This window comes from Carassius carassius, chromosome 31 (genome assembly GCF_963082965.1).
Source record: "Carassius carassius chromosome 31, fCarCar2.1, whole genome shotgun sequence".
Taxonomy (NCBI): Eukaryota; Metazoa; Chordata; class Actinopteri; order Cypriniformes; family Cyprinidae; genus Carassius; species Carassius carassius.
In genome coordinates, this window is record NC_081785.1 from 27,917,106 (window position 1) to 28,061,284 (window position 144,179).

Genomic DNA, 144,179 nt, shown 5'->3' on the forward strand with positions numbered 1-144,179 from the left:
AAAAACTAACCCAGCTTCTAAGTGGGGGGGTTAGTTTTGTGATCACGAGTGTCTGGAGTCAAGAGCTCAGAAAAAAATGAATTTATTCTTGTTTTAAAGCTTTTAAAAAATAAAATATTACAGCGATATCACACAATCCACCAATTAGAACACACCAAGAGCTAAATTCAGATGTTTTTAACTGTTTGGGTGAAAATGAAATATTTGCGGTTGCCTATCTGAAATCACCGCTCCGATCAGCGCGTACAGTGTCGACCTCAAAACTAACGAATTTATTCTTGTTTAAGAGCTTTTTAAAATAAAATATTACCACAAATGCACACAATACACCCATTATAACACAACAAGAGCTAAATGCAGGTGTTTGTGACCCGTTTAAGTGTGAAAGACTATTTGAAAGCGTGACTGGCAGAATAACATATATCTCTCGAGCTGCAGGATTCTGCCTTTCATCGTACGAACGAACACATCACGGACAAGATTATTTCAAAATACATAATAGCTTGGCGAATATAAACGAAAACAGCCACGTGAACATAAACTGTTGAGAAATAAATCTGAAGTGGATCTACTGGATTTGAATATTAAGTGACCGCATTTACCAGCTTGTGTCTTCAATTTCAATCTATAAAAAAAATACAGAAAATAATTCGTCTTGGCTGCTTTTTTATGTGTGTATGTATGTATGTATGTATGTATTTATTTATTTATTATTATTATTATTTTCCTCTAACAAGAATTTATCTATTTTTAATTAAATCGATGACATTTTATTTTACATTTGATTTGTCCATTGCTGCATCTAAACGCCTAAACACCTTAAACATGCTCTATTATACTATTGTTAACAAGTTCTTTATCGTCCAATTTATCTGGTGTACACACTTTTATTTTCATAATAAACTTGTTTGTTAGATTATAGACAGTTACAGTGGTCTATAATAAATATTAACAGGTTTTATTCAAGCTGTTTAGAATGATTGAAGTAGGCTAATCTTTTAAAATGTAAATCCAAAATAAATAAATAATAATAATAAATAAATAAATAAATAAAAAGTTCGCAAGGAGGATTTTAGTTGTATGCGGTCCATAAAGTATGGCTTTGTGTGACATGTGAACAAGGAGAGGCCAAAAGAAGTTTGAGATCATGTTTAATGGAGCTCAAGTAATAAAGAAAGACATTTGTTATGCATCTACATCCGTCTGCATGGACTCTGTTTGTATGTTTTTTAAACTTGTTCACTCCTATTATCAATGGCATTGGAAAGCCAGTACACACACATACATACATACATACATATATATATATATATATATATATATATACATATATATACATACATATATATATATATATATATACATATATATATATATATATATATATATATATATATATATATATATATATATATATTTATATATAATTTTTTTATCAAGTGTACAGCTGTACAGTTTCATTTTTTCCATCTTGAAAAAATATTTCTGTGTTCTGTATCCCTCTGTGTTGTTTAACTTTTTAGTTTGGTAGATGAATGATCCTTTAAATCTCCTTTGTGAATGCTTTAAATGTATAAATAGTCTTCACTTTAGATAGAGTGAAATAGAAAATAGATAGCTGGAAACTAATAAATGTTTTATAAAAACCTGACTTTATCATGAATTACAACAGGAATATATGTTAATAAAGCAGTTATTAACACACTGACCAACTATTATCATGTATCTAAGTAATACGAATTATATATTTACACTAAAATAGTTCACTTATCATTTAATTTCACTTTCTTAATGATCTCATAAACTACTGACAACTCCTAAATAACTGGTTTGAAAATACTGTAATTATACTTGTATGAAAATACAATGATTGAACTTTATAGCTCAAGAACAAAACATTTATAGCTGTATTTATGAACTGCTTAATAATGCCTATTAAAGCAGTGCTATTATTATTTTTCACTTTTTCAACTTTAGTTATGCTATAATGTTGCTGTTTCAGCATAAAAAAGTTCTGCAAAGTTACTAAGCTGAAAGTCCAATTCAAAAGGAGATATTTTATTTAACAAAAAACACTTTTTAAAAACTATAATGAACAAATTGTTTGGACTACAACAAATATTGTCCGGGATTTGTGATATACAAATATGGACGAATGGGATGAGAATTGGTTGAGCTGCACTAGAGAAGGCAACGATTGTGATATATATGTAGTTGACCATGAAGCCTGGAAGAGAAAAACAAAACTCCTTATATTCAGGTGTGCAGAATTATTAGGCATTTTTTCCTTCACTGATAAAATGAGCCAAAAAAAAAGAAATTAAACTCAGACTAAAAATTGTGTTACTAAAGTTAAGTATATTGTTCTGTGAATGTGATTTCAAAGTCTAGATGATTCAGATTAACCCTTTAACTGCCGTATCCCTTAAAACCTGACTGCCAGAGGGCTATTGTGAATACATGTGCCCGCTGGGCACAGTTTACCTGATGCCAGCGGGGTGGCGTTGCACTGATGGCTTGAGCCCGACATCGCTGCTTGCAGCTATATTTATTATTATTTTAACCTTCACTTATGTTCATTTGAAGTATTTTTCGATGGACTATCACTTAATGTCCTTTAAAAAATGAAATAAAAATAAACAGAACCATCAATTAACAGTTACTACTTAAATTTTTGGTGTTTTCAGAGAAAAAGAAACTGTTACAGTAAAAACATGTTAATTGGTTACCTTACTGTTTACTGTGGAAAAATCTTAAATGGTTTAATATCCCATTATATGTAATTTTACACATTGAATCCTGTCAGATTTATGGTTATTGCAGGTGAAAACTAAGAATTACTGTTTTATTTATGGTTTTGTTTCTTTTCATTTTCTTGGCTGTAATGTACATTAGGGTGTTTTGTTTTATATTTTCCATTATTCAGTTAATGGCCATTGCATTATTGTAGTGTTTTTTTTGACAGCTGCTTATGACGAACTGCACATTATGGTGGTAATCAAGTACTGTTTAATGTATACTGTATATATATGAAAAAGCATATTTTGGTACGGCAGAGAGAGAGTGACAAAGAAACTGGCCAAAACAGACCCAGTTCGACCAGGAACCAGGAATGACCAGGAAACTGGAGAGCAGTCTGATCAGTAAATGAATCGCAGGAAAGCCATAGCACGTAGTCTAAGATCAAATACCAGGCGAGTGGTTGCAAAACCAAGAAAAGCACATCATAGTCAGGGACAGGCGAGGATCAATACAAATAATCAGTCCAGGCAAGCAGGCAGAGCCAGAGAACAGAGACACAGTCCAAACAGTCTGGGCAGCAACGGAATAAACTGAATAAATAAAAAGAAACTTATAACTGAAAAATCTAAGCAAAAAGTGTGAGTGAAGCATAAGCAGCAAAACACACTGGCAAAGAAAAGAGTGAAAATAAGAGGCTTAAATAAGAGAACTGATAAAAAAATAACAAACAGCTGTGAGTGGGTGCATGACCATACTATCTGCAAAATGCAATCAGCTAAGTCCGGCCAGTAAACTTTAAACAGGACCATTCCATAAGTGAATATAACCTTTCATGGAGACCCAGTTGAATATCTCCATGCGCACTTCCATCCAGCGTGTCAACAGAACAGCAGGGGCAGCAGGGCTTGTGACAAACCATTTTACCTCCCCGCATCACTGACAACAGACCACGCTGAGATTATGTATTCAGAGACTCATTTCGCCAGCCCTGGTATTGACGGATCGGACCACGGCCGTCCCTTGGCAGCCAGAGATGTGGGGAGTCAAGCTGTAATTAAAACAGACTGTCACTGGAGGTTCTTTAACAAACACTCGTCTCACAATTACAAACGAAAAAGAGGAGACCGAGATAAGGAGAGAAGGACATCAAATCTTGCTCTTTAATTAAAGCTGTTTTTTGGGAAACATACAGGGGTAATTAGGCTTTTTCTGACAGCTCCACAGAGCATTGCTTTTGTTACAGCAGACATGATAAGACACATAATCATAATTAATCTTCAGGGTTCTGATTTTCCACAGCACCAAACAGAACAGACGAAAACACAAGAACACAGATATCTGCGTAATCCTGGTGTTTTTATGAATGCCAGACCAGCTCAATAAATCATCAGGTGTTGGGAAATAAGCACACAAATACAGCAAAAAGTAACAGCGCAGCTGCTGCAGACGTCTGACGCGATAGAGTTTACTTAAACAGTCCCGTCTGAAGTCAAAGCAGGATTTCACTTTTCCATGTCTGCAGAAGCTGGGAATGTGAGTTCATCCTGGAAAAAGAGAGAAACAAACACTTATTTCTTGCACATTACCCATTATTGAATAGTATCAATAATGTCCCCGTTTTCCACCATTCGTCTGCTCACCTGCTTTATAGTAGGATGCGGTATTTGAGGGCTCGAGGGACTCTGTTAATCACCAGCCGGCCGTCATAGCTGAGGGAGGCGAACAGCCAGGGGTCTGCAGCAGACCACTCCACAGCATAAACGCTGTCCTCATGCTCCTCATATGTGGCTATGATGCTGTCCTGCAGGGGCTCTTTCCCCCTTCACACAACATACATGAGCAGAGTAAGTGATGCTGTATATATAGATGTCTATATATATAGATGTATTCGCACTGTGACACACAAACTATATCAAACCAAGACTCAGCTGAATTAACGTACTGAATAGCATTAAATTCTATGAAATTGAATACATTTAAACATACTTTTAAGTTAAACTGCCATAGAATTGTACTGAGTGCATTTGAACAAAAAACATGTATTTTGTAGAATCAAACTAAATCAAACTCGACTGATAATTACTAGATTTAACTGAACGAAGCTAAACTAAACTGAACTGAAATGAATAGAAATGTACAGAACTAAACTAAAATACATAATCTCTATTTGTGGAATATTTGTGGAACTGAATGAAACTTGACTGAAAAATACTGATCTAGACTGAACTACATTGAATTTAATAGATGAAGAGTTTGGTTCCAAATTTTTTTTTTTTTTTTTTTTAAATTAAAAAAAAAAAAAAAAAAAAAAGTTTCAGACAAAATCAGTATTGCTCCTGGTCGGTACTGAAAAGTGAATTTTTACGCAAAATACGATATTCGCAGATTTATAAGGTCATGTTTCTCCCTTTTTTTCCAAACCGCGACAAACGTCAGTCTCCCTTTTAGCAGAATGCAATATATCTGCTAAACCAATCACAGCGCACCATTCCATGCACTGTAAACAGTATCAACCAATCAAAGCGCACCATTCTATGCAGTCTAGACAGTAAAGGCGGTGCTATGAATACACCCAGCAACCTAGTTTTCCTCTTCTACTTTGTACTTTGTGATCAACAAACAAGGGCTGCACGATAAATTGCATGTGATTGTCATGTGGATTTCGTTAGTAAAGCAGATTCTGTGATTAATTATACCAGTATATCTCCATCACGTGCTTTCAGATAGAAATTATTCAGATGTATTTAATACACAGAGCCATAGATCACTGACAAGCTACACTATATGGCGTTCATGAGATGAATAACATTCGATTATGAACGCGATACTGCGTAGCTTGTCAGTGTTAGCGTTTATTAATGCCATTTATGTTTTTGTCAATACAGTACATAGCACTAGTCAACTAAATGAATGTAACATGGCAAAGATGAATGCACTTTTGGAAGTTGAATGTAAGGGATATGTCATTTTGGAATTTCTGTGGCCTATGTGATATTGTTGTCCATGTTCTTGTTCATAATGAAATTTTCTTTTATTGTTGTAATTCATTTATAGCATTAACAAGATAACCTGTTGAATTCATTCAGAAGCGATGACTTATGAATGTATTTTTAGTCCATCGCCTGTATGTAAGATTAGTATTGACCAAATTAGAGGCTGTAATATATGGATTAACTTATTATGTTGTGTATTTTCATCAGTTTCAATATAATTCATATTGATTCAATGGATCCATTGCATTTTGAAAAAAAAAAAACTATCATGGATTTATTGAATTTTGGGGAAAATAATAATAATAATAATAATAAAAATGTATAAATCTTTGTAAATCAAAACCTGGATTAGAATTCTTAATGTTATCATGACCAAAAGATGCATTTTGAAAGGATTTATTGCGTTTTGGAATCAAACTCTTCATATAGCCTATATATATATATATGTATATATATATATATATATATATATATATATATATATATATATATATATATATATATATACAGTATATATATATGACCTGGCCTGGCCTAACTGACCTGGCCTAACTGTAGTTAAGTGGACTAAAATTAATAGATTTGTACTAAATAAAATTAAAAAGAACAACCATATTTCAAAGAATTTCACTGAATCACATTCAGTGAAAAAATAAATAAAATATATATATATATATATATATATATATTGATTGATAATAATGAAATAAAACATACATATCATTATAATATACAATATAACAACCTTAAAAATAATTAGAAAATTAATTTTAAATGTATTTTTAGAAAGTTAATTTCAAAACGTGAGATAGTCTAGTCGTATAGGCTGCAGCCTTATGCATAAAAAAAGTAATTTACACAAAGGCTCTTACTGCATGTTATGGTTATTAAACATTCATTATGAAACCATTAAAACCACACAATTTCCTTATGTTGTATTAAGAGGCTTTTCGATCTACAGGCTAATGAAAGTTTTTGAACGAAAAATCCTGACTTTGGCCGTTGGTCCACTGTACAAGCATACATATCGGTGTGTACTCACAATTTTCTCTGACCACATTTTCTCACACCATAAAAATAAATAAATAATAACAACAATAAAACCTTGAACAAAATAAGTTGTGAGAAATCAAAAATAATAGGATAAACCTGCGACATGAAACACTAGAAATCGTATAATAAATGGGATATTAACTCGGAATATATGTATTACATTTAAGGATGTGTGCATTATGCCATAAAAAATAAAACGATTGAGAAGCTTATTGTTGCGTGTTTTGGCTAGGCCTAGTTTTACCAAATTTTGGCACTAAAGTAACATTAATGTCACAAATTATGAAAGGCTTGAAACTTACATTTAATAATTTGCTTATTTATTTCAGGAGGTCACACATATTTATTTATTATATGGTCTTTTTAACACATTGGGCCCTATAATACACTCGGCGCAATGTCGTTTAATTAGCAAATGCATTTGCGTCATTTTTGCGCCCATGGGCGTGCTGGTCTAAAAAAGAGGTGTGTTCAGGTGCATTGCTGGAGCAATGCTATTTTAAGGAGCTGAAAATAGACTGCGCCATAGACCAACTCAAACCTGGTCTAAAGTCTGGCTCAATGTTTTTTCTTTGTTATTTAAAGAGCATACACGCTGCTTATTAAACATAGGGACACACAGCAGCACACAAACATGCCAAATATAAGATTTTAAGGATTGCAATGCATACAAATTTTATATATATATATATGCCTACATGTCATAATGGATAGTCATCGCATGTATCAGAATTAGGCTATCTATTTGCTCGCACACGAGCAGCTCTGTTTCATCTCGGAGACGCGTTCTGTCTTTGCGCTTTCAAAATTCCGCTGTTTAAATCCGTCATGGCATGAGCGCAACTGGCTCTTAAAAGGAATGGAAGATGAGACTCTGATTGGTTTATTGCACGTTACGCCCAAAAAACACCCATTACTCATTAAGAGAATAGGGACAACCCATTTAGACCATGCGCCCGGGCGCGCCAACCGTTTTTCCGTCGTTAAAATAGCAAAAGTGGATTTGGACACGCCCTGAGTGCACCTGCGCTGTGCGCTTTACACTGTGTTTAGATAGTTAAAATAGGGCCCATTTTATTCCCATATACAGAGTGTAATGGTGTACCCTTATTTTTCTGTAAACATGAATATTAACAAAACATTGTGCTTCTGTAAAATAGAGAAAACAAACCGGATGCGCTTTCTGCCATCTCTGTCTGCGTGAACATGTCGAGCTTGGGCTGAAATGCAAAGCTCTAAAAGCAGGTGCAGTTTTGCTTTCCCGTGTCAAAAACTGATGGTTTATATTTACAATAAGCTACATATAATAAATATAAGACTGAATCCATGAAGGGATAATAATGACAGTAAGATGTTTATATTATCGCGCTTTGGTTCATACTTAATTACTAATAATTAATTATTATTACAGCAAAAATGGGTTTTTGTTCCATTCCTAATTTTTTTTAATCTGAGGTTTAAAAATAAACAGTGCTATTACCATCGGTGCTATAAGTCTAAGTCTAAATATTCTTCAAAAGCAGCATCAAAAAACAACTTGCTCACTGGCAGTTCAGTTCCTGAACTTAATTGAAAAGAACAAATTTATTTCCCGGAATTTATGTGGAACAAACTAAACTGAAAAATACTGACGTAGATATAATTGACCTTATCTGATCTAAACTACACTGAACTGAACATAACTGAAAATAATTGAAAATGAACACAACCGAAAAGAACAAATATATTTTGTGGAATTTAACTTTATCAAGCTGGACTGAAAAATACTGCGCCAGATTGAACTGAACTGAACTAAATTCTTCAGAATTAGATTAAAAAAAATTTGAAAAGAACACATGCATTTCGTGGAACTTAAATGTATCAAACTTGACTTAAAAATACTGAGCTAGATTTAACAGAACTGACCTGAATGAAATTCTACTGAGCTAGAAATTAATAGAAAGGTACTGAACTCATTTGAAAAGAACAAATGTATTTTGTGGAATTTAACAGAATCAAACTGGACTAAAAAATACTGAGCTAAATTTAACTGAACTGGCCTGAACTAAATTATGTAAGTCGCTTTGGATAAAAGTGTCTGCTAAATGCATTAATGTAATTAAATTTGGGGAAGTCGTGGCCTGGTGGTTAGATAATTTTGACTCCTAACCCTAGGGTTGTGGGTTCGAGTCTCGGGCCGGCAATAACATGACTTGAGCAAGGCACTGAACCCCCAACTGCTCCCCGGGTGCCGCAGCATAAATGGCTGCCCACTGCTCTGGGTGTGTTCAAAGTGTGTGGGTGTTCACTGCTGTGAATTGTGCACTTTGGATGGGTTAAATGCAGAGCATGAATTCTGAGTATGGGTCACCATACTTGGCTGTATGTCACATCACTTTCACTTTTCACTTTTGAAATATCAAATACAAATGAACAGAATTGTACTGAACCCAACTGAAAAGAACAAAAGCATTTCATGGAATTTAACTAAATCAAACCAGACTAAAAAAAAAATAAATAAAAAGATCTAACTAGATTACACACTGACCTGGGCTGAACTAAAATATATTGAACTGGATTTAAATGAATAGAAATAAACTGAATTATTATTGAACTGAAATTAAGTGAACTGTACTGAACTCAAAGGAAAAGAACAAATGCATTTTGTTGCATTTACATAGAAAATCTGAGGACGCAATAAAGCTCAGGCAGAAGTAGGCATGTCCTGGTATTCGTAATGCAATATATCATGGTAATGAATTATTCAGAATTTGGAATGTATTTTAAGAATACTTTTCCCATCAACTGGTCAAAATGCACAACACCACTGTATGTTGCTTGACAGATGCATGTACTGCTCTGACATGAATAAGCACGCATGAGAAGCACATGGGGAACACGTGAGAGACGCGCTGAATGAAAGCACATTCACTCTCTGACAGCAGATGGCGCTAAATGCAGAAAATTCTGTCCTTACCCTGGAAACCCCGTAAATAAAGCAGCTGCACTACTTTCTAAAACATATTTAAATAATTTTAAATAGCCATTCAGATTTGTGTATTCGCTATGATGTTCATCACAGTGCGAAATACTTATATATTTAGACTTAATAGGCTATTTATTTTCAAAGTTTTTTTTCATTTTAATCTAGAATACAACATGCCGTATGAAAGTGTTTTGATTCTTTATTGTTCATTCACACTTTACATTAGGGCTTCATTAGTTAACATTAGTTAATTCATTAGTTAACAAACTGCCAATGAAAAATTCTTCTGAACATTCATTAATCGTAGGTATTCCAATATATAACACGTTGTTAAAATTAAAAATTGCAACTGTTATTTAATATTTTTTTTAACAAAGTTTAATAATTTCTCATTGCGAAATGTTAATGCATTACCTATGGTTAATAATGAGATCTTATTGTAAAGTGATAGCTAGTGGTCTTTATAGTTCTTTTGCACTTTAATCTGTGTAAAACGTTTAACTTTATATATTTTTCTGTATTGCTTTATTGTATAGTTATTTTTGTTTTAAGAAAAAAAGTTATTAAACCTGTTATACTGTATTATGACAACTTTTTTTCAATTTCGTGATAATACGTCTACCGTGATAAAAGCATTAGCAATTAATCACAACATGAGCATTTGACACCGACATATCCCTAAGCAGAAGGTAAGAGAAACAGAAAGAGATTTGTGTACTTGTCTTCCTGCTGGCTCTCCTCGTTGTCACTGAGGTCGTCGTCGTCCACCAGGTGTCCGAACGGCTCTGAGGAGATGGACACCATGTTGGACAGGATGACCCTGCTGTCGCTGCTGCCGGTGAGCAGCAGCTGGTCGTGAGAGTGATTGTACCTCACACTCCACACCCTGAAACACACAGCACAGTGTCACACACGCCTGTGTTCCTGTCCCCACTCATCCACCTCTTCCTCTGTCTATATAAGCCTCGGGCACAGCCCTCATAGCAAGGTATTGTGGGAGGATAACTCAGCAGTCAGCAGTAAAATCTGGCTCAGTCAAGACTTCTCCCTAACTAATCTCTCTCCTATCCCAAAATATTACCTAATGCCTCCCAGCCTGAGGCTCGGCCGAACCCCTGTCGCTGCAAACACAAGAAATGAGAAACATGTATTGGACATCGTTGTTGTGGCTTTTTCCAATCTAAATAGGATCAAAACGACTATGATTGATCCGGCGCCTCTATCTTTAAGAGATAGCATCCTGTGGCTGACAAGCTATCATGCCTTGATTGGTGCGTGCGGGAAGCGATATGCATGATTCTGAGGCAATTATATCCAGTGACTCACACCTACGAGCAGATACGCTCTCAAATCACACACACACACACATTTCTCTTTCTCCACTGAAAGATCTGCAGTGAGCTAAATCAAGCTACACTAACACACCCCAGAGCACTGTAACACAACTATAGCATCAGCAAGATGTAAGAGCACAGATATACACACACTAATTAAAATACTGTCTTCTACATTTAAGATAACCATGTTGAAACCTGACATGCATAGATAAAATTCTACGGGAAGGGTGGCTTTGACCGCCTGGTTTCAAGGAAGATGTGAAAGATCGCGCTAACACAAGCCTCAAATCTCATGAAAGACAATTATCTTTGATGTGAATGAAATACAAGTATAAATGTGTCTGCAAAGGTAAGTCACATTAGACAGATTAACGGCTAATTAACAGAGATTTCACACATGGGCATTTCAGCTAATAAAAAGCTATTGTTGTGTATCATTTACCACGGATATATAATGAACAGGACACAACATACAGGTAGTCTCATAATTTTAATGATTCGATTCTGTTTTGTGTGTAATACAAACAACTTTTAAATACACTATAGTTCAAAAATGTAAGATTGTTTCATGTTTTTTAATGAAGTCTCTTTTACTTTCCAAGGCTGCATTTATTTGATTAAAAACAGTAACACTGTGAAATATTATTACCATTTAAAATAACAGTTTTTTATGTGAATATATTGTAAAATGTAATTTATTGCAGCATCATTAATCCAGGCTTCAGTGTCACATGATCCTTCAGAAATCATTTTAATGTGCTGATTTGCTACTCAAGAAACATTTATTATTATTATTAATGTTGAAAACAGTTGTGCCACTTCATATTTTTGAGGAAATTGTGATAGCATTCAAATGTTTGGGGCAAGTAAGATTTGTTTTTTAAAAGATACACATATGGGCAGAAGATACATTTTTTTTAGAAAAAAAAAAATAAAAACATAATTATTCCAACTAAAAGTATTTGACCTGTAGTGTAAGTGCACATTTTCAGACTTATTGTGCAGTGATGGTGTGTGTGTTGGAGTGTCTAACCAGTGAGAGTGCTCCTCCAGACACTTGACGGGTTCGTTGATGTGACGCACGTCCCAGAACTTGACTTTACAGTCGTCTCCGCAGCTGGCCAAGTAATACTGCTTGTTGGGGTTGAAGTCCAAGTCTCGCACCAGCTGCCCATGAGCGTTTTCAATGCAGTAGATCTGACTGTGAACAACAAAAACATCACATCACACACTCAGACCTACACAAATGAGAACGCAAATGAACAACTGAGAGAGAGAGAGAGAGAGTGATGAAGAGAGAAGCAAAGAAGATAACTAGAAGAACAGACAGAGCAGGAAAGGGAGAAATAAGGATAGAGTGTTTCTCATGAATCAAAAGCAGCCTGAGCGTCTGGGTCTGAAGGTCAAACTTCCATCAAGCGTCATATAAAAGTGTGACAAGCCATAAAGCACAGGCTGCTGGCATCCTCTTGCAAGGTGATGACTTCCTAGGCTGCAGGCTGGATTTGCTTGTTGCTCTGTGTGTGTGTGTGTGTGTGTGTGTGTGTGTGTGTGTGTGTGTGTGTGTGTGTGTGCGTGTGTGTAAGAGAAAGAGAGTTTTATAGGACCTCAGGCTCATCTGTATGGACTAAACAAAATCCAGATGTATTACTACACCATAACGTCTGGATTTTTCTACTCCCATTAGCCGGCTATCTTGCCAAACACTCTGACAATTAACATGCTAATTAAAAATCTCATTAAAACAGGAAGTGAAATATTTGACATTTGAGAGTGTATGGAGCTTCAATTAAGTCTCTATTCAAGTCGAGTCTAAAGCAGCCACTGGAGAGCCATGTTAACAGTGAATGTCTCGTTTTATGTAGTGGGAACATTAAATCAATAGCAGAAGACATTAATGTTTTATCTAGAGCTGCAACTAACAAATATTTTGGCCATCGAATAATCAGACAATTATTTATTTAAATTGATTAAAAAAAAAAAAAAAGTTTTGTTCTGTTTTTTGTAACAGACATATGCTATTCAATATCTTTCTCAGTGTTCTCTAGGGCTGCAAATAACAGCTAGTTTGGCAATCGATCAATATGACAATTATTTATATTTTAATCTATTTAAAAAATGTAATTCCCTATTCCTTATTTTAAAATAATTTTATTATGTTGTTATTCTATATCTTGCTCAGTGTTTTTCTTCCGTTAATTGTAAAAAAAAAAAAAAAAAAAAAAAAAAAAAAAAAAATATATATATATATATATATATATATATATATATATATATATATATATATATATATATTATATTTTATCTTATTATTTAAGATTTCAATGAAACATGGTTCATTTATTGATCTACAACAATTTTTTTGTCAAATTGTTTTCTCATTTTTGGTCAATAGTGAAATGAGTGCTTAGTTCAAAATAGCATAATATACAACTTTTAATTTTCTATACAGGACAGAAATAGTAGAGTAATATGCTATAAGCTTTAAAGGGGTCATATGATGCGATTTAAATTTTTCCTTTCTCCTTGGAGTGTTACAAGCTCTTGTTGAATGAAGAAGATCTGTAAAGTTGCAAAGACTAAAGTCTCAAATCCAAAGAGATATTCTTTATAAAAGTTAAGACTCTGCCACGCCCCCTTAAACGCCTTGTTTAATTAAACACGCCCCACATGTCTATGTCACTATGTGGAAATATTTGCGTAATGTCACCCAAATGTTCACAAAAAGAAAGAAGGCCTGTTTTCAGTAACACAGTTAGTGTTGAAGCAGTCATGTCAGGGAGGTGCTGTGTGTATCTAGGAGAAAGCAAAAGCACTTTATTTGGCCTTCAGGAAGTAGACGCATTTAGGAATCTTTAAGATTACTTACAACAGAACAGCAATGCATTTTATGGACGACCGTTTCGTGAACCTATGGGAGGAGGTCATTCTGACTTTGCTAAGACAATCTGCCGCTTCTGAATCAGTTACTGTAAGTATGTTGTGTTATTAGTTTAAGTATTTGCTATTGAATGTTCAAATGCAGAGTTTTGCGCATCGCGTGTGTGAGCCTCAGTCTGCTCACTGACCTCATGCATTTTGCATGCCAGAAAATACAGACTGTTGAAGTTCCCAGAGTTGAGGTGCACAGTTTTATTTCAGAAACAAAAATCGTGTTCAAAACTAGAAATGTTTACTTGACGATTGACAATCAAACTGAACCGAGACTTAACTCAGACTCCAAGTTAGAGCCTCACAAACAACACAAGTCTTTAGCTCTACAAGGAGAAATCTTTCTCAGAATATTGTGACAGTATTTACATATAAGGGTATGTACTCAAATGTCCTATTGAGTGGCATTTACAGAAAGATTACAGAATCATTTTAAAAGTATGCCATAACAAATGTAATGATTATTTAATTCAAGTAAAAACAAAGTTATGGTCCCACTATATTAAATGACCCTATATACTATGTACTTAACCGTTTGACAACATATACTTATGTACATACTTGTAGGTTCATTGTAATTATTTTAACACTTTAGGGAACACATATACACTAGCTGATATTACTCGTTATTAATTACCATGCCTATTACTAGCATACTGGTGGTTTATTAGTACTTAACTAATAGTGAATTGTGTTCAGTAATCTGAAGTGTCAAGCGTCACCATAATTACATAACAACATGTAGTTGTGCGGTGAATCCATAGTCTTGTAGATATTTAATGTTAGTACATAATAGTTGTACTAACGCTGAATATAAAGAGTCACCCAACCCCCCCCCACCTCCCCCCGGACCCTTTTTTTTTAAACTACTGAGGTCAATGACCAGCTGATTGGTCACACAATCTTCAAAATGTCTCCTTTGTGTTCAGTAAATAATGACAGAATTTTAATTTTAGCCTGGACTATCCCTTTAACACTAAATGTCCTTTAAACATCAGGTAAACAAAAAAGAATCTGTGTGTTTTACAGGTTCTTTTTGACAAATGGACCAGACTCTATGCTGATATTGTTGTATGCCCTCTAGTTGGCCTTAACAGAGGAGACCTCTAGCAGACGGACGGGTTGTGAACTTTCTCCCTCTCCTGGTTAAGGAGCAGAGGACGCGTCCCGAGCCACAGCCAGGACCGACCCAGCAAAGGAAATGGAGCAAGAAATGAGGTTAGCGGCACTGCTCCTGAGTCCTTCATGCTTGTAAATGTGAAATTGGGACCCGATAAGGCAAAGCCTGGGTGAGCACATGCCACGCAGAATCGGACAGAGATTAGTTTGTGTTGGTCCTTAAGCCTGCGGACACGCGCGGGCCAATCTGAATCCCCTGCCCAATGTCCCTTTCCCTGGCCACAGAAGTCATTATGAGCCGCTGTTCCGCACTGCAGCGAGGCAAGGTTGGCTGATAAATGGACGTGGCTGAGCGGATCGGGCTGCGGTTCCCCAGCGCTCTCGGAGCCGGACCTTTGTTTCCATGGCAACAGCCAGGCACATGACAGTGAAGTGAGACAGGCTGAATGGAAGAGCTAGAGGCCTGATGTCTACAAGGAAGACAGTTTAAAAGCATGTGGATTTCAAACAGCTTTTGAACGCTCTGCAGGAAATGGCACTTTCTAAAGGCTACGGGTTATTAGACAGACAGCAGGAAAGTTAAAAGGTCAGGAGACAGTATGTGGATGTATGTAATTTGACACACTGAGAATACGTCCCGTGTAAAAACACTGATGTGTATGGCTCACATTGAAACAGGATATAGCTTTAGGTTAAATTATTGCCCTTTTTTGTTTTTGTAGTTTTTTTGTAAAAGACGTAATGATATAGGTTTTGCAGGATCTAGAGTAGGTTTGACATAAAAAAAATACAAATAAAAATTATAAAAAAAAATCCCGGCAGAAGAGAAATACAAAATAACAATTCAACTGATCATTCATTCATATAAATTAAATAAATTCATACAAATTAAATGATATACTATTTTTTACATGTAAATGTTAAACTTCTTAATTAGATTTTTTTTTTAATAATTAATCAATCATATTCATAACGTACACACACACACACACACACACACACACACACATATATGTGTGTGTGTGTGTGTGTGTGTGTGTGTGTGTGTTTTACAGAACCACAGATAAACAAATACCTTTAAATCCATTGTATTGGATGTTAAATCTTTTACCTGAATAAATTTATTTTAAAGATATAATTAATTATTGTAATTATTGCATGTTTATTCTTTATTGTGTTATATTCATTACATTATATTTTTTGTTACAGCAGCACAGTTATAGTCCATGTTATACCCTTTATTTTAACTTCAAATTTTTAAATAATTTGTATTGCATGTTTCATTCTATTTAAATTTTTGTACTTTAAACATTATTTTTACAATTATAAAATAATATTGTATAAAAAAAATTCTAAATGAACAGCTTTCAACCTAAAATGGAATAAAACCTTCATCTGGAATGGAAACAGATGAAAAAAAAAATTCATCACTGTCAAAGGGGAAGCAAATAAATGTACCATTGGGCATATTTGACATCATTCTAGAGAGAGAGAGAGAGAAAGAGAAGCTAAAACTTTTGATGAAGCCATTTAACACCTTCCTCTCTGAGCTGTAAATGATTGTGCTGACGTCTCCTGAAATCAGTGCAATCAAACTGCAGGGCATATTCTCACGCAACAGTTATCATTCGACCTCAATCTATCACAGACTGCTCTTTCTACCAGAGCATCCTCTGTCAGTGTTATATACAGGATCATATTAAAGTTATCTCACCTTTGTAGGTTTAATACATAGTTTGATATAAACTGCATTACAGATGGAAATATTACAGATTTATCTTGATATGACATTCATCATGTAATGCTAAAAATAAGTAACAGAAACAGTACTTTTTGGAGTAACTTTTTAGACTATACCAAGTGTACATGTTGTCAAATGTTTGTGGGAAAAGTTTCCTGTTTTAACATCATGCCATAATAATGCGATAATAGCTACAGTAAGAATTCACCTCCCAAGCGCTTTACTGTACTTTGATACAAACTCTGTCCTATGCATCTCAATCATCCTCATCTACTGGTCTTCATTTTTCTCTCTCATCTCATCTCATCAGTTCTGACTGTTTTCCAGGGATCAATAGCGCTGTGATTATTATTCCTCCAGCAGAGCTCAAGTGAACATTCATTTCTCTAGGCACATAGCTTTTCTAGAAGCTTCCCTGCTCTCACTAAAACACAAGCTGGATCACGAGAACGGCACAACCGGTGAGGAACAGATCACCGTATCAAACTAAGACTATTGTGATACATTTCTTTCAGGTGTGATGTTTGACACTGAAGAAACATCTTGAGTCTGAAGTTCAAAACATTTAGTAAACGGAGTACCAAAACGTTCCAAGGGAATACCATTATCATTATGCATTTTTGGACAAGTACCATGAGCATGACATGGATTTCTGATAACTTAGAGCACCAAACCTAATGAATTACCACAAATTACTACCTACACTACTGTTCAACAGTTTGGCAGACTTTAGGACTGTGCAAATAATCGGAAGCGATTTTCATGCACATCTTGTCATTAAAGCCGGTTCTGTGATTAGTATCACAGAATGGAGCGGCATTTACTACAAAGAGCTGTAGAGCACAGACAAGCTACACAACATCGCATTCATAATTGCAGGCAATTCATCTAACGCGATATTGTTTAGCTTGTCAGTGAACATCTACAATCTACACAGTATGTGTAAAAATGTTGTCTTGGGTTTGTGAACTCAAACTCAAGTTTGTAAAGTAAAAGTTTAAGATACTTACAAAACAGTAGCCATGCACACAGTACCCAAATGATGCTCCTCACGTCTTACCTCATGCTCCGCAGGTCCCAGCCTCGGATGGCCGTGTCATTGGCTGTGGCCAGCTGTGTGCTGTTGTGATGTGGGCTCCACTTGCCTGTTGTGAACTTCAGCTGCCCTTTGCCCTCCAGGGTGGCGCTGCTCGAGATCTGTGGGAGGAAAATCGATCCACATCTCCATCAATGGTTGCATATTCACCAGCAATTTCAGGCAAACCTACTCACAGTCTTTGACAGACACAGAATATATCAGCGCATATGTGCCAATAGGACTAAATGCTCTCATGACACAAGTCAACGTAGCTGAAGAGAAAAGCATTGTTTATACTGGGAGTTCAATGCAAAAGGTGCTCTCAGCCTGGGAAGACTTTGTTGGCTTTCTGCTCATGCAATTATACAGTGGCCTTGGTTCTGGAGGTATCATCCATTATTTCAATAGACAAGTCTCTGTTAAATCATTATAAGCCATGAACCAAACCAACCAGCTATGAGATGAATCACAACATTATAAACTTTGATTTGAAGCAAAAAAGGGGGGGGGGGGTGAACTTAACTTTAAAGGTGCTGTATGTAAGATTTTGACTCTACTAAAGCATAAAAATACCATAATATGTTTGCAGATATTTAAGAAACATGCTAAGTTAACATACTTGTTTATCTGAAAAACAATGCTACAGTCAGTTATTCTCCTTTGAAAATGTGTGTTCCGTGCCGGAATGTCAATCTTTGTTTTGGTTTGTGAAACCTGCCCACTGCCTGTTTACCCAATTGATTTCATTTCATTCATCGTCAAGTGCACTCGTTCTTGTTGGTGTTGTCAATCTGGCAACCTCCATGTGTTAAGTCTGGGTGAAAAAACCCTCTCCGATATTTTGAATTTGGACTGCAATACCTAGTATAACCACTGGGTGTGGATCCTACATACAGCACCTTTAATAAGGGTAATTAAAGCATTAAAAATAATGAATCATGATACAAAAAAAGAAATATAAAACAACATATTTCAAGTTTATTGCAAAAAAAAATGCATATAGATCTATATATTTGAAACTAAAAAAATAAAAATAATAATAATAATAATAATAATAATAATAATAATTGTGCCTGTGGTAACATCTCTGAAAAATGATATTTCATGCTTGTTACGTGACACTTTCAAAGTGAAATGTCCAGTGAGTGATGCTAAAAACTAGATGAATGTGAATCTGGCAATGTTTTATTATGTTGGCTGTTGTACTGCGGCACTTTGGAAAAATGAAGTGAGTGGAGCTACAGGTCAATACTCTATCGTAGCAAACTTGAGATTAAAAAAAAAAATAAACCTTTGCTGAAACAACTATGGTACTTTATCGTGCTTCTACAGGTACTCTTTTTCCATGACCCATGTTTCATGGGACTCATACCCGAGCGCTTCACAATGCAACTGCAATGCTGTACCAGGTGCGCTACCGAGCAAGTTCACTATCTTAAAAAAACATACAAATGGAGCTGTTTATGTGATGCATACATCAAAATGTATTAGTTTAAAAAATCCTGTAATATGATAAAAGGGTTTGTAGCTTTTAACAAAGTATTGTGTATGGAACTGCATTAAACTATGCCTTCATTAATTGATAATTTGCATCTGTAATTAATTTGTGTGAAAACGAATAAAAGTTATTTGTGTTTTACTTCCTCTAGTGTTCATTTCAACTGCAGTGAAGTGTACGTATAGTCAAGTTTTTGAAGATTTGCAATAATGAAGAACCATAACATCTGAAAAGTCACTAGAAAATAAAAAAAACAAAAATAAAAAAAAACACTGATGAATCAAAAACTGGTCCTTTATCTAATAAATAATCACAGAGCAATGAGTGATAGCTTTGTTATTTGTACTCAGTTGTGGTTGTGAAAGCCTTTTAGAAGCAGTTTTCACGTTCTCTGAACCTCTGCTGCAGATTTTTTTTTTCAGAGTTTGTTACTGTGCTGTAGCTCATCGACCACAGAGAAAACAGATTCAATATTCCAGCATAAGCACCAGCCTGAGCTACTGAACAATAACACATTGATCCACCTTTTGATCACCGGCCCATCTAGACAACATTTTAATACATGATAAAAGCACACTTAAAACAATAGGGATCATCAATTTTTGTATCATGCTACTTTTTAGAATAATCTATTTTGGTGAAATGTTAAGACAGCATCATGTGTCCTTTGCTGAGGAGAAGAAATGCAGAATGCATTCCAAAAAGCTCACTAGAAAGTTCAAAGAGATGATTTTTTTATTTAAATATATTTGTATTTTTTATATTTTGCCAAAGCATATATAACAACAACTCAATATCGAAACATTCATAAACCAAGATTCACTTGAGAAGCAAAATGACTTAAGAAACTGCATCAAAATTTAATTTATGCAAAAACAAGCAAATAAATCTACCAACAGTGCATGAAAAATAACATTGTTTACCCTTTGAATTGCGCTTACTTATTTATTTTGCAGTGATTAAACTCTAATAGAAGTATCACTGCTGCCTATGTAGAGTGTTCCAAATCAGTCACGTATCATGTTAGGATGCTAGATATGTTGACAGAAGACAGAAAGCTTTTGGAGCTTAAGTGTGCAAATGTTAAGTGAAGTAAAGAGTTAGCCAGGATAACAGCATCAGTGTGTTTGTTTGGGTTTAGCAGGTGAACGTGTGTCAGTGTGGGACTTCCGCAATGGAAGGCTTAATAAGAAAACACTGAATGCTTCCTCCCTTTGAACCTTATCCACCGCTGTCGCTCATTAGACAGTGTCTTTTTAGAAGTAGGGTGACCACCTATCCTGCATTTTGCGGGACATTCCTGAAATTGAGAGCTTTGTCCTGCGTCCTGCAAGACGTAAGCATTGTCCCGCCTTTCAATTTTCTCAAAATATGCATTTAATATCACATCAGTTTCCAACTATTCTCGAAACGATTTCTAAGATTCAGTCTCTCTAAACCCCTCCTATCTGTGAACCTACTCTGCTCTGATTGGTCAGATGGTCCAGTCTGTTGTGAATGGTTCTTTCTTTTTAAAAAACAATAACTTTATTTATCATGCACTTTCGGCTTTACAACTTCACATATCATTTACATTCACATACAGCTACATTACAGATGGCATGAAAGGCAGTATTCGAAATGGCATTACAGGGTCATTTTAAGAGTGTACTGTTGAATATTTTCTCAGCCAGTTTGTTTGAGAACACTTCTTCCTTTGGAGAAAACACCCTAGATACATGTAGAAGAGAGCTTGGTGGCTGCTTCTCGCCTCCTTTTCTGTTTGTGGGATTCAGCGATATCTGAATAGAAAGAACACTGCCAGACGCAGCGTGGTGATAAACACATCAACCTGAGCTGTTCTGAATAACAGAGGGATGAGCGGATGAGGGAGGCTGATGAGTGTGTGTGTGTGTGTGTTTTGTGAGGATGGGGGCGGCATGAGGGAAGATTTGCATGAGGCAGATTAGCATTCTTCACGACACCGCTGGAAACGGAGCGCTTTCCGAACATCCTTTCTGTCTCTCTTTCTGCCTCCCCCTCGTTTCCCTCTCTCTGGTGTTTTTGATGGGTGCTGCACTTAGCAGGCCTTGCCACTGCATAAACTTCTCTCACTTTGCATGCAAAGCTGACAATAGCAGGACCTCATGGAGTGGCTCAGTGTGATGTCAACCATGTGCCTTTTCTCCAGCCACCATTGAGAGCAAGAGTGTTTTGGCATGCGATGATTCGTCAAATGTTGAGTCAAGGTTATGTTCGTAAAGGCTTGTGACCCCGTGGTCTGTGAGCACAGGTCCAGCAGGCATTAATTACTAACGACTTCAGCTGATTATTAATGAACATTATGTGCAAAGCTGTTTCTTACTAATAGCACTGTCAGTGAACCAGAGAGGTTTCTCCTCATTATGAATATCAGAAATTTAGAACCCTATGATTTCTGCAATGTGGAAAAAAAAATCAGAAAAATGGAATTGAAAGTGTAACGTGGAATGTCACAGAATTTGTCATATTTTGGATGAATACATGCACTTTACCTGGATTTCATTTGAGAAAACTATCATCAGATAGTTATCTACATTTGTAAACAACTCATCAAAACTTTCATCTGTAAATAGCACATATGAATATTCACATTTCTGTCTACTGACATTTTAATTTTCTATTTATTTTATTACTATATTGTTTTTTTTTCATCACTTATCGTCTATTCTCTTAATTTTTAGTGATTTTATTACCTTAAACTACATGTATGTCCGCTCTATGTTTGTACTTTCTGTACTGGAAGCTCCTGACACCAGTATTAATTCCTTGTGTGTGCAAACACAATTGGCAATAAAGCTCTTTCTGATTCTGAGATACACACATAAAGTCAAACGTCTTTACTACAACCCACCAAATTACTGCACATTCTTTGCTTTGCAATTCAAGTTTGAGTGCATGAAGACATGTCACACCAAAGTTTACATCAACAACACCAAATGAAATTGCTTCTCATGTTTCATCCTCATTTGTGAAGTGCCAAATTGGTGGAAGTGTGAATGAGATTTAGAGAGCTATGGCACATGGGAAGGTTTTCGGTAAGTTAATACATGAAACTGTGAAAATCACATTCACGTTTTACATTTAAGCATCTAGCAAGATCTTTTATCCAAAGCTACTTACAATAGAGGAACAAACAAAGCTACAGCATGACTGCACAAACATACACAAAGTGCATAAGCATGGCCGTACCCATGGACCTCAGTATTTTGTCTTAGATGTTTAAAAAACGTTGTGAAATAACCAAGATAACTGTTCTTTGGTGAGTCCAAGATATTGTACAATGTCAGGTTAACTGACTTTTTTCATATGTCAAAATGATGGCAAATCAAATCAAAGATGACGGGCATTACCATTATTTTTACCAAATGTGGAAGCCTAATGTCCAGCACAAAGCTTCAGTTTTAATAGTCAAAAAGTGAGACGTAACTAAACATTTAATTTCTGACGACTGTGTTATGACCATAGACTGTAAAAAAATATGGACAAAGCGTCTGTGACGTCACCCATAGACTTTCTGAAGAACGGGTTTGAAGCATAGACTGTATAAAAACAGGTTTGAAGCCGTTTATGGGGGGTATGGGCTGCGCCATCTTGGAAAATCTTGGGAAATCCTAACTCCGCCCACCTTCTGACGCAGCGCGCTTCACTCAGCTCGCTCTGCAAATTCGGTCATCTCTGTGTATATTTTAGGCAACGAAATATGTTATAAAACACCATACTAACTATTTTCGTTTTCATTAAAAGAAATCTTAAACATTATAGCCACACAAATGTGGTTCAGGCAATGCATATTGATTATATTCAACTAGACATAACGTTTGCCTATTTATGAAAAAACTAAATATAAAACACAAACCTGCCTCTTTTCATTTTAAATATAATATAAAAATATTAAACATTTTATGGTCCAGGAAATATGTGCATTTGTACTAAACAACAGATTTTGCAGTAAACAACATTACAGATCATCTTTGTTGTATTAAAATTTTAAATGACAAAACTCAACCCAGTCTCTTTTTGTTAAATTTCAGTTTTATCAATATTAGCCATTATAAAAGTATAAGTAAAAGGTATAAGAAGCTATACAAATAAAGCAAACAATTCAGTTAAACATACAAAATCAGCGCTCTAGTCTAACCATACATTGGTAAAGTTAAATAGCTTATAAAGTTATGAAACTTCCCCTCAGCCAAAACGATTGACCAGGGAAAAAATTATAGATTTACGAGACCAAAAATCGCCCATTAGATATACACAAGATGAATTATATCTCATGTTTAACCACTACAGAGACGCCAGAGTCCGCGGCATTGGCGGCAAACTTTAGAAGGTCTAGCCGAGGAAAGACTGCTTCAGGCGGGGTACATGAACGCCGAGCGCCCGGTCGTGGCTGGATCAACTGGATCAAATTTTCATAAATCTTTAAATAAACCACAGATTTGAGCTTTAAACAACTCCATTCTCGCCTGAAAACCTCTTAAAACTACATTTCATGATACAGAAACAGTAGTATTATATGTCAACTGTATTAAAAAATGGCGCTTCTTGTTGTCATTCTCGGTGGCGCTGCCTTGTCAGCTGTCAATCAAGCTGTCACTCAAAGTTAACCACACCCTTATTGTCATATATTTTATATCTAAATACAATATAAACTAACAAGTTAGAAAAAAAATCACCCCCCTCAAAGTTGTCAGGCACTCGGAAGCTATCGAAAAATACAATAAAAGTCCATGGGACCAACCTGTAAAAGCATGAATTTATGCTGTGAAAACGGACATTTTAACATGGGGGCTATGGACATTTGCTCCCTTTTGGGACCTTCCCCTGGCGGATTTTCGATGTATTGCAGTTTTTCGCACTTCCGGGTAGGCTTCATTTTTAAGATCAGAATGTTGCCGCTTGGTTATGACAGAAATGTTAAATGAACAACAGTGATATCCAGGGATGCAACTAACTCAACTGGAGCCATTTTCAACACATTTTCCGCATAGGTTATAGATAAGTTCACTTGCTTTGGTCCGGACCAAATACAATGTTGATTTTTTTGGTTTGGTGTAGTTCGCTTTCACACTGCCCTTTTTGCAAATGAACCAGAAATTGTAAACAAAACCGCACGCGGGCTAAGGCAATCAATTAATTGGACAGAAATTTTCAAGCGTACAAGAGTTGGTTTGGAACCAGACCGAGACCACCTCTTCAGCTAGGTCTTGGTATGGTTGTTTGGTCCACACCTGTGTGCGATTGCTGTATTCACACCTGCCCAAAAGATCTGCACCAAGGGGGGAAACGAACTTGATTTCGATTCAATTGAACCAAACAAGACAGGTGTGAATACACCCTAAGACTGAATGTTTGCATATTGCATTTAATTAACCTTTTCCTCATAGCAATTCATGAAATTAATTTATCATCCTCAGACCTACACTAGAACATAATAAAACTTTTTGACTTCGATAAGTGTGTATAGGTTGTGGTTCGGACAGTCATTTACCCCATCAAAACAAAACGTTTATTTGCAAGTGGAACAAATTAATTACCTTTTTTCATTATTCATATTTATTCCTTTAATTTTCTCTTTTTGACAAGAGATCACCACCTACCCAACAGGCATCTTAAAATACAAAAAATGTATTAGGGGAATCAGAAATTTTTCCTCATGAGTCATTTAGATTTTTGCTTTTTGAGTAATTTTTCATGTAAAGAAAAGCATAAACATTCTTCAAAATACCTTTTTTGTGCTCCTATAAAAAAATAAGTTCAGAGAGGTTTGAACGTATATATGGTAACTCTTTCTTTTTTCCTTAACACCAATTCTATCTACATTCACTGGCAAGTCTAACAGCTATAGACATTGTATTGTCTCAGTGAGAACTAATGGGAACTGTAAATGAAAATGTTAGGAAACTAAACGTGGTGCCTCATATAGTTGATATGGTGTGCCAGTATAATGGCTTCAGCACCGAGAGAAGAGCGGAGAAACACAGCAATTATGAAAATAATGAACCTCACCGTGGCCTTGGTGGAGCTCTCCTGAAGGTCCCAGAGCAGCACGTGGTTTTCAGCCAGAGATATCAAACGCTTCCCATCACCCATGGGCTCCCATAATACACTGCAGGAGACATGAGAGAGGACATTAACAATAGATGACCAGAAATGCAGTCATGTGCATTTACACTATCCTGTGGGATTTATTATTTATATAATAGAATGTTTGAATGGTACTCTTTGTATATGTACTGTACGCAGAATGCAGAAAAGGCTATGAGGTGTACAACAATTAACCAAAATACAGTCTACACATCTATTATCATTTGCTATCCAGACATCAGAGGCAACAACAGAAAACATCTGTGTGAGAGAAAACGTATCTTTTCTATACGAGAGGTCAACTGCAACATCCAAACACAGTGGAATAATCCTACAACCTTAACCCAATCAGGTAAATCTATCATAATATCATAAAAACAACTAAAGACATATATTTTAGTGAACAATTTAGATGAACAATTTATGGTGAATAATGAAAATATTTTAAATGAATCTAATTCTAATCCATTATTAAACAATACCTCCAACAGACCTTTTTTTAACTTTAAAATTAAAACAATTTATTTTCAATCTTTACAAATAAAACATACATATACTTAAATTCCAAAATAAAATAAATTCAGTGATCATTACCCAGTATATGATTGAATGCATAAAAGAATGAATGAAGGAACTGGCCATAAACTGGCACACACACACCTCTTAATTTAACATCATTTTACCTATTGAGTAGTTGTCATTACATTTCTTTTGCATCTATATTTTGGAAAAACTTCTGTGGAACAATGTTTCATTTCAAAGATTTTTTCACCCCATTTTGCTCTTATATCTGTACTGTAAAAAAATGCTGGGACAAATTCCTAAAAGTATTAATTAATAAAAAAAAAAAAAATCAAATCAAATAAAAACATAAAAATAAAGTCTATGGACACTTTTTTTGCAGGTTGTACCAGTGGGCCCTGTCTGAAATTGTTTAATTTGTATGTTAGTTCTGTTTATTTACTTGTGCTATTTACACAATGTTTAAGCTTTTTCAAGTTTGTAGGTGTCCAAGTACACAAACTAAATAATTAAAAGTAAAATAGCACCGCATTGTCTTCAATGTAAAATGTACCTTCAACATTTCTCATATTATCACAGTTTATTTGCTATAGTTTAGAAAATGGTAATAAAATATGACAAGAACTCAGAGTTACACTGTGTCAGAACAAATTTATCTTGATAATATCAGATAACTTTGATAGAAAATGTAATGAATTACAATCAACCAAAAATTCAGACAACTGTTGACAATATTTACACAACTATTAATACTTTGTTGACCAATTACCAAGCAATGCTTAATTTTGTTCAGTCTGTGGTGTAAAAAGGTCACCTTAGCAATTAAAGAAAAAACACTTAAGCAAAACATGGTGAGGTCAAAGTGTCTTGAGTTATTTTTGGTCCCAAATTGTTTTTATCAATTTCACTGGTAGTCCACAGTATAAAGAATATTTGGGTATAATATGTCACAATTCGATGTACTTTGCTATGCTGAACTATTGTGTCCTGCACCCACTAATAAAAAAAATGTCAAAAATATATCTGGTGTCTGAATAATTTTTGGTTTGACTGTGGATTAATTCTTGTTAAAATTACAGGTAATTCTGTCAAGAACAGTAAGTGATTTTCTTTCTTTCATTTTCTTGGATTAACATTAAGGACACCAACGGCAGCTAGTAAATACGCACGGCCACTTTAAGAGACAATGCATCCATTATAATGATACACATTCGATTTCTTTTTCTGCTGTTTACTTACACTTAAGACGTAACCAAGATTTTTCTCGAACATACTTTCCAAGACGGGTATTTATTATTTGTCAGTACAAGAGCAAAGGCAAATTCAGTGCCTCTCTGAGTGCAAGCACTTTGAGATGCGTGTTTGTTTCTTGTGTTTGAATGCTTTAAACTCTTCTGAATGTTTAAATTGGCAAGGCTTAAAACATGTGAAAGTGATAAGCTTTTGTGACGACGCGCAACAGTGTCCCATCAACTGTCTTGAGCGTATTTTTAGGCTGGCCTCAGCCAGATGGTTGAGATCGCTGGGGGCCCCCCCTCAGCCATGGACCCCTATAATCGTCACCACCTTTCACCCCACTAGCGACGGCCCTGGTCACGCAATAACACACATAAAATAAAAGACGATCAAACAACAATTTGGTATATAACTTATACAAATTACAAATAACTTGCTTCTTGCATCAGATCAAGGCTGCATCTCATTGCTTGTTTTACTTGATCTTAGTGCTGCGTTCGACACCATAGATCATGACATACTCATAGATCGATTACAAAACTATACAGGTATTCAAGGGCAGGCTCTAAGATGGTTTAGATCCTACCTGTCCGATCGCTACCATTTTGTTTATTTAAGTGGGGAGTCATCTCATTTACCTTCTATTTTCAATATACATGTTGCCCCTTATATTATTAGAAAATACGGGATTAGTTTCCACTGTTATGCTGATGATACTCAACTATATATCTCAACAAGACCAGATGAAACTTCTAAATTATCTAAGCTAACAGAGTGTGTTAAAAATATAAAATATTGGATGACCAATAATTTTCTCCTATTAAATTCAGATAAGACAGAGATATTACTTATTGGACCAACAGTACACAGAATCTAGTAGACTACAGTTTGCAACTAGATGGATGTACTGTTACTTCCTCTACAGTCAAAAATCTGGGTTTTATATTAGACAGCAACTTGTCTATTGAAAACCATATTTCCCATGCTAAAATATGATCATATTACCCCAATTTTACAGTCTCTGCACTGGCTACCTATTAAGTTCCGTATCAGTTACACATTATTATTACTTACCTATAAGGCCCTAAATGGTTTAGCTCCTTCGTACCTAACTAGCCTTCTACCACGCTACAATCCATCACTCTCCCTAAGGTCACAAAACGCTGGACTTTTGGTAGTTCCTAGGATAACAAAGTCCACTAAAGGAGGTAGAGCTTTTTCACATTTGGCTCCCAAACTCTGGAATAGCCTTCCTGATAATGTTCGGGGTTCAGACACACTTTCTCTGTTTAAATCTAGATTAAAAACGCATTTCTTTCACCAAGCATTCAAGTAATGCATCTCATAATTTGTAACTGCAGTTGTATCTGATCAAATGTGCATTCTTATTCTTTAGCTTGGGTTAAATTAATTTTACTTTTTTGGAACAGCAGTTACGGTAATGATGTCTCTATTTGTTTCTGTTTTGCCACGGGATGTAACTAGGATTTACACAAGCTCCAGTCTGGATCCAGAACACCTGAGAAGAGATGATGCTGACCCTCAGAGGACCTCAGATGATGCTAACCCTGAAATAACATACAGAACTAACAGATATTGCTACTTACTATGAAATCGGGAGGCACACTCATCCAACTGTATTTATTACCACTGTTCTCACGTTGCTGCTGTTCATAGTGTGTATATAATCCTACATTGCTCTGTTCATAATGTACATACAATCCCTACATTGCATTCCTATTTATATTCTGTATATACTCTGCTCAATACTGTATATAGCAACTCCACTGTACATTCTGTATATCATAGCTTCACTTATTCTGCACTTTTATGTATATAAAACACTATATTCTTGCACTTCTGGTTGAATCTAATCTAATCACATTACAATCACTGTTAATAGTGTTCATTGTCTGGTTGACTATGACTTGTATTAATTTTTTAAAGAAATTCCTTTCACATGCACATAAACCGACAGTCACCACTTATAAGCTACTACTAAATATTGTAAAAACTCTAATTATAATTATTATTAATATAATCTAATTATATTAAAATCTGTTTAATTGCAATTAAGAGTGACTGCATCTAACTTTAAGACATAAATTTAGTCTAAATAGAACAATAAAAAATAAAACTGAATTAAAAAAACAAAAACACAAACAAACATGTTTTATCTAAATATTTAGTTACTGGAAAAATAATTGCTAGTAATGCCACTATTTTTATTGCCACTATTTATTTTTCTGCATTACACTGAATACACACACACACACACACACACATATAGATATATCCAGGAAGAAGTGTATATTTGATGCTCAGGTAAATGGTAAATGGCTCAAGTTTGATCTGAGGGAAGAAGGCAAGGTAGGAGGAGAAATGTCAGGAGGGAACCCATGTGTAGCAAATGTCCACAATATAAAGGTGTGTGAGCATTAACTGGCCCCCAGACATCACAGAGATTACGCCATCATTACGGAAAGTATTGACTGACCTATATAACACAGTTTGCTTTCGTTTCTTCTCAGGCTTCAATTGATCTAGCAGCGGTGGCTCTGATAAGCCATCACACAGCCATTAGCCTGTCACATGCTGCCATCGCTACACGCTCAGCACGCCCCATGCACTAATTCTCACAAATGCTCCACTGGCCACAAAAAAAATAACAAAACACAAGTCTTGTTGGGAAATTTTGCATTGATATTTCCTCTATTCTCTTCAGGGAAGCATAAACTGGAATGCTTTCAAAACAGACAAATATGCACTTTTTAACTAAGAACAGAAAAAGCTTCTGAAAGATGTGGTAATTCCCTATGATCTCACATGGTCAGAATTTTGTTTATTTGAACAACATGTACAGTAACTTATAATATTATAATAAACTTATAATATTTAGAGGTAGGTTATGTGTGAATTCCATCTGTGGCTGACTAACCAAACTCCATGGATACTGTGCTGTTGTGTTCAGCAAGAGCTACCTGTGAGGAAACATGAAGCCTCATTCATCTTAAAACAGACTGTATTAGAAGACCAAACACATTATTGAGACCCCATCACATACAACAAAACAAGCAGACCCCTGAATCCATACAGACCATATAAATGCATTATGCTTGATTGTACATAACATAAACCTAAATATGATCAACAATGCAGCAACTGCAAAGTTTTGCGCTTTTCAGTGCAAGGAAAATCAAGTCCTTACACAACCAATACTTTGTTTTGCTCCTTGTCCAGTGTCTTCTTTTTCATGACTAGATCACTGCAACTCACTCTTTGTCAATTTACCAACACCTGCCTCGAGCACATGTAAAATGCTACTAGTTGACTTATACCCAATCTTTGGATCAAAACTTACATTTAGCGCTATACTCTGGCTTCCAAGTAAGTGTTGGAACTACATTCATGGCCTTCTCTGGCAATGCTGACAAAAGCCTGCAGAACCATTTCACTCAGTCATCACACTACAAAAACCTAACCACACCACTCTGATCAACTGTACCTTACCACGATGAGGGTGTATGGTGTTGACCAGAGTGGTGTGGTTAGGTTAGGTTATGTAATGTGATGACTGAGTGAAATGGTTGAGTGGAATAGCTTGTGCAATAGCCCCATTCAACAAGCTTTCCTGTCTTTCTCCAAAGCCATTTTGTTTTAGTTTTTTTAGTTTTTTTGTATTGATATTTTCTTTATTTCTCATGGCTCCTGTCATGGCCTTGAAGAAGTCATTGGCCAAATTTTCCTACTAGACCATTTTTCTTTCACTGGCTTCTTCTAAATGCTCCCTCCAGAGCCAAGACATCTCTAAAAGGAGGAAGCTTTTGGTTGCCTCAAAGACCAGAACGATGTCTGATATCAAAGTAGTCTGTATCAACTTAAAAGAGTAATATGTGTGAATGATCAAAGCATACTCTTTCTCTGGATTACCAGTACCGATATATCCCAATTTATTTGTCAGAAAAAAGTACAATGTGTCATCCAGTGGATTTTCAACAGCTCCATGGCTCCAGTGCACTTTTCTGTTTTCTCTAGTCATCCAACATTTTAAAAACACCCTTTTAATGTATAGACAGCCAACTTTTAGACACCTTATCTTGCCAACGGTGAATTATCCATTTAAGTCCCTTTCCAAGGCTACTGAGACCTGCCAGTCTAATGCAGATGCAAGGACCCATACCTTGAGCACAAGGCAAGTTGCTTTGGATAAAAGCATCTGTGGTGGTTCCTGGCACTGGCTGCTCAGGAGCTCATTCAAAAGTAATCATCTCAGAGGAAGCACACTACAGCCTCACCCTCCCCATCCTAGGCTACCTTTGAGTATCTGGGTTCCTTGTACATCATCACCTTTCTTGCCAGAGACTTCAAGTAAGTCATAGTTTCATAGTTAACTCTGGTGAAAGCTGCTTACTTGCGTGCCTACCCACCTACACCAACAAAGGCTAAAATACCCGGATGCCATGCAGGCCTCTGGTGAAAGCTGCTTACTTGCGTGCCTCACCACATACACCAACAAAAGCTAAAATACCCGGATGCCATGCAGGCCTTGTAATTTCTAGGCAGCTGTGACTAGTCGACTGCTCTCAACCAACATTTCAGCATGTGGCAGGTGGTCTTAACTGCTGTTGTGGCCTTAAGGCTGCTGTTGAAACATTAAGACCAGTGACATGTACTTTGTTGGTTCACATCCTTGCCCATCCAATCGGCTTCAGTAGGATTCACCAGATTTCTAGTACTGATTTTTCAATGACTGTCAGGTAAGTCGTGGAGGCCTAGAATGTTGGTTGCTGCACCCCTATTTTATTTTGGAGGGAACAGACTTGACAGTATAAATGTATTGCCAAGGCAAAGGGAATCATTGAGATGGTGTAGCTTGACATAATTCTGTGCCACTCAGAAGTCAAACCCAGCCAACATTCAACTAAATCTGAGACAATGTCTAGTTTAAAACTCATACTCACCAAATTAAAAGTTTAGTGTGAAGAAGCATACGTAAAGGGATTTGCTTCCTTGTGCTTGAGCACTAAACAGAAGGACAGTGAGCTGTCTTTATCTGGTTTGCAACTTAAGACTTTGTAGGCTGATTTACTGAAGAACGTATACACTGAAAATGTGAACTGAGAACTGAGCTGATTTCATCCCTTTCCAAGTCAGTAAAAACCCAGTGTTATGGCTTGCATATAGGGGTGAATCTGCAATTCCCTCAGTTCTCCCAATCCCATCTGACTTTGTCTAGTCTCACACCTTGTTTGACATCTAGTTTCTCATGTTTCTTTTGCTGTAAACCTTTGCGCTTTCACCTTCACAGGCTTCTTCTTGGTCGTGTCTGCATCTCTTCCCTCATTTAACCACTTTTACTTACTTTAACGATTCCTTCCTGCATCTCACTGATACTTTTGTGACCAATGGACCAATTTCAATGCTCCAAGAGAGGTAACAGCACAAGTCAAATGACCCAGCCAATGTGACCCAATATCTCCTAATGTCGCTTTCTTCTGCATTGCTCTTGTTGTCAAAAACAATATCAAAAAGATCAGCAACACTTCAGACACCCGCAAATTGTTCACAATATTCTTCTCTTTTCTTCTTCTTGCCACTATCCGTTCTGACTGGTGATGACTTGGTCAGATTTTACCAAGGTGGTGACCATCAGCAACCACCTTAGTTCAAATTCACAACCAACCACTACCCACGCTGTTCTCCTCCTTCTGTCCTCTCACATAAGTCTCTGAATTTCTTCATTTTCAATGTCCTATAACTTACAGCATTTCCCTTAACATCTACAAAGTTGTTTGCCACTTTCACTTCAGTCCAACCTCAAAGACATATAGTGCTGGGCGGTTTGACCAAAAATTTATATCACAGTTTTTTTCAAAATTATGCTGGTTTGTGCAGTTTTTTTCCAAGACGTGCTTGCGGCTAAGGTGCTGGAGCAAATTGCTCGTGTTGCCACAATTTTAGCCCGACAGCACTTGCATAAAATGGTTGCTTAGTCTACGTCAGATTTTTGGAAACCAAAAAACCTCCAAACAACAGACCCGGCTCTTCTTTTTGGCACAAGTTCTTCTGTATCATGTTTTACTAGTTCTGCAGCATCCATCTTCCCTGTAACGCCTGTTTCACACATACTCCGTCTGCAGTGCATATGCAATCCGCAGCATGGCTCATTGTGCTTTCACACAGGACGCGTTTGCAGTCCGCTACTGATCCGCGTCTGTTTAGTCCACAAACACAACATTTGTTCATTGATTTGATTTCATATCATGTAAAAAAAATATATATACATATATTTTTTTTTCAGCATTGTGAGTCTTTTATCACAGAACAGTAACAATCTTTCATAGTTATAGACATTAAACTCAATAAATATAAACAACACATTATTCACGCATTTTTCTTCTAGGTTTGTATAAGCTGCTCAAGCAAGCGGCAAAACATTTAAAAACAATAATAAGCCTACTTTTCTTGTTAAAATATTTAAAAATTAAAACACCACAGACAGAAACAGTCTCGTGCCTTTTGAATTTAAATCTTTATCACAAGCAATCCCACTGGTCTTAACCCCTTTGCTTGCAAGCATTGCCGATGGCCCCAGTTTATTATTGTTTCACTTTCACAGCACGTTAAACATCACTCTCTTACTTGATCTGGACAAACTGTTCATCAATTGAAAGTTTAAAGACTCAAGCTTCGATATTTGACCAATGTTTTGATAAAACATTGTTGCAGTGACAGTTATTTAGTAATTTATGTCAGGAGTGCAAAATAATAAATCCGTATTATGCCAAATTTTGAATAGAAATTCACCACTCATTCATATTCAGTCACGTCAGCAGCGGTTTATTTGTGTTCACATAGACTCACTGAACAGCGTCAATAATGATTTATAGACCAAAGATGCATATCCGCGGAGATATATGGATATATTTACTGATGTTTACTTCATATTTCTTCAGACAGAATCGTCATTTTCCACTGATTTACGCGATCTAATGATAAACAGCCTCTCCCAGCGCTGTCTCTGTGTGTTTGCTGAACTTTGTTTTTCTGCCTCCAAAAAAGTGAATATATATATATATATACAGTACAGACCAAAAGTTTGGACATACCTTCCCTTCCAAGAGTTTTCTTTATTTTCATGACTATGAAAATTGTAGAGTCACACTGAAGGCATCAAGGGCTATTTGACCAAGAAGGAGAGTGATGGGGTGCTGCGCCAGATGACCTGGCCTCCACAGTCACCGGACCTGAACCTAATCCAGATGGTTTAGGGGTGAGCTGGACCACAGACAGAAGGCAAAAGGGCCAACAAGTGCTAAGCATCTCTCGGGGAACTCCTTCAAGACTGTTGGAAGACCATTTCAGGTGACTACCTCTTGAAGCTCATCAAGAGAATGCCAAGAGTGTGCAAAGCAGTAATCAAAGCAAAAGGTGGCTACTTTGAACAACCTAGAATATGACATATTTTCAGTTTTTTCACACTTTTTTGTTATGTATATAATTCCATATATAATTCCACATGTGTTAATTCATAGTTTTGATGCCTTCAGTGTGAATCTACAATTTTCATAGTCATGAAAATAAAGAAAACTCTTTGAATGAGAAGGTGTGTCCAAACTTTTGGTCTGTACTATATATATTTTCCTTTTTTATCTAAAAGTGCTCTTTTTCTTGTTTTAAGCCTAGCCAAAAACCCATGTGTGGCATGTGAAACACAGTAGGCTTTAATTAGTATACATTTATTGTGAAATCATTGCATTTCCGTGTCAATCCATGTTCATTTTACCCGCAAACAATGCGCTGTAACTTTAATGCAGGGCGTGCAGCACAGCAAAAATAGACTCCGTACGTTTACAATCGCTGCACTGCTGCAGATGCACCGCTCCTGGAACGCACTGACGGACAGCAGCCGCATGCAGTATGAACGCTGGAAACCGTTAACATGGGTGCGTAAAAAAATACCCAACACATACGCACCGCAGACGAGTATGTGTGAAACAGGCGTTATAATGTAACACCAGAGCACTGCTGTGTTTACCCTCAGCACGCCTTGCAGTCGCTACTTAGAAGTGCAACATTGTAAAGGGTCCGTCGGTCCCACTTTATATTAGGTGGCCTTAACTACTATGTACTTACATAAAAAAATAAGTACAATTTACTTATTGTGTTCATATTCTATTGTAAATCACTTTTGCTGCTATTGAGGTGGGATAGGGGTAAGGTTAGGGAGAGGGTTGGAGGTATGGGTAAGTTTAAGGGTGGGTTAAGGGGTAAAGTATGGGTCAACAGTGTAATTATAAATGTAAATACAGAAATTAAATACAGATGTAGTTACAAGTAGTTTTTTTTTTTTTTTAATAATTACAATGTAAAAACATGTATGTACACAATTAGTACATTTTACTAAATTATTAATTAAAATGTAAGTACATAGTAGTTAAGTCCACTTAATATAAAGTGGGTCCGGTCCATCTGAAACAGTGCCTCGCGGCCGCGCCGCAACATAACGTTCCTTTCGAACGTTGAGTAATTAAATACATCGGTATGGCGGTATATTAAAAATGTATATAGTAAAACGAAAATATACACAGGTTTTCGGTATAAACTGGTATACCGCCCAGCACTAATATCCTACAAGGTCTCCTGGAGAGGAGGGATGTCTGAGTTACATCAGCTAACCAGTAATCCTCTTCAATTTGCACAGCCTAGCTGGACAAAAATCATAAAGGCACATGGCTTCTCCTGTCACTGATACACAGCTCTATCTGTTGTTCCAACCTTTTGATCCTACTGTCTTAGCTCACATCTCTGCTTCCCTTTCAGACCTCACAGCCTGCATGAAGAAGTGTCAGTTTTTTGTTTAAGCTCAAAAAAGACAGAGCTCCTTCTAATTCCAGCAAACCTGTTAGTCAATCACAACAGCACTATACAACTGTGTTCCACAACTCTGAAGGCAATTAGGACAGTAAGAAGAATTGACTACTGGATAAGGCTGTTGGCCAACATGACTAAATCTCTCCAGATGGTTCTGAATGGGGCAGTGCTTATATCCTTTAATCAGCCAACAAGGACCCACACACAGCCCTCTTGGTCTAATTTGTTACCTAAAGGACAGCTGTACCAATGCTGACCTTCAGGACTGACACTGGAAATACACTGCCTTATTTCACTTCCTGTTTGTTGTTGGCGGCTGTACTGCGTTTGAGCTCCGTCACTATATTCTTTTCATTGACTATTTTTAACTCAAAAATCAATTTTATACATCATCGTCTCCGTTTATATAACGTGTGAATATATCCTCTATTGTATTAGACTGGACTATTGTAATGCACTTCTAGGTGGTTGTCCTGCTTCGTCAATAAACAAGCTACAGGTAGTCCAAAATGCAGCAGCTAGAGTCCTTACCAGGTCAAGAAAATATGATCATATTACCCCAATTTTACAGTCTCTGCACTGGCTACCTATTAAGTTCCGTATCAGTTACAAATTATCATTACTTACCTATAAGGCCCTAAATGGTTTAGCTCCTGCGTACCTAACTAGCCTTCTACCACGCTACAATCCATCACGCACCCTAAGGTCACAAAACGCTGGACTTTTGGTAGTTCCTAGGATAGCAAAGTCCACTAAAGGAGGTAGAGCTTTTTCACATTTGGCTCCCAAACTCTGGAATAGCCTTCCTGATAATGTTCGGGGTTCAGACACACTCTCTCTGTTTAAATCTAGATTAAAAACGCATCTCTTTCGCCAAGCATTCGAATAATGTATCTCTTAAATTGTGAGTGTAGTTGCATCTGCATTTTTATTCTTTAGCTTGGGTTAAACTAATTTTACTTTGTTGGATCAGCAGCTATGCTAATGATGTCTCTATTTTGTTTCTATGTTTTGCCACGGGATTTACATCCCGTGGTAACTAGGATTTACACAAGCTCCAGTCTGGATCCAAAACACCTAAGAAGAGATGATGCTGACCCTCAGAGGACCCCAGATGATCCTAACCTTGAATCAACAAACAGAACTAACAATTATTGCTACATGTGTGACTGCATCATATAATTACTATTAATTAATAATATTGATAGTTCATCATCTAGCTGACTACGTCTTGTATTATTATTATTTTTTTTATTTTTCTAAAATCCTGTCAAACGTGCACAAACTACTAGCTACTACTAAATATTGTAGAAACATAATTTTCTGTAAAGTTGCTTTGTAACGATTTGTATTGTAAAAAGCGCTATACAAATAAACTTGAATTGAATTGAATTGAATTATTCAATTACACTCTTACAGGTGCATGTTCCTTCACACTATTTATGGTCAGTGAACATTTTGTGCCTGGTGGTTCCTTCACAATGGGGTACAAAGTCATTTTCAAGAACCTTCACCCTCTCTGTTCCACTGTGGTTGAATGGGCTGCCAACCTCCACCCAAACTGCAGAAACCAAACACTATTCTCTGTTTATCTATTTGTGTATGTTTCATTTCTGCTTTAGCTAGTGTGCAAATAAAATGTACACTTGAAACTCTGAATACTACAACGCAATCTCTACCCTAGGACTCAAACACACTGTACTATGACAAGACAAGATACATGCACACCGTGTCACGGCCGGGATACAGGAAAACACGTGAGAGATCCAAATGCGAGTACGTCTTTTATTAGGGGTAATCCAATCATAAACAGTCCATGCAGGGGTCAAAACCAAAAAGCAATCCAATATAAACAGACATGAACACAAGAGCAAGAACACAACTAGACTTTGACGGGAACTTCAACAAGGACTCTGTGACACCTACTAAGACAGACAGGGTATAAATACACAGGGAGAGACAAACGCTAATGGGGAATTGACTGAGTGCAATGATTAATGACCAGTGACAGCTGAGTGCAATGATTAGACAGAGAACGTGGGGAATGTGGTTCATGAAGTGACAGACACCGTGGGGAAGGAGGACATCTAGTGGATACCCAGGGAACACAAACCAGACACTGTGACAATACCCCCTCACTACGGAGCGGCTACCAGACGCTCCAAGACATGACTAACAAAACAAGACCAGGAGGGAGGTGGACAGGTGGAGGTTTAGGGGGAGGGATGGAGGGCCAGGTAAAAAAAAGGGGGAAACCAGAGACAAGAGGAACATGTAAAGCGGCAAAACAGAGAACAGAAGTGTAACACAAAACAGGGAGACCAGGAGGGAGGTGGATCAGTGGAGGATCAGGGGGAGGGACGGAGGGCCAGGCTCACAGAGGGGAACAGGGACAGGAAGTGCACACAAAAAAAAACAACCACAACAACACAGGAGATCAGGATGGATCAGGGCGTTCCGGAACCCAGGATGACGCCGACCAGGCAAGACCCCAAGGCGGAGCAGAAGACCTCCACAACCGTGGGGTCAGGACGGAAACCCCCAGGGCGGAGCAGAAGACCACCACAACCGTGTGGTCGGGACGGAAGCCCCCCAGGGCAGAGCAGAAGACCACCACGTCCGTGTGGTCGAAACCGAAGCCCACCAGGGCGGCGCCGAAGACCACCACAGTGGGATCGGACTGGCAGAAGAGCAAGTCGGGTAGAACAAGTCTGAAACAAAGAACATGAACATGTTAAGGGTAGCCTCCGTGGCCACAACAGAAACAGTCGGGTGCTCAGAGAGTTTGACTGAGACGTGACGAGCCTCTGGAGGTTCCGCAGAGGCGAGGAGAGACTCTGGTAGTTCAGCAGAGACGTGGAACGGTTCTGGTAGTTCATCAGAGACGTGGAACGGTTCTGGTAGTTCATCAGAGACGTGGAGAGGCTCTGGTAGTTCATCAGAGACGTGGAGAGGTTCTGGTAGTTCCACAGAGAAGTGACGAGACTCTGGTAATCCCATGGTGTTTATACTGGATTCCAGAAGATCAGTGCTGACTTGACTCTGCTCATGAAGATTATTGGTGACTTGCATTTGTTCATGAAGATCATTGGTGACTTTTATTCGTTCATGAAGATCAATGGTGACTTGCCTTTGTTCATGAAGATCAATGGTGACTTGCCTTTGTTCATGAAGATCATTGGTGACTTGTATTTGTTCATTAAGATTAATGGTGACTTGCCTTTGTTCATGAAGATCAATGGTGATTTGCCTTTGTTCATGAGGAATACTGGTGACTTGAATTCTCCCATGAAGAACGCCGGTGACTTGACTCTGTCCTTGAAGATCACCAGTGACTTAACTCTGTCCTTGAAAATCACCAGTGACTTGACTCTGTCCTTGAAGATCACCAGTGACTTGACTCTGTCCTTGAAGATCACCAGTGTCCTGACTTGACTCTGGAAGGTCAACGGTGACTAGTCCAGACTCTGGAGGGTCAACGGTGACTAGCCCTGACTCTGGAAGGTCAATGGTGACTAATTCTGACTCTGGAAGGTCAACGGGGACTAACCCTGACTCTGGAGGGTCAATGGTAACTAGTCCTGACTCTAGAGGGTCCACGAGCACCTGACTCGACTCTGGAGGGTCCACGAGCACCTGACTCGACTCTGGAGGGTCCACGAGCACCTGACTCGACTCTGGAGGGTCCACGAGCACCTGACTCGACTCTGGAAGGTCAACAGGAACTAGCCCTGACTCTGGAAGGTCAACGATGACTGACCCCGACTCTGGAGGGTCCATGAGCACCTGACTCGACTCTGGAGGGTCCACGAGCACCTGACTCGACTCTGGAGGGTCAGCTGGAACCTGACTCGACTCTGGAGGGTCAACTGGAACCTGACTCGACTCTGGAGGGTCAACTGGAACCTGACTCGACTCTGGAGGGTCAACTGGAACCTGACTCGACTCTGGAGGGTCAACTGGAACCTGACTCGACTCTGGAGGGTCAACTGGAACCTGACTCATCTCAGGAAGGTCAACTGGGACCTGACTCGACTCTGGAGGATCAACGAGAATATGACTCGAATCTGGAGGGTCAACCGGAATCTGACTTAACTCTGGAGGGTCAACGGAAACCTGACTCAACTCTGGAGGGTCAACGGAAACCTGCCTCAACTCTGGAGGGTCAACGGGAACATGACTCGACTCTGGAGGGTCAACAGGAACCTGACTCAAGTCAGGAAAGCCTACTGTAGCTGCCATCCTCTGCAGTGGCTCCGGGCTGGCGGCCACCTTGTGCAGTGGCACTGGGTTGGTGGCCATCTTGTACTGTGGCACTGGCTCAGCAGACGTGATGTGAACAGTATCTGGATCGGCACTGAACACTCCTGGGAATCTCTAGGATTTTGGACAGCATGGAGAAATAATCCAAAAATGTCTCAGTGGCCATTCTGGGCGTTGGCGCTGGACTGGTGGCCATCTTGCATCGTGGCACGGGGCTGGCGGCCACCTTGTGCTGTGGCGCTGGGCTGGCGTCCATCTTGCCTCGTGGCGCTGGGCTTGTGGCCATCATGGGCAGTGGCGCTGGCTCGGCGGACGTGCGCTTCTTCTCCCTTCTGCATCCGCCATGGTGAGACGATGGCTCTGATCTGTCCCACATGAGCCCCGGGTCGAAGGGGGGCCATGGTGGAGAGCGATGCTGAGCCTCCTCTCGACCACTCCCCTCCTCGGCGACCTCCCCTGGTCCCGCGAAACACGACCAGGTGGGTTCCCTCAAAATGATCGCTTCTCACCCGCTCGGTGGCTGGGGAAGAAGAATCAAACGACATACCGCTGGATCTCGCTGTGAAGGAGTCCTTCTGTCACGACCGGGATACAGGAAAACACGGTGAGAGATCCAAATGCGAGTACGTCTTTTATTAGGGGTAATCCAATCATAAACAGTCCATGCAGGGGTCAAAACCAAAAAGCAATCCAACATAAACAGACACGAACACAAGAGCAAGTTCTTCAACAAGGACTCCGTGACACCTACTAAGACAGACAGGGTATAAATACACAGGGAGAGACAAACGCTAATGGGGAATTGACTGAGTGCAATGATTAATGACCAGTGACAGCTGAGTGCAATGATTAGACAGAGAACGTGGGGAATGTGGTTCATGAAGTGACAGACAAAGTGGGGAAGGAGGACATCTAGTGGATACCCAGGGAACACAAACCAGACACTGTGACACACCATATTCACAAATAGAGGAAAACAAGTGGTAGAAACCACTAATAACTTGAATTTGAAAAAGACTGTCATTGAGTGAACATCTATTTCTTAGAACTGCTTTTTTTCTCAACAAAAAAAGCAATTACATTCTTACATCTTTTAATCCTCTTCAGGAGAAGACACACACGCTCCAAGCTGCCATGATGTTCATGGTCATGATGCCTTGGCTAAGAAATGTCCCATTATTCATCAGTCTCACTTTAGAACAGCTGCATGTGGGTTATTCAGGGTTTATTGAAATTCATGTATGCTGTTCCATCATCAGGCTATTGTTGATCAAACACTGCATTTTTATAAGTTGTCTATGTTATAGTACAAACATTGCAGTTTAATCAATCTGGCATCTGTTGTTGATGGTCCCAGTGCTGTATCCACTGTCCCCTTGCAGATGGATGAATGATGGAGGAAACGAGGGGTTACCAGGAACATCTTCAATCAACCTATTTCTGATGACAGAGTCAAAACTCATTTGTGTTTGTACATATTCAAATATGCAACACATTGCACCAAGTTTGACGCCAGTGACCCCAAATGTGACTAACTGAGACATGCAATGTTTGAATTTTGCACAAATTGCCCGTTTTAAATAAAAGGCAGTTTTGGTGATATAGAATCTAACATAACATCTCATAACAGCTCTATCTCCAAAGTAGAAAGGGTTTGGAACAACATCACAAAGACAAAATAATTTTTTTGCATGAACTATTCTTTTAATCTTTAATTTGGCCATTTATCTTTCGGTACAGTGAGAAGGAGATCTGAATTTATTAAAGGTGCCATCTGTCATATCTGGCAAAAAAATCAAGTCATACTCCACATTCCATACCAGATGGGGGCAGTATGCCTCAATAAAGTGAATTGGTCTACTCCAGAGTAACAAACGAGAAACGGCAGTCTCTATGCTCCGCCCTACCTTCACAACAACCCTAGAGCATAGCTGAAGCCTATAAGACAGCGGTTCTCAATTGCAGTCCTCGCGCCCCACTGCTCTGCACATTTTGAACGTTTCTCTTAGCGCTTCAGACATTTGTTCTATTCGAACATAAGTGCCCTGCGAAGTGGACATCACAGGATATTCAGCCTTGATTCCAGTTCGAAGCGAACGTAGCTATATGTTCCAATCAAAGTGCATTGAAGTGCGCAAGACGTGAATTTAAATTGTATTGATTTACAGAGGTATATTATGTCACAGTTGTCCATGTTTAAAGACGCTGCACAGCACAAATCAGTGAATGAATTTTTCAATGTGAGGTAAACTTCAACAGATTTCCCCTGCTCAGAGAGTAGGGAGCAATGAACAATTGGAACACAGTTCATGCACGGAGTTCATTTCTAACGAGCTGATTATCTGAACCAGGTGTGTTAACAAAGAGAAACGTGCAAAATATGCAGAGCAGTGGGGCGCGAGGACTGGAATTGAGAACCGCTGCTATAAGAGGACGTTTTGCCTCCAGAGGAACGTTGGGTGATGTCAAGTGATTTTGAAACATGACATCTTCAAGCTATTCCCGTTACCTTTACCAGTGAATATGTTCATATTCGTTTTGTTCATATTACATTGAGTTGTATATACACATTATTTGAATTAAATTAATTTGACAGACAGCATTCTGTCAACATCATTGGTCAACATCAGACAGCTGATGTTGATCAAGCTAGCGCCAACCAACGTAACCAGAGCTGCCAACTCTCAAGCATTCACCGTGAGACACACGCAATTGACTCTTTTCACACGCTTTCATGCAACACATCAATTTTCTCACGTACAGAAAAACCACGAAGCAAAGAGGACACGGAGACCAACAGACTAGACAGAGCAGGTTACTTATGATATAAAAAAATGGGTAAGTTATAGATAGCTAATTATCAAACGCAGCTATGGTTAGCCATAGCTAACATTAGCACGCTTATAGAACAGCCTTCGATACATTTCTTCGATACATTTCTTCGATACAATATGTTATAACTTCCCGAAAAAAAATACACAAACATATAAAACAAACTTCTAGCGAAATACTAACAGCATCTAACTTACCAATCCAAAAGAAATGTTGCAAGTTCGGTGTCGAACCTCATTTCTTTCAGGTCCATCAGTTGTCTCCAGCGATTGAAAGCAGTGCCGATGTTTACTCTGGTTCGGCTCCTTTTCTTATCGGATTTGATTTGTGATTCCGAGCGCGGTTGTTTCCCTGTAGCGGGTGGTGGTCTCTTGCCAAGGGCTTAAGTCATCCTTCCGCTCTCTTCCCTGAACTGAAATGTAGTGGGCTGTACTTTCCACACGATTGACATCAGGTTCAAGTACGCCCACAAGCCGTGCGTGTAATTCGTGTATTGCAGGTTGGCTGGTGGTTATGTTGCCCGCATACCGCCTCCCATGGCCGAAACTGGTATTACGACACCTGTCGGGCCGGGGCTAGTAATGCTACTGCTAATTAAGGTTGATATCTCTGCAGCACTATAACTTGACATTTTTTTAATGACATCATAGCCTTATTTCTTCTCATACTTTTGATGCGTGTAGGTCATTTTTTTTATATTTTTACCTCAATTTTTGCACATGGCACCTTTAAATTTTTTAGTTTAACTGAAGCAAAATTCCATTAGATTGAGCAACTCCCTCGTCTGATGGATGTGAGTATGATGGCTTGCCACTTGGCAAAAGCTTCAAAACACAACCAGGATTTTCTATTCTGCATTGTGAATTATGGTGCATGAAATAAAGCATGTGAATGACACAAAAGATATGTGCAGAGGTTGAAAATAAAACCAAAACAGATGGATGCATGAAATACTGAGCAAATAGTTATCTGTAACATCTAGAAAAAAAACAGAACAATAGATTGAAGGGAGGCAGAGCCAAAATGCTGCAAGAGACGGAGACAAAGCGAGACAGAGAGAGAGCAATGGAAATAAAAGCCATGACAAGAAGGATAGGAAGCTAGGAGCTAGGAAAGAGAGAGAGAGAACGGGGAAGCTGCAGGGTTAAATCGATAGTGTGTGGCGTACCAGGCCACGCTGCCATGGGCCGTGTTGTCAAGGTGACAGAGGAGCTCCAAGGTCTGCGGGTTGTTTGATGAATCATCGGGGGACTCGTGGCTGCCTGATTCCCATTCCGGGGGCATCCTCCACACCGCAGCACATGTGAGCACTCGACTCTCAGACGCTGGCCGATAGGAAACACACACACAGAATCTCACATAAGCATGCATGCACACAAAACAGACACAGCCACTTAGGCTCATTTGAAATCTGAAGCACAAAAACCAAATAGAACAAAGATGCTGAGTCTTCAGATATGCAGATATTATTTGAAGGTTAATTTACATGATGCTATATATTCACGGGAATGTTTAGGGTTCGTTTCTAATGTATCCGTGGACTGTCTTCCAGCAGCACATGCCATATGAGCAGTACAGGGGTGTGCAGCTCTGTTCTCTCAGTAGTGAATACTGCCTCTAGGGGCCAGATCACTCATGATGCTTTTATTATTTCACAGACTCATATTTGCAACTGAAAATAAATAAATGAATAAAAGAATAAATAAATAAATAAATGACTAACAAATAACATAAACTAACAATGAAAAATCCTTCTAAAGTATTTGTTAATTTATTCACTTGTGAAGACTTTCATTTAACACACTAATGTTTAAGACAAATAAAGAATTAAATAAATAAATACACACATAAATAAACAAAAATCACTACTGTTTTGGAAATGCTGAAATCTGTATCACTTTGAATTTGTTAACATTCGTTAATTACATTAGTTAACATGAACTAACAATGACAATTATTTCAAAACCATTTATTAATTTGAATTCATGGTAACACTTTAGAATAGGTAACACTTGTTAACTATTAACTACGACTTTTCTCTCAATAAATTCTTAATTTGCTTCTTATTAATAGTTAGTAACGTAGTTGTTAGGTTTAGGTATTGGGTTAGATTAGGGATGTAGAATAAATTCAAGTAGAATAAGGCATTAATATGTGCTTAATTAGCACTAATACATGGCTAATATTCTAGTAATATGTATGCTAATAAGCAACTAATAGGTGTAACCGTAAAATAAAGTGTTACTGAATTCATATAATTTCAACATAAGTATATATTTTTAAAATCAAAAGTTTTATCTTTTCATGTTGTTCATGGTCCTGAGCTGACCCAAACTAACACTGAACAATATTTTTATTAGCTTACATTAACAAAGACAGACAAAGATTTAACAAATGTATTGCTCATTCTTAGTTAACAGCAGTTAATGCATTAACTAATATTAACTATTGGGACCTTCTTGTACAGTGTTACCTGGAAACCTTAATGCAAATATGAATGCAAAAAAACAACAACAACAAAACAAAACAATTAAATCCACAAGACACAGTGTTAGTATTTTTACTTCTTTACCGGTTTTATGCACAATCTTTACATTTCTGTACTTTATCAGGTTATTATTATTATTATCATAATGAGAACCTTTAAGCCACAACATTGTCTTAGTTTAGTAGAAAACACACACACATATTGTTATTTAAAAAATGAAGACAGAAATAGGCAGCAGGTTCTCTTCTGATGTGTGGGGAGGTGAGAATAAGTGTTCGCTTCGGAGTAACAGCCACTTTGGGAGACACTCAGAAATGCACATCAGCACTTTCTGCTAGTTATAAGTTACTAGATAAAAACCTGTAGCCAATAATTACACATTTAAAAAAATATATGGCTTGTGCATTATCTCAAGTATTAAGCTTATAACTTGCACTGTAAAAAAATAAAAAATAAAACAGAGATTCTGTAAATTTACTGTAAAAAAAAAAAAAAAAAAGGTCAGTCATGGTTGCCAGAAATTCACTGTAAAGAATAATTGTGTTTCTGATATTATGGGATGCCTGTATATTTTACACCTTTCATTAAGTGATATACGTATATACCTTACTTCAACTACCAAAATCTGCTTTTTACTTTTAAGTGTCCAGATAACCAGCATAATACAAAACAGAAAGCCACATGGTGAAGTTCATGGTAAGTAGTCTATCCATAAAACAATGTCAATATAGACAGTGCATTTTAATGTTTAAAAATGTGTGTATCTTCTCAAATCTGCTGATGATTGCATTACTGCTACAACATAACACGTCCAGTTTCAACTAACTGGAAACGTCTCTTTCACATCCACTTGATTTGTGTATATGTGCATATTTAAGATGGCAATGCAATACATAATATAATATTTCTTAATATTAATGATATGACAACATCTGTAGTCAATATTAGGGGTGCACAATAAATATAACCGATCGTTTTGTGCCTTTATATATCAATGTATCATCATGAGCCGCAGGGTTTAACTTGGTTTTGCTTGTGTATGTTTTTTTTGTATGTTTTAGCCATGATTCCCATCTACTTACATTATAAGACTGACAGACTGCAACAGTTTGAGCTAAAAAATTCAGTTTGTGTTCTACTGAAGAAACAAAGTCACATACATCTCGGATGCCCTGGGGGTAAGCAGATAAACATAACATTTACATTTTTGAGTCAACTATCCCTTTAAAAGAAGTCTCGTATGCTCACCTAACCTGCATTTATTTGATTATTAAAAAAACACATTGATATTGTGAAATATAAAAGTAAAAAAAAAGAACAGCATTTATTTATTTTGTAACAATACAATTTAAAAGTTTGTAATTCAAAAGGTCGGTAATAATAATAATAATAATAATAATAATAATAATTATTATTATTATTATTATTTTATTTAAATAAAATAATAATTGTATTCATAAGCATGTGTTATATTGATAAAAAAGGTATATTAAAGACTAATATTGTTATTAAAGGTTTCTATTGAATAAATGCTGTTCTTCAAAATTCCTGTATCACAGGTTACAAAAATAAATATTAATCAGCACGACTGTCTCTAACTCAAGGATCATTTGACACGGAGTTATTTTAAATTCCATTCTTTTGAATTGTAATGATATTTCACAATATTATAGTTCTTTCTGTATTTCTGATCTGATGAATGCAGACTTCATGATCATGAAGAGACTTCTTTCCAAAAAAAATATGAAAACTAGTAATGTGTCCAAACTTTTGACCAGTACTGTATACAGTAAGTAAAAATAAAACAGGTTTAACATGTAACGATGTATTAATAAAAAGGTTAGGAATCGTATTTGTTTCAAGTGCTTTTTATTGGTGTGGGGGGGCCTGAATTTTACTTAAGGCCTTCAAATATCTAGAACCGGCCCCGTATAACCGTACTATTGTAGTATCGCGATACTAAAGCTTCAAAATTCTGGTGAAGCCACTGTATTTTTCAAATGGTAGTTTTGTCAATAGTGTGCTATCATAAGTAATGTTGTATGAGTGGCAGTACACAATTTAAATCATTCATTTGAACAGGTATTGTCTTCAAAAACATTACTTGAGAGTCTTTTTGAATGCAGCAGCCTTTCTTGCTGTGCCATGTACAATGCTGTGTAGAATTCATTCTTTAAATGCTACTAAGTGTTTCATTTGTCAATCTGACATTTCACGCCTTTTTCTGAGTTGCAGTTTATCAGGAGAAAGGGATTGAAAAGATTTAGAATTTGTTTTTCAACGTCATAATATCTTACATAAAAATAATATGAGTCAGTTTATCCTCATTTCTGGAAACAGGTGTAATAGTTAGTTTATAGAACCAATATGCGATGACGAATGCAATGCATTCGCATCAACGTAACGGCATTCGCAATTGGTTCTCATCAATCCTTATAATGTGATTTTAACATTATGAATCAATTATGCATTTTAATATACCGTCCTCCAGTCAGATTTTGAAATTTTCAAGACATGGGAACAAAAATGCTCCTGTATGAGTGTTTATTTTTATTTATTTTTTTATAACATGATATTTCAGCAATATGACATGAGAAAATAGTACGAAAATAAGTTCAATTGCAAATGTGATTGATTTTATATAGCAAGTTAACATTAAATGACATTTTAGACAAACATTGTCAATAATGATGACTTCATTCTATTTTATAATTAAAATTGTTCTAAACAAAGCAGAACTGTTGCGCTTCTCAGAGCAACACACATCTGTGTTTTGCTTCGTTTCTGAATTTTCTCTTTGTTTTTGAACAAATCAGGCAAATCAATGATTCACTGAGCCATTCATCAAAACAGTCACTTGCTTTATTCCTGAATGAATCCTCTGTGTAAACATATCAGTCTAGTGACTAAATCTTTTACACATACTGCTACGAGCGGTTATAAGCAATCTGGTCTGTATTTCGGTCAGAAGTGTTCGGTGAAGAGCGTGAAGCGATGATCATTGTAGCCAATCACAGACTTACAGTACAGACCAAAAGTTTGGACACACCTTCTCATTTGTTATGTATAGAATTCCATATATAATTCCACATGTGTTAATTCATAGTTTTTGATGCCTTCTACAATTGTGAATCTACAATTTTCATAGTCATGAAAATAAAGAAAACTCTTTGAATGAGAAGGTGTGTCCAAACTTTTGGTCTGTACTGTATCTGTTGAGCACGTGAATACAATGGCCAATCAGAGCTGTTTAAGAAGCCACTCAACAGTGCTCAAAATGTTAGAAGGAAATGCTGGCATCGCCCCATTTAAATAATTTCAGTTGCTTTTCCTTTTGAAAACACTAGTCATGACAGATCTCTAGTGCCTAAGTTCAAGTGGAACAGGAACTGATCATCTCTTCCTCTTTACTAGTTATAGCACGAAATAAACATGAATGAACATCAGAAGGTATCTTGTTTCACCCACGGAAAAAACATCAATACACGCCATTTTTCAAGTTAAAGGGCCATATTTTAATGATCTAAGCGCATTGTCTAATGCTCACAGTGCAATTGTGCTTAGGGGTTGTTCGAATCCACTTTAGCTAGTTTAAGAATGGGAAAAATGGTTGGTGTGTCCAGTGCATGGTCTAAAAGGGTAGTCCCTATTCTATAGTGTTTTGGTGTCGGAGTCTCATATCCCATTCCCTTTAAAAGCCAGTTGTGCATGCACCATTTACATTTTTAAAAATGTTTGTGTGCTGCTGCACATCCCTGTATGTGTAATAAGCAAAGTGTATGCATGTTGTACACCCGCCTATAGGTGCATATTACTAACACACTCTTTAAATAAACTTTAGACAAGGTTACAGTTGGTCAAAGGCGCAGTCTATTTTAGTTGCCTCAAAATAGCAACGTGCCTGAAATGCACCAGAACACAACTTGTTTTCAGACCTGCAAGGCCATGGGCGCACAAATGGGCTTTGCTATTTAAACAATTTGGCACAGGACGTGAAAATGACAACTGCGTCAGGCTGAAACCAGCAGAAAACACTTGTGTCGCGCCTGGCGCAGCATTGCACCGGGTGTTTGATAGGGCCCCAAGTCTACCAAAGTAAATCTACTCTCCTGTTTGGTTTGTTTGTTGGACAAAATGGCTGATTCAACGTCATGATTGGTCAGATCGCCTGTCAATTATGAGTCTGATACTGAATTTAAACAAAAGCTTAATAAGTGTCTGTTTTAGACAAAAATCAGTTCAACTGTAAATCTGTTCACACATCACAGTTTGTTAATGTACTGCATAACATTGACTAATCCACTAATTCAGCTATGAATTGGTAGATTTCATACTGTGGTTCTTTTCTGCTGCTAAAGCTGTTGAAATGGCTGTTTCCATGTAGCGGAGCACAAGTGTACGTCAGAGTCAGAATAAAGCTGTTCTCAGATCAGATCGTTGAGTGTGGGTGATGACGGAGGCAGACTCAGTGCCGCCCGGCTACTCCATTAGCTTTAATGTCACGGTAATTACATTCCTCTTTTGAACTCCACTATGACATATTGCACATTGGCCTCATCACAATGAAGATGGAAGGAGAAATGAAAAAAAGGGAAAAAAAGCCATATCTTGAGTTTTCACTCAGAAAAGGAATGTTCCCCACTATGCAAACTGTCAGTAACAAGCCACAGGCGTTAGTCTTATAAACACAGGATTTAATTACAATGTTCACTTTCAATTGTTTCTTTGTGTTTTTGTATGTTTTTAATTGCCTCGAGGCGAGTGTAAGAATGTGTCATATATTGCTTTAATGTGACATGACGGTGCCAGTGAACTCACAGCACATAGAACCACACATAAAGTAGACAGTCTTTTGTGAAGTTTTACTCATGAGGTTAGAAGTACACTGAATGCAAGTACAAGAACTTGTACAATTGGAAGACAGCAGTGGAATCATTAGATTACAACCCGAATTCCGGAAAAGTTGGGACGTTTTTTAAATTTTAATAAAATGAAAACTAAAGGAATTTCAAATCACATGAGCCAATATTTTATTCACAATAGAACATAGATAACGTAGCAAATGTTTAAACTGAGAAATTTTACACTTTTATCCACTTAATTAGCTCATTTAAAATTGAATGCCTGCTACAGGTCTCAAAAAAGTTGGCACGGGGGCAACAAATGGCTAAAAAAGCAAGCAGTTTTGAAAAGATTCAGCTGGGAGAACATCTAGTGATTAATTAAGTTGATTTTGAAATTGATATCAGGTCTGTAACATGATTAGCTATAAAAGCTTTGTCTTAGAGAAGCAGAGTCTCTCAGAAGTAAAGATGGGCAGAGGCTCTCCAATCTGTGAAAGACTGCGTAAAAAAATTGTGGAAAACTTTAAAAACAATGTTCCTCAACGTCAAATTGCAAAGGCTTTGCAAATCTCATCATCTACAGTGCATAACATCATCAAAAGATTCAGAGAAACTGGACAAATCTCTGTGCGTAAGGGACAAGGCCGGAGACCTTTATTGGATGCCCGTGGTCTTCGGGCTCTCAGACGACACTGCATCACTCATCGGCATGATTGTGTCAATGACATTACTAAATGGGCCCAGGAATACTTTCAGAAACCACTGTCGGTAAACACAATCCACCGTGCCATCAGCAGATGCCAACTAAAGCTCTATCATGCAAAAAGGAAGCCATATGTGAACATGGTCCAGAAGCGCCGTCGTGTCCTGTGGGCCAAGGCTCATTTAAAATGGACTATTTCAAAGTGGAATAGTGTTTTATGGTCAGACGAGTCCAAATTTGACATTCTTGTTGGAAATCACGGACGCCGTGTCCTCCGGGCTAAAGAGGAGGGAGACCTTCCAGCATGTTATCAGCGTTCAGTTCAAAAGCCAGCATCTCTGATGGTATGGGGGTGCATAAGTGCATACGGTATGGGCAGCTTGCATGTTTTGGAAGGCTCTGTGAATGCTGAAAGGTATATAAAGGTTTTAGAGCAACATATGCTTCCCTCCAAACAACGTCTATTTCAGGGAAGGCCTTGTTTATTTCAGCAGGACAATGCAAAACCACATACTGCAGCTATAACAACAGCATGGCTTCGTCGTAGAAGAGTCCGGGTGCTAACCTGGCCTGCCTGCAGTCCAGATCTTTCACCTATAGAGAACATTTGGCGCATCATTAAACGAAAAATACGTCAAAGACGACCACGAACTCTTCAGCAGCTGGAAATCTATATAAGGCAAGAATGGGACCAAATTCCAACAACAAAACTCCAGCAACTCATAGCCTCAATGCCCAGACGTCTTCAAACTGTTTTGAAAAGAAAAGGAGATGCTACACCATGGTAAACATGCCCCGTCCCAACTATTTTGAGACCTGTAGCAGAAATCAAAATTGAAATGAGCTCATTTTGTGCATAAAATTGTAAACTTTCTCAGTTTAAACATTTGCTATGTTATCTATGTTCTATTGTGAATAAAATATTGGCTCATGTGATTTGAAAGTCTTTTAGTTTTCATTTTATTAAAATTTAAAAAACGTCCCAACTTTTCCGGAATTCGGGTTGTAATAAACTTATTGAGAAATTGACTAGATTAATTTGCAAATCTACACAGCATATCAATGCTCAAAATAAAAAGGCTGTTCTAAACAGTAGACAGCAAAATGATGCTACCTTAGGAGATATATATAACTACTACCTAGTCACTTAGTAGCATGTATATTTCTGGCATATTGGCTGTTTATTATTACTTATAAAGCACATTTTAATGCCTTATTCTGCATGACTGGTATTTAGATCCTTTTATATGTGCAAACACACGCACCCCCACACGCACGCACACACACACACACACACACACACACACACATACAGAATAGAATATTTTGTAACATTATAAATGTTTTAAATGTCACTTATGTGCTGTTTAATGCATATTGGCTGAATAAAAGCATTTTTTTTAAACACACACTAGTATATCAGTATATCATTTAGTGAATCCTGCCTGTAGTTTTTAGTCAATAGTGAGAGGAAGAGAAAGAGAGACTCACTCTTGCTGTAGCAGGTGGTCAGCACTGCCTTGTCTGCAGGACTGCCGTTGATGTGCCAGATCTCACCAGCATCGTGCAGGAGAACGCTCTTATTAATCATATTATTCTCATCATCAAAGTCAATGATGTGAATCTGCAGAAGAGAAAAAACAGAGCGTCCAGATGGCAGTTCAAAGAGCTGGGACTAGACTCGCAGATATTTGCTTTAATATGACAGTAAATGAAATCTCAAACGCTTTTTAACTTCACACACTCCTGACACTCATTTCCCAGTTTTTATTTCAACTTTGAAGCGACTGCATCTTTTGAACTAATGTTAGATGCCTAAAAGTTATATGCAGAGCACGGCACATTTGAAGAGGCAGTAGAAAGTTATTTTACTGAGAGACTTCATGTGCACTGTTGGTAATATTCCACTGTAAGTGTTGTCATTATGTGGATAATGGAGTTGTGTTCACGTCACAAAATCATATTCTGTGTCTCATTTTTCACTAAAAACATCTAAACAGCATTAAAATAGATCAGATCACTTGGTGAAGCAAAACTGAAAGACATTTGGTCTTTTAATCTTGATAAATAATTTAGATAAATCATATTTTAGGACAAGACACTCCAAGCAAAACCATTGTTTAATTTTATTGCACTTTTTCTATTTGCGTCTGCATATTACAATACATATCTTTAAAGGCTGTTTTCTCAAAATGAGTCAGAAGTCTCCACTTCAGCAGCACTTTCAGACATCAAACTTAGCAGTTTTATTTACCTTAATATTCTGAAGGCTTTTTTACAGAGTTTGTTCATCATTCACCTGACTTTTATTTATTTTTTTAAATCAGTGTTGTTGTTTATTCTGTCTGATATATGGAGTCAATAAAAGAGCAATACGAAATCCCCTCTGTAAAAATCTTTAACTCTAATATGTAAAAAAAAAAAAAAAAAAAAAAAAAAAAAAAAAATAGTGAATTAGAAACTGGCTTTATCCAATGTTCAGATTTCTGTTCTACAAATAAATGCAAATTAGAGCATATTTATTTAGATAATGCCTCATTTGCATGTCCAAACATACTATTTAAAAAAACCTGTAATATAAAATAACTGTTAATATAATGTGATTAGTCAATAAGGAAAGTATGGAGAGACCTGTAATTAACAAATTTACAACGACTTTAAGGTTTTGGTGATTCAGCAGATTTTACACAGTTTATACATTTAATCATAGGTTCACCATGAACACATTTTTGAAATGCCCAGATTCTCCAGAATATCATGCTTGAACTATGCACAAACTCTTAGATTTTCAAAGTGTCTGCAACTTTGTATAAATTCCAGGCATAAATCTCACTTCTCAATTAATAACAACACTAAAGAGTGTTATGAAATTTGTCACTGGTATATATATATATATATTTTTTATTTTTTATTTTTTTGTCTTTCTGGTCACCTGTGAAGGTGTATGACATGTGAGAAAGAGCGAGAGTGAGCGCATGCATACTGTACGTGAGGAGCTGAAGAGGAAGCCATTAACCTTGGGTTGGCCTGCACTGAAGGAGAATTATTAGGCAACGTTATAAGTTTATGGAGGGAAGGAATACAAATAAATTCTGATGGCTGGACAGGATAATTGGTGGAGTCGGAAGGTTCTGTAATGAGTGCTGGGCCGGAAGAGACTCGCTCATGATTTATCAGCCTGAATGATCACACGGGCCTCGTCTCTTGCCGTAGTGGTTATGTGAAGGAGCGGTCAGGGGCTCGGTTTCAGAGGAGCACAGCAAGCCTCAGTATGTGGCGCTCAGGAAATGACTTGCTGCAGGGAGGGTTTATGACACTGCGAAAAAAATTCTTACTGTGCAAAATGTTGTTCTGTGTATGCTTAAAGTAAGAAAAACAAAGCTTTTTGGAAGCTGCCAAGTGAAAAATAAAGACCATACAGTTGTGCTCATAACTTTACAAACCCTTCACAGAATATGCAAAATACCTGTCATTGTTTCAGTGTTCAGATTCAGGTTTACTACTCAATCAACAGACAATTATTTTTGTTTTTATTCTGTGGAACACAAAAGAAGATTTGGAATGACATGAGTTAATAAAAAAGTTTTTTTTGTTTTTGTTTTCAGAATAAATCCCCCTTTGTCATGTGGAATTTACAGGGCTGGATGATATGGCTAACAAAAACATATCACAATATTTTTTTTCCATATCAGTCGATATCAATAAGTATCACAATAAATTTCAAATTATGAAACAGGTTTGTGTTACCTGACTTTGACTCATATCTTCAGCACAGTTTGCAGTGCAGGATGCAATATTAATAATATAACTTTTTCTGTCTCTTAGGAATGCACATTTGACAGTAGCTTGAGTTTGGATGCAGGCGTAAATTTATGTCCGTTATCAAAAACAGTGACATCTGTAAAAAATGTAACAACCTCATCTTTATGTTTAGATCATGATAACCACAGTTAAAACCACACATGGCACCTCAATACCATGGTAAAAATATAACTACATGGTTTCTGGGTATTTGTATGAAAAACAGTAGTCTAAAAACATTTAATACATTTTTTTATACATTTAATACATCTAAATTAATAATAGAATAAAATTTGATGCCCATTTCTGACACAATACCATGGTGAAGTTAGTGTTATTACAGTAAATCTATAGTAAATGATCGTTCAAAACTTTTTGATTCCGATACTTTGATACTGGTTTCTGAACGATACTTTTTTCGATACAAATTTAATGAAATATAAAAATACATGAACTAAAAATTATCGAACTCAATACCCAGCCCTAGAAGTTATGTTGTATCTTTGGGGCAAATAACATGATATTCTCTTTGATCTTATTCTTGATCTTTTTATTTCTTTTATATCTATTATTTTACCATATGTTATCATATATAATATTAATTATTCTATTTATTTTATAATACTGATAATTATTATATCTTAATTATTAATTTATTATCTCATTTATTTTGCTAAATGTTATCATTATTTATCTTAATTTGCATTAATTAATTATTAATCTTATTAATTCCATATATATATTTTTTTAAGGTTAAACATCTTAAAGAATTCTGCAAGTATATTAACAGTTTTGATTAGCACAGCTAATTTTTTTTTTCTTTTTTTAAGAGGCTGTGTTTGGGAAACCTGTTTGCAAACAGTCATTTGTAGTCATTACAAATCACTATTAATGCCTGCATATTTAAATGTTTGTGAAATCTTCCAACTATTAAAACAAAGTCTGATATAAACAACAATAAAATTGCAACAGACTCAAATATAGTACCAGAAAGGTTACTGGAGAGTCACCTCCAAATGCATTAAAACTGCCCCCCTACCCTAACAAGGGCTAATGTAACAATGCAACAATAAATGCTTACTTGCTTTTTACCTGCTGTGACAAACAAAAATATTTTTTTGTGTGTTCTATTTTCTTGAGTTGCCGTAAAACTATGCTAACAGTTTTATAGTATAACTTTCATTTTAATAAGTTTCTATATGATAGGCCCAACATCAGTTAATGCAATAGCTGGTGTGTAGTGTAGTGTAGTGTGTTATATGTGTGAGCATGAATTAATAAACATGACAAGCACACACATCCCTGCTATAAAAAAGTCCTTTCAATATATAACATCATTATAGCAAATATGAGAATTCCAGATAAATCCACAGGATGCACAATAAATCCCATGTGTCCGTCCACTCACCTGGTTATCAAATTTGAGTGACTGTGTGCCCACTAGAAACCTGATGGCATCTGTCTCAGCTGTCTGAGCTGTCAGAGCACGTGCCTGAAAACATGCAGAGAGGACGACAGCCCATGCATTAATGATACACAGCCAAAATGCTAGACAATACAATACAATTATGACACCAAATGCCTGCGAGCTGCTACCTGGACTGCATTTCTGGGCATCATAGGTGAGCTCATTAGTATGTTTGCTGCCCATAGTTCACACAAAAATGCTCTCTAGATAAGCAGCTTACTAGGTACATGATTGCTAGGTAGGAAGCATTGCAATCTAGACAAGCAGCTCACTTGATATCCAAAAGTGCTGTTTCTAGGTAGCTTACTAGATGCCCAAAACTGCTGTCTAGCTAAACATATCATTTAAATGACCTAATGACATCTGGATAGACAGCAAACAATACTGTCTGTGTAGGGAGCTCACTAAACACAGCTAAAAATACATAAATATTGTGTGATCCAGTGTTATTTTAGTATCAGTGAGATGCAGTTAAATCTTTTTTATTTTAATTTAATCGTATTTCAATTAATTTGTTTTATTTAGTTAATTAATTCATTTAATTGTCATTTTAATTTAAGGTTTTAGTAAGTTTTTTTTTTTTTTTTCCCTAGTCTATATTATTTTTAGTTTTAGTTAGTTTTGTTCATCAAGTTAAACTGTATGGAAATGATCTAAAATAAGAGCTAGCTGAAATACGTTTATTTTATTGTGTTATATTTTATTTCAGTTAATGTTTATTTTATTTAGTTAAGTTTAGTTTAGTTAGCTGTAATAACTCTGGTCTAATCTTAAGTAGGTTAACAATAGTACAAAAAAAATATACAAATATGGTACTAAATAAACAAAACAAAACATGATTTATGAATACATATGGTGTATATCTTTTATTTGGTGAATGTCTTTTATTTTGGCATTTATTTATGAACATGACAAACGTAATATATTGCAGTGCTATGGTATTAGCATCTGATCCTACACTTATTAATGTGTATACTTACATTGTGACAGATGTATAAAACGGAAAAGGAAAATAGCTCTCCATGTGTTATGTTTAATACAAAATCTAGTTTTTAATAAGATAACTATCACAACAGTCAAACACAGTTCCCAGTTCACTGTGAAACAGCTCGTGTGTTGTGTGCATAAATGAAAAGGTAAACAATGCTACAGTACCTGAAACTCCAGGCCGTAAATAACTGGTGCATCATCCTCCATCTTCACTCAGTCAGACACTTATTTATTTATCATTTAATTCAGAGTGAAACATTCTCCTGTTCATCAAATACTACTAACAGCTACAGCAGTTCCGCAAGAGTGAAATAAGACTTACGCAAACATCGCATGGAAACTCCCGTAACACTCTTCACTACGACATAGTTCTTAGGGGTTTTTAGCGTAAGTGTTGTTCGAGAATACTAGCCTCCGACGTAGCGAAGATGTTTGACACCTTTCGCACACCGTAGGGTTATTCTTCCTACGTCCGCGCGCATGCGTGTGTTTACATTGCTGTCATCCTAGCGTTCATTTCACAGAAGGTAAAGTCTTGTTGTTGTTGTTTTTTTACTGTTTTATAATATTATATATATTTCTCTCTATGCTGACGTGTGGTGAAGAATCTGAGGGTCTGACTAAATGTCAGCATTGCGTTTTAGTTACAGAGCTCTTCAGATATTCAATATGTGATTATTATTATTGTTAAACAGCATTTTAATCGTGTTTCTGTTTTAATTGTTTCCTCCAGAATGTTCCTCCAGATTATTATTATTATTATTATTATTGTTGTTTTCTTTAAAAAAGCTTAAAGGCTACTTGTAAAATCATGATATTTCTCTATACTTTAGTCTTTCTGATTGATTTGTGTTCTAGTATTTAATTAAATGATTGTTTCCTTAAATATTTTGTGAACTAAGATAATGCTAAATGTCTTGTGCTATATTAAGCGGCTCTAAAAAAAAAACTCTGAATTTCAGCTAATTGTATTTAATATGATTTTTTAGTAGAATACATTTCCATTTAATTGCAGTTAATATGCAATTAAGTGTCCAAAACATTACATTCAGTTCATACTTTTATATTTTTAATGTAGATTATTTGCACAATAAGTATGCTAAAGTCTCCTTCTAGGATGTTTATGTGACTATAGTTTATTTATTAGTCATTGATCTCTGTTTTGTCTGAACATCCAGATTGTACTCATGGACCGCAGTGAAGGTCAGAGACCTGTTTCTCTGGACATAGATGAAGCAGATGAGATGCTAGAAGCCTCCATCCCATCCCAGACCGACCCGACAGAAGACTCTTTCCAAGAGAGCATCGATCTGGACGCCGAAACGTTTGTTTCGCCGCAGGATGACAGCTGTCACTCTGAGAGCCTGATGGACAAGCTGAATGACCAGATGATGGAGAGCGTGATGATTTCTGACTCCCCGAATAGCGAGGAAGAGGACGTGGTCCCCATCGACTCGCTTTTGGAGCAGAATGAAGACGAGGAGGCCAAAACACCTGATAGAGATTCAGAAGGAAGAAACGAAGACATAAGCACAGCAAGCGCTGCTGAACCTGACGAGGCATCTGAAGCTTTATGTAAAGAAGGAAGCGAGGAGGAGAAGATTGTGCAGGTGGATGACAAAAGGGCAAATGTTGCACCAGATGACCCAAAACCAGAGGTTCCCAAAACTCAGGATACATCGCTTGAGATGGATAAGGATACGTCCCCCAAAGACGAGGCCGTCCCGGTGTGTACCATCTTCAGCCAAGGTGTGCAAGCCAAAGCACAAGCTCTGATTCCCGACGGCTTTCAGCCCACACTAGTAAAATCTCCAAGTTTTACCATCGGCAACACAGAAACCCCCAACAGACTGGTCCCTCAGGTGTGCCAGCCGAGCCCCAGCCTCAGCAAGTTCTTCACGGATAGCAGCGCGGTCAACCCCGCTTCAGACTTCTTCGATTCTTTCACAACGTCCACGTCTTTCATATCAATCAGCAACCCAAACGCAGAGTCGCCCAAAGCAGCCGCCCCGCCAGAGACTCTTCTCTTATCTGCCGCCACTGCTGCGGAAACTGTGCCGACCAGGACGTACTTCACTCCCGTCGCCACCAAACCTGGAGGAAGCCCCGTAGAGCCCATGAACAAGCTCCAGGCTGTGTTCCAGAGCAGAGACGACCCCTTCGGAAGCGCTCTGATCACCAGTGATCTGGATAAGCGCTATGACGCATGGCTTCCCTCAGAAGACACCAGGAGAGTGCTGATATCGGTGGCCACACAGCAGATCAGTCCTGTCCAGATAGACAGAGAACAGCTGGCCATGCCTGGACTCAAGTTTGACAACCTGCAGGTCAGTGCAGCATTACAGCTCCAAAAATGAACAGTGTGTCATCATTAAAGGGTATCACTGCCATTGACTTGTATTGTGTTATAATGTCAATAGTGTATAAATGAACAAAGTGTATTCTGCACCAATAAATCCCTTTTTATTTGTCAGCACTGCCACACTCTTAAAAAAAAGTTATTTATTGCTGTTGCTTTCTTGTGGTTCTTTAGATGATTCTTCTTCACAAGAACTCATCACCGAAAGATTCTTTAGGGAACCCAAAATGGTTAACCGTGCAGATGATGTGAAACATCTCACCCGGTGGCTTTTTGACCCCCAGGGCTTTTGTGAAAACTAGAGCTCATACCTGCACATTTTTTGTATCCCAGTCCACTGTTGGATCGAGCCCAGTGCATTATGGGGGTTTGCAGCACTTTTTGTCTGTTTCCTCTAGTCATGTAGTTCTTAATTGCCAGTCTTGCTTTTGAGCTAATTTGAGCGAATTACCCATTTATCATGGAATACATGAAGATACTTTTTTATTAGGGCTGCATGATAAATCTCCATCACCACGATCATATTTTGCGCATGTTTTGCACAGCTTGTCAGTGAACAATGGGTCTGTGTAGTACATGCTTCTCATTGTGAAAGCGTGCAGGTGATGGAGATCTACCGCTAATCACAGAACCGGCATTACTGACAAGATGCGCATTAAATATCACACAATTTATCGTGCAGCCCTGTTTATTATGCATATTACTGGGTTTTGAGTAAACAATAAAAACATACAGGTTTGGTGCAATATTCGATTATAATGACAGAATTTTCTTCAGTAGCATAATTAAAGGCTTCACTAGAAGCTTTCTGTTTCAATAGTAAATATGTCTGCGAAGCACATACTCTAACATTCGAAAATGTCTGGAAAGTTTGATAAAATTAATACTTTTATTCTGCAAGGATGCATTAAATTGTACAAAAGTGACAGTAAAGGCATTTACAATATTATTTGACATAAATGCTGTTCTTGTGAACACTGTATTCATTAAAGAATCCTGAACAATAAAATGTGAGCAGCAAGTCATCATATTTTCATGATTTCTGAAGATCATGTGACACTGAAGACTGGAGGAATGATGCTGAAAATACAGCTGCACATCACAGAAATAAATTACATGGAAAACAGTTATTTTAAATTGTAATATTATATCACAGTATTATGTTTTTTACTGTATTTTTATCAATCAATCTAAAAATAAAAACAAATTTTCAGGTCTTTAACTTGCATTAAATATGTGTCTAGTAAATAATCTATTTTTAGATAACAAATATATAGTGAACAAACCAGAGACAGTCGTCCCTTTTCTTTGCTCTTGGTGTTGTTACTCTATGAGTGAAGCAGAAACTAAAGCTCTCTGGTTTACAGGGCGATGCGGTGAAAGATCTCATGCAGCGTTTTATGGGCGACCAGGCCGCTATGAAGAGACAGGTGCTCTCGGCCAACTCAGTGGAGCAGAACTTCCTCGGTCTCAAGCGGCTGATAGTGAGTAGCACATCATATTTATTCCTTCATGGAGATCTTCACATTTTCGACTCAATGAAGCACAGACAGACACGTGTCTTGTCTTTTTTTCTTTTTTTTTTTTTTGAGTGGCATTTATAGCGGAGCTCAACTTTTTAAACTTGCTCTCCATCTCCATTTATTTTTGAGTTCCATGACTGTTCAGACTCTAATTAATTAATTAATTCAGTGCAAAACTCAGAGCAGCTACCTTGCAGTGTATTTGAGCCATTAGTTGGTAAAGTAGGAGTGTTTCTCTGAGACTGGTGCAGGACAGACAATCAAAATATCATATACCTGTAGTCACTCACAATGTAGTTATGTGAATTTAGTCCTGAATTTTAATCTCTTGGATTATTGTAGAAAATAAACTCTGTGACTAACAAAAGTTTAGGATTCTTACATGTTTTGTCCATCATGATCTTCATAAATGAACACAACTTATGCAATTTCAAGCCTACGTTTATTTAACTTGCAGAAGTAAAAAGCTAAAATCAGGCTATACCATAAATTGACCACACCATGATTATATGACTTTAACGATTTATAAAAAAAAATATATGCATTTTTTTTTTCCGTGAACGTTTGAATGAGTACATTTATAAACACAATGAGTATGTGAAAGCGATAAGTGTGTAAATGAGTTTACACGTTCAATGGAATAAAACAAGCATAAAACATTCAAATATACTGAGCTTGTGTTAAAAAGACTTTATTTCAGGCAAAAAGCCATTTAGGATGATGGAACTGGAAGTGCTTCCCAGGTTTCGGCCTACAAAAATATTAATCCCTGCAGCACAGAAAATAGTCACATTCAAGCGTTTAAGTGCTTAATTGTTTTTGTTTAATCCAGTTATTTAAAGTTTACTCCACTGCTTCCAATCCAATTAATTTCATTCTTATTGATTGAGGTGATCACATGAAGGCGTTTCAGTTCGATTGAGCCACTGATATGATAATAAATAATTATTGTGGGTGCATGCAAACATGCTGATGTTATATCACTAGCAAAGTCATCACACACACATACAGTATTTATCAGGAATATTCAGTATATCCATGTACATGTTATATTCCATCATTTTGCCCATCTCTATTTGAGATTGTGTGTGTGTGTGTGTGTGTGTGTGTGTGTGTGTGTGTGTGTGTGTGTGTGTCAAGTGTCAGCTATAGCTCTATGGGCCCAAAACTACTGCCTCATTGATTTACCTCTGAACACACAGACAGGCCTGAGACACACAGCCTTGCCTGCTGTGCCCACGACCTTCACCGAATGACAAGGAGACAGTGTGTGTGTGTGTGTGTGTGGCACTGCCAGTGGAAGCATGAGCTCTAATCCCCATATCCTGGGCTTCACAGATTAGATCAAGAAGCTCTGGAGCAGAGAAATACGTGTGAGACGCACACAGAAGATCAGTCCTCTGAATATAGTGAGGCATTCATGGACGGTGTGTTAACAAATACATTTACATTCATGCATTTGGCAGATGCTTTTAGCCAAAGCGACCCACATTTCATCTGAAGTATACATTCATTAGTTCATGTATTTAATGGAAATCAAACCCATGACCTTGGCGTTAACAGTGCCATGCATTACTGCTTGAGCAACAGGAGTCATATATGTTTGTGTGCCCCTAAACTTAACATGTAACTAGGGATGTTAATTTTGGTTATTTTTCCGAATCAACAACCAACGCTCATTAACCGATTATTAACCGTCAACCGACAAGATTGTTTTAAATTAAATTAGAAAAGATGTGTCTGTGACCCATTAAAAATGCTAACATTTGTTTCCCAGGGATTAATTTTACATGCAGCATTGCAGCAAACAACAGAACATGAGGATTCACATGTTCATCATATAATATCACGCACCTGCAGCTTTGCTACCTTGACAATGCAGCCTGGTTATTATCATAAGAAAATACAGTCAGTCAAACATGAAAAAAACAAAACACTGCTCAGTTAAAATATGTAGAATAATCTGTGACTTTAAGTTAAATAACTGTACAACTGTGATGTTATGCAAAACATTTTGTTTTACGTGGATATTGCATCACAAATAAGGAAACATTTGATTTTGTGTCGAATTAGAGACCCAACATTGGTTTCAGTTTCGGTTTAGCCTAAATTAATTTGTTTTGGCTTGACGTTTATATTGCTATAGTTTCTTATATTTTTAATTATTGTTCTTTTCTAAATACTGTTAATTTAAAAGATTGTTGTGGAGTGAGGGGGACTAACGTAGCCTTGCTATGTTTACAGTTTATTATAATGTTTGTAAGCCTATCGCGTAGCCATTTGGCCTATTTCTGAATGAAATAATAAGACGCGACTTATGTTTTTTTTTCTCTGTAAAAACACTTTTTCGGTCAAAATTCTTAACGGAAGGATAACGGTTAACCGATTAAAATGAACATCCCTACATTTAACTAAATCATCTGCAGTTAATTGCAAACATTTACTTGTCCCATCCTTGTTTTAATAGGAAATATGGGCAGAAAACTGAACTCGTTAAGCCATTTGAATATTTTATATCCCTAAATTACCCTTCATAAAGGTTATGTAAGATGTGCTTCCAAATACTGTCATTTTCTGGTTGACTGCATTTGTTTGGCTTTTTCTTGGGCCGTATATTACACTTACATAGAAGGAGGAGGAGTATGGAGCGAATTATGTGCCATAATTAAACAAACAAATCCAGCATTTTTCAAACTATCTTGATCTGCTTTGCAAAGGAAAACTCGACTCGCAAACAAACAGAAAGTAATGTTCAAATACAAAGGTCAATATATTGTGTTTTACAAATATAAATAAATGAGCCTAAATGATATTTCACAAGTAAATACAAACCATCTAACAAATTGCATGTAACCTTTGAACAAATACCAAATTTAGTGCATACAAATACATACCTGTCTGTTACAATTTTGAGACAGTTGGCTTTTTATGAGATCTCTCGGCTCGATTTTCTCACAAATGCTTCCAGGCAGATTTTCTCACAAATGCAGTTGAGTAACTTCCTCTTCCAAAACAGTAGATGGCGCTAAGCTAGGGGATTAACCCAGCAAACAGGGTACATCCCCCGGACGTTCCGAACGTCCGTTTAGGTTCGCAGTACAAGTCAAGTCAAGTCGAGACTACTTTATTGTCCATCCCCCAGCACTGTGGAGAATCAATGACTGGCAGACGATCTGAACACGTTTTACTGCAGGTTTGAAAGAAGAGCACCTATCACCTGCCCTGAACGCCTCTCCGTACATCCATTCACACAATTCACAACTCCTGCAACCCACCCTGAACGCCTCCAAACAACCGTTCACACCATTCACACCTCCTGCATCCCCCCTCTCCCCCACACCTGCAATAGAGATTAGCGAGGATGTTGTGCACCAGGTCTTCCGGAAGCAGAAAAGGAAAAAAAGCACCAGGCCCAGATTGTGTTACACCAGCCTGTCTGGAATCCTGTGCTGACCACCTGGCCCCCATCTTCACACAGATCTTCAACAGATCACTGGAGCTGTGTGAAGTCCCTTCATGCTTCAAACACTCCACCATCATTCCCATCCCAAAGAAATCTAAAATTACAGGACTAAATGACTACAGGCCTGTGGCTTTAATGTCTGTAGTCATGAAGTCATTTGAAAAACTGGTTCAGGCCCACCTGAAGGACATCACTGGACCCTTACTAAATCCTCTTCAGTTTGCCTACAAAGCAAACAGGTCTGTGGAAGATGCAGTAAACATTGGACTGTACTATGTTCTGCAAAACCTAGACAGACCGGGGATTTATGTGAGGATCCTGTTTGTGGACTTCAGCTCGGCCTTCAACACTATCATCCCAAACCTCCTCCTGCCCAAACTAACTCAGCTCTCTGTGCCCACCTCCATCTGTCAGTGGATCAGCAGTGGTTCTGTTTTGTTTCTCAAAGTGAGCAAAGAAGGTGTTCAGCTCATTCAGCAGAGAGATGTTGCTGTCACAGGTCCGCTGTGGGGGCTTGTAGTCTGTAATGGTCTGTATCCCCTGCCACAGGCTCCGAGTGTCTCTGCTGTCGCTGAATCGATGGGCTATCATCCTAGAGTACTGTCTCTTAGCCTCTCTGATGCTGCGGGATAGGTTGGCCCTGGCTGTTCTCAGGCCCACCTCATCTCCAGCTCTGAAGGCAGCATTCTGCGTCTCCAGGAGTCTGTAGACCTCCCCTTTTATCCACGGCTTCTGGTTGGCCCGGACAGTGATGGTTTTTGTGACTGTTACATCATCAATACACTTGTATCAATACACAGTATGGCAGTATATTCCCTCGGCAGATAGAACGGCCGGCACTTCATAATCATAAACTCCACCAGGGGTGAGCAGTGTTTGCAGATCACATCAGCGTGGCTATATTACTTTTTTTTTCTTTTTTTGAGCTGCATGTAGTATAGCAGTCTTAAATGCAATAACTAAAATAATATATTTCCTAAATACCGTATTTTTCTGGCTATAAGTCGCACCTAAGTATAAGTCGTATCAGTCCAAAAATACGTCATAATGAGGAAAAAACATATATAACTCGCACTGGACTATAAGTCACATTTATTTAGAACCAAGAACCAAGAGAAAACAATACCGTCTACAGCCGCGAGGGGGCACTCTATGTTCTCAGTGTAGGCAACAGAAGCACTATGGAGCAGCATAAAGCGCCCTCTCACGGCTGTAGACGGTAATGTTTTCTCTTGGTTCATTTCTATCGGTTCATGTCAAATAAATTTTGATAAACAAGTCGCACCTGACTATAAGTTGCATGACCAGCCAAACTATGAAAAAAAGTGCGACTTATAATCCGGAAAATACGGTATGTATATGTTTGAAAATATTGAGATGTAACTCCCTTTGTAATCATTAACATTTTCATAGGTAACTGTAATTTAATTATACTTTTTTTTTTTTCTCAGTAACTCTAACAGATTGGAAATGGCAGATGAGGGACGAAAGTGACTAGCTAAATTAATCCCCTAGCTTAGTGCCATCTACTGTTTTGGAAGAGGAAGTTACTCAACTCAATTTGTGAGAATCTTCCTGGATGCATTTGTGAGAAAATCGAGCCGAGAGATCATATAAAAAGCCAACTTTCTCACAATCGTAATAGACAGGTTGTATTTGTGAAATATCATCTAGGCTCATTTATTTATATTTGTAAAACACAATATTACTCAACTGCGTTTTCGCTCAAATTGACCTTTATATTTGAACATTGCTTTCTGTTTGTTTTGCAAGTCGAGTTTTCCTTTGCAAAGCAGATCAAATTAGTTTGCAAAATGCTGGATTTGTCTGTTTAATTATGGCACATAATTCACTCCATAGAGGAGCGCCACTGTGTGTTTGTTTTGCTGTGTTGAATGTGTACGAATTTATATGTAGTATGTCTTAGCTTCTAACTGTCAGGGTCATGCATGTGAGGTCATGTCATTATTAATTTATACAGCTGTTTTACAGGAGTCAGTCAGCTCTGTTTGAACGAGTCTGTAAATTAATTTAAATTATTCATAAGTGTGCTTTAGCTGAAATAATCATGCGAAAAAAAGTAATTATGACTAATAACTAGTAGCCAGACGTATACTGTAAATATAGAAATACATATAAAAACATAATTATCACTGAAATTCTATTGTAAGACAAGACACCACAGGCAGTTTTGAGATTTTGGGCTATTTTAACTTGACTTCTTTCAGTCAAATGTAAAGAAAACATCCAAAATTCACATTTTAAGTAATTATTTTATTACAGTTTATCGAATTGTGCCTGTCGATTTCAATTCCAGTGCATGTCTTTAAGAGTTGTGAGTGTTTTCTCCTGCACTGCATCAGAAATCTGCATTTCAGCAGCACTTACATACACCAAACTTTACAGTTTTATTCCTGTCTAAATTCTGAAGGAATTTATGGAGTAATAAAAAGAGTTATAAAATCCCAAATCCCCGCTGTTAAAAATGTAACTTTATATATCAACAAAATTAAACAAGAATTTTTTACCTTTATCCATTGCTCAGATTTTTTTGTTCTTGAAGTGTATGCTAATGTGAGCGTATTTGATAAGACACTGTCTCATTTGTATATTTAAAATTAACACTCAGAAAAGGTTCCTAATATTGTTTTGGGGGTGTCTTACAATAGGTTGGCATGCATGCAAGGTCAAAAAATCATTTTGTTTTCTCAAAATATGCATTTAATATCCACTAATTTTCCAGCGTTTCTCAAATGATTACTGTATTTTTCAGACTATAAGCCGCACCTGAGTATAAGTCGCATCAGTCCAAAAATACGTCATGATGAGGAAAAAACATATAAGTCGCATTTATTTAGAACCAAGAGAAAACATTACAGTCTACAGCCACGAGAGGGCGCTCTATGTCTTCAGTGTAGACTACAGGAGCACTGAGCAGCATAGAGCTTCCTCTCGCGGCTGGAGACGGTAATGTTTTCTCTTGGTTCATTTCTCTTGGTTCATTTCTCTTGGTTCATTTCCCTCGGTTCATGTTAAATAAATTTTTATAAATAAGTTGCACCTGACTATTAGTCGCAGGACCAGCCAAACTATGAAAAAAAGTGCGACTTATAGTCCGGAAAATACGGTAGTTCAAAGCAGTTCTGAGATTCAGATTCTCTTTAAACCCCTCCTTTCTGTGAACCTACTATGCTCTGATTGGTCAGATGGCCCGGTCTGCTGTGATTGCCCCACCGCGTACAGCGCGTGTCTGAAACGATACACCAGTTGCACTGTTGTCTTTTTTGAATGCTCGATAGAAAATAAAAACATCTATTATTTATCACACAAGTCAAGTCACGTTTATTTGTATAGAGTTTTGTACAACACTGATTGTGTCAAAGCAGCTTTCAGCAATCATTTTTCCAGCCGATAGACCTTTTTTGCTCTGATTGCATGTGTCCGGTGTGCAGACAGTTTTGGCTACCTGAGATCTGTTAGTTACAATTGTTACCCTTTTTACCCGAAGTGCTAAAACTTTGGAATACAAATGGATGGAAATTTGATATGCAGTTCATATACATAAATCTTAAACTTTGGCCTATTTTTGTGTGCGTGTGTTTGTGCGTGCCTGGTATTCCCTACATTATGGGGACAAAATGAAATTAAAAAGACTCAAATAGTATTTTCTTGTAAAATATACTTATATTTACAACTTCAAAAAAAAAAAACAATATTATTTTTACAGTGTACAAAACGGTTCACGGTGAAGGCTGATGTCATCACTCACCTCAGAATTTCTTGCTTGATTTTAATAATGATTCATTACATTTCTGATGGTTTTATTTGAGAAGTCAAGCTGTGAAATCTTATAAATGTTCATAGAATCATAGAAACCCAGTGTATGTGTGCATAAGTGACGCATAACTTTTAACAAATTTTGCACTTTGCATTTGAAATATCTCAAAAAGTGTGGAAAAGTATGCTGAATAATATTTGTCATGCACCTTGTGGATATAGTTGTCTACTTTTTATCGTATATATATATATATATATATATATATATATATATATATATATATATATATATATATATATATATATATACATACAGTATATACATACATTCATATTTGTACATAGGACATATAAGGTATAACTGTTAAAATAGTCTGGGACTGGAGCAGAAGTACATGCTGATCCAGATCTGTCATCCCCAGAGAGAAGAGATGTGTGTGTCTGTACAGTAAGAAGAGTCTCAAACACAAACATGCTTGCTGTTGAGAGAAAATCACTCATTCTGCAGAAGATTGAGGTCTCAACCACCCTTGTGTCCCCTTGTCTGCTCATTTCTCTTCTTTTATTCTCATTTTCTTCTGATCCGGCTCTTGTCTTCTCCATATGGGATTCCAGTGATTATTTTTGGTCTTATTTCTCGCGGCACCATCCCGACTTCCTCTCCAGCTGTTCACAATAATGTTACTCTAGCTTATTTTTGTGGTCACAAAGGACTGAATCTCTCGCTTCATCTCTCGGTTCAGTGCAGATGGTGAGAGCGTTTATGGATTTGCAAAGAATAGCATTTCATTTATATTGAAACAGTCATGTTGAGATTGAAGGTCGCAGGTCTAAATGTGATGGGATTTACATCCAAAGTGATGATACAGTTTTACTGTTGATCCATTTAAGTGGACACCAACATTCATAATTGGGACAAAAAATATATAAAAATCCAGAGAACGTTATTGACTTAAATGTACCACATTGTTTTTAGCAATATAAATTAAATGATTTGGATTTAACATCATGAATTAATGGAATATACTATGTATTTTTTATATTACAAAGCTAAATAGTAATTTGCTGTTACTGGCTGGTTGATTCATCAGCTTTTCGACTCCATCTATTCGGCTTCACAAATCCATTATTCAGCCTGGATCTCTGCAGACACTGGGCGATGATGCTTGTCTGTTGTCATTTATTTTCCCATTGCATTCAGTTCATGTGCAATGTTTGGTTGATGATTTATCGCCACTGACTATGTGAACATTTATTTTCATATTAGTAGATTTGTCTGAAATGATAACAGAACTTAGATGATAATAATGTGACAACAGTAGCATGTAGAAAGCGCTATAGGTTAGCCTGGGTTAAACGTTCAGTAATTAACCTCTGGTCATCAGGGTCAATCACAGTCTTCTTTGGTCTCGCTGGTTGTTTGACCTCATTGCTGCATTCTTGCCTCTTTACAATCCCCCACTGGGTTTCAGATGTGTCTGTCTTTGCTCAGACTCCAATCAGCCTTATTTCCTGCCAGATGCTTCTGTTCGCTCAGAAAGCTAACAAGGAACCAGAAACTTGTTGTTGTTGTTAGTTGTTTCTCCAGAAGTGAAGGGGCTGTGTGGGTCAATATCAAGAAACATTGTTTTTGTGCGCTGTGACCTACTGCAACTATAATGAGCAGAATTTACTGAACTTAGTCTCATAGATACAATTTTTCACCGCTACACTGCATAAAATGATTACATATTTATTTAAATGAAAATATAATGATTTCCCAATAAATGTAGGCTTTTATCTATAATTTAAGAAGAGTTTAAAAAGCATTCTTCATTAAATTGTGAATGGTTTACAGCTCTGGGGCCAGTTGCATCAGCTAAGATGTAAAAATGTTGGGTGTAAGCCCTACGCTGGGCACTAATTAAAACCACGGCCAGCCGCAGCTACGCCCAGAGTAAACGATGCACGTCTATTCTCACACATTGTAGCTCAGTGATCATTGAGATGCCATTCACACTGCAGTGGCTACAACTACCAATAAAGAACTGAATTGCTCACGTGAAGATAAATAGCAAAGCCAACGTGCCATGATTTCACGGAGTAAACATTTCCAAACAAGATTTCCTAAAATATATAAAATCATTTTACATAGTCTTCCTGCACATTCACATAACAAATTTATCCAAACATACATTAAAAATGAAGATGACAGGTGTTACATAAAATATAATGAATTAACTATACTGCACATATTTATCAAAATTATCTTCTCTAGTTATTTTTCTAGCTGACTATTTAGATTACCGGTATGTACAAATAATGTATTTTCTGAGGCTATGTTACATGCATATTAGGGGTGTAAAGGTACACTCTTGTCACAGGACTATATACCTCAGTTTGGGGTTCATAGTTCGATATGGGTTCAGTACAACAGGAACGTTCTGGTTTGAGACGCTGATTGATTGATTACACGAGACATGATACATTTCAGTAAGTTGTTCTCTTTCTTTCAACATCTTTCTGATGTTCATTCATGTTTATTTTTTATTTGTTTTGCCATAACTAGTTATAAAGAGGAAGAGATGATTGGTTGGTTCATGTGCCGCTTGAAAATTAAAGAGCATCAAAACCACCTTTATACTCTGTGTTTTGTGAGAATATTGACAAAATTTAGAAGCTGACACTTTGTTACTTAAAGTAACAAAGCACAAAGCTTATTGCGATTATTGGGTGGCATGTGTGCTTTAAATAATGAGTGTAATCGAGGCTATTGTTTTCAAGCATTTATGAGCATTATATGGTTTCTTCTAATAATGCCAGATCAAATGTAATATTTTACTGCATAATTATATATGCAAATATATTTTGTGTTAGGTCAGTTACCTCTGTTGGCAGAGGTAGACAAAGAGGTACACAGAGCTTGACGATTGCTACATCGCTAATCCTGTCCAAAAAGACCACGAACTGTACAGATGATATCTGTAGTAATAGTTAATTCACAAGCATGAATACTAAAAACAAAACATGACTTTTCACTTTACACTTATGTTTGACATATACGATTTAGTCTGAGATGTAGCACTACTGGTATTAATTATAAGCACAATTCAAAGTGCATTTTATGCCCAGCGTAGTCTTACAACCGAGTGTATGTCCAGCCGGAGCAACTGGCCCCTGGTGATTAGCCAATTTTTGCACTGACTATAAACCACTAAACAATTTTAATGTAATGGTTTTACATATGATGTGTGTTTTCATCTAAAGACTCTTATTTTGAAGTATAACTGTTTAGTTACTGCCTTATTTGGTTCCTTTGTTTACTTCTTTGATTTGTTGCCATGGTGTTTGACTAGTGATCCTGACCTGTTCCTTGGTGTACCTTGTGTACATTGAAATTGAATTTGAAATGAGTTGAAATATACTCTCTGTCCCCAAGGGGGTATTTGTCCTGGACTCAAGTTGTTTTCACTGACACTTTGGATATAATACGTTGGATCCATAAACGTTACATAAAACAATAACGGACAGTAATAACAAATTAAAACATAGCCTTCTGTTTTCATTGGTTCATTATCAGTTCTTGTCTTTGTTTTGCTTACGATGGTGCTTCATTTGTCTTTCCATTTTGTATTATTCTTCACCTTCATTCCTTTGCATTGTCTTCATGGGTTTTGTGATAAAAGCTGTAAATAGATCCACGCTTCAACTCCGTTTCCTTCCACAGTTAAACTGGATCTCTGTAGTGATTTTGGATTTGTAACAATTATTTTACAAGGCTGTAGTCACATTAACTAAACAAAAGGTATAGTTCACTGAAAAATAAAAATCTGCCGTCATACGATATATTTGTGTGATAAAATGAAAATTTAAGTCATTATTCAGTGAATATATTGACATCCATCATACTGCTTATTGGCACGGCCATGATAAAAGTAGAAATGTTTGATTCATAAAAAAATTGCGATCATTTTAAGAAGGAGATTTTCATTGAATTGGTTGATCCAGTTCATAAAACTGGGCTGAATGATTTGTTCTGCATTGTTTCTCCACTTACTGACTCGTCACAGCAGTTAAAAACTGACTGGTAGAAGAATAGAAGTGAATAACAACTTAAAGTTTGGTATCTTCAGCTATCCCTTTAAAAGAGCACAATCTTTGATCTGTGGTGTGTGCTTTTGGAGTCCCCAAGTGTGCAGTACATCAGAAAGGACCCTCGTTTCCCCTGTCATTGACTTCTTTTATGTTTTATCTCAGTGGCGGCTGCTGCTTTTGCCCGTTTTCTCTGCCAGTGGTTTTCGGCTTCATTTGCTGCTCTAATGAAGATTTAGAGGCTCTGGGGTCTCTGACACAGAGAGAGAGAGAGAGAGAGCAGAAAAAAAGGATAGAATAAGTAAAAAGACTGATGAAAATGTATAAGAGAGACTGAATTCAGGATGAGAAATGAACACAGATGGAAAAACAGTGCATCCCATCTAAGGGACATGTCCACATTAAGAGCAATAAATTACAGTGTTCTGCTCAAATTCAAAGTTATATTGGTGTAAGAATTGCATGAAGTGTAACCAACGAATAGCACAAGGTCAAATTGTGAATTTGAATGAATTTCAAATGTGAATATCGTCTTGTTTATCTTATGTATATCACCCGATTGTATATTATGTACCTTATTTAGTGTAGACGTAATATTATTGAGTTTAACATGGATGAAATCTTATGAAACTAATAACACTGCAATTCTGCAATTTATTTTTCAACATTTTATTTAAACATTTTTTATGCTGTAGTAAAGCAAATGTACATGATATGATAACCCCAAATTTTCATACCATGTTGTTTCAGCTTAAAAATACTTTTTTTTTTTTTTTTACAATGGCACGCACTGGATAAATAACCTTGAACACATGCAATTTTCAAAACTCACAACACGTAAAATTTTTTATAGTTACATTTCAAACTGTTTTATTTTTATGGTTTAGTCTTTGGAAATATGTTGCCACTCTTTCTCAGGTTCATTTGGCTGATTCTCTTCACGTGTCTTGACACATACATTTAGAAAATTATAATCTAAAAAAAAAAAAAAAAAAAAAAAAAAACAGTATGCGCAAATCCACTGCAGAGGAATATGGTTTGGGCTGCTCACAATTGTTTTTGTATGCACTAATTTTTGACAATTGGGATGAATTCAAGCTGATTTTAGATTCCGGTTTTCAGAAAGTCATATGAACCCTAAAAGTCTGATTCACATATCCATGTCATATTTGCCAGAAGAGCTTTTTTAGCAAATATTTTAATTATATTTCTAATTCCATTTAGATTTTTTTGCAACTTATGTTTTGGCGTAATAAATGGCAGCATCATGTAAAGCGAGCGCTCGCAGTGACCTTGTCATCATAGCGGGTGCCGGGTCTCTCTCACACCTCCTGTTGTGTTTAATGGCTTCATCTCTTCTCACAGAGCACTAAGAACTGGAGGGCAGCCGTGGACCTGACGGGCAGACTGCTGACGGCTCACGGTCAGGGCTACGGAAAGAGCGGCCAGCCCACCAACCACACCACTGACTCCCTGCAGGTGAGCAGAAGCACCCGGACACTGGGGAACAGTTTAGCTTGTGTCAGGAGTTACTGAAGACATGTACAGTGAAACATCAGCTATGTGGATAGTTATTTTATAGCATGTGCATTAGTAGGAGTTTCCCTTTTAGTTGTAAAATTAATGGGATGGAATAATTTATTAATAAAGTTATGCAAAAGTTAATTTGCTAACATATCTTTGTTATATTTACATGTTAAACCAGAAAGATGATGTTTAATGGTATTCTTAACCTACTGTATGTAGTACTTAACATAGTGTTTGTTCAGGAATGTATGGAGTTAATACTTGTTAGTTTTTATAATGTTTTTATAATGATTTCACCAGTTTTCATTTTTTTTTTTTTTAAGTACATTGTAAAATCATTGTCTGAGGCCTCGTTATGCATGCAGTGTTTTAGCTGTCAGTCTGACACCCACTCAGTCCACAGTAACCCGCCGAGGCCCCAGCGGCTCTGGAGACGGATGAATCAAAGCACACGCTCGCTTTGATGTGCCTCCACACGTACTGCTGCACAGAAGAGTTACGCTGGAATACACCCGGACCAGAAAGCTTCACAACACTAGTTACAGAATGAAGTAAATGTTGATGTGTTTTGTTAAAGCAGAGCGCTCTCTTCTCTCTACAGCTCTGGTTTGTGCGTCTTGCTCTTCTGGTGAAGCTCAGCCTTTTCCAGAACGCAGAGCTGGAGTTTGAGCCCTTTGGGAATCTGGATCATCCAAATCTCTACTATGAATATTATCCAACGGTTTACCCTGGAAGACGAGGTAGAAGTTCTGGAGCTATTTAATTACATTTCATGTGCAAGGTGATGTTAAGATGTTGGGAAATAGCGTCAGGAATCTTTTTTACCAAAGAAATGAGTAGCTTTATTCAGAAAGGATGCGTTAAATCGATCAAAGGTGACAGTAAAGACATTCATAATGTTGATTTCTATTTCAAATAAATGCTGTTCTTTTGAAGTTTCTATTCATCAAAGAATCCAGTAAATTAAAATGTATCGGTTTCCACAAAAGCATTGTGCAGCACAACTGTTTTCAACACTGATAATAATCAGAAATGTTTCTTGAGCAGAAAATGTTCATGATTTCTGAAGATCATCTGACACTGAAGACTGGAGGAATGATGCTGAAAATACAGCTGCACATCACAGAGATAAATTACATTTTAACAGAGATTCACACAGAATACAGTAATTTATTATTGCTGAATTTATTAGTAACTAATGACAATCTGTAATCACTGATGATGTAATTAATACTGTGCCTAATGTACTGTTAAGTTGGCTGAAAACACTCAATATAACACGATTTGTTGTTGTTTTGTATCTATTATTATTATTATTATTTTATATATAAGATTTAATTGTAGGACAAATGCTATTCATTTAGTTTACACATTTACAGATTTTGGATTTTGTTACAGCTGTACCTGTTGTCATTGTATGCATTTTTCTCTTAACCTCTTTACCTTTATTTTGATGTCTACATCAGAGATTCTACTAACTATAATTAACTTTACAGCTAAATTTCAAATAGGAGTCATTAACGTAATAGATTGTCTGCTTAATAACTGCAAACACTTTTTTTTTCATTCTACTGACTATAAGTAGCTTTGGAAGTACATGTCAACTTATTCTACTAACCCTAGCCTTAGTAGTTCTTTTTTTTCTTTTTTTTTTTTGTTTGTCAGAAAATGCCTGAATGCGGGGGAAAATAGAAAAATCATTTGAAATATAGATAATATTTCATAATATTACTGTTTTTACTGTAATGAAGCCTTGGAGAGCAGACGAGACTTCTTTCAAAAACACTGAAAAATCTTACTAACCCTAAAATTTTGAAAGTTATTTTAAATACCTTTTAAAGTATGCAACAAACCTGGTGAATTCAATTTGTTGCAGTTATCAAATGCAATCATCACATCAGCACACCAACATAACTTTATATATATATATATATATATATATATATATATATATATATATATATATATATATATATATATATATATATATCTCTATATCTCTCAGTCAGTCAGGTGAAATCTTAAGACAGTGAAGCAGCGCTTGACTTGGGTCTGCGTGACCGGATCCTTCCTTATATCAAAGAAGAGCATGATCAAAGCCACAACCCCTCGTCTCACCAGCATGGAGTCCGTTTCTTTAATGTGTTTCTTGACTGAAAAACAGAAGCAAGAGTAGAAAAATTTTGCACTTTCTGTATAAAAGAAAGAGCGTGCATTAGTGTTTTATATATATATATATATATATATATATATATATATGTTTTATACAATATATGTTTCTGTATTGCATGTTGTAGGCTCGATGGTGCCGTTCTCCATGCGTGTTCTTCACGCCGAGCTCCCTCAGTACCTGCAGAAGCCTCAGGAAACTCTGGACCGTCTCTACAGAATAAAGAGCGTCTGTCAGAAGGTGAGCCTGTGCTTTACACCTCAGTGCCTGCACCTGCTCGCAAATTTAATTAGCCTTGCTGTAATTAGTGTTGTAAAACTTCTGTTCCTGTCCTCTCACAGATCCTGAGTAACCTGCAGGAGGGTTTAGCTGAGGACGGGAGTATGATGAACCTCACGCAGGACAACAGACTCGGTACAGACCGCTCAAATCTCTCCTCTGCAGCTAATGCAGGTCAAAAACATAGCGCTGTTGAGTCAAACAGAAACAAACAAAAAATCTGTCAACAATCACTCACCCTCATGTCATCATGATGCCCATGTTATATTACAGCAGACTTTTAAGAGATATTCCCATATGCACTCTATGGGCCCTATTTTAACAATCTAAACGCGAAGTGTAAAGGTCAAAAGTGTCCAAATCCACTTTTGCTATTTTAACGACGGAAAAATGGTCCGTGCGCCAGAGCGCATTTTTGGAATGGGTTGTCCCTATTCTCTTAATGAGTAATGGGCCTAACGTTCAATAAACCAATCAGAATGTCATCTCTCATTCCCTTTAAGAGCGAGATGCACTCGCGCTATGGTGGATCGCTATTTACATGGCAGAATTTGTTGGCGGAAAAGCTGGAAGCTTCTCAAGCGAAGAAACAAATCTGCTTGTGTGCGAAGTTAAAGCTCATGATCAGATCATCTACGGAACAAGCAGGAATCCACCAAAGCTCTGCGCGATGAGTCACTTAATATATATATATATATATATATATATATATATATATATATATATATATATATATATATATATATATATATATGTGTGTGTGTGTGTGTGTGTGTGTGTGTGTATTGGCACGATTGTTCAATTAATTCGCCACTTTCATTCATCATTATAAGTAGTAATATGCTGAATTGCAAATAGGTAGCCTAATTCTAATACAAGCTATGACTATCCATCATTACATTTTTATATGTATGTAGCCTACACAATAATATTATTTTACACTGTAATCCTTTTGTTTTTAATATTTGGCATGTTTGTGTGATGCGCATCCCTGTGTGTAATAAGCAAAGTCAACGCACACCCGCCCAGAGACGCATTTACTAACAATGCGCTCTTTATATAACAAAAAAAAATATTGCGCCAGACTTTAGACCAGGTTTGAGTTGGTCTATGACGCAGTCTATTTTCAGCTCCTTAAAATAGCAATGCGCTTGAACACACCTCTTTTTTAGACCAGCACGCCCATGAGCGCACAAATGGGTGCAAATGCATTTGCTAATTAAACGACGTGGCGCTTGACGGGAAAATGCGAAAATAATTGCGCTGCGCTTGCGTCGCATTGCACCGGGTGTATGATAGGGCCCTATATCTCTTAAAGGTCTGTGGTGGGAAAAGAGTATAAAATCTTCTCTATAGAGTTCATCTTGCACTGAAAATATTTGTTTAAATATTACAATGCTCTTAAAAGTGAAAAAATTCCCTAACTTCCTATTAGGCTAAACAAAGGGAAAATGTCAAACAAAAGAATTAATCCAGAATTCCAGAATTTTTTTTTTTTATTTATATAGCGTTTTAAACAAAATACATTGCGTCAAAGCAATTGAACAACATTCATTAGGAAAACAGTGTGTCAATAATGCAAAAATGATAGTTAAAGGCAGTTCATCATTGAAATCAGTGATGTCATCTCTGTTCAGTTAATAGTGTCTGTGCATTTATTTGCAATCAAGTCAACGATATCACTGTAGATGAAGTGTCCCCAACTAAGCAAGCCAGAGGCGACAGCGGCAAGGAACCGAAACTCCATCGGTGACAGAATGGATAAAAAACCTTGGGAGAAACCAGGCTCAGTTGGGGGGCCAGTTCTCCTCTGACCAGACGAAACCAGCAGTTCAATTCCAGGCTGCAGCAAAGTCAGATTGTGCAGAAGAATCATCTGTTTCCTGTGGTCTTGCCCTGGTGCTCCTCTGAGACAAGGTCTTTACAGGGGATCTGTATCTGTATTTTGGCCTATAATCATAACCCACGTGAATCATGCAAATCAGTGGGTGTTTAGGGTGATGCTGGTTACTGCATAATGATTGAAATCACAAAATGGCCTTAAGCAGTGAACTAAATAAACTGTGAAATGTTTTCTAAATACATATACAGTAAAATCAGCGCTGAAACGTGTTCCTCGCCCGGGAATTTTTTATAAATGGTGGTGGGAATTTGAGATTGCTTAGTACTGTCATAAAATTCACAACGGTTGTGATGTAATTATAAGGCTATAGACTGACGCGCTCCAACAGTACTGTGATTTCAGTTTTGATTCACTTCGCTTTAATATGCATTTGGAAACACAACATGAATGATTTATAAATCTGTTGTGGTTTACAAACAGAAGTTTCAGTGTCACATGATCCTTCAGAAATCATTCTAATATGCTGATTTGCTTCTTAAGAAACATTTACTCTTTACTATTAAATTAAAGTTTATGCATTTAGCAGACGCTTTTATCCAAAGCAACTTACATCACTATTATCGATGTTAAAAATGTTTTTGCTGCTTAGCATTTATGTGGAAACCATTTATCATCGCCTTTAAGCCTTGTCCGGCCTGAGAAGGAGCAGGAGCAGAAGGATCCCGTGTTGTGCAATCCATCAGAGTAGATCGCTGAAGCGTCTGTAAGCCTTGCATGCTTGATTGACTTCCTCACATGTTGTTTTGGGGAAGACAGAGATAAATATATGCTTCAGCATAGCTGTGGTTTCAGCAGCCCCCCGCCGTCCCGCCACCTGTGCGTCTGATGTGCTTTCGGCAGGACGGACTCCCTCCTTCATGGGCACATGTCTACAGCAGAGCTGCCAGGTGCTGACATACCGGCAGTCTAATGTCAGACTGCTGTTTTTTTGTGGCTGTTCATTGCTCCTGTCCCTGACAAAATGAGGAAGAGAGGTTAATCAGAGCAGGATGAGTTCAGATAGAACACAAACATCCTATAATGCACGATGAAGGTGCAAATTTTGTCTGAGCCATGGATGCTTCAGGTTCAAGTCAATATCATATTCAGTCCTCCATTTAGTGTGCTGATAAAAATGCAAAAACATACAAAAAAAGTTTTTTTTTTTTTTTTTTAATTCTAATTAATACCTCAAATATCTCAATTGTAGTTAATTTTATGGATATAACATAAAACTATTTGAATAAATTTTTAACCCTATAATGCCTACTGTATATTATTCGATAAAGATGTGTCTGTTATACTATTATAAAGATCTCTTTGATTTACAGTACTATTAGAATTTCATCTTTCTTTTTGTCTATGTAAATATCAACATCTACACAAAAATGGCATATTTTTTCTCCATTTACGTCTCTGAATAAAACTGAGCTTTTTTTTTTCATTTCAAGAATGAGCTCCACATTATCAGTATATCATACTCTATTTACCATAAAAGCCATATTTGATGTATCAAATATGAAACTTTTAAAGATCAATGAAAAACAACTTTTTATGTAAAACACATGCAAATACCAACAAGCCTTCAGGCAGTATATAATGCGGTAAGAGCGCCAATTGCCTCGGAATCTGAACATGCAATAACTTTACTGCATCCGATGACTACCTTCTGTTGAATTTGTGCTGGCCCCATCAACCCGCTGGACCCGCATGAGCACTGCATCGCCTGCCTGGGCCTGGCCCATGGTGAGTCTGCATTCTCTGATTCTGACTGCATGCACTGCGCTGACTTCAATTGTTGCCATTGGTGGGCCCTTGCCTCCTCCTTTCGCCAACCCCAAGACCCTCCGAGGCCCTCCAGACCTCCATGAGGAGCTCACCATCAACCTCAACTGGGATCCTCCAGAGGAACCTGCCAGAAGTAAGCTGCCTCGAGGAGGAGGGTTCCGTTCTTCTCGGACGTCCACGAGCAGTTGGTGAGGTAGTGGTCTGCACCCCAGTCAGCACACGTCCACTCTTCCACAAATTCAGGCACAGACCACCCCATTGATGACGACTATGAAGCAGGATGATGACTCACCCCCAGGATGAAGACTTTGAAGCAGATCCTGGCACAAATCTATCTTGGGTACTGGTTTGTATTAGTAGATCTGAAAGATGCATAATTTCATATTCAGATAGCATCGCGCTACAGATGCTTTCTGAGGTTTCTTTTCGAGGCCATGGCATACCAGTACTCAGTGCTCCCTTTCGGGCTGGTTTTAGCCTAAAACACATTCTCGAAGAGCATTAATGTGCTTTCCCCTCTCAAAGTGAGCAGGAGGGTGGAGGTGGATCTGTCTGCGACAAGCGAGAACACACACTGCCCAATGTTCTTTTCTCTGTCTCGCTCCCAGCTGATGGGGGTCTGTCATCGCGTTGGGCCAAGAGCCAGACTTTATGCATTCCCTCCGATGAAGATTTTGCCTCTGGTATTATGCAAAATCAGGGAAGAGAGAGCGTTGGTGATCCTCATTGCCCTGAACTGGCTGAATCAACCTTGGTTTCTGGACCTCAAGTAGATGCTGGTGGCTCCTCCTTGGTGAACCCCTTTCAGGAGTGACCTTAAGCGAACGGCACGATATGGCACCCCAACCCAGAGATTTGGAGTCTTCATGTGTTTGCTTCAGGGGTTTTAAATGGGCCAAGTGCCCTGCCTCCCCATGTGTTCGACAGACTCACTGAGTCTCGTGTACCTCTAGTAGGTGTTTGTACACTCTTAAATGGAGAGTGTTTGTGAAATCGATCGAGAGACATGTGCTTTCTCGGGAGAGCGAGGAAATTAAATCCCCCACAGCCACCATCGCTACCGCCATGGGACCTACCTCTGGTTCTGAAAGCTCTCTCTCTACCCCGGTTCGAGCCTAATTCCTAATTCTCTTTCTACCCATTTTAAATCACAGGTCATCTCTTTGCCTGCTTGACCTTGTGTGATGCTGAGTCTCAGAGTGACATTTGCCCTGTTAGGGCTTTAAGGATTTATATTGAATGCTTAGCTATCTTTTAACAGTGGGACCAGCTCTTTGTGTGTTACAGTGGCTGTACTAAGGGACAAGTGCTATCTAAGCAGAGGCTTTCTCACTGGATAGTGGATGCTATAAAGTCAGCTTATGCAAACCAGGGACAGGAATGCCCTTTCAACAACAGCTCATACGACAAAGGCTTTGTCGGAATTGCCTCTGAAAGCGGTAAAGACATTGTGAAGGTCCCCGTGATTACTTCTCGATCAGTAGTGCAGTTGGCCAGTTTATTTAACTGGCATTATCCTATAAGTCAAGTCACCTTTATTTGTATAGCATCAAAAACAATACAGATTTCGTCAAAGCAAGCTTTACAGTTACAAACAAAAACATTGTTTGTCAATAATGCAAGAAGACAATAACAAAGAGTAATTTTTCCAGATAAAGTCAGTTCATTGATGATCCAGCTCTCTTCAAATAGTGTCTGTGCAATCAGTCGAGCGTCCCCAACTAAGCAAGCCAAAGGTGACAGCAGCAAGGAACCAAAACTCCATCGGTGACAGAAATTGAGAAAAAACCTTGGGAGAAACCAGACTCAGACAAAACCAGCATGGCGTGGTATAATTCCAGGTGGAATCACAAGTCAGATTGTGCAGAGGACTTTCTGAGGTTTCCGTGGTCTTGTGCCGATGGTCGTCGAGGTGAAGAGGTCTTTGCAGGGGATCTGTCTCTGGAGTGCATCTAGATGGCATGGTCTCCGCTGACATTCAGTGCTTTAGAAGTCGTCTCTAGGTGCTGATCCACCACATGCTCTGGATACCGACCAGATCCGTATGGCTACGGTGATCTCAGAATAACAATGAAAAAGACTTATATAAGTGTAGATGTAATTTTCCTTACAATGTGGCGAGTACATCGGGTGTTATGGGAAGTGTTCCCTGTTCCAGTTTACCTAATTAATGAAGCCTAACAATCCTTTAACGGAATTGAATTATAGAAAGTTTATAATAATCCAATATGAGCTTGCTCAAGTACTGAAGAGCAAAACCATTCAGGGCTTTATAAGTAATTAGAAAGATTTTAAAATGTATTCTTTGTTCAACAGGGAGCCAGTGCAGTGTTGACAGGACACAGTTCAACTAAGGATTTTCAGAGAGAGTGAAACATAAAGACTTATTTTAAATTATTTATTTTTTTATCACATGTCACTATTGATTTGTCTGTTTCAGATAGTTTGATATGCGCTGAGTATTTATGACGTTTTTAACCTAGATCACAGACATGCAGAATTTGACATTGTTTACATGAAATAGCATAATATCCTTAATACATATAATACATAAAATAATGGACTACATTCAATGTAACTACCTCACGAATACATAAAAGTGAAAAAGTGAAGTGACATACAGCCAAGTATGGTGACCCATACTCAGAATTTGTGCTCTGCATTTAACCCATCCAAAGTGCACACACAGAGCAGTGAACACACACACACACACCATGAACACACATTTATGCTGCAGCGCCCGGGGAGCAGTTTGGGGTTTGATGCCTTGCTCAAGGACGTCTAAGTCGTGGTATTGCCGGCCCAAGATTTGAAACCCAGAACCCTTCGGTTAGGAGTCAAACTCTCTAACCACTAGGCCACGACTTCCCCGTTAAAATAAACAAAAAAAAACAGCAGAAATGGAACGTCCATCAGGTCAACCTTAACCACCCTGGACTCGAACCCACGACCTCATGGGTTCGGAACCAGTGCCTTAGCAGAGTGGGCCACATTAGTTGACATTAGTTAAGCTACATAGTTGACATAAAATACAGATTACTAATTACCAGGCTGTAGTGTTTGGCATTTGAGGTGCAGGTTCATTGTTTTCTGATTCAGTATCAGACTCTGACTCAGACATGCATGAGTTAATTTCACCGGCTAATTTCAAAACAATTTTACATGTGCAATAACGGGGGCATTAAAATTCATTTTAATATGCAAAACTGTTTTACTTCCAAGTCTAGAATTCGCCACACCCATCCGAACGGGGCTTTCCGATGAGGGGCTCAAAAACAGGACAAGAAATAGCTTGCTACTTCTAGATTTTCTTTTTGATACAAAAATCTTGTTAACATTATAAATGGACCTCAGAGAACAGTATCAAATTGAAAAAAGGCAGTTCATGACCCCTTTAATCAGTGTGTTCTTCAGGAATAGTCTCACAGTTAACATTGTTTGTGCCGCAGGCGAGTGGAGGAAGTCACAGCATCAGTACTGAGACATACACTGAAGTCTGTTCATGCTCACACAGACACATGAGATCAGATCGGCTCGCTGATGGGGGTCTACAGTGAGCCAGAGGGGGAAAATAAATGCAATTCTCACTGTGTCTTTTCCTCCTGCACTATAATTCCCGCCAGCAGACCAAAAATTTATGGTCCAGAGCCGGGAAAAGGAGGGAAAGACTCCAATTTCCAATTCCATTCCATTTGCTCAGTCTCTCTCTCTCTCTCTCTCTCTCTCTGCTCGTCTTTCAGCCTCCATCCAGCTGTGGAGGTCACGTCTGAGCAGAGTGATGTACTCCATGGCCAACTGTCTGCTAATGATGAAGGTACGTGAGTGGAAAAGATTGCAAACATAGACTCACTCGCACATTCATATGTGCAGTGTTGGGAAGGTTACTTTGGAAATGTAATAGGTTACAGATTACAAGTTACCCTGTTTAAAATGTAATAGTAGTGTAACTTTTTCAATTACTTTATTAAAGTAATGTAACTAATTACTTTTGAGTACTTTTGATTACTTTCTAAATTTGTGAAAATTAAAGAATAATAAATAAAAGCATATACATCAACTTAAATACAGATATCTAATAAGCATGTGACGTATTCTGTGTAATAAACTCCTGAAACATTGGTGTTTTTTTTAAACTGCTGTCTCTGTATATGATGATAGTTTTCTCAAAATAAGTAAAATGCACATGAAGTGACAGAGCAGTTCTAGAAATTATATTTATGTGTTCGTGTACTCCTATATTGAGGCAGCAGAGGTTGAAAACACTGCGAGCTTCAGTAGGCCTATGTGTAGAAAATGAAACCATGTCTTTGCCATTAATTTACTGGAGGGGCGGACTGGGAAAAAAATTCATACTGGAAAATTCAAACTCACACAAACAAATTCATGGACAAAACTATTTTTTTGTATGGACCTGACATAAAAAAGGTTTAAATCTTTAATTTGGGGACATGCAAAATAATTAAAAGTTCTCTCCTGAACTGCACCTTCACTTCCATTTTTCTCTTCAGTCTCTTTATTTTGCCCTGTTATCCATCTCTCTCGTGACTTTAATACTCAAGATTGAACAAAACTATACTTTACAATACAATACTCTACAATACTACAATATCTTTATAGAAAAATCCTAATACTGTACACGAGTCATGTTTTTCCCTTACAAAAATTTACCATGCTCTTATTAGCCTATATAAAAGTAAAATAACCTTGTTTTTTTTTGCAAATGGATTTGTATTTATTTTTAAATAAATACATTTGTAAAATAATTTTACATTTTTGGTTACCACAGTTAAACAATAGTAACCATTTTCCCTGGGTTTATAGTTAAATATTAAAATGTTAATTTTCGTAAGGGTTGTGTTGTTGTCTGTCGTAGCTCCCCCTAAACCTATAAAAAAAATCTGATTTTTTTTCAGCTAAATTACTACTGTAACATTACAACAGATAATAATGATGTCCTTTATATAGTATTTTGAGTGATGACCGATGAGCAACGTGCTGCTGCTTGATTAAATAAATTAAAAAACAAAGACAAAAAAGCATCTTTACAGATGAAACTGACCTGAAACCCTGAACAGTAGTTCTGCTTCTCTGCTCCAGCAGTCCACTCTCTCTCTCTCTCTCTCTCTCTCGCATTGATTACTCTGAGTCTAATCCAAACCGTTTTGCGGAGGCGCGGAGAGCGCGCGAGTCATGACTTATTAGAGATTTAATTATCAAATGGCGGATTCGCAAATGATCGCTTTAGTACATTCGGCAGGCAATTATACAATAATGATATTAAATAGTGGGGCAAAATCGGCTGCCAGGCCACCGGGAATTGTCCCGGTTCTCCCGGTGTCCAGTCCGCACCTGATTTCCACAGACACGCAGAATGTGCAAGTCATATATTGCATTTTTGGGGCTTTATATTCACAGACACTAGTCGATGTCATGTTTTGATTCAAGTGTACTGACCTACTTTTGATTTAGTCATCCAAAATGTGGCATATTCCGTCCGCGTTAGGCATTTCGTTTTTATGACTGGATTTTACGAACCAGACTGTATTTCCGCATCCCTGAAATTATTAGGGCGGTATGTCTCAGAATAGTCAGTGCAATTTGGGAAATAAATCAGTTAAATCTGTATGTGGATGTGTGTAAATATTCAAATGTAATCCCCTTTGTAATCGTTAAAAATTTCATAAGTAACTGTAATTTAATTACTCATTTTTTCTTAGTAACTGTAACTAATTACAGTTACAATAATTTTGTAATTAAATTACGTAACGCCGTTACATGTAACTAGTTACTCCCCAACACTGCATATGTGACCTGAATCATATCTGTGCACATGCACGTACTCCAGAGTTAGAGATTACAGGCTTTCCTTCAAGCAGGTGCCTACTGATAAAACAGCTTCTCTGATTATTGTTCTACTGGTAAAACAGTGTGTATGCAGACATACTAGACCTTTATAGTATACCCTTAGATTTAGACTGTAAGTAGCTAAAAAAAAAAATTTTTTTTTTTTTGCAAGTTATTATGTTGAACAAGTGCCATCTGCTGACCAAAGACTGTAGTGACACACACACACACACACACAATGTTTAGCAGACGCACAACAATGGAACTCACAAACATGAATCTTTGTTGTAGTGCATCTTTTTATATATATAAAAATGTATATTTATATGTAACACAAATAGAGAACTTGTAAAGAATCCTCTCACAGTCTTTTCAGTGACCACATCTGTCAAGCTTAAGGATATTATCTTAACATTATTTCATACACCAACTATATTCAAGTCTTCTGAAGTCGTTTGGTGCTTTGAATGAGATTTCCTTTCACTGCAGCTGTCAAATCTCATACATCCCACAATACTCAAACTGACATGATGAATTTGGTTGTCGCTTACATAAAACATAAATCATGTGACTTCAGGAAGCCTGGAACATGTTTCCTCCTTCTTTTCTGTGGAGGCTCCTAACAGTCGTTTCTATGCTACTGTCATGGTGTTTTTGTTGTTTTGGAGCTTGACAGTCATGGTCATGGAAAAGAGCTGCACAAACATTCCTAAGAATATTTTAACAAAATAGTTTTGGAAGTTGTAACAATAAGCAAATAAAAAAAACTAATTTTATTGCAATTATTTTCTCTTTCACATGAAGGACTTTGTGCTGGCAGTGGAAACATATCACTCCATCATCGAGTATGAACCGGAGCAAAGAGTGCAGCTGCTGAGTGGAATCGGACGTATTTTCCTACAGGTGAGAGCAGAGACACCTGGGGCCCGTTCTTCATATGTCACTTATTACATCCCAGATGAAACATCACATCCAAGATGATATCATCGCGCTAATCAGGATCTGGCTAATTTGGTTCTTCGAACGCCCCTGTGGTTGTTGATTAGTATGGCTGGATTGAGTTATCGTAGATAAAGGGACGTGACATTCAGCCAAGTATGGTGAACCATACTCAGAGTTCGTGCTCTGCATTTAACCCTAATGTACAAAAATTTGCGGTCAGTCATTTTAATAAATTAATAAATTAATAATTATGTTCATCAAGGGCACATCAAAGATCTGCAAAAAAAAAGAAAAGAAAGGGAAAGAACCTTGCAAATGCTGTACACGTTTCCACTTTTTGTTGAAATATGCAGTGTTTACCTGAAAAGCAAGTGATTATTGCACAGAGTGATCATGTCTGCTGGATGAGTGAACATCGTCTTTGCTCTGCAGTAATACATGTTTGTGAAGAGCTTCAGTTTTGTCATCTCCACGCAGACTATAATTAACATTCTGTGTGTTCATATGATTAGATTGGAGACATCCGAACTGCTGAGAAGTATTTTCAGGATGTAGAAAAAGACTGTCAATCAAAAGGGAAATCACCTGATGAAGACACCTCAGTCCTGATGAACAGGTGAACGCTGACTCCTGAATGAAATCTCTTCATGTTCACACAGTTATTAATTGGGTTTTTTTTCTTCATATTTTAAATATTCTATTATTCTATGTAAAATGTAATTTATTCCTGTTATTCGTTACTCCAGTCTTCAGTGTCACATGATCTTTCAGAAATCATTATAATATTGGTTATTATTTATTTTTAATTGCATATAATATAGAACAATGGTTCTTATTAATGTTAAAAACATAAGTGATATTTTGTTTTAGGATTCTTTGATGAAAGTTAGTTCAATGAACAGCATTTCTCTGAATATAAATATTTAAAATGATAAATTTTAATTGTTTAAATTAATAAATTAGCATTAAATGTGTTTATTTATTTATTTTACATACCCCAAGCTTTTGAGCGGTAGTGTATCAATTGTTTAATATTAAAAATATGAAGTAGCACAACTGTGTTCAATATTGATAATAATCAATCTTTCTATTTTAAAAATAAATAAATAAATAAAACTGCTTACTGAATTTGTGATCAAATAAATGCAGCCTTGTTTTAAAAACATGAAAAAGCCGTATTTATTTCAAACTGTTGATCTGAAGTGTATGTGCTTCTGTGATTGTGATGTCATCTACAGGGCTTTTGTTTATCTGAGTCAGAATAACTATGCAGACGCACACACGTGTTTCTCCAGCGTCCTGGAGCTTGATCCCAAGAACCCAGTGGTAAGTTGAACACAATATGTGATGCACATGCACCCCCAGAGAAACGGCAGCAGATGACTACTGGATACTGCCAGCTCTAACAAGGCCAACTTTGTTCTTCAGGCAAACAACAATGCAGCCGTGTGTCTGTTGTATTTGGGGAGGCTGAAGGAGTCCCTGGGCCAGCTGGAGAGCCTGGTGCACAAGGACCCAGCGCTCTACCTGCACGAGAGCGTGCTGTTCAACCTCACCACCATGTACGAGCTGGAGTCCTCGCGCAGCACGCAAAAGAAACAGGCTCTGCTGGAGGCCACCGCCTGTAGAGAGGGAGACAGCTTCAACGTCCAGTGTCTCAAGCTAGTATGAGACGCCACCGTCCAACACGCAGGACATTACCGAAGGACATTACGAGTCAGGCGGCAGGCCGGCAACATTTAAAGCTTTTACAAGTTCATGAATGTCACTCTAAACATGTACAGACAGGACCAAAGTAAACTTGATAACTCAATGATATTTGTTCCGCACAGAAAAAAAGGGTTTAGAGTTTCCCGTGTTTCATGAATCGAGAAATGCTTTTAAATGCATTAAATGATTGTTTTCCAAGGATCTAAGCTAATTCTAACTGTACTGTGTATTTCTGAACATGGGAAAAGGAAGTCTTGTTAATAAATGTGTGAGAAAATGGTTCTGGCGTTGAGATGTGCTTGCAGCTTATAGTGAGGGGAACCATGTGGTTTTTGTACTGTTTTGCCAATGATTTTATTTCAAAATGGCATTTTCCTGCCAGTTTTTTTTTTTAAACCTACTTTTTTTAACTCCTCCTAGCAACTGTTGGTTTGATTCGAATGAAACTTGGCACAGTATACCAAGACAATCATGAGCAAAAGCTGACGAAAGACATTTTGACAAAAGAAGTTTTGTGATGAAATAATCCAATAAAACAGACTGGCGTTGCCCATTTAAGTTATAAGTGATGTGACATTCAGCCAAGTATGGTGACCCATACTCAGAATTTGTATTCTGCATTTAACCCATCCAAAGTGCACACACACAGAGCAGTGAACACACACACTGTGAACACACTAGGACGGTGGGCAGCCATTTATGCTGCAGTGCCCAGGGAGCAGTTGGGGTTCAATGCCTTGCTCAAGGGCACCTCAGTCATGGTATTGCCGGCCCAAGATTTGAACCCACAACCCTAGGGTTAGGAGTCAAACTCTCTAACCACTAGGCCACGACTTCCCTTATTTGGACTCATCGACCTATATCTGCTTAATGCAATGTCCAAACTTAGTGAAACTTGATACACACAGACAGTAAAACTTTCTGAGCACACACAACAATTTGCATCCAAATCTGCCCATAGGGGGTGCTACAAATAAAAACCTGTCTTAACACCCAACAGTTTGAAGTCAAATTTTATTGAATTAATTTCTTATTCAGTAAAAGAGTTTTAACCCAGCCATTAAAAACCAATCTCACAAAACAACAAAAATGGCCATCAGTAATCAATAACATGCATTTTGAATAACTTTGAATAATTTATTCTTTCTTTTTTTTCTGTATTGACGATCAAATAAGTGCAGACTTCGAGTAGAAGTGACTTAAAAAAAACTATAACTATATACTAATAGTATATCAAGTATTTGCATGTGTTTTTGTGTATGTTCCTATATCTTTTCATTTCTAACGAAAGATTTCAGCTGGGACTTTGGAAAATCCCAGTAAGTAAGGAAGAAAGGAATTAAATATTTTGAATGTAAATTTATCGCATTTATTTGTTTGTTTAGAGGTAACGCCCACAATCAACGCATTCCTATCGAAATCCAGTATAATTAGTAAAAAAAAACTATTTCAATCTCATTGTCGATGAAAGGTGTGCATGCTTTTTATGTGCCCTACTGTCAAGTTTAATCACTTGTGTGGAACATAGACTGTATAAAAACAGGTGTGGAACAATGAATTGTATGCCGTTGAATGAGACTTTTATTGTGAAAAACAAGCGGTTTTGCCCTTCTGCAGCGCTTCCTGTCTGTCTCGCCGTGTCTCGCTTCATGGTATTGAGGTTTTTTTTTATTATCAGGTTTGTCAGACATTCGTCTTTAAATTATGTTATCTGTACAGTTCCGTTTCACAATTATACATAAAGTGGTGTATGAATATGGGGCTGGGTCGTTTTCGTTGTAAACTTTATACTTAGAGCTGATTGGCGTAATTTATCTAGAATTACAGTAACGTTAGATAATGAATTGCTAGCTAGCCTCAAGCTACACTGTTGTGAATTACTCGCTGCTTTGTTTAGTTTAGTTCCACACGTTCTTTGGTCGAGAGGGAAATATCTCGGTTTTGGCTCGCTTTGAAGATGAAAAGGAAACGGTATTTCCTCAACAGTCAGATATGAGGAAACTCCTCCGCTGTGTGCGGTTAAATCAGACACCACGGGTTCGAGTTTCACTAAAGTCATCTGTGCTGGGACTGTAATCTAAAAACCATCCGAAACAGGAACCATATTCAAGTATTACAGTAATTTTACCAATTGATACCATCGCTGGAGCCTTCTGCCAGCACAGGACTTTTACGTAAAAAAAAAAGAAAAAGAAAAAAAAAAAACTCTCTCTATGTATATATTTATAAGCTTAAAGTTAAAAGTTCTGAATGTAAATCGTTGATAAACTTCCCATCACTGTGTGATTATTAGTGTTGTTTTGTGATCTCAGTCCAGTCAGATCCAGATCTGCTGCTGTTTCTATGATCCCTGGGTCACTTCTCCGCATCAATGGCTGATCATGTGGAAAATGCTGTCAATAATGTGGTGAGTAAAGTGATTTTGTGATCTTGTGGTATGTATTGTGATTCTGTGGTTCTGTATTATACACCGTGATGTAGTCCTCTTAACATACACAAATAACATTTTATATAATATAATATATAATACATAATTTATTGATTCTGCCTAATTCAGCTTTTATTTTCCTATATGTTACAAGATTTCCCTGTTTAAATCAGCGTGATACACAAGTTAGGTCAAAAGTAATCATAAAGTAGTCTGATTATATTAACTAACATGTGAAATGTAATGGATTACGTTACTAAGTAAAGTTTCTGTCCTGTATTTTGTAATCATTAATGGATTACAGTTTGTAAGTGATCTAACCAGCTCTGGCTGTGCTAATAGCACTTAAAGACTTAATACACTCTTTATTTTCAAGCATCTGATTACACTTTAACAGTTTTTACATTGTAATTTGGACTAAATCATGCCCTAGATTTTGATTCAAAGTATTCTGAATCTTTATTATCGTTCTTTATAGCTGTGACATTGAGTTTGAAGCATTTCTTTACTTATTATACATTTATGTTGTGTATTGTTTTATGGTATTTAAAAGTGGAGGCCGACACTTCTTCTTCCACTCTCCCACTTCAAGTTCCAGCTATTATTGTAATATTTGATGCATAGTGTGCCTATTTAAAGACATTTATAATGTTAGAAAAGATTTCTATTTCCAATAAATGCTGTTCTTTTGAACGTTGTTCATCAGCGAATCCTGAATAATAAAATGTATTACGTTTTCCACAAAAATATCGGACAGCACAACTGTTTTCATCATTCAGAATAATCAGAAATGTTTCAGTAAATCATCATATTATTCTGATTTCTGAAGGATCATGTGACACTGAAGACTGGAGGAATGATGCTGAAAATACAGCTGCGCATCACAGAAATACATTACACTTTAACACAGATTCACACAGAAAACGGTTATTTTAGATTGTCATATTTTTTCACTTGTTTTACACTACTATGATCAAATGAACACAGCCTTGATGAGCAAAAGAGTTTTTTTTTTTCCTACTTTACAAAAGCTCCAAACTTGTAATCACACATGGGCTCTTGTTGTGTGTTTCTCTACAGTCAAATGACGGGACGGAGGCCAACCGTCACACTGAGACGAGCAGCACAGCGAGCCCCGGCCGTATCGAGGTGGAGCTGAACGGACAGCCGCCCACTGCTCGGCCCCCGCAGGTGCTCACAGACACCGAAGAGGACGAGGATGAGGAGCTGACGCTCAAATACGGAGCCAAGCATGTGATCATGCTGTTCATTCCCGTCACGCTGTGTATGGTGGTGGTGGTGGCCACCATCAAATCAGTCAGTTTCTACACGCAGAAGGACGGCCAGCAGCTGTGAGTATCAGATTTAAAATTACAGTTTCATTACAGTTGGGTTCAGCTGTGCCCTTCAGGGCTGCTTGACAGAATGATTTTGTTCATGCCTAAAATCAGCTAACGCTAAATACTAATCAGCATCACATCCTGACATAAATCACAGATGTGGTTGTTCAGGATAAAGGCTAAATTCTTCTGTGGAGTCTGTAATGCAAGAAATATCACAGTTCAGCTCTCAATCACTCTGAATATCAAAGCATCACTATTAAATTATAGTTATATTACATCAATATAGTCAGTGTTATTGTTGTTGATGTAACACCTGGACACATCAGACACACAATAATTTATTATATATAACAAATAATCCTTGACACCCCTCGCCCAAACCCATAAGCCAAACCCAAAAGGACAACATACCTCTACAGTGACCAGATATACTTAAAGACTTGTAGATGGAGTCTCCTTTCATTAATTCATAGACAAACCTTTATTAGACCTATCATACGTATCCCCAGGTGACTGTGTGCGTTAGTACTGTTCTTGTATATTGTCTTTTGTATTATACTGTTTTATACGAGCTTATGATAGAACCACTAGTTAATATAACCGCACCTATAGCCTTTGGTTTCGACAAATTGTTATTTTCATCATCTAAATGAGAGTATGTTATGTGTTGATACCTATGCAACATATTTGTGTTTTAAGATTCTTTAATAGTTTTTGCATCAACCCAATCCAGTAACTTATGCAAAATACCATGTTTGAAGACAAAGAGTCGTAAACGTTCCCTCTGAAAGTTTGTCACTATTTGCTCACTGACCCCCTGGAGCTGTGACACGACAACCCCCCCCCCCCCCCAACCCCCCCCACACACACACACACCAGCCATGTTGCAACTTTCCACCTGGGAGACCACCACTTCATTCTTCAAACCCAGAAGAACATGATCACAACCATCAAGACTTTCATCTGAGACTGCATCTGGACACTCATTTAACAGCCAAGGCAATGCAAGCTTTTTGCATACATTTATCTAAACACTAGTTCTGTAAGAAAGTTATTTTCTATGGCCACGAAAATTACTTAGTTGATGTGAAATTACACTGTATGTTTGCTGGACGAACAGATTAGTTGATGGTAATATTAATTATTGGTCGACCGATATATCGCCAAGGCAATATTGGCATTTTCCCTCTAAAACCTCCTCCCCATTATAAGTCACCATTTAGGCATTATGCCCTCCCCCTAAACACAATGCCTGTTCTTCATCCGCGTGACCTGCCACACAGAAGGTCTATTATGACCACAAGGTCTCCACCAAAGGTGTTTGTAGGACCCCACTGATTCTGAACTGCAAACCCCAGAATCCACAGCTGGTACAATAAGGCACCCAGCATTTCCAAAATGCAAGACCCTTCTACAGAAAGCCACTAGCCAACAGAGGACAGAACCGGCACCATGGCAACAGATCCAGGTTTCAGACCAAAAACTGGGAGAAGCCATGGAAGAAAACATTCTCACCCTGCAAACAGCACAGTATGTCCAACAGCAGTCCACCACAACATCCTCCTCCACACCCTTCACACAGGTGTCAGACGGAGGCTGGGCACAGTCACTTCTGAGTTACAGGAGCTGCTGATGCTAGCAAAAGAGCTCCTTGAACTGAACTCAACTGAGGAGTACTGGGAAGGACACAGTTCTGACTCTTTGCCCAACACAGCACAGCATCACTAGGTCAGTCTGAAACTCTCTTCACACTACAGAATCTCCATAAGCACCCGACCTCTCATTAGTTAGAGTCCAACCCAGCCATTCCAAACCACAGGTACCACGAATAGCCGACTGACTAATAACACCTACAAACAGTCATCGGCCCCAGACCAACTCACTTCAGGATGACAGGTGACAGACACTGCCTCGACACTTGCTGCACAAGCTTCCTCCACCACGTCACCACAGCTGCTCCTGGAGGCACCAGAGAGCCTCCACTGCCTTAGTCTTGTGTGCCAGAGGTGTGTCTGATTTTCTGCTTATTTTCTGTCATTCACCGTTGTCTACAGCTCAGACAACAATGCTTGAAATGGGTGGATGAAACGCCAGGACAAATCAGACACAATCATTTGTTATATTTAACAAATAATCCTTAACTCCTCAGCCAACATGCCAACTATGAGGGTCTGTTGACCCTTCCACCAAAATGAAAAATACCCCAAAAGGACATAACAGACCTCTGGTTATCACAGTGACCACAAACTTCATGACAGTCTTCCTTCTTCTTAATTCCCTCTGAAACACATACTGCCCCATAGGAAAAGACTTATTTCATTAAACCACAGCAGAACTTTTCTGTGAATAGACATGCACATCCCCAGAGCGATGTGTGTATCATTACTGTTTTGTATAGTTGTATTGTACTGTACAAATTAAACCTGCTTTATGCATGGCTTATGATAGAATTACTACATAATGCAACCCAATTGGTCCCATGTTTGATATCAAAATAACCCTTGTTTAGTCCATCATCTATCCTCATAACATGCATTTTATTTTTGTCATATTAATCATAGAATTAAGGGACGTAAAACTGCCTGCCACTCTGATCATGCAAATGAGCCAGCTTTCAAACAAAAGATTGTAAACTTTCCCTCCAAAGTTTGTTACCCTGGAGGTGTTTGACCTTGCCAGAAGTTAAAAGGCCACTACAGCTGTGACCTCTCTCTCTCTTTCTCATGATTTTTGGCTGTTTTTCCACTTCGTCCTCTGGTTGCTGCTCATATGGGGCTCAATAAGTCCCAGAACCAGCACAGCCATCCTTGGAGAAAACTCGCCCAACCACGGAGTCCGAATAACATCTTTGGAGTTTGTCAAACCCCTGAAGAACGTAATCGCTGTTCCAACACCATCGAGCCTTCGAACCATCAAGGCTTTCATCGCATACTGCATCCGGACACTCATTCAACAGCCAAGGCAATGAAAGTATCGGACATTTAACTAAACGAAACAGAGGTTTAGAATAATCTGTAGACCATGTTGTGAAACGACACTGATGGCTTCACTCAGGTGGTTTACTGACTTCATAGCTTCCTTCCCTGTTTCTCAAACGGTTTCATTCATTCAGTCTCGTTTCCCCTTCCCTCATGTATTATGTGTTATAGTGTTTAGTTAATAAAACTTTAGTGCACAAATTACTTGAGTTTCCGATTCTGTCACTGCTTGTGGATAATGTCCCTTTAATGATTCCTGATCTTGTTACATGCTCTAATGCACGAGTGCTGGAAGAAAGTTATTTTCTGTGGCCACAAAGATATAATTTCTCAGAGTTGATATGAAAATACACTGTTGACTGGACTAACTGATTAGTTTATGGTAATATTAATTCTGCTACAGTTACTACTGGCAGCTGATATTAATAATTGTAAGTAATTATAAGTAATTTTAATTATTTATATACATTTCCTTTTTGAGCTAATTCGCTACATTAACTTAACCCCCCCCCCCCCCCCTCCCCCCAAAAAAAACCATTGTTACCTGAAATAATCATTCACTGAAATAAAATAAAACAAGTGACAGCATTATTTCTAATTCTTTATTACTTTACCTTTAAGTACTAAAATACTTAAAACCAAATAAACTAAAATTAATAAAAAATAAAATAAACACGTAGAAAGTAGTTTGCAAACAATTTTGATTATTTTTGAGTACACAAAATGTAAAAAATAAAATGTAATTCAAAATATTAATAAAAAACTATAATAGTAAATGGTACTCCAATAACTGTCCATAATTGATCCTGTATCTTTGTGCTACAGATGAGAACGGTTCCTCCGATCATGCAGCTTGAGGTGATCAGAAGTGATCAGACTTACGGTTTTCGTTTGGCTGATAATAAACACCAGAAAAACATATAGAGCCTGTCAGATGGGCTCTTGTGACAGGAGGCCTTTAACAGCACTTTGGCCAACACCCACAATACACTAAAACCACTCAGCATCCTGCCAACCACACACAACTAACTGCAATCATGATGCTGGAAAACACCACTCTATACCTGTTTCCAAAAGGAATGAATTGAAGCTGGTCAGTGTGTCAATGCTAATGCTTTACTGACCCCCTCATTATTGGATCAACTGTCTCACTGTCTTACATGTTTTTTGCATGTGTGGTGGCTTTTCATGTTTTGCATTGTAAAATTTTGTATTTTATATATATATATATATATATATGCTGTTATGTATTTAATTTAGAATTATTATCAGTATTATTCAATGGATTTATTATCAGTATGAATAAAATGGTGATATAAATATTAATGTGTACTCTGAATGGTACTACCATTTCAATAAATATAGTTGGGGTGTGAAATTTGCTTGCAAAACCATAAAAAAAATAATTGTATATATAAGCTATCTGCCAAAGCAACAGTTCTCACTTTAGTGTAGTATAAGTTGAAGGACTAAAATAATTAAAATAAAAACTTTAAGGACATAAAAAAAGAGAGAAAGAAAATCACTAAAACTTTAAATAAAATTAAAGTCGAATTATTTAATTTAAAATATGAACTAAAGCTATAATGGTCTATTTCTGATACTAAAATAACACTGTTTCCTATATAATTTAATTAAATATGACCATATATTTATAATTTTAGATGCATCATAAGAGTTTCCAGATTGTAAACGTTTGAGTTCATGTTAAGGTATTGTTCTGTTTATGTTGAAAGAGAGCAAGAGTTGCTCCTTTATTTGAACTTTGATGTTTTCTGTTGAAATATAATGAGGCGTGTCTCTGCGCAGGATCTATACTCCGTTCCGTGAGGACACAGAGACGGTGGGACAGCGTGCCCTGAACTCCATGCTCAATGCCTTCATCATGATCAGTGTGATTCTGGTCATGACCATGGTGCTGGTGGTGCTCTACAAGTACAGATGCTACAAGGTCTGTTCACTCTTCTGTCTGCAGGACGCTCACAGACTCTTCTGTCATCAGGTTGCAGGTTCATCTTTTGTTTTTTTGCAGGTGATTCAAGGCTGGCTGTTCTTCTCCAACCTCCTCCTCCTCTTCTTTTTCTCCTTAATTTATTTGGGGTGAGTTCTGTGTTCGTTTTTTTTTGTTGTTGTTCTTGGTTTTTCATCCTAGTTCTGCTGTTTTTGGGATGTAAATAATATGGGGAAAGTGATAGATATATATGGATTATTTATAGAGACCTTGAGATACTAATATAGTTTTCACAAATATGTTACGTTTTTATTTAATTTTACATTTTTGTCATTTTATTCATTGTTGTTGTTGTTGTTTTTTTTGTTTGTTTTTCAAAATGTCTAGTTTTTACTAATTTTTGATTCAGTTTTAGTTTTTTTAGTCCTATAAATGTAAATGAGAAATGTTGCTAGCTGAAATAAAACATGTAAAACTATTTTATTTCAGTAATTGTTTATTTTAAGTAACACTTTTCAAAATCATTTTCGCTTTAGTTAACTATAATAACACTGGTCCTGTGCTGATGTGTAGAAACAGGTAGTTGGGGGTAAAGACAGCATTTGATTAGAGTGTAAAGAGCATAAAATGCCGTATGAACACTTTTGTTTCTTTCTTTACACCAGGGAAGTATTCAAGACGTACAACGTGGCCATGGACTACTTGACGTTAGCGGTGATCATCTGGAACTTCGGTGTGGTGGGAATGATCTGTATCCACTGGAAGGGTCCTCTGCGGCTCCAGCAGGCCTATCTGATCATGATCAGCGCTCTCATGGCTCTGGTCTTCATCAAGTACCTGCCCGAGTGGACCGCCTGGCTCATCCTCGCTGCTATATCTGTCTACGGTCAGTCACTGAAGATGACTTTATTAGGTTCATCTGGGTTGTTTATAGAGATGCTGTAAATCTTCTGTAAAGTAGGATAGGACTACAAATGGTCTCAAGGCTAAACTGCTAATAATTAATGCTACTTCTGTAGATCTGTTGGCAGTGTTGTGCCCGAAAGGACCTCTGCGTATCCTGGTGGAAACGGCTCAAGAGAGGAATGAAACCATCTTCCCTGCTCTCATCTACAGCTGTAAGAAAAGCCTGGCAGCACTGCTGTCTTCTCAGCCTGTGAAACAATGAATACAGGGTTTTAGTTGAATATTTGCTTCTGTTACTGTCACATTTACATGTGTGCATCCGTTTGATTCATCAGCAACCATGGTGTGGCTGTTTAACATGGCAGACAGTGCAGAGACCAGGAATAATTCCAGCCATCCAGTACCTCAGCAGGAGAACCAGGGTGAGTGAGTGAGTGAGTGAGTGAGTGAGTGAGTGAGTGGAAGAGCTCCGGAATAACACTGTGTGTAATAATGTGCATCTCCACAGACGCCTTACTGAAGAAATATCCATTTCTGATCTACGTCTGAAAAAAGCTTCACTGGTTAGATAAACTTTGAATAGTTTTTGTCAGTTAAATTTTTCTAAAAGAAGTCTCTTCTGCTCACCAAGATGGCATTTATTTGATTGAAAATACAGTATAAAAGAAGAAAATGGTGAAATATTACTTCAGTTTTAAATAGCTGTTTTCTATGTGAATCTATGTTACAAAACTGAATCATTGCTCCAGTCTTCAGTGTCACATGATCCTTCAGAAATCATTCTAATATGCTGATTACATTTCTGAATACTATCAACAAATGATCAATTATTTGCCGCCTTTTTTTAATTATCGGCATCAACCGGTATGTTTTTCTGTTTGGTTGATGTGTTTGACCAGTGAGATGTTGGAAACAAATCTTTTATTTTGAGATTACTTCTATTCTGACAGTTACATTTATTTTAATAATAATGAATTATAAGACAGAACTGTTAAAGATAATAAACAGTGTATAATAAAGTATGCATCTACCACAAGCAAATGCACATTTATATCATTTAATTTCACAAGCCCTGCAAACTTTATAAAAATCCAGCTGTGAGGTCTTCTGAAGTGTGCATTTGTAGTTTTGAGATTTATTTCTGAAAGATATTACAAGATTTCAGAAAGTTGCTGTCTAAAGTATAAATCTTTATATATATATATATATATATATATATATATATATATATATATATATATATATATATAGTTGTGGGCATAGATAATTTTTTTTTTAATCTAGATTAATCTCACTGTAATCTTGGAATTAATCTAGATTAAAATTGCTCATTTGAATTCTGCCAAAGGCATTCATAATATTTGTGCAAACAACCTTACGCCTGTTTCTCACATACTCCGTCTGCAGTGCGTATGCGTTTCGTATTTTTTTACACACCCATGTTAACGGATTCCAGCGTTCACGCGGTTGCGGTCCATCAGTGCATTCCAGGAGCGTTGCGTCTGCAGCAGTGCAGCGATCGTTCACGTACCGAGTAGCGGACGGCAAACGCATCCTGTGTGAAAGCACAATGAGTATGAGTCCATGCTGCTTCTGCACCACATACGAAACGCACACGGACTGCATACACACTGCAGACGGAGTATGTGTGAAACAGACGTGCGTTTTGTCGAGGTTTCCATTGGGAAGCTTCTTAAAAAAAAAAAAAATTCCCTGAAGCAAACCCAGCGGCTTCAGCTGCATCCATGTTAGCACGTCACGTTTGATGTGGTAATTTATTTCCCAGTAGGCATACACACAGGTTTAAAGACTCGTTCTCGCCCCCTACAGATTCGACTAGGTCTACATCCACGCTAAAATACCAAGGTGAAAGTCATCATAGCTCGGCTAGTATAGACCCAGCTCTCAACCCAACTTTGAGAATAGATTAACGGCGATATTTTTTTTTATCGCCCGATAAGAGACTCCCGTTAACGCATTTATTTATATTTTTATTTATTTCATTAGAATTCATTTTCAATTATTTTTTCTAATTTAATAATTCTAAAGTAATTTCAGCAATTGTTATGAATATATTTTTGCTATATTCATTGACTTTGGGCATAAAAAACCAACAATACTGGTTAAACACTACTGTTTGATATTGTTGGTCACTAGTAGTTATTCCTACTTCCTGCTATAAAAGCAGATCACGTGAGCAGCAGTGACATTGGTGTTTCATTGGTGTTTGCCTCATTGTGTAGCTGCTTATTTGTTAAGCTCATCATAATTTCTCAGACAGCTGTGAATGGCTGTTAGTGTGGACACTTCTCATGGCGTCTCTCTGTCTCGTGTAGTGGCCGTGGCACCCACGGCTCAGCCGGAGGATGATGCCGGTTTCACACCAGCGTGGGTCGATCAGCAGCAGCACCAGCTCGGTCCCATGCAGTCCACTGAAGACAGCAGACGACAGATCCAGGAGTTGCCCTCCGCTCGCCCGCCACCTGAGGAAGACGACGAAGAGCGTGAGTATCTGCAGTAACTCATCCGGTTCTGTCCTCCATTCCTATGAGGAGGGGCACCCAGCATCCCTCAGCATGAGTCCTCCATGTCTCTGAAGTCCATGGCACATGATCAGACCACATGTGGTCCACATGGGGTCCAAATAGTTTCTCTCAAACCACATGTGGAAGTAGTGCCACGGAATAGGCTACATTGGTCAACAGGTTGTCCCTTTTGTAAAATGTTACACTTTTTTTTAAAAGATAAAAAGAACCATAAAATGTCAAAGAATTAATACAAATATTTTGACCAGATGAGGTGTGTGTTATGAAATAATAATGATAATGACTATTAAGTGTGGTTGCTGTTAAATGCAAAGAAAACCCTCACTTCCTGTTGCAGCCTCAGTAAGCGGGATTTCGTGCACATGCTGATGTTTCTGTGTGTTTTTCAGGGGGTGTGAAGCTGGGTTTGGGAGATTTCATCTTTTACAGTATGCTGGTCGGTAAAGCATCGGCTACAGCCAGTGGTGACTGGAACACGACGCTAGCTTGCTTTGTGGCCATTCTCATCGTAAGTATCCCATAGAAAACCAGGCACAATTCAATGATCATTCTCCAGACAGGCCAAAACCATTGTTTTTTCATGCACTGGTCAGTTTTTGGTTTTAGATTTTAGACTTCTTGTAGTCTAATGGAAAGAAAACATCCAAACTTTTTGCATTTGTAGATTTCAGTAACCTATTTAATAAGAAAATGTGTGCATATTTAATCTTAATTAAGTCTTAGTGTATTGTGATTCATCAAATGGGGAATGTATGATCATGTGGATTAGTTAACATTTTTACCATATTCACATATAATGTCTAGTCACCATGAACGCATTTAAATGTGAAACACGATGTTTGTGACAGGACTTGATCTTGATCTAATTTGTCAGAATTGATTGGACTGTGTAAATTGGCGACGTCAACTGGAGAAAAAAAAAAGTTATTCCAGAGGTGTATGGAAGCATATGGGTAGCAATATTCAATTTGGGATGTAATATGCAAAATGACAATGCAATATGTAAAATCACAATGCATTTCTGTATTTACATTTACATTTTCCAATACATTTGTGAAACGTTTGTTGCAAAATGAAAATGAAAATTAAATTACATAATTTTCATTTGCCATTTCATACACCAGTTTTAATATGTAAAATGAATACTAATTGTAACGCTTTATAAGTTGCAAAATTAAAATTAAAATGTATTACAGAAATTCTTAGATATGTATAACATGTTCAAGCAAAAACTGTGGCAAAATGATCATTTAAATGCTATTTTTCTTAAATGCATTAACACTCACAGTCAAGACACTTACGATTGCAAAAGTGAGAGAACATGGACAAGACCGTTGGTCCGTGTACGTTTTGATCATTTCGGTTTATGGCTTCAATATTTCATTCTCACTTGTGGGCCGAGCTGAAACACTGCTTTCATCTGATTGGTCGAATCGCTCCAGCTTCAGCTCGGTCTTTTCATTCTTTCAGACAGAATAAGAGTCAGTGCGAGTGAAGCACTGTAATGTCTGAAACTACACTCACTGTTAATTAGCATAATATTTGAATCAGATGTAGCTGGGCACATAATTCGTGCTGCTGCGACTTGCAAGATACCCCGTTAAATTATTTCTAGGTTGTATACTGTATTGTATAAATATTGTCCCACTGATAAAAACAGTGCAAATAATTCTGTCTCCTTGGATAACAGTGAAGTGGAAATAAATATAGTTAAATTTATGAAATAAAATTAAATAGGATTTTTTGGGAAGGTAAGTCTGGCCAGTTATACAGCAACATGAGTTAGACGAGTCTGAAGATCTGAGCTGAATTTGGTGAAACATTAAAGTTCTAGTCTTTGTCAATTACTCTCATAATAAATAATAATAATAATGTTACCCGTATTTTTCGGTATAAGTTGCATCAGTCCAAAAATACGTCATGACGAGGAAAAAAACATATATAAGTCGCACTGGACTATAAGTTGCATTTATTCAGAACAAAGAGAAAACATTACCGTCTACAGCCGCGAGAGGGCGCTCTGGGGTAGGCTACAGGAGCACTGAGCAGCATAGAGCTAATCTTACTATTTTTATTTAGAAATGTAACTATATTAATTTATACAATTTTTAATTAATGTCACACACACATACCTAGTGCCTTATGACTTAAAAGATGAGAGTGGTAAATGTTACAGACATGGAACTGTTCAGTCTATTATTGATTTTTATTTCCACTTCGCTTTTATCCAATGTCCCATAATATATGGGACAATATTCATACAATACTACAACCTAGAAATAATTTGCAGGTCGCAGCAGCACGAATTATGTGCCCAGCTACATCTGATTCAAATATTATGCTAATTAACAGTGAGTGTAGTTTCAGACATTACAGTGCTTCACTCACACTGACTCTTATTCTGTCTGAAAGAATGAAAAGACCGAGCTGAAGGTGGAGCGATTCGACCAATCAGATGAAAGCAGTGTTTCAGCTCCGCCCACAAGTGCAAATGAAATATTGAAGCCATAAACCGAAATGATCAAAACGTGCACGGACCAACGGTCTTGTCCATGTTCTCTCACTTGAATCCTCTTCTTGAGATTTGAGTCTCAGACCTTCTGCAAGCCCCGCCTTGTTCACGCAGTGATTGACATGGCGGGAGGGGGCGGACATGTGATCGGCTCGGAATGCATTTTCAATGTGCACATTGAATTTTGCTACATTCATTGCGGGGCATTGAATGAAAATGCAATTGTAAGTGTCTTGACTGTGAGTGTTAATGTATTTAAGAAAAATAGCATTTAAATGATCATTTTGCCACAGTTTTTGCTTGAACATGTTATACATATCTAATCATTTATGTAATACATTTTCATTTTAATTTTGCAACTTATAACGCGTTACAATTAGTATTAATTTTACATATTAAAACTGGTGTATGAGATGGCAAAAATTATGTAATTTAATTTTCATTTTGCACCAAACGTTGCACAAATGTATTGGTAAATGTAAATACAGAAATGCATTGTCATTTTACATATTGCATTGTCATTTTGCATATTACATCCCAAATTGAATATTGCTACCCATATGCTTCCATAGAGGTGGAGCTTCCTATTATATTTTGATTATTAAGATTATACACAAACTTTTTGCAGTAACATGCACAAATAACTGTCAAAGTAAGTGTCATCTCCAAACAACTAATGTCAGAGTATCACTTATGTAACGTGGTGCGTGTTTTGTTTGCGTTCACAATAGTCTGATTTACATTTTTCCTCAGGGTTTGTGTCTAACTCTGCTCCTCCTGGCGATCTTCAAAAAGGCCCTTCCAGCTCTCCCCATCTCTATAACCTTCGGCCTGGTCTTTTACTTTGCCACCGATAACCTCGTGCGGCCGTTCATGGATCAGCTGGCTGTTCATCAGTTCTACATTTAGCACGGAGGAGAGGTCACTTTACAGCTGATTCCCAGAATCCTCTTGCAGGGAAAGTGAGCCCTGTAGACTAGCACACATTTCCTCTTCCTCTGGACACATGACTGGATTGGCTGTTTTTGGCATTGAATGACTCTTTATTAATTACAGTGCCTCTCCAGTGACTCATTTGATCCTGATATTTGCTTTGGTAACTTCTTCGGGCGATATGCCGAACATTTGTTTGTTTAGAGAAAACACCGACCATCATACCTGTAAGAATGGATGAAAGTGATGATGACTTTATCACTTTGATAAACTCTGGTGTATAGAATGGGACCAGACCTTGGATTCACTTTCTAGGCATTACATGAATTCCAGCTCCAATATAGTGAGCATTAACTCTCTGAATGATATGTCTGCACGCACAGAGGTAGGTACTGATCACTTTTATTGGTCTTCTGAGGGTGCCTGTGATACTTTGAGTTTTAATTTTTAACACCGCGTCCCAACCATTTGACCATATTTGAGACAATGTTCCGGTTTACTCTAGCATTAAATCAAGTGCTGATCCAAGCTACTGTTCTGCTCTCCTGAAAAGTGAGAGCGTGTCATTTTGGAATGTATAAAGGTCCTCTTTAATTTCCAACGTGTTTGGACAAGGTGACAGGAGACTGTATGGGAATTGTTTGTTTGTAAATTTTGTTGTTGTTTTGCTTCTCTTCTTTTTTATTTACCAGCACAATGGTTGATGAATGGCTTTTACTTTTCATATTACTGACACCTTTTGTCATTTCAAGAAAAAAAAGAAAATGTTTTGTAACTAAATTGAAAGATTCACAAATAAAGGGGTTGCTCATTTGAGCAAATTTCAGTCTCCACCATATTTTCTGTTTCCTCTTCAGCTTTGAGGACACCTAATATTAACAATCAGCTCATTGATCTGATGATAAGTAGGGATTAATATCATGTAAATAAGGGTTCAAACAAAACCAGCCCAACTGGTTCTCAAAACTAGCCCAAAAGTAGCCTAATCACATTCCGGGGGAAATTGCAGATCAAAATTGAAACCACCTTCCAGTGGGTTCCACCTCGGTCAAATTTTTTTTTTGGGGGCAGGGGGTTTCGCTTTAACTCTCAGGTTAAAAAAAAACAACCCTCAGCAACAGTATAAAAGTAGCCCAGTTCCTCTGGAAAACTGCATTCTTGGCAACATTGTTTATGGTCCAGTCACCCATTTCACATAGAGTAAGTCAAAAACGTGTACTTGTAGTATAATGTTGCCATGTTGCTAAAAGCAAGGTTTTCCTGTAATGCACTAGCACAGCTGTGAAAAGTCCAATTTTGTACATATTAATTTCTAAATGGAATCAAGGAATGCCCCCCCCCCCACACACACACACAATACATCTGATTTGCTGTGAAATCTGACAACTTCCAACCACCCAAGATCTGCAGACACCCTTTAACTTTCAGCAACTAACGTTGACTCGTCCGGAGTGCAAATTGTGGGTAAAATCTGGACAACATGTTGTGTAATGTATACACATTCTGCTCATATTTCAGCTCTGAGTCCTGTTCAGTCCCTCATGTGCGATAAGTAATTAATTTACTCAAACAGTACACTGACTGAACTGCTGTGAAAAGAGAACTGAAGACGAACACCGAGCCGAGCCAGATAACGAACGAAAGATTGACTCGTTCTTGGGTCAAGAACCGGTTGCATCGGTTTTCGGGTCACCAGTAGTGATGGGAAGTTCGGTTCTTTTCCGCGAACTGGTTCTTTTGGACAGTTCGATTCAATAAACCGGTTGAAAAAAAAAAGGTTCACCAGTTCTTTTGCGCTCAACGTAATGGCGTCATTGGCGATGATTGCCCTTGATTCAAGCCTTCGTTTTACCCACACTCATAACATTAGCTCAGAAACAATCACCAAAAGATTCAGTTCGGTTCAGACGCTCTATGTGTCAGTATGCTTCACGCTGAATCACACATGCGCAGTATCATCAGCTCCTCGGTTCTTGAATCGGACGCATCCGACAGAAACTGTTCTTGACTCGAGAACGAGTCAATCTTTCGTTCGTTATCTGGCTCGGCTTGGTGTTCATCTTCAGTTCTCTCTTCACAGGAGTTCAGTCAGTGTACTGTTTGACTAAATGAATTACTCTGGGATATTGGTTTGTTTGAACTCAGAGGGAGTGTTAGCCACATTAAAAAAGTTAACAGCTTAAGTCATTTGTGGATTAATGCGTATTGGAGACGCGAAATGTTTCAAACGATTAAATTCGATTTGGTGAACTGGTTCAAGAAGATCCGGTTACATCGAGTGATTAGTTCGCGAACCGGATATCACTAATCTACAGTGCTGTGAATGCGCTCACAACAGACCCGGAAGAGAAGACAATGCTGAATAAAGTCATAGTTTTTGCTATTTTTAGACCAAAATGTATTTTTGATGCTTCAAAAAATTCCAACTGACCCTCTGATGTCACATGGACTACTTTGAAGATGTTTTTATTACCTTTCTGGACATGGACAGTACAGTCGTGGCCAAAAGTTTTGAGAATTACATAAATATTGGAAATTGGAAAAGTTGCTGCTTAAGTTTTTAAACAGCAATTTGCATATACTCCAGAATGTTATGAAGAGTGATCAGATGAATTGCATAGTCCTTCTTTGCCATGAAAATTAATTTAATCCCAAAAAAACCTTTCCACTGCATTTCATTGCTGTCATTAAAGGACCTGCTGAGATCATTTCAGTAATCGTCTTGTTAACTCAGGTGAGAATGTTGACAAGCACAAGGCTGGAGATCATTATGTCAGGCTGATTGGGTTAGAATGGCAGACTTGACATGTTAAAAGGAGGGTGATGCTTGAAATCATTGCTCTTCCATTGTTAACCATGGTGACCTGGTCAGCATCAGGGACGGATTGATCTTCTGCAGAAAGTATAGTGAATGGACTGCTGAGGACTGGGTTAAAGTCGTATTCTACGATGAAGCCTCTTTCCGATTGTTTGGGGCATCTGGAAAAAGGCTTGTCCGGAGAAGAAAAGGTGAGCGCTACCATCAGTCCTGTGTCATGCCAACAGTAAAGCATCCTGACACCATTCATGTGTGGGGTTGCTTCTCATCCAAGGGAGTGGGCTCACTCACATTTCTGCCCAAAAACACAGCCATGAATAAAGAATGGTACCAAAACACCTTCCAACAGCAACTTCTTCCAACAATCCCAACAACAGTTTGGTGAAGAACAATGCATTTTCCAGCACGATGGAGCACCGTGCCATAAGGCAAAAGTGATAACTAAGTGGCTCGGGGACCAGAATGTTGAAATTTTGGGTCCATGGCCTGGAAACTCCCCAGATCATAATCCCATTGAGAACTTGTGGTCAATCCTCAAGAGGCGGGTGGACAAACAAAAACCCACTAATTCTGACAAACTCCAAGAAGTAATTATGAAAGAATGGGTTGCTATCAGTCAGGATTTGGCCCAGAAGTTGATTGAGAGCATGCCCAGTCGAATTGCAGAGGTCCTGAAAAAGAAGGGCCAACACTGCAAATACTGACTCTTGGCATAAATTAGGGATGGGCATGATTAATCGACGATCGATAATTGATCGTTAAGAATTTCTTCGATCACGTTAATTTGTTATCGATTAATCTAATGCATTTTTTTTTATCTAATGCATTTTTTTTCTAATGCATTTTTTTTTATCTAATGCAGGTTGCGTTGCATAGTGTGAGTCTTGAAACAATTAAATGAATTTCACTGTGTGGCAGCAATTAAATATTTTAACACCAGGGTGCAATATTTGACACCCTACTCGGTTATCTGTGATCTTCCGTTTTGATTTCAAAAGAATAATCATGAAGAGGTCACGGCGAAGTGTGGCGTGGGACCATTTTGATTTAAAAAGCTAAATAGTTAACTGCAAACATTGTGATGCCGTGTATAAGTACAACACGGCCACGACTCAAATGATGTACCCGTGCATCCCGGCAATGTCAGTTCCCTCAGAGCGGGTGTTTTCGGCAGCTGGACTGACGGTCACCAGGTTGCGGTCGCGTCTGACCCCAGATCATGTCAACATGCTTATATTTCTCAACAAAAATCCGTAGACTCGTGCAGAAGTTGTATGGTAGTTACTAAAGTTAGTTATTTTTCACGAGGCTTTAAGTAGCATAATTTGTTAAGTTAGCGTAATTGTTAGGAAGGCTAATATCTGGCCGTTTCTTCTGGCTTGGATAGTTACATTTTGACAAAACCTGTTAGATCTAAGTATTATTATGTTTTTTTATGTTGTTGTTTAACATGATTCTTTTATTATTATTATTATTATTATTTTGGAACAAATGAGGTCTCTGTTTAAGAACGCCGGCTCGCAGCTGCAGGTTCCGCTGCTTTAGAGCACCGCATATGCACGCGCATATATGTTCGGTTTGCCTGAACGTAGTTTAACTGTCTGCCACAAGGTGATCTTGTAATAAAGGTCTCACAAAGGAAAAACATGCTGTATTTTTGTATTCATTGCATTTTCTAATTATAAAAATTTAATAATTATATTATAAAAATATTAATGATTAATTGATAGTCAATCGTTAATTCTCCCGACGATCAACTAAGAAAATTTAATCGAATGCCCATCCCTAGCATAAATGTCATGTAATTGTTGATAAAAGCCTTTGAAACGTATGAAGTGCTTGTAATTATATTTCAGTACATCACAGAAACAACTGAAACAAAGATCTAAAAGCAGTTTAGCAACAAACTTTTTGAAAACTAATATTTATGTAATTCTCAAAACTTTTGGCCACGACTGTTGATATCGATGCCCTGAATAGTTGCAAAGATTAAATTCAAATATATCCCATTCCAGGTAATCGGTTTAGAAAGATGACTAGTTCAAGCTTTGCCATCTGCATGGAATTGGAAAATGCCTGTGAATGAAGACTTCACCTTGAATTATGGTTTTCTCATCTTATACTCTCAACATTACTCTAACTAATCACTTATCTATAAAAAACTAGAGTCTTCTCTAAAGCAATTTAGTGGTATTTTCTTTAACACAATGTCCACTATTGATGCTGTGGTTTCACATAAAAAATGCCTTCTAATTTGAATGATAAATTAATAAAATATCATAATTACAGATTAAAATCAGTGACTTTATCGTTGCATCTTTTATTGGTTATCTAGTTGTTTTGTACTTTAGGAAATAATCATAATTTAGAAGACCCATACCTTAATATGTCCTATATACAAATGATTTTGAAACCACCAATCTGTCTGGATCATCCTCACACTGGCAAAGAAGTAATTACACTATAGTGCACTGTGGGAAAATGCTTGCATACCAACCTGGAAGTATATAACTTTGTGGAAAAACAGCCACAAAGTCCAGAAGTTTAACTGCAATTTTGCTATGTTGCTATGATGTATTATTATGCTATTTTATGATTTCTACAGAACACTAGAGTGCTTCTATGCAAATTCAGAGTTTGTACAGTTTTATTAAAACGTTATTTCCAAACAAACAAACATGTATTTACATTTATTTTAAAATTATTATTTTTTATTTTTAATGTTTGATTTCCATTTCAACAAAACCGATAAATGCCCTCTAATATAAAGCATTACACTGAAAAGAGAAAAACAAAATATTCATATAAATTGACACAACTGTGGTTTCCCAGTAGCTATAAAGTTACTACACCACTACATTTGTCACTTGATTATGTATAAAATTATAATAACATGGACTGAAAATATGTAAAAGAATACATAAGTCTATACATAGGTTCATATACATATTAAACCATAAGAGGACTAGAAGATGAATCATGAATGTGACTTACTTTTTACTTAGTTAACATTATTATGTTTGCGTGTGTGTGTGTATATATATACACATATATATATATATATATATATATATATATATATATATGGAAACATATGATGGAAGAACAATTGTGTAATTCATGAATTTTTGTTGGCCCTTAAAACCATATTTTAAGTGAAAATGGTACAATTTTCACAATGGAACAATCATTGCACAAACAAATGATTGCACACTTGAGGTTTAATACTTTACTTTGGAGCAGCATTACCAACTTTGAGCAAGTTATTCCGATTGATCTACTGTACAATAAAAAATAAAGATTTCAGTGTTTATTCAGACCAACAGCATGATTGTGAGTGTGTTATTGCTTTTATACAACCGTTCAAAACACCATTAGTTAATATTGAGTTACTCTGTGTATTTTTGCTCTGCATACAAAAATATATTTTTTTTTATAAAGGTTTCCGTGAGCTGCTGAATGGCCAGAGCGCGCTTCGGCGAGACTACGGCCCTCATATGGGTCGAGTCGATAATTGTCCCCAGAAAGGTGATATGTCGGCTGGTAGACAATGAGCTCTTGGAAAAATTTACCCTGAACCCCAAACTTTTTAGGAGATTGTTGAGGAGAAGGGATCTGTGCACCACTAGCTCTGCCTCTTACTCAATCAACAATCCAGTCGTCAAAATAATTCAGTATGCAAACTCCATTCTGTCTTCATAAAAGTGCAGGGAGCCAAGGACAGCCGAATTCAGTTTCGATCTGCTAAATAGTGAGGCGTGGCCAAAGCCAGTGAAAGTACTTAATTAGCTGTTTTGCAAGCACTTGTCAGAAGAAACAGTCGATCAACAGAGAAGGACAGCAGCTTGTGAGTGTTTTGTGTCGTTTCATTAGACTACTGTGTGATCGTCATTGCTAGGAAAGTTTTTGGTTTAAATTGTGTGTGTCTTACCCTGGTAAATACGTGCTGAAAGTGGCGCTTGGTTTTGCGTTTGCCTATTGCACGACTGCCCAGTTTCAATCTGCTAAATAGTGAGGTGTGGCCAGCTGACTTCAATCACAGGTAATAAGGCAAATACAAAAGCGTTAGGTTTAACCGCGGCAGCCCTCGTGTGAATCCTCCTCATGTGAAGACCGACGAGTGTAAAGACAATCGACTCTACCTGCGCGACTCCTCGGAGCAAGGACACCGACAGGGCACTTCAGTATTGCTTTTCTCCTCTTTCTTTACTTTTTGTATACCTTGTTCTCAAATATCTCTTACACTTGTAGTCACTATGTGCGTCCAGATCTCTACTATCACTACTAACACTCGGAGAGCACACTATGTACGTCGCAGGAAGGCCTGTCTGACAAACCTACGGCCTGTCCCTCTGACCTCTACTACTACGCTCTCTATTCCAGTTGGTCTCTGGAACTGCCAGTCTGCAGTTAACAAAGCAGACTTCATTTATTCTCTTGCTACTCATTCCGGTCTCAACCTCATGGCACTGACAGAGACTTGGATCAAACCTGAAGATACTGCCACCCCTGCAGCCCTCTCCACTAATTTCACTTGTTCCCACACTCCTCGTACCACTGGGAGGGGTGGAGGTACGGGTCTCCTTATATCAAAAGAATGGAAATTTGATCTTCAGCCATCACCTACAGGTACTGGTTTATTTGAATCACATGCCATTACTGTAACCCACCCTGTTAAAATCCACTTTGTGGTCATTTATCGTCCCCCAGGTCAATTGGGAAACTTCTTGGAGGAGTTGGATGTGCTGCTATCAAACTTTTCTGAAGATGGTACTCCTCTGGTACTGCTTGGTGACTTCAACATCCACCTAGATAAGCCCCAGGCTGCTGGCTTCAAAACTCTGCTCACCTCATTTGATCTCAAGCTAGTGTCTACTACAGCGACTCACAAATCAGGCAACCAACTGGACCTCATCTACACGCGCTGTTGCTCTGTGGACAACTCTTCAGTTGCTCCACTGCACACCTCAGACCACTTCCTCATTACTGCTAACCTAGCACTTACTCCTGAAGTTCCTCACACTCCAACGCAGGTCACCTTTCAACGGAACCTACGCTCACTCTCTCCATCTCGCCTATCTTCTGTGGTTTCGTCCTCACTTCCTGCACTCTCTCAGGTTCTGCTCTGGACACGAACAGCGCTACGGACACTCTTTGCTCCACTTTAACATCTTGCTTGGACAACTTTTGCCCACTGTTGTCTAGACCAGCACGCACCGCCCCATCTGCCCCCTGGCTGACCGAGGTTCTCCGTGAACATTGCTCTAAACTCAGGGCTGCACAGAGGAAATGGCAGAAATCAAGAAACTCTACCGACCTCAGTGTGTATCAGTCTCTCCTCTTTTCCTTCTCTGCAAATATCTTCATGGTTAAAACATCCTACCACCACAACAAAATTAACAACTGTTGTGACGCTCGGACACTCTTCAAGACTTTCTCTTCTCTTCTTAATCCGCCGCCACCACCTCCTCCATCGACTCTTACAGCGGACGACTTTGCAGCTTTCTTCATAAATAAGACAAGATCCATCAGTGACCAATTCTCCACACCGCAGACTGAGGACAACTTCACAAAGACCGACGCACACTCTTTCTCCTCCTTCTCCCCACTCTCAGAGATGGACGTCTCCAAACTTCTCCTGTCCAATCATCCTACTACTTGTCCACTTGATCCAATCCCCACTCACCTCCTTCAAGCGATCTCTTCTTCAGTCCTACCTTCGCTTACTCACATTATCAACTCCTCTCTTCACTCTGGAACATTTCCCTCAGCATTCAAGCAGGCTCGGGTAAGCCCACTGCTCAAGAAACCATCTCTAAATCCAGCGCTTCTTGAAAACTACAGACCGGTATCCCTTCTTCCATTCATTGCAAAGACACTTCAGCGAGCTGTGTTCAACCAGCTTTCTATGTTCCTTGTACAGAACAACCTCCTGGACAGCAACTAATCCGGCTTCAAAGTGGCCACTCAACTGAGACTGCTTTGCTCTCAGTTACTGAAGCCCTGCGACTAGCAAGAGCAGCTTCAAAATCCTCGGTACTCATCTTACTGGACCTGTCTGCTGCTTTTGACACTGTTTATCACCAGATTCTCCTGTCCACCCTCAGAAAGATGGGCATCTCTGGAACTGCACTCCTGTGGGTTAAGTCCTACCTCTCTGACAGATCCTTTAGTGTGTCTTGGAGGGGTGATGTTTCAAAGTCACACCACCTTGCTACTGGGGTTCCTCAAGGCTCAGTACTTGGACCACTTCTCTTCTCCATCTACATGACATCATTAGGATCTGTCATTCAGAAGCATGGCTTTTCTTATCACTGCTACGCTGATGACACCCAACTCTACTTCTCATTCCAGCCAGACGACCCGACGGTAGCTGCTCGCATTTCAGCCTGTCTGCGTGACATTTCTAGCTGGATGAATGACCCTCACCTTCAGCTTAACCCTCTGGAGTCTAAGGGTATTTTTGGGGCCTGGAGAAGTTTTGTCATGCCCTGACATTTGTGCTTTTTTCAGTTTCTTATAAACATCTAAATGGGTAAAGTCTAATCTCACTGTAATCAGCACAAACTGGGCTGTAATAATATGTGAAATGCATGTATGTACATGATTGTGTTTTTGAGAAAAAAAATATTATGCGTGGTTAGTGAAAAACTAAAAATGTTAAAACACTTGAATAAGGCAAAAAAAAACCATAAAGAACAATGGTTCCCGGGATTTTTGAGAACTGGAGCTTAGCTGTAGCCTAGAATTTTTCTTTCTAAATGATGTGAAAATCATCTTGTTTACTCACTCACAGAAAACAATATATTGATTTAAATTTTCTAAGACACTTTTTGTTGGTAAAAGTCATATGCGAGTAGGCGTCAACTACCATGAATATCATTGTGATTTACACCTGAGAAGACAAAGGCCTGCATAATGAACTGCATAATGAGCCATTCAGTCATCTGTGCCACTGAGAGGAAGGAGTTACAAGAAAGAATGTGAGAACAAAATAAAAGTATATAATTTTATGTTTGTAGTTTATTAAGAATATATTTAATTATCCCACAACATAATTTAATATCCACTTGGGGGAGCAGTTAAACAGTTTATTAGAAACAATCAAAGCTGACTTTCAAACAAATTCTTTGGCATCCTTACTCCAGTCACACAATCCTTCAGAAATCCTTTTAACAATCTTATTTTCTACAAAAAAAAAAAACATTTATTGTTATTACTATTATCATTATTATTAATGTTGAAAAGAGCTGAGAATATTTTTCTGGGTTTTTAGGGGGAATAATTTGAAAGAAAAGCATTGTTTTTACATTTGTTACAGTTATCTATTTGTTACATTTATATTATTTACATCAAGCTTTTGAATGGTATAGTATTGTATATTGTTATTGAAACTTCATAATGTTTCACTTGATTATACATTTAGTCAGCAATTATAGTTTGGAAAAAGTATTTGGAAAAAGTCTAACCATAAAATGTTTACATGTTATGTGAAAACTAGTACAAGCATATAAATAAATAAAAAGAGACTTACTCATGTTTATGATCTCTGCTGAATAAAGTGCTTCATTCTTTTTTTCTGAGGAAATCCATTTCTCAAATCCTCAATCACACCACATCTTTTTGGGGTGATTTATGTCTTATTCCTCTCATCGCGAAGCAAACAGTAAAATAAAAAAACTTGAACAGTCTGGCTGCTTTTTCTTCTGTGTGGCTGTATTCAAGCCGCGCGCTCAGTTTGAATCTGAATAGCGCGTTCGGCGCAGGGGCCTGGTAACATTAGATATAATGAAGGGAGACTTGAAAAACAGACATCGCGTTGTTTTCATATGGATTACTTTATCACAGAATATCTGTTTTCGGCGGCACTTGTTTAGTTTAAAAATAGACATGTCAAGCTTTCTATAGATATCTCTCTCATGTACTTTCGTTGAGTATTCACGGAGTTACAGTTCATTTAAATGACGTGTTTGTAAAAGAAGATCAGCGCAGACAAAGGCTGCAGACAGAGCACCTTGTTTGTTATCTTTATTTTATAAGTGCACAAAGTTTTTTTGTTATGTCTGTATCCAAAAAAAAGTAGACCCTTTACAGATTCGATTGATGTATTGCTCTTATCTGTACGATTAAAACTGAAAGTGTAATTTAAGTTCTTTTCGGGGTTATCAGGAGAAAATGACTCAAAACGCGTATCCGCGTTAATCGACTCGAAAGAGTTAACCTTACGAAGACAGAAATCCTGGTGATTCCAGCTAACCCATTGCTTCATCACAACTTCTCTATACAGCTGGGCTCACCAACCATTACTCCTTCTAGGACAGCCAGAAACCTAGGAGTTGTGATGGATCATCAGTTAAGCTTCACAGACCACATTGCTACAACGACCCGGTCCTGCAGGTTTGCCTTATACAGCATTAGGAAGATTAGACCCTTCCTGTTAGAGCAAGCAACCCAACTTCTTGTCCAAGCTCTTGTTCTGTCCAGACTGGAGTATTGTAATGCTCTCCTGGCGGGCCTTCCTGCATGTACTGTCAAGCCTCTGCAGTTGATCCAGAATGCAGCAGCGAGGGTTGTCTTCAATGAGCCGAAAAAAGCTCACGTTACTCCTCCTCATCAGGTTACACTGGCTACCAGTAGCCGCTCGCATCAAATTGAAGGTACTGATGCTTGCCTACAAGATGACCACTGGCACGGCACCAACTTACCTAAACTCACTGGTTAAATCTTATGTGCCCTCCAGAAGTTTGCGCTCTGCAAGTGAACGACGCCTTGTGGTGCCATCCCAAAGAAGTTCAAAATCACTCTCACTGACCTTTTCCTGGACTGTGCCCAGCTGGTGGAATGACCTCCCACTCTCAATTCTTACAGCTGAGTCTTTACTCATCTTTTTTGCCTGCACTTAACAAACTAACACTAGCACTTTTCCTTTTCTTGTCTTTTCATTTATAAAAAAAAAAAAAAAACCTGGCTATGTGTTCTATACTAGACTAATTGAGACTTGTCATGGCACTTGTATACTGTAGTTGTTCTCTTGTTGACCTGACTGCTTCTATTGTTCTCATTTGTAAGTCGCTTTGGATAAAAGCGTCTGCTAAATGATTAAATGTAAATGTAAATAGCCCTTCTCGCCAGCATAGATTTTACCTCCAAGCATAGGACCTGCACATCCTGGCTTGTCACAGAGGATGGGACCACACCATTGAAAAATGTGGCCCTCTGAGCGAATCGTAGTACATACCCTCATTTTACCATGTTCAGCACGCATTTTGACACTACGGGGATATGGTGAGGGGTTTTGGCATATTTCTAAGTCCACACAAACTTGGGGCAAACCTGCCTTGAGGCAGGCCAGGTCCGTACCACTGCACAGCTCTTTAAAGGTGGCTGGGTCATGTCCCGCTTCTTCCATGGTGCAGTGGAGCTTGGCCTGGAACACCTGGAGCACTGTCATGGTGTGCAGTGCTGATTCAGCCTGACCGGCTGAGGCTGAGGTCCGGCAGGGTTTGGAAGGATGGACTTCCATCCAATGGCGGCAGGCGGGCACAGGTGTGAGGCCACGGCTTCATCCACCGAAGGCATCCTGTCATAGACCTTCTGCTCCATGCCGTCAACCGCGGTGAGAGGCAGATGTTTCGTTTTTTTTTAGGGGGACTGAGTAGGGTGTTTGCCACGACTACGTGAGCTCTTTATGGACCTAAGGGAAGAAGGGCATGGCTCTCCGGGGAGGCTGTGGCTGTGTGAGGACTCTTCAGGGGCAGACCACTCCAGACCAAGCTGCTTGAAGGACTTGGACAGGAAACAGATCAGCTCGCTGTCCAGTGAAGCCCTGGCATCGATTGGCTCGAGAAATGGCAAGGGGGCATGTCCTGGTTCAAGCCTGTCCAGTCCTTGGCATCTGAAGCCGCTATAGACATAATGTCATCCAGCGGCTGGTCTTCAGACCCACCAAATGAGACCAGGTAATTTGCATTAGCAGAAGGATGTTGGTCTAGGTGGGAGAAGCCGACGGGTGAAAACTCTCTCTGTGAGGAGACTGAGGCACGCGGAAAGGTTATGGAGTTTGTGTCAATAAACTAAACAGTTTTTGTACAGTGCCGCTACAAATTTTAGGCATCAAGGCTGTATCTCTGCAAATATTTGACATATGAAAGTGGATTTGTACAAGCATATGCAGCTTGCAACAAGTACAAAAACAATTAAAAATTCATAAGAATATGTAACACTTCATGTAAAATTACAACAATTTAAAGTAACGAAAAGCTTCATAGGGCTTTCTTGCTTTTTTGGCCATAATTGTCTAATGTAGTAACATATTATTTAATCTCTTTATAAAATGTTTAAAGTTAGCTTTAGACCATTTTTTCACACGAATGTGATATTTTCCAAGCAAAATTAAAAGTTGTAAAAGAAAGCACATTGTACAGCTAAAGCATGTCGTCTCTGTTATAAACAAAGTTTGGTTATTGATTTGGAGATCTGATCGTTTTGGTTTTCAGCACTAAACGCTGAGAGATGTGAATGAAACTTTCAGGTATTGCATTGATTTACAGAAGCCTGTAATGATAGGTAAGCCTCAGGACTGTTTTATGTTTAGTTTGATTATTAATGATTTTGTAAATCATGCAGAAGGACTCGACAGTGATAAAGACCTCAGTGCCTCCGGAGTCTCAGATAAACATGTCACTCAGGTAAGCTCAGAGAAACACGGTCAGCTCATCAATCCACATCTGCTGGAATCCATTCACACTGCACAGCGAATCTGCTGCTTTATTCCTGTGTTGTGTTTCTCTCTCAAGCTTTCAAACAATACTGAGCTCTTCATGTAAAGAGCAAACTGCCATTCTATTCTGAGGTAAGAGATGAAAAACTCTGAGGTGTGAGTCTCCTTATAGCTTCAGTTTGCAGGATGTGCCTTCACAATTTATATAGATCCTGAAGATATGCTTTATGCTAAAGTTTTGTATTTAAGTAATGTAGAAGATGCAGCATTCAGGCCATTGAAGACATTTACCAGAATGAGATTCTTAAATCAAAGTAAGTTTATGTGGTGTTTGGATTATTATTATATTAACATTATTAATAATGATGATGATGTCATTATTGGTATTATATCAAGTCAGACCAAAGGCACTTTCTGCTAAGAGATTCTTGTAGATACTGGTCCCAATCAAGCTGTGCTTGTGTCGTGAATCCTGCTCTATATGAAAGTTAATAAATACATAAATTGAGTGTTTAAAATGAGCTATTTGACCAGATGCAATGCTATGTAAAATAAATTATGCGTCTCTGGATGAATGACATTTCATTTTCAGTTTAATTTTTATATTTCAGGATGTCTAGACGAGGAGTCTTTCGTTGGCCGTGTGCCCGAGATCCTCTGTCTCGTTTACCATGTCTCGTTGGGCATTGCACTGAGGGTGGTCTCCACAGCCTGTGTCCGCAGGTGTCTGTACGGACGGCTCTGGAGTCGTTACACCAGGTATCGGTTCGTGTGTGTGTCACCACACGTTGGATTATTTTTGGATTTTCTGTTGTCACTAATAAACTGTTGCACCAATCCTCTGCGTTTGAGTTCTCTCTCTTCTCATTCCTGACAGAATCTACTGACCAATATGGACTCGGCAGAGGAGATCGATGTTCTCCGAATCCTCAGGCAGCAAGGCACGCTGCTGGGTAGACAGCAGGAGGAGATCACCGCTTCTCATCAACTTTTTCTGAACTGTAACTGCAACTGACCCATTTCACAGAACGGCTTGATCGGCTTCAGATTATTCCTCCTGCGACTTCTGTTGTACAACCTCCATCCGAACCAGAGACCATTGCTTCCCATCATGCAGAACTTCGTCTAAATCCACCTGCTCCATACTCGGTGAGCCCAACTCAATCCGTTCATTTCTGTCACAATGTTCGCTGACTTTTTCACTCCAGCCCTCTTGTTTTCCCACGGAGCGATCTAAGGTGGCATTCACCATTACGGCTTTTAATCGGACAAGCGAGAGAATGGGGAATGGCCATGTGGGACAATGAACATCAGTGTTGCAACTCGTTTAAGGAATTTTGTCCTCATGTCCAGTGAAGGGGCGGCATTTTTCATCCAAGGAGGGGCGTACGGTGAGCGTCACTTATACATTGCTGCCCTCTGGTGGTCATTCCGTCCTCCAGGCTTCATTACAATTTAATAAAACTATTCATCAGGTGTCAGCTTTAATTGATTCTGGAGCAGAGGGTGATTTTATGGACAGTGAGCTGGCTGCCCAATTAGGTGTTCCATCAGTTCCACTGGCCAAGCCCATTTCAGCTAGGACTGTGCGGCACCCATCTCACTAGAATTACACACTCCACCAGGTTTATTACTCTCACCCTCTCAGGTATTCATGCTGAGGAGATTCGTTCTCTCCTCATTCATTCTCCCTCCGCTCCATAAGTATTAGGACACACATGGTTGGTCAAACATAACCCACATGTTGACTGGCCCCCTAATTCTGTTCTGGCATGGAGCTCTTTTTGTTTATCTCAATGTTTGGGTCCTGCATTTTCTCCTGTTATGTCTTGTTCTGTGTTACAGGAGGAGCCGGTGAGCCTGGCGAATGTACCGGAGGCTTACCATGACTTGAGAGCGGTTTTCAGTAAGTCCTGAGCTTCATCTCTTCCTCCCCACCGCCCGTACGACTGTGTGATAGATCTGTTGCCTGGCACTTCTCCACCTATGGGGTGCCTTTACTCTCTTTCCAGGCCTGAGAAGGAGGCCATGGAGAAGTACATCAATGATTCTCAGGCAGCTGGCATCATCCGGCCCTCTTCCTCTCTGGCTGGGGCCCTTTGGACTTTCTAACTTCCCGGCGGTCTTCCAGGCACTCGTCAATGACGTGCTTAGAGACATGGTCGACCGGTTTGTATTTGTTTATCTCAATGACATCCTAAACTTTTCCCAGAACATGCGCGACCATGTCCAACATGTCAGGCGAGTGCTCCAGTGGCTGCTTGAGAATCGTTTATTTGCCAAGGTGGAGAAGTGCAAGTTTCACGCACGGTTGTTTCCGTTCCTGGGATTTATTCTTTCACCCGAAGAAATCCGAATGGATCCTGCCAAGGTAAAAGCAGTTGCTGATTGGCCCACCCCAGGTAATCGTAGAGTGGTGCAGCGATTTCTGGGGTTTGCCAATTTTTACAGGCGGTTCATTCAGAATTTTAGCCAGGTCGCCTTCCCTCTGACCGATCTCACCTCCACTCGAAGACGTTTTTGTTGGTTGCCGCAGGCTCAGACTGCATTCTCTAATTTAAAGAGTCGCGTTGTTTCGGCTCCCATTCTTGCTACTCCCGATCTGTTTCGTCAGTTCGTTGTGAAGGTGGATGAGTCAGAGGTGGGAGCGAGGGCGATTTTTTTCTCAGAGGTCACCTTCGGATGACAGAGTACATCCCTGTGCATTTTTTCTCATCGTTTAACCCCCTCGGAACGGAATTATGACATCGGGAATAGGGAGTTACTGGCTGTTAAGTTGGCGCTGGAGGAGTGGCGTCACTGGTTAGAGTGCGCAGAGGTCTCTTTTATAGTTTGGACTGATCATAAGAACTTAGAATACATCCGCACCGCTAAACAACTTAATTCCCGACAGGCTCGCTGGGCACTATTCTTCGGTTGGTTCAATTTTAACATCTCCTACCGTCCGGGGTCCAAAAATGGTAAGCCTGATGCACTTTTGCGGATCTTTGAGGCTGAACCAAGATCCATCCTCCCGGTGACCATTCTGCCTGCCGATCAGGTGGTAGCGATGGTCACCTGGGAAGTGGAGTCCAGAGTCCGCTCAGCTCTGCGCAACGTCACCGTTCCTGTGGGGTGCCCTGAGAGCCTGTTGTTTGTGCCAGAATCGGTCTGAACTAACGTCCTACAGAGGGGCCACTCGTCCGTAATAGCTTGCCACCCAGGAGGAACTCGTACCTGTAGTTTAATCAAGCAGCGCTTCTGGTGGCCTTCCAAGGCGTGGGACACTCGTCAGTTCGTGTCGGCATGTCCTGTTTGTGCTGCGGGTAAGGGCTCCAATCGCCCCCCAGCAGGGTTACTCCAGCCGCTGCCTGTTCCTTCAAAACCCTGGTCACACATAGCTATGGACTTCGTCACAGGCCTACCTCCGTCTAGCGGCAACATGGTAGTCCTTACTGTGGTGGACAGGTTCTCGAAGGCCGCACATTTAATTCCCCTCCCCAAATTGCCCTCTGTGAGGGAGACAGTGACTATTGTCCTGGATCACGTTTTCCATATTCATGGCCTCCTGCTGAACGTGGTTTCCAAATTTGTGTCTAAGTTTTGGGCAGAGCTCTGTCGACAGCTGGGGGCGACTGCGAGTCTTTCCTACAGGTATCACCCCTAGACAAACGGTCAGGCTGAGCGTGCTAACCAGGATCTGGAGATAGTCTTGCGTTGTGTGTCATCCGCAGAACCGTCATCTTGGAGTTTCAGACTGCGTCATCCTGTCACAGTTCAGGGTGCTTCATCGGCTTCCCTGTGTCCTGTCATTTTCTGCAGCTCGTGACCTGGGCAATCAGCACTGATACATCGGCGCTGTTGTGTGCAGATCACAAGCTGATTGCCCTCACCTGTCGCTTGTTGCCATTCTCCCTTATATTCCCTGCTGTGTCTGTCCCTTGTTGTCAGTAGATTCCCTGTTGTCATTGTGATTATGCTGTGTGTCTGTTTCCTCACCTTTTTTTGCTGTTGTGCTGAGGACGTCTAGACGAGGAGTCTTTCATTGGCCGTGTGCCCGAGATCCTCTGTCTCGTTTTCCACGTCCCGTTGGGCATTGCCACAGAGGTGGTCTCAACAGCCTGTGTCCGCAGGTGTCTGTACGGACGGCTCTGGAGTTGTTACACCAGGTTTAGTTTTTTTTGTGTGTGTCACCACACGTTGGATTATTTTTGGATTTTTTGTACCTAATAAACTGTTGCACAAATCCCCTGCGTTTGAGTTCTCTCTCTTCTCTTTCCTGACAAAAACCTGTTAATTGTAATAGTCAGACTTTAGTTTGGGAACAATTCTCACTAATAACTACAACTTTTACCTCACTCCTAATCTGCTGCTTATTAATAGTAAGCAATGTCATTTTTAGTAGAGGTATGGGTTAGAGATTAAGTTATCTAAAATATGCAGAATAAGGCATTAATATGTGCTTTATAAATACCAATTAACAGTCCATATGCTGGTAATATGCATGATAGTAAGCTACTAGTTAATAGTGAGAATTGTTCCTTAAACTAAAGTATTACTATTGTAATAGATCTAACAGGAAATTCTTGTAATTCTACAGTAAAATATTGTGTTTCATATATATACATTAAAAAAAAGATGATCTGTTGTTTTCTGGGTACACCACTTGGTGGCACTGTCCCCTTGAACAGAGCAAACACACTGGAATAAATGGGTTTTTAAACTGTGCTTAAAACACACTGTGCAAAGCACTTCAGAAATGAAACCAAAGCCATGAGCCATGAGCAGGTGCAGAAGCTAGTCTCTCTGCCCATGTGGATGTGTCTGCTGCCGGTGAGTATCTCCCATATGAGCTCTGCATCCTGCCATACGTCACAGCAGCCACATTTTCCTGAATTACAAATCTGACAGATTACAAAATGTGTGTATTATAGTACAAAAAAAAGAAAAAAAGACGATTTTACCTGGAAGGCAATTTGAGCAGCACCTTAAAATTAAATTAATACTTTGTAACATGTATTTAAAGCATTCTTAAACTGTATGCATTCATACATTGACAAGACTGCAGTCTGTTTTGGCCATTACTTTAACCCTCTGGAGTCAATTCACGCGTATACGCGTTATAAGGCATTTTCTCCTGATAACCCCGAAAAGAACTTAAATTATACTTTCAGTTTTGATCGTACAGATAAGAGCAATACATCAATTGACTCTGTAAAGGGTCTACTTTTATTTGTATACAGACATAATAACAACAAAACTTTGTGCACTTATAAAATAAAAATAACACAAGGTGCGCTGTCTGCAGCCTTTGTCTGCGCTGATCTTCATTTACAAACACGTCGTTAAAATGAACTATAACTCAGTGAATACTCAACGAAGAGACATGAGTGATATATCCATAGAAAGCTGTTTGAAACGGACTGCAGATTGTGTGGTTATTCAGATGAGACTGCAGCACGAGCTAAAAAAGATCACAAAACTGCAAAAATTCTGGAACCTCATTAAAAAGAACTATGAGAAGATGGAGCCGCAGGATATGGAGCAGTAAGGAACAGCCTCACGCCCCACAAACCTGAAACACCTCAAATCAGTGTCCTGTGAGTCTCATGAGCTGTGTTTTCATTTCTCACTTCTCTCATCAAGAAGTTCCTGGTGGTTCTCATGTCCGTCCCTGCCGCAGGTAAACCAGTTCATTCACACCAGCATTTGTGTGGGATATTATTTTTGGAGTAATATATCATTGATTGTATTTATACCTTACTCTGTACACATTTGGTTTGGTTTGAGGTTTTTATAACACTATAACACATACTTCCATAAAATTAAATATCAGTCATCACTCTATATCCCCAGCAAAATTTCTTTGTAAGGCAATGCAATCCAGTGATGATTCTACAATTAAACTTAAAGAGCTTTTAGTTGTTAAGTACTTGTCTACATTTGCGCTGCAAGTTGATTTCTGTTACCCATAAGGCCTCAGTCTTCCTGTCACCCCTCAGGCAGTGATTTATTTTCGCTTTGAGAATCTCTGTTTTCACCATCCTTCAGAGCAGCTGCTTCTCGCCAGCGGGCACCTCTCGCCAGCGGGCACCTCTCGCCCCTCATGCCCTCCTCCCATTATCCACCTGTTTGTGCCAGAGATGGTGTGACATGCAAGAGGCCAACGCATTCTGTTTATGAGACCATCATAATATTACTCCAATGATATAATACCGTCATTCACTCACTCCACTGCTTTCCCTCCATCCACTCCAGAACGTCATGTGTGAAATGAGGGGTCATCACTGCTTTAATGTGTATTTTGTGGTTCATGTTGCTCTAGGCTCCATCTCCATGGAGAAGGTTCACTACTGTGAGAGATTCATTGAGTTCATGACTGACCTGGAGCTGAGCTGTCATTCCAGCATTTCTTCTGCTGGTTTTTTTAAATTATTATTACGATAAAGTGAGCATGAAATTAAAGTTCACCCTGTCTGTTCACTAAATGCATGTTATATTATCTTACAGTGAAAAATTAATCTGTGTATGTTTCATTCATGTTTTAATTTTTTTTTACCTATTTCTAAATCTTTTTACTAAACTGTTTTAAATATTGATAATAATAATAATAATCAGAAATGTTTCTTGCTCAGCAAATCTGAATATTAGAATAATTTCTGAAGGATCATGTGACACTGAAAACTGGAGTAATGATGCTGAGAATTCAGCTGTGCATCACAAAAATACATTACATTTTAAAATATATTTAAACAGAAATCAGTTATTTTAAATTGTAAAAATATTTCACGATATTATTTCTTTTGGTGGATATTGGATCAAATAAATTCAGGTTTGCTGAGTAGAAGAGAATTAAAAAAATATATATGAAAATCTTACTATTCAAAAACTTTCGACTAGCAGTGTAAATATAATAATGCCTGTCATAACAATCTTTCAATCTTTCAGTGAATTTTCTGTCTGGTGACGTACAGTACGCAAGACTTCTTTGATAATTTAATCCTTTTAAACTCGACCCCTTGTGTTCATTTGCGTCCACTTTTGAGTGACACACCCACATCTTAGCATCCAATCAACAGCCGATGCATAGAACCAAATCCCGCCCTACATTTTTTCTTTTCTGATAATCCCTTATACACAAATGTGCATCACAATGGAGAAGGAAAGTCCTGTCACTACGTGCCTTGCATCGCAACTTTAATGTATTTTCAACCTTGCCTGTCTTTGCCAGGCTCTCCTCCTGACCCACCACTGGTTCAAAACAGTGTTGGATGACGCTCATCTGGTGGTCAACTGCCAGCTGTCGCACCTCACAGACAGAGGAGAAAGGGTCACCTCTTCTGCCAGCTACAGCACCGAGCACACGACTGCAGGCAAACATAATTTTTTTTCTTTTTGTTCCTGTGTTATAAGTCACTTTGAATAAAAGCTTTTGCTTAATTGACTAATTAAAATGTAAGAACAAACATCTAAGGCGGTGCAACACAGTAGTTTTACCACGGTTTAGCAGTGTGCTAATCAATTACTGTGAATGTTAATTAGTGGTCGACCGATATTGTTTTTTTGACAGCCGATGTCTTGGAAAGCAGGGGGCTGATAGTTGATATAAAGCCGATAGATTTTTACATTTTTTATTAATATTTAAGAAATTTGTATTTCAGCAGCCCGGGTTGCCAGTTGACAGAAAACACAGCATATTTAATTTCATTCAACGTCAAGTGCACTCGTTCCTGTTTGTTTCATCAATCTGGCAACCTGTGTGCGTCAAGTCTGAGGAGGAGGGGCCAGGTGAAAAAAAAATGAGAAAGTATTATTATGTTTACCTTTCTATTACTAACAATATAAAAGAAATCTTTTCAATACTTCTTGTATACATTAATTCCTTTGTTTAACCATTCTATCTGATTACTAGACAGATTTCTATCAGTATCAGACAGAACAGTTAAAAATGACAGCAAACAAGAGGGAGAATGTGAGCACTTTGCAGGCAGTGCCGTCAAAATAAAAGTCTCGAACACATCGTCCAAGCAAAAAAACGTATCGACTGATGCCGATATTTAAAAAATGCCAAATATCGGCTGATATAGCGGCCTTGTCATCATATCAGTCGACAATTAATGTTATTTGATAATGCATGGCTACTAGAGCTGCATGATTAATTGATATGAAACACAAATTGCAATATGGCTTTAGTGTGATTTGCAAATCACAAAGGTTCTGGTTTAATTAAGTACAATGTATATAAATGTGCAGCACTGCGTTCATTTACTCGTGAGCAGCTCATGATCCACTGGTGATTTTAGTGTCTCCAAATGTCTCTGAGTGTGCCGATTCACAGTAAATGCTGCTCCACATGAGCTCTATCTGCATCTGCTCTCAGATTGAGTCATGATGTTGGGAGCTAAACATGCACCAATCATCTTCCCAGATTTGTAATGAGAAGCGCTCGTCAACAACAGAAAATATTTAAAGGGGTCATATGATATGATTTAAAATTTTCCTTTTATCTTTGGAGTGTTACAAGCTCTTGGTGAATGAAGAAGATCTGTAAAGTTGTAAAGACTAAAGTCTCAAATCCAAAGAGATATTCTTTATCAAAGTAAGTTATTTGTGTAATGCCGCCCAAATGTTCACGCAAAGAAAGAAGGCATAGTTTCAGTAACACAGTTTGTGTTGAAACAACCATGTCAGGGGGACGAAATCTAGACGAAAGCAAAAGCACTTTATTTGGCCTTCCGAAAGTAGATGCATTTAGGAATCTTTAAGATTACTTACAACAGAAAAGCAGCAATTTATGGACGATCGTTTCGTGAACCTCAAATCATATGACACCTTTAAGAGCTTCTTGCGGTTTTCCTTTAAAATAAAATTCTCTGGTTTCAGTTTTGAAAAATAAGAAATTAAGACGGCCGTAAATATTAGAATTGTAATTTTATAATTGTATGTATTTTGTTGTGTAAACACATTTATTAGTGGCTGTTCTGCAATCATTTGTTCGACATCCATTGACTGGTTTCACAGACTGTTATGCATTTTGAGAATAATTCAAGCTTTTTTAATAAATTCATTTTTTTTTTATAGTTTTATAAAAAATGCAGTGTAAATTTTATAACACTATACTTTTTATAATGTTAACCTGCTAATTGAAAAAAAAGTCAAGTCTAAAAAAAAGGCTAAAGTCTAAAAAGTCTTCAGCCTTTTCCCATCACCCAGTACATCAAATGTTCACTCTAAAAACTGGGGACAAACCCAACGCTGGGTTATTTTAACCCAATCAGTTGGGTTATTATGTTTAACCCAGCATGCGGGATTGCTTTTTTTATGGTTTATAATTACTACTTTGCTAGGCTAAAATACACCCAAATTGAGCTAGTTTCACAAGTCGGTCAGGCTCACCAATAAGGAAGGTAAGAAAGAACCTGAACATATAATACTCACTCCCCGCGGAAGTCCCTCCTGCTGCTCCACCGGGCTGCCCAACAGGATGTCGGTATGTCCCATGTAACCAATGCACTGCTCTCATTCTTACCCACCCATACATCCGTAGGTACTTGCCACCCTGGGGCTGATGCAACTCTCTTGCTGCTTAAAGACCGCTTCTGGTGGCCCAACATGGCAGCGGATGTCAGAAGGTTTGTCCGTGGATGCACCGAGTGTGCCATCTCCAAGAGTCCCCCGTCATCTCCCTGCCGGTAAAGTCCACCCACTTCCTATTCCCAACCGTCCTTGGTCACACCTAGGAGTGGATTTCATCATGGATCTACCTCCATCTGACGGTAACACATGTATCCTATTAATAGTGGACGGATTCTTTAAATCTTGCCACCTCATTCCCCTACAAGGTCTGCCCACAGCCCTAGAAACTTCTGAATTCCTTTTCAATTGGGTATTCCGCCCGTTTGGTCTCCCAGAGTACATAGTGTCAGACCGTGGGCCCTAGTTCATCTCCCGTGTATGGAAGGCTTTCTTTTCTCTCCTAGGTGTGACCGTCAGCCTCTCATCTGGTTACCACCCCCAATCAAATGGTCAAACAGAGCGGAAAATACAGGAGATAGGACGGTTTCTGCAGACTTTCTGCCATGACCACCAGGAATCCTGGAACCAGTTCCTAGGCTGGGCTGAGTACGCCCAGAACTCCCTCCGCCAACCAGCCACAGGGCTAACACCTTTCCAATGCTTACCAGGTTACCAGCCTCCTCTCTTCCCTTGGTTTGGGGAACCTTCTGATGTTCCCGCTGTAGATTACTGGTTTCAGGAGAGCGAGAGAGTCTGGGACAAGGCCCATCACCACCTCCAACGGGTAGTGTGCAGGCAGAAGATGGCAGTCGACCTTCGTAGGACACCTACTCCATCCTACCAACCCAGACAGAAGGTTTGGCTATCCACCCAAGACATCAGACTGCGCCTGCCCTGCTGGAAACTCAGTCCCAGATTCGTCTGCCCCTTCACTCTCCTGGTTCAGATCAATCTCATCACATACAAGCTCCAGCTCCCTCCACAATATAGAATTCACCCCACCTTCCATGTGTCCCCACTAAAACCCTTTCACCCTCCTGTTTCCACAGACCGGACAGAGGAACCCCCTCTCCCATTACTCCTGGAGGAAGGAACGATCTATAAGGTCATGGAAATCCTGGAATCCCGGCGGTGTGGTGGTGAACTTGAATAACTAGTTGACTGGAAAGGATACGGCCCAGAGGAACGATCCTGGGTCCCGAGAAACGATATTCTTGATCCCACACTCCTGGAGGAATTCCACACAGCTCATCCGGATTGCCCAGCCCCCAGGGCAGAGCGAGACCACCATGCCATCGGGCCCTGGAGGAGGGGGTACTGTCACAAGTCGGTCAGGCTCACCAATCAGCCAATCCCAACGCACTCCCTCACCTGAATTCTAATCATCGACACCTGTGCACCATTACTCCATCAGGTCACCTCCACATAAAGGCACACACCTCAGTCACACTCATCGTCCGATCTTGTAGCTGAATAGCGAAACCTCTCCTGTTGTAAGGCTACCTGTACAAATAACCTTGCTACTTACCTGTCATTGATTCCTCTCCTAGTTCCCTGTGTCTCTCCAGTGTCTCTCCAGCGTCTCTCCCGAGTGTCTCCAGCATTCCATTCTCCAAGTTATCCTCTCCTGTGTGAACCCTGAGGTGTGTGCAATGTGTCTGTCCCCCTTGTCACCCCACTGATGGCTCTGGATATTCCCATCCCGTTTGTCCTGCCGTAACCAGCTGCAATAGTTCACCACATCCTCTGCATCTCTCCTGTACTCCACTCTATCACCTCAAATAAACTAACCCGCTCTTACCATCTGCCCCAGTGTCCGTGTGTTATAGCTAGGAATTAAACCTAAAAAATCTTGTTCAATTTAAAATCACTTTTTTTAAATACACACAAATAATAACTATCAAAAGGTAAATATTTATCAAAAAGTAACATGCATGTAAGAAGAAATGCAGAAAAGTATGGCATTAACAGCTACATAGTTTATAAATAAAGCATTGAACATTTGTTGAATATAACTTTTGAGATCAAATTTGACTTTTTCGGTAAATTTTATATACTGTATAAAAATATACAAAAACACTATTATACATTAATTGTACAATTAGTGAAGTTCTTTACAAACGATTCTGGCTTGACATACACAAATAAACAACAACGTTAACACTGATATTATAACATTTAACAGACGTGTGTGTGTAAGAATGTGAGCATGTGTATGAATGACAGAGTGTAAACTCCATTTTCTACTAAACAACACGGAACAAGCATTTGACATTTAGTTTTTACAAATTAAACATTTACAGTCCATGAATACAGATGGATCATGCATCACTGTCAATTGTCGTGATCTCTTTAGCATAACTGATGTAGACATTAAGCCCCATCAGCACAGCATGTGACATCTTTTACATCATCCAGGGCAGCGTCCTCCTTTAAATCCACATCTGCATCAGTTTAGAGGAAAGGACATTCTCCTCATTGACCAGCATTCATCCCAGTCACCGCATGTTCTTCATCAGTGGACTAAAAAGAGAAACACTTTTGAAAAAGAAAACATCTAATTATGTTGTTGAGGTGTATTCTCATCAGTAAGGATAGGTAAATAGTCTGTTTTATAATTTCAACACTTTGTGTAGTTGTTTAATGTCTCTGTCTACCACAGTGCTCTAGAATGCTATAATGGCAGCACTAGTGTAAGGGCATGTAGTGAAGTGAAGTGAAGTGACATTCAGCCAAGTATGGTGACCCATACTCAGAATTTGTGCTCTGCATTTAACCCATCCGAAATGCACACACACAGAGCAGTGAACACACACACACACTGTGAGCACACACCCGAAGCAGTGGGCAGCCATTTATGCTGCGACGCCCGGGGAGCAGTTGGGGGTTCGGTGCCTTGCTCAAGGGCACCTAAGTCGTGGTATTGAAGGTGGAGAGAGAACTGTACATGCACTCCCCCCACCCACAATTTCTGCCGGCCCGGGACTCAAACCCACAACCTTTCGATTGGGAGTCCGACTCTCTAACCATTAGGCCACGACTTCCCGAATAATATAATGTAATATTGTTTAAATATATTGCTTTCAGAAAGCTACTTCTTTACTTATACATTAAAACAGACATGACATTCACCTACCTCACAAATGTTCATGTTCGTGGAGGGCTGCTCTTCAAAGGGTTAGTTCACCAAAAAATGAAAATGGTCATAATTTACTCCCCCCCCCCATGTTGTTCCAGACCCATACAAACTCTGCAAATTTTTGGAACACAAATAAATATATTTAATATTCTTTAAAATTTTGTCCTCCATTGCTAGTCTGGGAGACCAATATTTTCTTTTGAACATACATGTTTGCAATCATGTAATTTAAGATTGATTCATATATAAATATTGGAATGAATTACTAAAATAATTCTATATTAATGAGGCTTGAAAATACAGATTATCTAGACTCTTAATGGATTAGCAAAAAATTATGTTAAAAATATATTCGTGTTGTAAATACAGAAAAAAATCATATAGGTTTGGAATGACATGAGGGCGAGTACATTATTTTTTTGTGTGATCTATTCCTTTAGGAGGGAAGACCAAGAATGATGACTTTCCAAATCAGACAACTCCAAACTTAGTTTGAGTTCTGCAATGAAAAACACAGACATCAATGGTTTTCATGAAATGAGCACGTAATCACACTGTTGTTGCATCAAAATGTGAAGTAAACAGGCAGGAGACAACAGAAACATTTATTTTCAAAAAATAACTTACATAAATCCCAAATGAATGATGCTCTCCTATGTCTTTTATGAAGTTCATTTGCCTTAAACTGTATTTCCCTGTATTCTGAAGAAGCTGAGAGAACCGCCTCCTCACACAAGCAGACTTCTGTGTAACGTTAGTTAACTCCCGGCGCAGACACAATGAAGACACAAGCTCAATAAGTCTGAAATATTACATGCAGAACATTTCTTCTAACAATTACCACTATAACAGCCTCAAAATAATTATGCTAGTCTTTATTACATAATGCCGTTTCCTTTAGGAAACTAACGTACATTCAGTTTAACTGCGAAAAATAAGATAACAAATTGTGTGTACCCGTAACCATATAATCGTCTATTAACACCTCAAAAAGTGCAGATATTGTAAAATCTTATGAAAATATGATATAAGACACTCACAGACGTTATATTAAAAGTACCTCTTCTGTTCAGTAAAAGAGGCCGTTAAGATCTCAGTTTTTGAGTCGAAAACCGCGTCTGCGTGTTTTTTCAAAATAAACTTTTTTATTTCCGCCTTTCATGAAACCTCAAAATACTCCCGCACATAAACAATGAATGATGACTTTAATGCTGAGAAAATCTGATCTTAACGTGATGTGCATGTTTTCCTTAACGTCCGCGTTCCAAACCCAGCGCTGCTGGGTTATGATCAAGACCAATTTTCAATCTAAACTTGGGTTAAAACAACCCAACGTCCTACCCAGCAGCCTCCACCCAGCATTTGGGTTGAAAAAACAACCCAGCGTTTTTTAGAGTGTTCGTCAACAAAGTTTTTTTTTGCCTGACGAAAACGAGACGATGATGAGACGATAATAAGGTCATTAAACAATAACTGAGCTAATGATGGCTACTATCATGGCGGCGCGTCCACACTCAGCGGCTTCTCTCTGTCCCAACAGAACAGTGTTTTCGTGTTTTTTGTCTTGTGAGTTGCAGTGTTTTTGTACGTCACCATCGTGTCTACCTGTCTGTAAGCGCGCATACAGTCGCGAGTTTCTGTCGATGTCGGCAGAACCGCATTTTAAACTCTGCTCACGCGGAACAGCTGTGGGATCTCAGTTTGCTACGGAGGCCTACACCATCACTGACCCCCACTACTGCATCTCACCCACAGCGGAGGCGCCACAAGCGGCGTGAGAGGAAGCAGAAGAGGGGTAAGCGCGGAGGTATCCGGACTAGGCTAACAGCTAACCCACACAAGCCATCTATCCCCACCATCGTACTGGCTAATGTTGGACAATAAACTGGACTACATTCGATTATTACGTTTAACTTAGAGGACTGTAAGAGACTGTTGTGTTTTTGTGTTCACAGAAACATGGCTCAGCAACAGCGTTCCAGACGGCGCTATTCAGCTCGACCAGCTGACGTGCTATCGAGCAGACAGAGCTTTTGTCGCGGGAGGAAAAACCCGCGGCAGCGGGCTTTGTGTTTACATCAATGACGCATGGTGCCGCGATGCTGTTGTGATCTGCAAACACTGCTCACCTCTGCTGGAGTTTTTGATTATTAAGTGCTGGCCATTCTATCTGCCGAGGGAATATACTGTCACCCACCCATCACACAGCTTCTTCAGTCTGCTGCCATCACGGAGGAGACTGCGGAGTCTCCAGGCCAGGACCAGCAGACTGAAGGACAGCTTTATCCATCAGGCTGTCAGGAAGCTGAATTCGCTCCCGAACTTGCCCCCCCATCCCTCTTCTGCCCCAGGCACCACTGAACTATGAACCCCCCCCCCCCACCCCCCAAGATCCTACACCCCCTGGTCCTTCCACCCCCAACCCACTAATATACGATGACATGCACCAGTCACTTTGTGCAGCATTGGTCTACTCACTACCTCATTCAGCATGGAACTGATATCATTCTACTACCTCATCAGTCAGTTAAATAAAATAACTGCTCTTGAGCCCTTTGTCAATTTATCGGACTGAATAAGTTTCTTTTTTGCACTAAAATCCTTTTATCTGTGCTGTTTGTTCACTTTACAGATTTGCACTCTATCTGCCATGTGCCTTGCGCTGCTTTATTTAACTTTATTTTGAATTTTATTATGTTTTTTTTTACATTCCCTTATTGTATAATTGTTTCTTATATTTTATATTTGATCTAGATTTTTAGGCTCTACTGTTAACGTTATCTGTATGCACCGGGGGTCTGAGAGTAACGCAATTTCGATTCTCTGTATGTATGTACTGTACATGTGGAATTATTGACAATAGAGACTAAATGAACATGCAGAATTGACTTGACTTGAGACTAAATGAACATGCAGAATTGTTGACAAAAAAAAAGAGAATAAAATGGAGTTAAAAGTACAAAAATGTTTCCAAAACATTTTTATTTTTGTTGGAAAAAGTGGAGCCAAAACATTTCAGACTGCTGTACAAGATGTTTGCAGTTGCCAAAGCTCAAATCCCCCAATCAGAGCATTTCTTTTGAAAAGCTGATCCGATATTTACATGGGTCCTACTTCTTGGCTAAAGCCTTCTTTTGTTCCGCAGATGTTTTCTTATTTTGTTTTTTAATTGCCATCTCTCTCTTTCTGTCCGGACTAGGCTAACGGCTAACCCACACAAGCCATCTATCCCCACCATCGTACTGGCTAACGTTGGACAATAAACTGGACTACATTCGATTATTACGTTTAACTTAGAGGACTGTAAGAGACTGTTGTGTTTTTGTGTTCACAGAAACATGGCTCAGCAACAGCGTTCCAGACGGCGCTATTCAGCTCGACCAGCTGACGTGCTATCGAGCAGACAGAGCTTTTGTCGCGGGAGGAAAAACCCGCGGCAGCGGGCTTTGTGTTTACATCAATGACGCATGGTGCCGCGATGCTGTTGTGATCTGCAAACACTGCTCACCTCTGCTGGAGTTTTTGATTATTTAGTGCTGGCCATTCTATCTGCCGAGGGAATATACTGTCACCCACCCATCACACAGCTTCTTCAGTCTGCTGCCATCACGGAGGAGACTGCGGAGTCTCCAGGCCAGGACCAGCAGACTGAAGGACAGCTTTATCCATCAGGCTGTCAGGAAGCTGAATTCGCTCCTGAACTTGCCCCCCCATCCCTCTTCTGCCCCAGGCACCACTGAACTATGAACCCCCCCCCCACCCCCCAAGATCCTACACCCCCTGGTCCTTCCACCCCTAACCCACTAATATACGATGACATGCACCAGTCACTTTGTGCAGCATTGGTCTACTCACTACCTCATTCAGCATGGAACTGATATCATTCTACTACCTCATCAGTCAGTTAAATAAAATAACTGCTGTTGAGCCCTTTGTCAATTTATCGGACTGAATAAGTTTATTTTTTGCACTAAAATCCTTTTATCTGTGCTGTTTGTTCACTTTACAGATTTGCACTCTATCTGCCATGTGCCTTGCGCTGCTTTATTTAACTTTATTTTGAATTTTATTATGTTTTTTTTTTACATTCCCTTATTGTATAATTGTTTCTTATATTTTATATTTGATCTAGATTTTTAGGCTCTACTGTTAACGTTATCTGTATGCGGTATGGGGTCTGAGAGTAACGCAATTTCGATTCTCTGTATGTATGTACTGTACATGTGGAATTATTGACAATAGAGACTAAATGAACATGCAGAATTGACTTGACTTGAGACTAAATGAACATGCAGAATTGTTGACAAAAAAAAGAATAAAATGGAGTTAAAAGTACAAAAATGTTTCCAAAACATTTTTATTTTTGTTGGAAAAAGTGGAGCCAAAACATTTCAGACTGCTGTACAAGATGTTTGCAGTTGCCAAAGCTCAAATCCCCCAATCAGAGCATTTCTTTTGAAAAGCTGATCCGATATTTACATGGGTCCTACTTCTTGGCTAAAGCCTTCTTTTGTTCCGCAGATGTTTTCTTATTTTGTTTTTTAATTGCCATCTCTCTCTTTCTGTCGTCACTAATATAATAATCCTGTGTACTCTGCATCATGAGTAGACACGTCCGCAACTGTCACTGCAATTAAAATTAAGCTATATATATATATATATATATATATATATATATATATATATATATATATAGCTGAAAAATTAACACTATCAAACACTGTGGTTTTGACATTTCAGTGCCATTTTAACAATAAAAGGTTCAACTTTTGGGAGTGAAAATTTAAGTGATTGAAAAGCCTTGAAAAAGAGTGGGAATCCTGATTTGTACGCTTATTATTCGGTGCACACTATATTTGAGCTATAAATAATGTGCAGTGTGTATTAATATGTGTAATGGATTAAACCTTAATAATCACCCCTTACGGACGACTGACGCGCACAAATAAAAAACAAAACACAAACTAAAACCCAGGCCTGGTCCTCTCTCGTCCGTCACTGTCGTCGCTCCGGTTTTATATCCCTCCATCTCCTCCGTGGGACTCGAGTCTGGCGAGTGTCGCAGGTGTCGCTCATCTCCAATCACTCCACCGGCCTCGCTCCTGTTCCCACGTCCCTCGGCCCCGCCCCATTCTTCACAATATGTAGTATGCTCCTTTACCTAAATGAATAGATTTTAAATGCACAGAAGCCATGAGCAGATCCAGAGGCAAATCTGCGGCTCTCAGGTTCAGTAATGAATATGTTCAAAGATGGTTCCCGTATCATCTTTAAAGATGTTGGCATAGCCAGCTGAGTATATTCTGTAATGATCATGTGGTTTGTGATGATTTATTGCAGTCAGATGTTTCAGAAGTTCTGTGTCTGGTGTTTGTATTTTTACAGAGAGCAGATTTCCCTGAGCTCAGTGATTTTGCTGTGTCTAGTGTGGCCGCCGTGGACACGCGACAGTCCCTCACCAAACACTTTGGCCATCTCAGGTATGTGAGCAGCTAAATGTGATGATGTGTTATCTCTGTAGAGAGAGAGAGAGAGAGAGAGAGAGAGAGAGAGAGAGAGAGAGAGAGAGAGAGATAGAGAGATAGATAGAGAGAGAGAGAGAGAGAGAGAGAGAGAGAGAGAGATAGATAGATAGATAGATAGATAGATAGATAGATAGATAGAGATGTGGCCCATTAGATTAAAGGCTGCTGCCAGAGCGTGATGATAAAGTCTCTTAACTACAGACAGGGTTCCCACAATTATATAATACTAATCACAATATCAGGGAATTTTAGACTGGTGTGTTCAAAAATAAACTACAGTTGATGATTAATATATTTGAAAATCGATTAATCTCTCAATAATTTCTTGAATTATTTGCTAAACCGGTTAAAATCTGATGGTAATTACATTGCAATACTCTTATTCAGTAAAGTTTGTGAAGTTTAAAGAAGAATTGTTTGCAATCAAGATGAGCCTTTATGCAAAATGGATAAGGCATGACATGTTTTTTTTATTAAAAACACTGTAAATTGAGTTGTTTATGACTTTTTTTCCACCGTTCCTCTTCCTCTGACTGAAACAGTAGGTTTTGGGATGTTTTCCCTTTAAAAGGTCAGTGTACCACCGACTTTTATGATTGGCTAATGTCCATTACTGCCATTACTGTTTTATAAATAGTTTTTACATGAAAAAGGTTACTTACAGTTTGCGTCGGAGTTGATGGGTCCAGAACAGTTATGGCACGGCCTGATCTTTGAGTAAAAGTTTTTTGGCAAAGCCAGCATCATAGTGAGATTTGTTCTCAAAACAGCCAATGGTGAAACGTACTGAACACACACGAAAATGAGCACTGATGTGACTGGGATGTTCGCTAAAAATAAATATTCTCTACTTACAGTTCTTGTGGTTTTGGCAAATGGAGTGTAATGATTTGCTTGTTTTGTAGATTTAAAAATCCTTCCAACTCAAATGCTTTGCATTTTTTTCAGGGTGTGCATGATATTTCTGAAAAATGTTAGATGATTTACATTACATGTAAATTGATGGAGATGCCACCTTTCTGAAACAGCTCTTTGTGCTTCTGTTCATCTTTCTGTGTGTAGTCCCAATACCCTCCACTGGGTGTCAGCATACCTGTGTCTCCTGCCTGAGCTTCCTGATGGAAAAGACAGTCCTACCATAAAGAATTCCTTCTGGAAAAGATGGAATGGTCATCTTAAAGAGCAGGTCATATGGGTTTTCAAAAAATGTATATTTTTTTTGCAGTTTGTAACGTAGCTATCCTTCAGTGTGCTTGCGATGGATTTTCCGGTTGAGCATCGGTATCATCCTCAGACTCAGATTGATAAGGTAATATCGATGCCATTTTTGTAAACTTACAGCATCTTTTTACAAGTAACCATTCAAAGAAAAAACATTAAAATAAAATAAATATGGTAATGGGCGTTTCGTTTTCAACAGGCATTGCACAAGGAAAGACCAATCACAACAGACTTTGCCACCCGACCAATCAGAGCAGAGTAGGCTGATGGAAGAGAGTGGTTTACAGATCTTAAGCTCAGAACTGCTTCAAACGAATTGTTTCAAAATCATAGATTGTAATATTAAATGTATATTCTGAGAATATTACAATGTTTTCTGAACTCAGATGCATTTAAACCCATTGTAGGGGACCTGAACACAATATTAGGACACTTTAAAATACTATATGACCTGCTTTAAAATATCACAAGTATATAGGAGTGTTTCCTTTTTTCTGCTGTACTTTGTTTTTGGACAGTTTCTAAGGCAGCACAAAGAATGCACTAAAAAAAAAAACCTTACTGCATAGCTCCACACATTTGTGATTAAGAACATTTTGTCACATTCACACAATTCACACAAACAGCTATTCAAACTTTTCTAGCCAATATGTTTGTCACAGACATCCAAATGAGCATAGAGCTTTTGGTCTTTTGTTGTTTGATTATCATTAATGACAGATGTTGTATTAGGCTGCTGTCACTTTAAGACTGTAAAACAGTTCGTAGGTCGAGAGGAAGAAGGAAGCGGGAACAGGTGAACATTTAAATAAAATTTTAATAACAAAATAAACACAAAACAGCACGACAGCTCCTCAAGGACAATTGTCGCACACAAACAGAACCAAAACACAAAATAACGTCTTTCACTGTTGTTACTCCTCCTATTATCCTTCTGGAGCTCCTCCATGGGACTCGAGACTGGTGAGTGGTGCAGGTGTCACTCATTATCAGTTACTCCACCGGCCTCGCTCCATTCCCATGGCTCTCGGCCCCGCCCCACTCATCACATACACCCATCGCTCCTCGCAGGCTGGAGGTACTCCTAAGACTGCGCTCTACTCCCGCTCTACTCTACTGCGGTGTTCCTGGGGGTAAGGACAGATGAGGCGAGAGAAAAGGAGACGGAAGGATGAGGAGAGACAGATATGAGAGAGTTCGCGGTCCGGTTCCCGGACACACTGCCGCTTGGTCCTCAACCAGCTGAGAGGCTCTCACTTGTGGTGCCTTGCAATGGTATTGGAAATCTTTGGTGTACGGCTCAATTCTCCTCTGTCTCAGACTTCTCCTGTTGAGGGCAGCTGGTAGTGAGTCGCCCATTCCCTGCTCCTCCCCAATCATGGTGGACAGCAGAAGGCTCCGGCTTCCTGGTGAAAGGGGGCCGACTCCTCTGCTCCCTCTTGGATGGCAGCCACCCCTTCTCGACTCAGGAGCGCAGCAGCGAGCTCTCGGTCCCATCTCATCTTCCATCCTTCCAGCAACTCTGCCTTGGGCAACTACTCGCAGTCTCCATGCATTCCTGCTGCCATATCTCCTCAGCACCATGATCCCACTCAGCAGCGAGTGCTTTCTGACAGCGTGTCCCTCCTTCCTCCCGGGTTTCGGCACCATTGTAACACAGTTTGTAGGTTGGGAGGAAGAAGGAGGCGGGAACCAGCGGACATTTAAATTAAACATAACAGAACCAAAACACAAAATAAAATCCAGACTTGGTCTTCTGTCATCTTTCAATGTCATTACTCCTTTTTTTTATCCTTCCGGAGCTCCTACGTGGGACTCGAGACCGGTGAGTGGTGCAGGTGTCAATCATTATCAATTACTCCACGGCCATGCTCCATTCCCATGGCTCTCGGCCCCGCTCCACTCATCAGAAAGACCTAATGCACAGATCTAATATAATGATGCACATCCAGTTTCTTTCTCGACTATTTACGTTTAGACATAACAGTGTGTTTACGAGGATACTCACCAAGATGGGTATTTTTACATAATTTGTTTGGATGTGTCCGTTCAAGTGCAAAAACATATAAAAAAATAACTAAATTCAGAGTTACTGAATTACTGAATGGTGTTCTTTTTCATGTCAACTGGTGCTTGATTGGTTTAAATCGCTTGAATGTTTACATTGGCAAGACTTGTGCCTATGCTAAATTTTCGTTTGGTTCAATGGTTTAGTCAGCTGTCCTGAGTATCTTTCACGCTGGCTCCAGGTCCAGTCCTTATAGTCAAGCCCTGTAGCAGCTGATGTGAGCAGCATTATTTGTTGCCCATGTAGTTTGTTTCGGGTCAGCTCAAAGATGTAGTGTCGGGGGACAAACATGTTCAGAAGAGCTGCTGATTTTGTTTCTGATTGTGGATTGAGTTGCTCAATTTGTAAGAGTTTGAGGCGGGGGGCTGTGAATGGCTTCAATTCACACATTCAGAGTGTATTTTTATCCTCTGTTGTAGACGTTTAAGATGTTTCAGGCCCATCTGTGGTCCTGCTTTAGCGTTTTAATTACCCGCTCCAAATCTCATCAAGAACTCAAGTATTTCCTCGTTAATGCTGTTGCTGTGTTGATGGAGCTGGTGTCAGGTGGTCATTTGAGCATTGAGCAGCTGAAATCTGATTATGTGCATGTGCTGCCCACGATGGAGTCAGAGCAGGTCACAAACCAGATAAAACACTTAATTAAGCTTCTACATGATAAGCTGCCCAAACACTGCTGATTAATTAATTTGATTTTCTCAAAGCTAAGTCCCATGTGAGCCGCCTGACTCGTTTTCTTATTGAAATTGTTTAATGTTTTCTCAGCAGAGTTTTAAAAGTTTTAGCTCATTTGAATTTTGAGTGGAAATATAATAGACAGGGTTTAAAGTCATCGGGATATACAGAAAAAGATTTAAAGGAAAACTTACTTCACACAAATCCACATAAAAGTTTATTTTAAGAACGTTTGGAGACTGGGATTTCCACTTCACATTTTAATCAAGGAGCAAAATGTGTGCTGGAAAAAAATTGCACTGTAGATCAAACTCTCTTAAAAAGATCAGAGATCTTGATTTGATGGTAAAGTATTTCCCTTTAAAATGCTTGTGGGATGTGTTTGGAACCCTCTTGCGCTGTGATGTATGTAGCCTACATTCGGCCATCTGCTGTGTTTGAAGGGTAAACCATAATAGCCCAGATTTGGTGGTTAATGGAGGAGCCGGCCAAGAGGAAACAAACCCCATGAAACCTTTCTCTCTTCTGTTCATGTGTCCCATCATGAGAGACGAATCTCCCAGATAGAGCAGCTCAACCAGATGCCTCTGTACCACACCGAGAAGATCATCTGGGACCAGAACATCGTTCCCACTGAGTACTATTCAGGAGAAGATGGGCATCAGCGAATGAGTTCACCACATAATTCTTATACTATTGTGTCTCATACCAATGCATTGGTGAAATTAGAGGAATGGTTCAACAAAAAATGGATGTACTCATTTACTCTTTCCTAACTTGTATGACTGTATTTCTTCATTTTGAATAACGATCATCTCTTTTCCATACAACTACAGGTTCATACTGACCAAGTGTTAAAAGTTCCATGAAGCACAAAAGATACATAAAAACATCAAAACTTGTCCCACAACTCATGGATTATTTATGGAGAGTTGTGTGTGTGTGTATGCAGTGAACATGGATATATTTAGGTCATTTACTGATAATCTTCTATTTCACAGAAGCTTTGAAAAATGGCACAAAAAATATATATATATAATTAATGCAAAACACCATTTAGTGTCTTGATTGTGTCTGTCTGTGCAAAATTCTAAAAAGCTGTGTGAAGATTCTTCAAAAATTCTCCTCTATTCTACAGAAGGAAAAAAAATGGTTGAGTAAAAAATGATGAATGAAAAAAGACAGAATTTTCCTGTAGGTAATAAAACTTGAATGGTGATGCACTGAAGTTTTGAATGGCTGAAATTGTATTCAACAACGAATTTGAGTAGAAACATAATTATGTAATTAAAAAGTAGAATGTTATTGTTTTCATATTTACAACTTTTATATATACAAAGGTTTTTGTTTTCGTGTTGATTATTACATAAATTGATTACTCAACAGATTAATATAAAATTTTTCATATTTGGTTTTTAGTTAAATGGAACTTGAATTTTGGAACTTGAACACTAAATTAATTTCAGTGAATCACTACATTTTAAAGGGGTGGTTGATTGAAATTGCACTTTTTTAATGTTAGTATTTAATGTTGCTATTTGATCATAAACAATATCTGCAAATTTACAAGCTGCAAGTTCAATGCAAACGGAGATATTGTCTTTTAAAATTCTTGCAGTTAAACGCCTTCAAAAACGGCTCATAGGGACTACAACAAGTTACTTCCCGGGTTTATGACATCACAAACCCTGATAAACCCTGCCCCTGGGAACATGCAACAAAGGGGTGGGGCCATGTTGCTTTGCTTTAGAGAAGAGGAAGAGAAAACTAGGGCTGCGCATAAAAAAACTATACATATGTGAATTGCGATTCTGTCTTCTAAAAATTCTAATGGATTCACAAATTTCAAAATCAATGTTCTAAAGCAGCGGTTCTTAATCCAGATAAAGCGGTTTAGCTAATCATAACACACTGTGCCAGCTAACCAATCAGAGTCCATCCTGCCCCTTCTGAGGGAGAGGCTTCATAAAAGCAGGACATGATCAGCGTGTTTATAGGACAAGGGACAGAGTATAGTGTAGAATAAAGGTAAAATATGTATATAAAAAAAACAAGACTAATAATGATATTTAAAAAACGAAGCATTAACACATGTTAGACTGCAGCCCATAAACATAATCAAGGCTAGAATAATAAGACAACCAGCCCTTTAAGCTTTTATGTTGTGTGAGTGTAAAAAACATAACCAAAAATTCTGTAAAACAGTCTTAAACTCTTTTGTTGTTGTTGTTTGTGATTGTGCAGGCTGTTTATCTCTTCCTAAGCTGAACCTGCAGTTTCTGACCCTGCATGACTAGAATCTGGCAGGATATTGAGGATGTTGTGGTACGGATGAAGCCCTGGTTTGTTCTCAGTCTAAACTAAATTTGTTTGGGAGCTTGATAACTCCTGGACTTCATTGGCCCAACATCGGAGAGAACTCTGAGCTGACGTCACCCTTAACCTCAACGTCTGGGATAACATCAAATATGAGTGGGAGGGTAAAGATGAATATGCAAGCATTAGCAACACATCTAAAAACTACTCACTACACATGAAAACATCAAGAAATTCCAGGCTTATCAACAGTGAAAACATATTTTTAAAATTCTGGTTGCTGAGGCAACACTTCTCATTTTCATTCAAAGTAAGACGTTAATACACTTTAATACATTAACGAACATTAACTACTCAAACCTTTTTGTAAAGACTTACAATTATTTTTTTAATAAAGTATACATTTGTTCACAAAAACACTGTTAAATGAAACAGAAAAGCAAGCAGGTGTGCTTGATTTGGCGTGGCAGCCTATACAAATAATAACTGTTTCCTTACCTAAATCCTGCGTTTGGACCAGATTGGTTGCAGAATAACATCTGTGCCTCTGAAATTATCTTTTTCTAGTTAGCTTTCTCTGTCCTACTTGTAAAGTATGAAAAACACAAGTTTTATTTAAATTCTGAATATATTATTGTATACAGCATGCAAAGAGTGCTCCCTTTAAATGTGTTAAAAACTGTCACTCAATCTAAGAAATGTAAAAAAAAATTAATAAACATGAACATGACTACACGATTAAACTGTTTTTTTTTTTTTTTAAATGACTGTTAGAAAAAAAGTTACGAGCATGATAAAACTCAGCACTGGACAAAAAGCGGTGACTGGAGTGGTGAGTGTGTGGATTCCAATCTAAACACCTCTGATTAGCCATTGCGTTTTAAAAAAAATCAACAAACATGTTTGTGATTGGTTACATTACACACTAAACTCAGGTCCGACCGGTCCTGAACTAGAATGTCAAAATAACAAACAAAATGAAATAAATCCTGTTGCTTTTATTGAAGGGTGAAGAATTGTTATGACACACATTTTTATCAGAACAAACTTTTAAGGATTTATTTTGTAAGACTGACTCTGAAAAACCTAAAAAACCTAAAGCACATTTAAAGGATCTTTTCAATTAGAATTATATCAAATGTTTATTTTATTGAATTTATATAATTATTGTTGAATGTCTAGTCTTTATCTGCCATGTAATAGCCGGTGAAGCTGATATGCCAGTACATTTAAATACAACAACAGTTCAGATCGTCATTTGTTCTTACAGGGCTGCGCAAGCACGACGTTTGCTTTCTGATCACGGTGCGGCTCAACCTGCTCTACAGCATATGTGCTTTGACCGCCGGCAGCCGTTTGTGGATCAGGCCGGGCTGGTGTACGTGAGAGGCTGTGAGGTGCAGGGCATTCTGGATGATAAGGGCCATGTCATAGAGGAAGGTCAGACTGTTCACGGAGTTCACTCAACCATGTGATGAGTTTGCAGTCCACAGACAGCGTGCAGACTAGACTGAGTCGTGAGCATAGAGTTTTATGTTGGTTTCCTTGCTTTTACAGATGAACAATTATCATGCTACATGGGCAACACATGTGATTATATCATTCTTATACACAGTGCTTTAAGTGGCCCGAATTTAAGCCAATCTCATCTGGTCACACTATTCTAGACTTCGTAGCCTATAAT

At 38.3% G+C, this 144,179-nt stretch overlaps 3 protein-coding genes across 3 annotated transcripts; 2 read left to right on the plus strand and 1 right to left on the minus strand.

The window, feature by feature from the left end:
- Positions 1-3,872: 3,872 nt before the first annotated feature.
- Positions 3,873-57,911, minus strand: LOC132111834 (EARP-interacting protein homolog). The gene is made up of 10 exons (XM_059519455.1): positions 57,752-57,911; positions 56,537-56,620; positions 52,819-52,951; positions 44,461-44,617; positions 25,488-25,587; positions 17,942-18,078; positions 12,124-12,291; positions 10,472-10,639; positions 4,383-4,562; positions 3,873-4,286 (listed from the first exon to the last, which is right to left on the minus strand). The coding sequence occupies exons 1-9, from the start codon at positions 57,791-57,793 to the stop codon at positions 4,388-4,390; spliced, it is 1,164 nt and encodes a 387-aa protein (XP_059375438.1). The 5' UTR covers positions 57,794-57,911; the 3' UTR covers positions 3,873-4,286; positions 4,383-4,387.
- A 104-nt stretch (positions 57,912-58,015) lies between these two features.
- Positions 58,016-88,937, plus strand: LOC132111832 (trafficking protein particle complex subunit 12-like). The gene is made up of 12 exons (XM_059519453.1): positions 58,016-58,113; positions 58,765-59,913; positions 61,313-61,429; positions 74,145-74,258; positions 74,908-75,046; positions 76,604-76,716; positions 76,818-76,890; positions 84,166-84,239; positions 87,074-87,172; positions 87,724-87,827; positions 88,450-88,537; positions 88,640-88,937. Exons 2-12 carry the CDS (start codon positions 58,774-58,776, stop codon positions 88,880-88,882), a joined length of 2,304 nt encoding a protein of 767 aa, XP_059375436.1. The 5' UTR covers positions 58,016-58,113; positions 58,765-58,773; the 3' UTR covers positions 88,883-88,937.
- A 1,638-nt stretch (positions 88,938-90,575) lies between these two features.
- On the plus strand, positions 90,576-105,349 carry LOC132111833 (presenilin-1). The gene is made up of 11 exons (XM_059519454.1): positions 90,576-90,599; positions 91,239-91,328; positions 92,430-92,701; positions 97,480-97,621; positions 97,703-97,770; positions 98,287-98,507; positions 98,641-98,739; positions 98,863-98,949; positions 100,864-101,031; positions 101,463-101,581; positions 104,339-105,349. Exons 2-11 carry the CDS (start codon positions 91,293-91,295, stop codon positions 104,492-104,494), a joined length of 1,368 nt encoding a protein of 455 aa, XP_059375437.1. The 5' UTR covers positions 90,576-90,599; positions 91,239-91,292; the 3' UTR covers positions 104,495-105,349.
- Positions 105,350-144,179: the final 38,830 nt, after the last annotated feature.

Bases quoted from the DNA above. Each gene is read 5' to 3' on its own strand.
- LOC132111833 (XM_059519454.1), top strand. From the start codon at position 91,293: ATGGCTGATCATGTGGAAAATGCTGTCAATAATGTG. The intron at 98,508-98,640 runs GTCAGTCACTGA...CTACTTCTGTAG, and splicing joins CGCTGCTATATCTGTCTACG to ATCTGTTGGCAGTGTTGTGC. The intron at 98,950-100,863 runs GTGAGTGAGTGA...TGTCTCGTGTAG, and splicing joins ACCTCAGCAGGAGAACCAGG to TGGCCGTGGCACCCACGGCT.
- LOC132111832 (XM_059519453.1), top strand. From the start codon at position 58,774: ATGGACCGCAGTGAAGGTCAGAGACCTGTTTCTCTGGACATAGATGAA. The intron at 61,430-74,144 runs GTGAGTAGCACA...CTCTTCTCACAG, and splicing joins TCGGTCTCAAGCGGCTGATA to AGCACTAAGAACTGGAGGGC. The intron at 76,891-84,165 runs GTACAGACCGCT...CTCGTCTTTCAG, and splicing joins CACGCAGGACAACAGACTCG to CCTCCATCCAGCTGTGGAGG.
- LOC132111834 (XM_059519455.1), bottom strand. From the start codon at position 57,793: ATGGAGGATGATGCACCAGTTATTTACGGCCTGGAGTTTCAG. The intron at 56,621-57,751 runs GTACTGTAGCAT...GCATGTTTTCAG, and splicing joins TTTACGGCCTGGAGTTTCAG to GCACGTGCTCTGACAGCTCA. The intron at 10,640-12,123 runs GTTAGACACTCC...TGTGTGTTTCAG, and splicing joins CTGGAGGAGCACTCTCACTG to GGTGTGGAGTGTGAGGTACA.